Source organism: Aquila chrysaetos, chromosome 1, assembly GCF_900496995.4.
Source record: "Aquila chrysaetos chrysaetos chromosome 1, bAquChr1.4, whole genome shotgun sequence".
Taxonomy (NCBI): domain Eukaryota; kingdom Metazoa; phylum Chordata; class Aves; order Accipitriformes; family Accipitridae; genus Aquila; species Aquila chrysaetos.
The window spans coordinates 80,998,259-81,142,437 of NC_044004.1; the positions used below are offsets into that span (position 1 = coordinate 80,998,259).

The 144,179-nt window shown below is 40.1% G+C and overlaps 1 protein-coding gene across 6 annotated transcripts; it reads right to left on the minus strand.

The window, feature by feature from the left end:
- Positions 1 to 18,506: 18,506 nt before the first annotated feature.
- UGT8 (UDP glycosyltransferase 8) lies at positions 18,507 to 68,227 on the minus strand. 6 transcript variants are annotated; one of them, XM_030021999.2, is made up of 6 exons: positions 68,211 to 68,227; positions 46,330 to 47,153; positions 26,923 to 27,065; positions 24,216 to 24,292; positions 22,548 to 22,767; positions 18,507 to 20,889 (listed from the first exon to the last, which is right to left on the minus strand). In XM_030021999.2, the coding sequence occupies exons 2-6, from the start codon at positions 47,149 to 47,151 to the stop codon at positions 20,526 to 20,528; spliced, it is 1,626 nt and encodes a 541-aa protein (XP_029877859.1). In that variant the 5' UTR covers positions 47,152 to 47,153; positions 68,211 to 68,227; the 3' UTR covers positions 18,507 to 20,525. The 6 variants fall into 6 exon arrangements, with proteins under 6 accessions (XP_029877859.1, XP_029877823.1, XP_029877838.1 ...); XM_030021963.2 differs by lacking the exon at positions 68,211 to 68,227 and adding an exon at positions 67,813 to 67,906; XM_030021978.2 differs by lacking the exon at positions 68,211 to 68,227 and adding an exon at positions 67,369 to 67,871.
- Positions 68,228 to 144,179: the final 75,952 nt, after the last annotated feature.

Consider the following 144,179-nt stretch of genomic DNA (forward strand, 5'->3'; position numbering starts at 1 on the left):
AAGTCACGTTTTCCTACACGGGGAAAGCAAATTTTGCTAATCTGAAACATCTGAGAAGGTACAATATAACCCTGGCAGGAATAGACAGTGCCCGGGACCGTTTCTGTCCTCCCACATCTGCTCGGGTGTCCCCGCTCTGAGCACCACCCCAACAGGCGGGCAGCTCTTGCAGAAAGTCTCAAAAAAAGGGCGCAGAGAAGAAGAAAACGGAGACAAAAGGCTAACAAGTGCCAGAAGCGGCATTGAACAGTTTCCATTGGAAGAGAAACAAAGCAAAGCAGGACTCTTCTGCTTAGAAAAAAGCCCCGAGGTAACCTTTCGGTGGCCAAACAAGACTTCCACAGTCTGGAGAAGGTGGCAAGGGAGCAAATACCTGCTGATGACACAGGGACTGGGGGGGAACTTGTGGAAAGAGTCCTTTGCAGGTTAGAAATCACAGGGAGCACTTCTTCACAAACAGTCCAGTGGGATCAGTGGAGGTTCTATCACTCCCGGAAAAAATATCAATAGATGCTAGCAGGAACTACACAACTATCAGGGGAGCCATCAGCTGGGGGTAAACGCACCGGGGGACATGCGGCTTGATGCCTAGGAAGATGTTAACACACAGATTGATGGACATGGCACGAGCAGGATTGTCTGTAATAGCTTTGTTTCCTATTCTATTTCCCAAAGCTTCGGCTACAGACTACTACTGTTAATCAGAAATTTTGCCAGGCCTAGGTTTAGCTTTCTGCTTATACCAAGAGCACAGAAAACACCACAATTACATTATTTCAATATATGTGACTGACTTCTCCAAACCGTGATCTATCTTCTTCAACTCTATCCAGCATCATTCAGTCCAGGCTATCCCCTTGCCTTCCTTCACTTGAAACTTTGGGTCTTGATTTATCTGTTATCCAACCTGTAGATCACGAATGCTGCGGAGAAGGATTATTTTTCTCTTGGGTTTTTTTGCAAAATAATCAGAAAAAAAATGCAATAGATTATTGTTTTAACATTAACATAATAAGATAATAATGAAAAGATTTGAAACTCACGTGTGTGGAAGAAAGCTATAGACGTGCAGCCCCTTGCAGACGAAAGACTCGGTGACATTATTTGGTAGTGGGATGAGCAATAGCCTGTAGGAGAGAGACCAGGGAAGTCCCTCTCTAATCATCAAAGAACTGAAGAAAGAAATGGACCATGAGAGGTCACTTAATCCGTCCTTTAGCCCCAAACCAAGTTCATCTGCACCTATGGCATTGCAGAAAGGTACCTGACCCATCTGTCTCGAATAATCAGAGACAATTCCCGACACCAGAGCCCTCCCTGCAAGCTCTCGCAATGCCTCGCTGGCCTTGACGTTACACGGCTTTCCTCACGCCTAGCCAGAACCTTCCTCGCTGCAAATTAAGCCCGTTATTTCTTGTCTGACCCCACAGTTTGCCCTGGAAAGTACCCCCGAGACCGCCTCGGCGGGGAGGGGGTGCCATCAGTGTGCCAGGGCAAGGCAGGGAAGGCATGTGTTCAGGAATGTTTTCTGCCTTGTATTGAAGAGCAGGATATTTCCTATATTTATCCTTCCTGAAGACAAAAAAAAAAAAAGATGCAGTACCCTATATGTCATTTGGATAACATCTGGATTTCTCGAGGGCTTTTCGAAAGCCATACCAGACTCCTGCACTCTTTAACATCCTTCCTATAGCTTTTCCGTTTGTTTGCTTTTTGTCTTTGTCACAAGGGATTTCTTGTCTCTTTGGGTGTCTTCATAAATTGAATATGTCCGCAGCAATGGAACTCCAAGAAATGAAAGGCAAAATAACAAGGTTGCAAAACCATGTGCTTAATTTCACAGTCCAGTTGCTCAATATGGAAGACAGAAACGTCTCTCTCCTGCATCCTCCAGCCTCACATATTGTTCAGCAATTTATACTTATCAAGCACTTGACACACATTTTTACAGATTAAACTTTCAGCCCAGAGCCTATTAAAACGCCAACCGACAATGCAAAATGTATTAAAAGTTTTAAAAAACACCTCTATCGCCAATTACCTGGCCCCATGCAGTTTTACTGCACGTGACAAACATTTAGTGGCCGCGGTTTAATACAGATAGTACCTGCACCTAAGAACTTTTAAAGGTTGAATTCACTTCAGAAGGGCGAGGATTTCACTTGTGTCAGTCAGGAACACCTCCACCGAGGTCAGCAGAACAACGCTGTGGCAGAAGAGTTAGGCCCTGTGTTTTTTCAAACCTTTCTATCCTGTCCCAAATGCAGCGATGGACCTGCACGTTTGCAGCTTTTGTCTTTGCACTGCAGCTTTTCTAATACACTAAATGTTTTTTTGAGTAGAAGCTAGCCCCTGGAGCTTCAGGCTATACCGAGGATGTGTTTTCATCTTCTTTGCAATAATTTTTCCTTTATATAAGCAGTCAAATAGCACAGTCTGGTACGGGTAAATACCCCTCTGTATTGATGAAGCTTGAAGCAAAAAGCATTGCTAGAACAAAACCACATATTTACGAACAAAATCAGGAGGAAACGTGTCCTTGGGGGAATCATATCTGCCACATGAATCGCCTCACAATAAACTGCACTGATGTGGCACGACAGTTTGTATACGGGTTAAGTTGAAATAAGAAGTTGGAATTAAAACCCTTCACTTCTGTGATGGTCTGATTCATCTCTGCTGATAAAAGACCTGAGGTGCCGCTGAAGCTACAAAACCTGGAGTACCTTCCCCCCGCTTCGTGGATTCCCCCCGGTTCTGCCAAGCTCTGCCGCAGCCTTCAGGACACAGCCTTTAGAGACGGAGCAAACTCTGACAGCTTAATTTGGTTTTACACTACATTGACTAAACTATTGCAGCTGTTTTGTCTTGCTGTAAAATAACAGCTCTTTAAGAGGGCATCTCTATGAAACAAAACATTCCCAGGTACTTTGTAATGAGCAAGGTGCAGTCGAGCAGAATTCCTCCTGAGCCTTTAAACTATTAACTCACTTTTTTTTTTTTTTTTTTTTTAAACTATTGCAGAATCCTTTCGGGTTGAAGATGAATGTAATAGAAAAGCAATTCAACAATGCCACCGATGCTTTGAACAACCTTCAAAGTTGCCTTGAGGAGGTTAGCGTGTTAATTTGTCAGGAGCAAAATATCATTTGCAATATTCGGTGACTTCCACTCCGTGACTCATTTGCATCTTTCCTGAGTAAGGACAGAGACGAAAGTCTTGAAATGGCAACGGTCCTTCAGTACTTAGGACCTGATTATACAATCTGAGCTACTTTTGCATCCGACAGCAAAGGAAAATACATTGAGAAAATGTGCTCATTTCTCACCCAGGAAGGTGAGGAATTCCTCAATAAAGAAAGAAAAATAAAGAAGAGGGGAGCAATACAGTTTAAAAACATGCACACCTTCTTTGAGAGTGAGGCTGCAGCATGATTAAGGGGCAAGACACAACCTTGCATACCTTAAAATCGACCCTGCTAAAGGAGACAGCACGGCACCTCGCCCTTATTTCTTAAGGCTGACTTCCCCGGTAGATTAGACAAATGGGTAACTTAGGTCCATGCTTGCATGCACGGACCTGATTCCCCCATCCGAAATAAATCTCTGCCTGCACAACCCGGTTATATTTTTATATCACATTTCGTTGCCATCAGTAACTCCTTTCACAGCTGCACGTACATCCAGATTTTCTTTCCTTCAGATTTAAAATTGAAAACGCTGCAGAGCTGCAGCAGATGAGCAAAACAAGGCCCCATCCTCGGCACAATGCACGGGCTGCAATTTCATCCCCGAGATTCAGCCGCTCCACTTGAATTGTGCTTTTGTGTTTTACGGCATCAACAGAAACATCTCACTGAATTGCCACCTTGTATTCGGTTACAGACGGCACTCAGTGTTATCCGGCTTTTTGCAAAACGGCATCTCTGAACGTATCCCCAGCGCACTGGGAAGCAAAGCCTGGACAAGGCTGGAATAGGGAGCACTGCTTTCTTTTTATTTTTGCAGAGCAGGAGTCAGTGTTATTTAGTCCCCAAACTTCCACTTCTGCAGTAGTAGCACTCGTTCAAAACCGCAGTCGGGTACATCGCAGGTCAGCGGTGGCTGTCACAAGGTGCCGCGGGCTGATGCAGGCTGATTATTTAGGGTGAAGCAGACTGGAAACAGGAGCGATCCTGTTAGTTTATGCTTCTGAAAGACAGTTGTGATTCATCCCTCTGTCCTGGAAATTCACCCTGAGCATCAATTACTCAGGAGCAAGGCTCTGCCAGGATTTTGTACGAGGGAAAATGCTCATTCACTCTTTGAAGACGTGGCACCATCCCAGAAACCAGCAAGACCCAAAACCAGCAGCTAGCATTTGCCAGGCAGATTTCTTGTAAAAGAGAGTAATTTCATATTCTGCTAAGGAAAACTAAATATTATCTTTATCTCTCGCCAGCCTTCAACTCCAAAGTCAGGCATATTAACGGCTACGCTTTTTGCCTCTGACAGCAAAGGCCTAATGCTGCCCTCAGAGACTGGCACAGCCCGGTTGATGTAAATATGTCAAATTAATGAGAAAGCAAATCTCCTGTACGCCAGTGATCCCGTGGTAGAAAGGTAACACGTGGACACGGAGGGCTCCGCTTTATTAATTATAGGCATCATTCACATTATCCGTATTTAACGTTATGTACATTTGACAAGCGTATCAACTTTCTAGGAAGCATTGGTGGCCCAAAGGCGGAGGACGAAGCACCGTCCCTCACACCGACCGCAGGGGCATTTCTTCTGCCGGCAGCGGAACCGAAGCAGACGCCACAGAGCCCCCGGGTTGGGACCCCCCCCCCCGGGTTGGGACCCCCCCCGAAACCCGCAGTGCCCTGGCCTGCAGCTGGGGTGGCACCGGCCGGGGGGCGCAGGGAGGCAGGCAGGAGGTTTGCAAAGAGTTTGGGACGTTAGGCAAACGGGAGGGAGAGGGATGAGGGGAGGGAAAGGGATAAGGGAAAGGGATAAAGGGGAAGGGATAAAGGGGAAGGGATAAGGGGAAGGGATAAGGGGAAGGGATAAGGGGAAGGGATAAGGGGAAGGGATAAGGGGAAGGGATAAGGGGAAGGGATAAGGGGAAGGGATAAGGGGAAGGGATAAGGGGAAGGGATAAGGGGAAGGGATAAGGGGAAGGGATAAGGGGAAGGGATAAGGGGAAGGGATAGGGATAGCATACTGCAGAAGGGCTCAAATCCCAACTGAACTATCTAATAATAATGTAAAGAATACATAATAACATCTAATCAAAACCTCCTCCAAATGAGGCCGGTCCGGCTCTCTGGGAGATGCTACCAATGTCATCCTGCTTCAATTTTGGTTTGGTTTTGGTTTGGGGAGGTTATTTGTTTGTTGGTGTGGGGTTTGGGGATTTGGTTTGGGTTTTTTTTTTAAGGTATTATCTCCCAGGAAACAGAAGAAAAGCACTTATTTTCCCAGCACCCCCCCCCGCCTTGCCGGCTCCCTCCCCCAGCCGCGACACCAGGTGGCAGCGCAGCCCCGGCCAAGGCCAGCGGCATGGGGAGAAAATGGGAAAAAAAAAAAAAAAAAAAAAGGTGGAGAGAAAAAAAAAAAGCAGTGGGTTTCTAACAGGCTGCCTGCAGGGAAAGCAGTCCTGCTGAGGGAACCCTGTCCCCCCCCCCCGACGTCCCCCGTGGGGTGCTGGTGTTTCTAGCCCTTGAAAAGAGCAGCTCCAGCCGCCGTGGGGAGAGGCTGGCGGAGAGGACCGGGATGCACGGATGCAGAGATGCACAAGGATGCAGGCACACGGGCAGGGATGCCTACATTTGTTGTTCCTCCTCACCCTCAAAACCAAGAAAAGCTTATTTCTAATGAGGGACACAAATTTAAAAAAAAAAAAAGCCATAAACTGGGAGTTCAAAGAAAAATACCGGCTTAGGCTGATCGGCATGTTCTGTTTAGGTTTAGGCACTTCAAAATGTCTTTTTTAAAGCAAAATAGCATGCATTTCTGAGGAAAGCTATCCTTTGAAACAGAGAGCAGAGAGAAGCAAAGGTTATGCTAAGTAATAAAAGAGCAGACTCTTTCAGCACTGCAAACTTTTTGCCAACTTATTTCCAAACCCAGAAATGCCTAGAAATCAAGAAGTGGAAAGGGTTTTTCCATCCGAGTCTGTGGCAGGAGGTGCAGGCTGCAAGTTTATTGAGCTCCAGGGTGAAACCAAGAAGCATTTTCCTCCTGTAACTCCATTTAAAAGACTGTTCTGGTCCCGCATGATAAACTTAGAAAATTACCAACCTAAATATTCCCCTGGCCAAATTCTACCCATCTGGTTTTGCCTCAGCATCATTCTTTGGCTAAAATACCTTCCCAAGTCTTTTTATCTGTTACGCTGCTGTATAATCATAGCTTCTCTTAGCCTTTGTCTTTCGGCTGAACAAGCTGGGAATTGGCCTCTCCTTTCCCGAAATTGATACCTTCAGCCTCAACAAATTCACTTTTTCCCTTTCACAAAATACTCGGTTGCCAGTTCCCAGCCAGCTCCCGCCTCGGGTGCTCCCGTGGCCAGGGATAGCCCAACTTCTCCGGCAGCTTGTCCCAGCCCTGCCTGAGCTGTGCAGAGGGACAGGACGGACCCGTGGTCATCAACCCCCCCCCCCCCCCCCCCCCCCCCAAGATCAAGGGTTTCGGCAATGCCTAGAGCAAAGAGCAGCATTCAAACGCCGTGCGGGCGACACGCAGCGCTTGTGCGAAACAAGGCAACCTTGACCCCAAAGGGCTGGTCAGGCGTGACCTCTTCAGCCTTAAAAGCGACTATCTTGCAACCCATCTGACCTCTGCAGAAGAGCTTTCTTGAGACCTCGGCAACCTCAACTCCCATAAATACCCTAGATACCATAACTCCCCAGCCATCGCCCCCGGACCACACAGCCCCCTCCACCTCTGTTTTGTGAGGATTTCAGGGCTCGTTTCCTGATGGCTCCTTCCTCCTGTAAATCCAGCAAATCCGAAGATTTTATCTTGTGCATCTCTGTTAAGAGCCCTTCTTGGGGAGGTGGATATTTGCCAAGCACTTCCTCGGCTACTGATCCGGTCTTAAGTTTGTTAAGCAGAGCCCCAAGCGTCCGCTGTAGCAATCTAACCACAAAACCCAAGCAGCACAAAAGGCGTACCCAGTACTCAACACCTCATTTCACAACCTAACAGATGAAGGCAGCACCCTCTTCCCCCCTTTCCCACACGCGTAACCTCTCTGCGTGCTTTTTTCCACATCGGCATTTCACGGCGTTGGTGCTGGGGAGGTGGAGGTGAATTCCTGTTGAGCAGGGACTTTTCTGGGAGGTCGTTGTGTCTCCAGATTTCTTACGGAGTGAGGCCAAGCATGAGGAGGAAAACACAAATAAAGGCAGAGAGGAGAGGGAGAGGGCGGCAGTGCTTCACTATTTGTAGGAATATTGGTATTTGGCTCAACTGAATTGAATAGGGCTGACACACACAAAAAAATTGTAAATAACAAGTATACTGGTTCGTTTTGCATGACTGGTCTCTTGAAATGGATAATAATCTCTTGAAGACAACACATAACATACCTGGTTTTGGTCCTGTACTGGCAGGGACTGGACACAATGTTCTTGCAGATCTCCCAGCCTGAGATCTAATTGTTCTGTACTGAGAAATTTCTGAACCACACAGGTATGGGAGGCTTAAAGACCTATCTCTTGACACCCAGATCTCCAATGGACGTTGAAGGCGGACCTACAACTTTGCCTTCTTTTTATGAAGATCATGGTGATTCAGGTAACTCGGCCTAGAATGCAGGTGAAATGGATAGTTTACAGTCAGAGGACTATAGGCTTGGGAAACGAATCTTAAAAGAGAGTGGCAGAAATTATGTTGCTTAAACAAATAAGTACTCTCCTGAAGCCCCTCAACCTGAACGATGGTATTTTCCTTTTAACTTGACCCGAACAGCTGGGCAGTCTCCGGTCATGCTCACATGCCACCCACGCTCACCGCTCCTTTATTCCCCACTCCCGTCCTGGGATTTAGCCAATGTTCCCAACCATCGGTACGAGAAAAGGGGTGTCTCCTCCCAGCAGATATCTGCAGCACGGCCGTCCCAGCACCCCATCCTCAAGGGCTCCTGCATGGCACATGGCACCCGCAATCTCCTGCATCACCCTCGACAGGAGACCTGGCTGCTAATGACACTGGGGGAAAGACGGAGCGATGCAGCGGTATCGTTAGCATATTTCTTTGCAACATAAGGAAACGAATAAGCTGCTAATTCCCAGAAATTCCCATTGCAGAGAAAGATCACATCTTAATAGAGGTGAGACATCAAGCTGGTAAGTTGCAGATACATGCATAAAAAAAAAAGATGGTGCGCAGAACGGTACAGGTCTAAAACTCACTAAATAGCTCAAAAATGACAGTCAGGAACATCTGTGGCAATATTTGATCACAGCCAAGAGCACAAGGGAGTGATGCGGGTGAGAGAGGGGAGGACACGAGGGGGATCCATGAGGACCCCCTCCACAGAACATAACATCACCCAAGATCAACCAGTGCGTGGTGGAATTATCCCTTCCGTCCCGGAGCAGAATGGGAAAAATTCTGCGCGCTGCTGAGGATTGCATCCTTGGCCAGAGGAGGGCCACAGGGTGCACTTTTTGGGGAGGACAAAGATCTGAAAAAGGGCTCAAGGACATCGGTGGAGCATGAGGCAGACAGATTAGAAAGACACCCAGCGCCATGGCGGGACGGCCCTAGACTTGAAGTCCCGCGAGCTTTCACGGACATGCTCCTCACACCATATGATGGAGAAACAGAGAACGGAGAAGGTGGCAACATACTTGCTCTTCCTCCCTCACCCCTCAAGAACTATCTCTGGTTTTCTTTCTTACAGCAACAGCAGCATTGCATATCTATCAAGGTGTGCCCTCAACATGGGAAGCCACGCAGCTGGACATGGGTTGGCTTACATTACACAACTAGAAGCGCCAAACTTTCCCAACAGCTTAGTCCTTTCCCCTCACACCCAGGAAAGCAGGACTGCCCAGAAGCTGTCCATAAGAACAAATCTGGTGAAATTGTTTGGGTCTGTACCCAAAGCAGAGAGACAGGTTTCCCTCCAGAAGAAGATCCAGCAGTAAGTCTCTGCCTTACCTCTTACTCCTGAGAGGACATGCTTGCTAGGGAGCCTCAGCTGCCTCCTGCCACCACCGGTCCCCTGTCCCAGCTCCCCCAGCTCTGAAGCCCCTTCAAAACAGCTTCCAGAACAGCAAGTTACACAGGTTACATCCACCCAGATAAGTTTCCTGATGGGCGAAGGTGGAGAGGATGAACTATGATCAGGATCTGGGTGGATCATTCCCCCCGCCCCGGATAACAACCCTTGGGTCCATTTCCCTCATGAGGGGCTTCTGGTCTGCAGGCTGATGAAAGACTAGACTGTCTCCCCAGAGCTACCTTCCAGCAGCTGTTGCTGATGTTACCAGCACAGGAATGGCCCTGGGTTGTCCGTTCCTCCCCTTTTTGCCCCGTAAAACAACAGATGGAAGAAGCCAGGGAGAAGGTTGATCAACAGTTGAGAAGAACAAGCGCTCGCTTGACCTACTCACTCGCAAAACGTTGACGTATGGCCATCCTGGTCTGACTGGGCACTATGATGAAAGGCAAGCAGGGAAGCAGCACCAGCCACGGCTAAATACCTGCTTCTCGCCCCGGAGTCACCCAGCTCTGCCAAAATACACCCACAAAAGCAGAAGGCATCACCCCGACTCCTTTGGCGTGACCTAAGATGCTCGCGAGAGGCCGGGGATCCCAAGGGATGCCGGCAGGAGCTGCCTGTGGCCCTTCCCCATCCAAAGGACCCCGGCATATGGAGGAGGAAGAAGAGCCTTGGTCTCTCACCTGCACAGAGACTCCCCAGATTTTCTCAGGACCCTGTAAGCCAAGAACGGGATATTTCCTGAGGATTAGGTAATGACAAAAGAAGCTAGTGGCAAAGAAGTTGGTCACAGGTCTGGGAATAACCTGTCCTAAAGCAAGTCGCTTTTATACAATTTCATCGGTGATGACAATTTGTTTATGACTTAAAGAAAGTTGTCTTATCCATAATGTTACTTTAACCTTCTTAACTAAAAGCTTTTTTTCTTCACTACTTAAAAAACTTTCTACAGCAATCCCATCAGTGGTCCCACGGATAGCCTGGAATGTTTCCTGTTGTTGGCTTTAAGTGCTCTTCCCTTTACGTCCACTAACTACATACTTACAAAAATAAAATTAAAAAAAATTAAGGAAGCTGATGAGTCTTTCAGGAATCCTAAGTGCCACACACAGGTGTGGATTCATTTACCTTTTCGGCAAAAGCATGGAGTCACACGGTCCCTGCCCCTCATTACATACCATTCCTTACCCATTGCTTTCTTCATTGCTCCATTTGCTTTTGTAAGGCTGCTCTGAAAAAGAAACAAAACAAACAAACAGGGAATGACCTAGGTTTTATTTCCACGGGGTTATTTTCAACCTGGATCTTTTCAACCTGGATCTTCTCACTGGTTTTGTTTACGGTGCAGCTCCACAAAAAAGATGCGACTGCACAAGTGAGGAGGCAGCGAGCTGCAGTTCGTGGCAGAATGAGTGGCCAGTGGCAAGGAGCCCTTAAAAAGGAACATAAAAAGCTCTTGCACCTAAGTAACGAGTGATGAGATCCAGGAAAAAAAACAATGGTTACCTTTGCTGTACCCTGCGATCAGACTACAAATTCCATATGATTTTATCTAATAAAAAACCCGTAATATTTGTCTGTCTTTTTCCAGTAATGCAGAATGAGTGGCCAGTGGCAAGGAGCCCTTAAAAAGGAACATAAAAAGCTCTTGCACCTAAGTAACGAGTGATGAGATCCAGGAAAAAAAACAATGGTTACCTTTGCTGTACCCTGCGATCAGACTACAAATTCCATATGATTTTATCTAATAAAAAAACCCGTAATATTTGTCTGTCTTTTTCCAGTAATGCAGATTTTTAATTCATGCGTCTCCTCGTTGTCACGCTTTTTTCAGCACCGCCAAGAGAGCCAACATCACACCTTCTTCTGGACTGTCAGACAGAAGCTGCCGAGCCAAAAACAACAGAAAGGAAAGGCAAAATAAACATTTCTTTCATCAGTAAGCTTACAGGTGAGGCTCGCAGCGTTGAAAGGTGTTACCTGCAACGAAACCAAACGACCAAATTTAGGGTCTTAGATCTGAGCTTGGAAACGTTCCCTGGGGCAACAGTCCCCCTCCACCAGAAAGCCAACAGAGCGCAGCCGGGACATAAGGGACACATAGGAGCTACCTAAGCTTTCCAGACAAGCCGAACTGGCATGGAGCTACTGGGAACAGCTTCTGGCATAGTTATGGGACCACCAGGAGCGTTATCCAGGAAAGCAGGACCACAAGGACCTCGAAAATGCCAAGGGGCTTTGGCAAAGTGGCAAATCAACACTTGATATGCACAAAAAGTATACAGTTTCACTATGCAGTGAGAAAGGTTGCCGCACTAAAAAGGGAAGATACAGAAACATATAGAAAAAGAGGCAAAAAGGCTAAGACTAGAAAGTAAGGCACAACAGAGAAGAACCTCTTATAAATGTAGGCAAGTGCTTTAATTCCTTATAGAACTCTATTTTTTCTAGATATATTTGCTGTCTTTATGAAGAGTTTTCTCAGTGGGTGTCTCCTGGAGCTGAAAAATCTTTTTCTTGCTCTGAATCTCACAGGAGTCAAAGAAGGGAATTTATTCAAAGCCTGTATGTGAGATTATCACATATCTTCTTAGTTTGAAGAAGTAAACAAGTTGTTTGTGTTTCGAGTGAGAACATTTTCTTCCTATGAAGCTGCCAGAGGAATTCAGTGCATCTTTCCACAATGACCTTTGAAAATGACCGTATAAGCCTTCGCCACCCTATGAGAAGTACAAACAACAGAAAAAAAAAAATTATTGAACCATCCAAAGTGGAGATCTAGCACCTCTTCCCTCACTTTATGGGGGTTTAATACTTAGTCGAAACTTGCCATGCAAAATCTGATTAATGATCTTTAAAGCCCAATACAATACCACTGCAGATTCAGCCCTTAACTGAAACTTAAATACCAAGCCTAGCAATTTGTCTCCAAGCAAGCAATACCTGAGATACCAGGGAAAAGGCCAAAGCTTTGCATTAACAAAGGGGAAACTTGCTTCTCAGTTCTGGTTAGCTATTTCTTTTCTCACGTCTTGAGCAGGTAGGAAGGTCTGCAACCTTTTAGCCTCAGCCAGAATAGAATCTTACATATTCATCACATATCTGCAACATTCGGGCATCTACAACAAAAAAGCGTTGCCCTTTCCGACCCAAACTGTTCTGTGATTCTTGATTATTGCTGAAGCCTTGTATTAAATTATAAAATCACAGAACTGTTTGGGTTGGAAGGGACCGTTAAAGGTCACCTAGTCCAACTCCCCTGCAGTGAGGAGGGACATCTTCCACTCGATCTGGTTGCACCGTCCAACCTGACCAGGAATGTTTCCAGGGCTGGGGCATCGACCACCTCTCTGGGCAACCTGTGCCAGGGTTTCACCCCCCTCATTGTAAAGAATGTCTTCCTTGCATCTAGTCTGTCTGAATCTACCCTCTTTTAGTTTAAAACCATTACCCCTTGTCCTATTGCTACAAGCCCTGCTAAAAAGTCTGTCCCCGTATTTCTTATAAACCCCCTTTAGGTTCTGGCAGGCTGCTGTAAGGTCTCCCCAGAGCCTTCTCTTCTCCAGGCTGAAGAACCCCAGCTTTCTCAGCCTGTCCTCACAGGAGAGGTGCTCCAGCCCTCTCATCATTTTTGTGGCCTCCTCCGGACCCGCTCCACCAGGTCCATGTCCTTCCTGTGCCGAGGGCTCCAGAACTGGCCACATGGCAACAGCTCAGATTAATTGCATATTATGCAATACCGTATTTTAATGAATCAGTTTTAAATGTGCTGCTCTTCAATTTTCTTGTGAGTTCCTTTTCATCGGGAAAGGCACACGGGTGAGTTCAATTTTGCTTTTGCGTACTATTATTTTCGATCCTTTCATTACATCAGGTTTATCGTGTTACAGTTCCGTTGAGGCAGTCATTACTCCAGCCTCGTGCTGGTGCAACACACATCTTTTTTTTTCTGCCTCTTGTTTTCCCTCAGGCCGAACAATTACCATTCCTTTCCTTGTCCATTTCTGGAACTATCTTTTGTCCATTTTATCTGTTGAGAGCGGCCAAAACCCAAGGAATCGGAGAAGCTTCTCATCAGTTTACTTGCGCTGGGTTATCCCTGAGCACTGGGCTGATGCATGCATTAAAGACATCCAAGAGGATGGTGAACATTTTTATACCGATTGCAGCTTATCTCAAACCAGCCACTTACTCAAAGTTTCCTCTCTCCTACTTCACCTTTGTGCCCAAGGTACCGAGCGGGGTCAGCAGCTCCTACATCACCTTTGCCCCTTCTGGTTTTGAACAACTGATGCAATTCTGCATTTTCTTGTAACACCAGCATAGATAAACACATAAAACGCTGCTTATATCTCTCCCGAGTTAATTATTACACTGCACAGCCCAGTCAGTGCAACACGGTGTCAGGCAAAGCGAGACAAGGAATTCTTCCCGACTTCAAAAGAAACACTTCATTTTCACCACCTCCCCTCCACGGTTTCCTAATCTCAGTTTCACCAATTTGTTTTCCATGGTGAAAGATTTCTCTGTGAAGGAGGAAACTGTCTATATCTGTGTATTTAGCTACATTACCTCACAGTCCTTATAAGTAACCTCCCAGTTCTACGAGACCAACAAGATTTTATTTTTTCATAACAAAGACTAGAAACATAGGTAATAAATTATAATTCTGACCTTCAGTTTGTCCTAGGTGATTCTTAAATATGCAGGAATGTAGTAAAAATGTTTATTTCCATGGAATTCAGATAATGCATTATATAAAACTCTACTAAAATTTGGTTTTGTCATGCAGTAAGCAAATCACAAGCAAAACAAGATGAATGGATGCACACCAGCATAACTCCCTCTCCATCTCCTGTGGCATCACTATTGCTACAGAGACGTACCAATTGTGAAATGTATTCCAGTCTCTTAATCTGGAATAAAAATGTCTACATGCAGATTTATTTTGAGATCATCTTAATGAATTTTGACAGCGTTCTGTCTCCCCATCCAGAAAAGAAAAAGAAAGGCAACAGGAATCTCACGCCTGCAACTACAACTGCAGCGAAGCTGGGACATTCGCTCCCGAGGGTTTGCCTGTACAGATATCTTGCCATTTAAAACTGTTTTAGGAACAGTCACAAAAAACTACAAGCAGCAACATAATAAAGCCAGTTTAAACTGTGTATCTGCAAGAGAATCTAAGTTTGCCAAAGCAGATGATCAAGCATCTGCGTGTGTTAATTGGTGTGAGTACCCTTAAGCGAAAACCTTCTTGTACACCAGCATCCAAAATTATTTCTTCTCTATCAAGTACCATACGAGTGAAAGGTCTCAAAGTCTGATCTAGAGAAATGCCCTGAAGGTGGCAGAACTTTGAGAAGGGATTTTTTTTTAAGTTGTTTCTGCAATATGCTGAGAAGGCGTTGTACTGGGAGCAAGGACCGAACAGTTAGTCAGCGCCTTGGACTGCTGAATGGTGACCGATAATATCCTGTATAAATGAGAGATACCCAATGTAAAGTTTGAGGTGAATCATAAAAATTAAGGTGGCAGTTAGGCAGCAGACTCAATAGATGGCAGGACATCTTCAATGAAAGAATCAGACAAATTTTAACAGCGAGATAAAGACACTACACAAACACTCATTTTACGACACGTTGACTATGGCATCACAAACCGTGTCTTACAGAGAAGAGGACCCTGAGGACCTGGGTAGACGAGTGAAAAACGTCTGGTTTAAAAATACCACTGTGTGTGCATTAGACTATTTGACTGCCAAAAATCTTCACGCTCATCTGCAAAAAGTTACAGTCTATGTTGTTTCTTGCTTTAGTAATCACTCCTCACCAGCCTCAGTTCTTACACCTAGACATACGATTATTTCATTAACATATAATTATACTAACATTAAAAAGCCAATTAATGCTCCATGCAGTGCAACTATGCTGTTTGTTAAGTTGATGCTTTTGCCTGTATTCCTCATAGACCAGTACTTTCGTGACAGCACTTCTAATCTCATTGAAAGCTGCTGTTTGTGGTTCAAACACGAAGTTGACACACTTTAATCAAGAGATCCTTCAATGCAAATTTCCCCAATTCATGCTGAAATGTACAACACTTCTTCTAAGGAGCAATTCCTGAAATGGCTCACAATGACATCCCAAGGAAGTTCTGGTATTCCACGTCTCTCCATTTTTCCAACTCCTATATAATACCTAAATAATATAAACCTAATGTTCCCTCTTAGCCACAAGGAACACACGAAGACAAGAGTAACTTCCAGAAAATACTTTCTGAAATTTCCCTAACTATTGTTTAAGCTTCCGTCCCCTCAACACATGTGAAATACAATCTTTTCTAACCAATTTTTGTTTCATTACAGAATAACTGAGAAGACCAAGATGTACGACATGCTCCGATTTTTGTTATTTTACATTGAAAATTTAGCATCCATTGTTTTTTGTTTAGAAGGGCAAACACACCCACACCCCTAGATAAATCAGTTTTATACCACTGAAAGGTATAATTTTCGTTAGGATAAGTAAGCCCCAATTGGTCTGCAGTATTTACCAAACAACAGCAGAAGGCTGTCTCAGAAGATTAATCCAGTTTGTTTTAAGACTGCCTTCTCTGTTCAATGCAGAATAAATGGTACTGATCAAACAGGTGAGTAAAACCTCAGACTTGGTATCGTGATTCCGTATGCAGTCTGGAGTTACACGTGTATTTTTAAACATGCCTTTTTAACATTCCTTCAACAATCTGGCTGATTTCAGTGCTGGCTGAGCATCAACACCAATCGCTGCTAGATTTTTCATCTTGAAACACAGGAACATTTGCTTGCTATGGCAAAGAGGGAAGATTTCCCATTGTTACCCACAGTGCAGATTTGGAATATGTACCAAAACATACCCCGAGGTGGGGTGCAGTGGGGGGGGGGGGGGGGTGTTGTTGGTAAAATGTTGTAATTATCCAAATGAAAGGAAGGAGTTATTGTCTTCCTGAATATAGCTACCTCTCTCCTACCAGTGCTGCTGGACCAGAATAAAAAAAATAAATGTATTATTTGGTTTTCTTTACAGTTCTGTAATAAAACAATTCACAGAAGGCAAACATGAAATTTCTCTGAGGAAAATTCCTCCTCCTCCTTCTCCTCCCCCTCACAAGATCGTCATCCTAATCCTTCATCCTACTTGTGAACTGTTAAAAAACCCCCAAACACTGCTCTTCAAAACCCAAGTGCAATAGGGTAGCTTTCACCTTTGTTCTGTAACACACCTAGACCTTTAATACAAAGAGCAGCAACATGACTTTAGAGGCTCTTTTCTCATATTTACGTAACTGAACCTTCTTATTACAGGTGTTGCCTTCTTTCTTGGAAATCGGAGAGTATTACCATCCCAGGGAACCACAAATGAAATTATTTGATAGTACTACAGCCCGCTTTTTGCAAGCATATGCGTTTATCCCAATGCACAAGCTAAAACAGCACGGGCAATTTCTTGTATAACACTGGATGTGCTATATGCATCTTTAAACACACATTCCCCCCACCTCCCAAAATAGAAACACATATCAAAGAAGTTATATGATCTCATTGCAGGAAAAATTACAATATCTTTATGTTGAAAATTATGTCACTTGAAAGAAGAATCACGCTTCTCATATTTGTTGGCCACTAGTCATCTCTAGTGCTGTACAGCAAGGAAGATAGGAGTCATTTGTGAAGACACCAAAAAAAACCCCCAAAGTTTATTAAAAGTGCTGATGTCTTCTGAAAAATCACCAAAGCAAATGAAGCATGGTTCAGCTTCAAAAGGAATCAAATGGCCACCTTCTAATACAGATGCGCACGTGTATTAGATTTCATATCAAATAAACCCGCTTGTAGGTAACCACACAAATTAAGGGGAAAAATTCAGCACCCTGGAAATAACAGGGCAAAAATTTTGCTTAAATGTATGCATGCATACGCTACTATTTCAGTTGTGCCTCTTCATTACAGGTGTACAGATGAGACTAACTACAGCAAATACTGCATACTTACCATGCCACAGAATAAAACCAGAACATAATCAACCTCACAAAAAGTGGTATCTTTCAAGAATATCAGAAAGATTAACACAGAATAGTATTAAAAACCTGATTTTGCAAGTGATCTGGGGAGTAAGAAGGAACTGCTAGCATATTCATTCATTTCCTTAAACCCTGAATACTTGATAACCATCTCCAGAACCTAGTTCTGTAGGTGATAATTAAACTGTCTTGTTTTTACAGCTGCTTTCTTCTTGAATCGTTGAGCTATTCAAAGGAAATCAGAAAGCAGAATACCAAAACCTACAGCGAGTGCCCAAGCGTCTCAAGCTTCTTTGAAAACCTTTATGCAAGTGGCACACGTCTTCTGTACTTCTTACTGTGGCTATTTCTTGTCTGCTAGTTTTGCCCGAAGAGTATTTTATCTCGGTTGCTCCAATTACCTTTCTTTTTATACACAGATATTTGGGAGAGCAGAGAAGCCCATTTAGAAAGCCACGTGAGGGCTGCAGGTTACACAGCCATGCTGTGCTGCCTACGGACTTCTGCACACCTGCCCCAGGAACAGCTAAGAAATGGCTAATTTTGCACATTTAACTCTCCTCCTGTCAGACACGTTTCGTGGAAATGCTCCCCCCACACCATTATCCACCCGCTTAGTCTAATCAGGTTCCTCTATTACTGCAGGGGGCTGAAATGGAAAACTAACTACAATATCAGATCATATCTGAACTGACAAGAAAGTAACTCTGAACACAACAGGTATTTTCTACAGATGAGGTGGATCAGACCCGTCTAGAAATTTGGTAATGCAATTAATAATGGAGCCACGTCCTCTTTTTGCAACTGAATTGCAACACGTTTATATCTACAGAGACTACTCAGAAATCAATCATCGCATCTCACTGTGAAAAATCTTTCAGTTCTGCATTCTAGGAAATGGGTATAAATTAACACGTACAGAAAAAAACCCACACTTTACCAGGAATGTTCATATAAAATTTAAAAAACTTAAACTGCCTTAAAAAAGAAGTCTGGTTAAGCATTCCGTCTTTCAGTTAATTCAACACTCCTACAGGAAATACATCTACATTCACAAAATATAATCATTTTTGATTTCAAACACGTATCACGCCTCACGGTACATACTGAGAGGAAAGAATTTGTCTATCCTAGTAAGCATCCACGTTTATATACACTCACACACACCGGGTACTTTAAAATAAACAGCATTCATTTGAACAAAAATATACTTCCAACAACGGAATTTCTCTATTAAATCCATGTTTATTGCTTAAGTTTTATCACAGTGGAGATTAAATTATGCTTAATCATCCGGTCAGTGCTTTTGTACCTTCTTCAATGCCAAAAAAGCCATTTAAACCAAGTCATTCATACACTCGAAGTCTTATTACCATCCCACCATTCATCGCCTCTGTGTGCTCCTTTAGTTGCCGCAAACTGCAAGATTGTAAAAAGGTATAGCTAATAGGCTTATTTATAATACCATTTTCTTCAAGTATTCAGAAAGCAGTACAAGTAGCTGTACTGTATATTAGAAACATATCTGTACTGTTATTTATTGCTATAGGATAGAGGCTCCTGATGGAATGATAGTGAAATATTGCATCACTGTGTATGAAGATGATCTCAGCATCCTGTAATCATCACAACTCTTCCCATGTTAGTGAACAACACTAGGTAACTGGGTTTCTTTTCTTTCTCTTTCAGGCATGGGATTTCAAACTACAAATAAATAAAGCATACACTCACAACATGTGTAGTGCAAATTCCAAGTAAACAGAATGACATGGAAATAAACTCATAGTTGCCAACTTTGGTTCAGCAGGGCAGTTATGATTTTTACGCCCAGCGCCCTGCGTCCCCAACCCTCGGCGCGCACCACCGCCAGCGTCCCATGTCGGCGACAATGATTGAAAGAGATTGTTGCAAGGAGGGGCCGTAGCAGGGGAAGGGGGAGACGACCACCTCTGCAAACCCTCGCGCTCGCGGGTGGCCAGGCTTCGCCCCACGCGTCCCGTCAGACCTCGGAAGGAAGGCTGGTCACCCACCGGGAGAGCAGCCTCCCGTCCCGCGTCGGAAAATTCGTATTGGCAACTATGTGAAACATGGATTGCGTGGCCCAGACTAATAGAAGGTAATATTTTTTTCCAGATACAACCACTGAAAGAGAACATCTACAACATTGCGACTTATAAAGAACTTAATAATAATGAGAATTAATAGGAAAGACATTCAACTTGGGGGGGGGGAGGAGGGTGGGTATCTGTTGTTTGTTGGTTGTTTTTTTTTTTAAACAAACCCCAAATAGTGGTTTGATTCTGCACAGCTCTGGGCCATTACAAAACCTTCTGCACTGAGCACAGGGCTAGATTTTCTTTTTCGTTGTTGTTGTTTGTTTCATTTATTTTTCTTAATTATGCAAATCTACTTCCCACACAGCCATATTTTAAACTGAAATAAACTCCCTAATATTTTCATGGCATAAATTATATATGCAGAGAAAGGCAACAAATAAAATGTTGTATAAATTAAAAACTAGGACATATTGTAGACTTGCTCAAGACCTTTTTCTCCAAAGTACTGGTAGTGAGCAGAAAAGTCATGCAGCTTATCAGTAAAACGAGTAAATATTTTTGCCATTTTTCTTCAGTGCTCATTTTAAGTTTGTTTTTTGGTTTGGTTTTTTTTTTGGTGTGTTTTTTTTTTTTAATGTCTGTGTTCTCAGTCCTCAACCTGCTATTTCTTGCACAAAGACTGGGAAAAATTATTTTTTTTGAACAGCATTCTTACACAACATGTTGAACCCTCAACAAAGGAAACACAGAACTAGCACTAAAGTTCTCTCAGCTAAAAGATGGATATATTAAAATAATAAAAAAATAAAAGGAGAAAACCTCTGCAAATAAAAAGAAACCTCTCCTCATTTGGGACATACACATTTAGCTTTTAAAAACTGAAAATTCATAAATACGGTCATTGTGTAACTTTAGAGAATTAAGGCTTCTAAAAACTTCAGTGCCAAAATAACCTCTCTGCATCAGTATTAAGAATAAAATATTTTCCATTTTAGGTTGTGCTTGCCTTTTTTTTTTTTTTTTTAAAGACTTTTCTTAGTTCCGTAGAATTTTGTCACATAATATTACATACTGAAGGGGAGTGTTAGAACTGCTTATTGAGGTTTTAAGTAGTTGTTAGACTAAGTTACAGCGATAAAAGTCGATTACTGATCTGATTCATTACTACTTTACATGGGGCGGTTGGCTCATTTCACCTTTTTTTCATGCTTAATGTGGCCATTTCTTCTATACTTGCCATTTGGTATCCCATTCTGGTAATGTCCATTAACGGCGCTATGTTCGTCATTTGACCAAAGATGTTTGCTTTGTTTGCGGATAAATTTTGTTATCCTGGCCAAAATATAATAAAGTAAGGCAGCACCCACTAGTACAACAAAGGCAATATCCAGTAAGAAATACTGATATAAAGAGATGCTGTAAACAGCAGCACGTAGATGTTGGGCTCCGTTGTGACGGAGGATGTAATTAATCCAGTATACAGTCCGGTTAACAGGATGACCAGGTTGGTCTTTGTGAATCTCGGACAGCCTCTGGGCCCGCTGTCGGTAGCTGTGGGGAAGAAAAAGAAAGAAAAGGGAAGAAAGGAAAAATCGTCATCAGCGCTCTGAGTAATGCAAGCCTGCAAACACGTTAATATACTTAAGCCTCTTCAGATCAAACAGCGTATTACCGCAGGACTCTCGTAACCGCCAGCATACAGAGGGCTAGGCTCGGCAGATAATCTGTCTTTAAATCAGTCCTTACAGCTCATTGATGAAGAATGACTAGAAGAGCAGACCCGTCTGTGACTAAAGGCAGAAATCCACCCTCCAGCAAAGCGATGAAGAGCCAAGCTGACCTGCTGCCAGAGGGGAATCTTATCTAATCCAAAATGAATCCTATCCAGTGAGACAGATTTGCCCTTCCCACTGTAAAGTGGCAACATACCCTGTCTAACACACCACTCATTTATGTTATTGTGCAACTGAATTACTGAAGAAAACACAGAACAAAGCAAGAAACCCTTTGACTGCACAACAGACTATTTCTGCTTGGGTCCAGAGTTCAGCCTGAAACTTTTTTTTTTCCCCTCAACAGGCCAACCCCAGCAGTTGATCATGTCAAATTCCATTTCTCCCCCTCACCGCAGCTGCAGGGTCGACAGGTTATTTATGCAGGACTTGTCTTTACACTAAGGATAATTGCACAAGGGAAAGATGATGCAACCGGTGTTATCGAGATCTCTTTAGCGACATTGCCCTTTAAAGCTGCGGTTCTGCTGCTCGCTCCTTACAGGTTTCTCCTCTCCCAAGGTAAGCAACGCTTAGCGACTTTGCTCTCAGGAAAGCAAGAAGCACTGTTGGCACTGTACTCCAAAACTACGGTTAGCCCGATACAATAAACCACCAGCTAACATGTCATTATTTCTGATCCGGAGATGGTCTGAACATCACAGATGTTTAAAACAGAAACGTTCAGAACAAACTGGTGAAGCGACTCTCCTCAGACTTTAATATCCCTGAGCAAACTCGTTTGCTGGAATTAGAAAGAGTTATGAAACCCAGTTCGTGGGCTTTTACTTATTCCACCTGAGTAACAAAGAAAAATTTACAACAAACAGACCGGAGTCCTCATATTCATAATAATTTGTTAGAATATTGTCACTGCAACAAACACAAACGACCTTCCTGACCTCAACAGAGGTATTACTGGCCAGAACAGAAAAAGAGTATTTTGGTTTTGTTGGGTTTTTTTAAATCAAATCATGGAACTTCAGAAAAGAGTCACTCTTTTTTAATACCTCCATGTTTTTAGCTACAATCCAAACATGCCACCCTACAATCGTATAGGTGTATTTTGCTCCAGGCCCCTTAGGCAGCACAAGAAACAGACTGCTAAATATGGAGTAATCAAGACACGCACAAAGAGACGTTGGGCTGCAACAAGGAATAAGCCAGGACAAGTTTGTTTCTATAACCTTTCTGCCCTGCATATGGCAACTGTCACAAAAAGCAAATGAGACAATTGAGTGCTTAGTGCCTACGCGGAAACCTGATCGATTGAGTAATCTTGTGAAATGGGACAACCATCCAAAGACTTGCCCCAACTGTACACACAAATCAATCCCAACATGCATTTTCTTCCCTTGCACAAAGGTTCTGTATATACTTATTTAACCCATAACAATAACTTAAAATAAAAGCAAGAAACTATCGCTCATTCCATACCTGGGATCATTAATAACTTTTACTAGGGCTTCATACAATTCGCTCTCAGTGATGGTCTTCCAGTTCAACAATATTCCCATGCCTTTGGCCTGCACACGAGTCATAGTATCGTAATGGTCTCCAAAAAGGGGAATCCCCACCACCGGGACCCCATGGTACATGGTTTCAAAAATGCTGTTCAAACCTCCGTGACTAAGAAAAGCTTTAATGTTAGGGTGACCTGAAAACAGAAGAGGCATGAAGATTAAAAAAAAACATTTGCATTTCCTTAATCTAAAGTTAGTGAAGCAACTGGGTACAACACATTTGTCACCATGTTTCTGTGGCTGCAATTCAGGATGGAAAAAACGGATGCAACCTGTTCTGAAGTTCTCCTCCTTAAACCTTACACACCAAGAGAGCAGGAATGGCCAATATGAAGAAAATTCTCACGTATACGAGTTGTGTAAAATTATAACGTAGTAACTAATGTACATTGTTTACTCCCGAGTAGCTGCAGGTGGTGACTACAACCAGTTTAGCAGTACAAATGAGCCAGAGAGAAAGCGTTTTTTCCTCATTATTCATATGAAATACAAGCTACTTAATGGCAGGACAACTGATGTGACATTCTCTCTAAAGCTTCACATGCCTTACTTCAGGCTAGCAAGATCTGACAATAATGGTAACAATCTTATGTAATGGAAAAATGATACTGCCTCAGAGCAATTCAGTAACCAAAACAAATCTACCTGCTTTAAAAGTCATTTGCCTAATCACTACATTATGATAAATACTCCAGCTGACATGCACACACAGACACACACGCATGCCTAACGCATTCATCAGTGCCCATCGTAGCCCTGGAGCTGTTTTACAAACACACAAACATCCAGGTAGCCCAGAGACAACCATAAATATTCTGTGGCCCCTCAGATCTGCAACGTATTCAGCTACCCTTCGACAGGGAAAGAAGGGAAAAAAAATAAATACATAGACTCTAACGCAGTCTTTACCAAAAGATGGAAGAATATCAAGTTTCATCTCTGCACCTGAGAACCTGGAGTACCTCAACTTAGTTAAAACAGAAAGGTTATATCAGCTTGCAACATGTGCCCAAGGTCTGTTAGGGTCTTCTTCAAAGAAAAATGAACAGAGCAGTATGTATAGATCCGTAAGATTTGTTTTGATGCAATGTGAGCAAATTTTGTATGCTCAGTATTATGACTCTTCCGTGAAGAGACCAGTGAACACCCTACCATGCTTTTTCATAACAGAGAAATTAACAGTTACAGTCATCAGTTCCCTCAAACAGCAGATTCAAGAAAATTCCTACTTATTTATCTTTAATAATTTTCTCAAACTGCATAGCTTCCATGGTATAGAAGACACTTGTCAAAAAATTCTCCCATTTATTAGGCCAAATAGTCTTTGGAATAAGTATGTCCTTCCACCCTATTAACTTAAGGAAAAAAATGGGAGTTAGGACCAGGGAAAGATAATTAACATCAGAAAGGTGCTTGATTTCATCACCTTGAAATTCTGACTAATTCTTTATTCTTGTTCTATGACTTCCATTACAGAAATTATCCTAGCTTTATAACGACTGCTAATTCAGTAGAATATTGTCAGAAGAGCAACCTGAACTCAAGTGAGAATAAGCAATATATGATCAAAATAGATACTCACCAAGGAGGTCATTTTGTGGTAGCCATTCTATAAGCTTTGTATTGTTGCCCAAGTTCCTTGGTTTGTTTCCTGAAAACCTAAAACAATAAAATCAAATGGAAGCTGAGTTATCAAGACCTCCAAAATCAATAAACTCAAACCAGAGAATCGAACCAAATGATGCCTGAGCCCTAAGCAGATTTCAAGTTACATGAGGGTACTGTTTACTCACTGTTACAAGAAAACAAAATAGGCTCAACCAAAATGCTGTAAATAGCTAATAACTTCCAACTTCACGTTTTCATCATTCAGTTTCCTTGCAATCTGGCTTGAAATGCAGTGTTTTCTACTAACATAATGGCAACGTAGTTCCTTCTCAAAGCACATGTAATTCTTGCCACTGTGATTGGCGGGAGGTTTTACAACCTCTCTATGGTTCTTAGTCCATTGCTTTACTGAAAACTCTGACTGGTACTAGATAAATAACTCCACCGAGAACATCCCACCAGCACACAGACAATAATCCCTACCACCAACACAAGGCGTTCCCTTTCAGTTGGCCAATTTCCTGTAGCTCTTGATAATCAACACCGTGTTATTTTAAAGGGAGTTACTAATACCAGGAAGAGAAAGGCTGACAGCTCAGCTAATGAGGCAAGAAACTATTCATGAAAAGCTGGGGATCAGACTGTGAAACAAGTGTATTTTTCTTACGTGCTCAACTGCCTGAAACCCAATGGCAACGTCTTGCTCACCTGAGGTTGCTAGAAAAGTTTAGCCCATAAAACACAGGCTCAAAATACAAACTGATTTACATATTAATGTTATATACAGTTTATATAGAAAGTTAAATATATTCTAAACAGAAAAGAAAGTGGGGAAAAAATTACCGGTGACTACTAGAGGATAGAGCTCTTTTGTGAGAGCTCCATCAAACAACTTAAAAATATTCTGGTTATTAGAGAGCATTAGAACTGTAACTTCATAAAGAATCACCTACGTGTTCCCAATTAAGCAAGCCACACATCTTCACAACTGGCTTGTACATTCTGTTGAAAAAACCCTACATTATTTACGCTAAGTTATATAAAAGCAAATCCACTATGTTAACTGGTTTTGGCTCTAACTAGTACTCCATAATCAGAGACGTATAAAGAACTACAAAGATCTCCTTGATTTGGCATCGTGGCATAAGACTGCCAAGCAGTACTACCTTTCTCATTTTCAGAAATATCTAGTAAAAAAACTACCTGTGTCCAATACAGGCCATAGGTCAATGATCTGAAGAAGAGGGAAAAAAAAACCCAAAACATATTAAAGTTGGAGTCATAATTTCCTGTTTAGGTACTTCATTATGGATCTCAAATTCCCACCGGGGTGACTGAATGCCACTTGCTCAGCTCTCCCAAAGACCATGTCTTACACTTAGTCCCAAGGACATCTTCCCATTCCACAAATCACGATGGAAAGAAACAGCAGGTGGGTTCCCTTATCCAAAAAGACATTCAACAGGTAACAGAATGCAGATAACAAAAACAGAACAAAACAAAAAACATACCAAAAAAGCATTGTTAAGGAAATACTAGTGAGGAAAATGAAAAATTCTAACAGAAGGCTTCAACTGAAATTGTTGCTTTTGCATTAAAAAAAGCTATCCCCAAGAAAAACCCATTAAAACTGATTTATTATCTACAGAAAGTGAGTAATTCCTAGAGAAAAACATTCCAGGGAAAACATGATGAAAGGATAAAACAAAAGAAAAGCAGTAAGATCAACTGGGACTAATCATTACTTACAAGCCAAGCAGTGTTGCAGGCTTCATAAGGAACAAATACGGTCGCTCTACCCCAAACAAAAACTGATGAGATCTTTACTACAACTACCGAAAGTTCTGTGCCATAGCCTGAAGAATTTCCATTTTCCTGTTCACTAGTGGGGTTCACTATTTCAACTAGACACAGCAGTGAAAATGGTCCCTTAGACATGGCGGGGAACAGGCCGCTAAATAGACCTCCAATACAACTCCAAAAGTGCAGCAAGGACAGCAGTCATGAATTGTAAGACGCCGATTATTTGGAAACCAATGGTTCACATGAACTCCTCTCACTTATATTCCAGAGCAACGCTCCACGTGAAGCAGAGCTGACTAAACAGTTCTTGAATTTTTACAGTAAGTTGAGAGCACCACTCAAGATGTTTTTAGAGCCGAGAAAACGTATTACTGATTTTTACTCCTGCAGATTTTTCTTCCTCCAAACTCTCACAGAAAAAGACAAGTGAGAAGAGCAATTATGAAAGTCTGTGTTTACAGATAAAAGAGGAGAAGGGGCCCCAAAAAGCAAGGAAAAATAAAAGAAAGAAGAAAGAACAGCTACGATTAAATCAGCAGAATATCATTCTTGCTCCCTAGGGTGGCTTCTTTATCAGAAATGATGACAGTATGTCACAAATGTCATAACCTCAGACTCCCTTTTCACTGTCCGCAATCCTCCCAGGATATAAACTCAGCATACAAGTATAACCTATGCCTTATTCTGCCACAAAATCATTGTTCCTCCTTATTACCAGGGGACTCCAACATTTCCACAAAGAGAGCTTTCAAAAGAGTCAGGTCCTCTGTGCCACCCAGACTGTCTCAATTTCAGCTTCCGCAACTCTAGATCAAGATGGCACAAGAGGAAATAAGCGTGCTTCAAATCACCCCAAGTACACCTATCATTGCACTTACCTCCAAATAACTCTCTGAGGCAGTCTTGCCAGAGCATGTGCCAACTTATTTGCTATATCTTCTGACAGGTATTTCACTCCAGCTCCAAATGAGACGAGGACAAAGCCATTTTCATGAGCACCATTCACCCACGTTTGGAGATCCTGTTAAAGTGAAAATTTATACTGAGCACTGTAGAAGCACAGGTAAAACCACAGAAACAGATTAAATAAGCACTGCTTAGCAAGAACAGTTGTTGGTCCCTATGTTACTTCACAAGCCAACTTTCAAAAGTCATAAACATTTCAGAAATCACCGAGTACAACGACACGATGATTCAGAATCCACGGTACAGGACACGAACAGCAAAATTCTTCCTGGTTTGTTTTAGTTTCCGTATTAACAACCGGTTTCATGAGACAATTTGTCCTTTCTTAACTGATCAGTTGACACACATTCACAAGTTAACACATGACATTTTAAGTCAGCAAAGTCTGACTTAAACAGATCTACCTCATAGTTTCAGCCAGGAAGTACAGCACAGGAAATGCATGAATGAAGTCTGGGACTTAACCGTGTGATTTCTTGCCTTAAAGATAGTGACAGTACTTCAAAAGGCTTGGTTTTCTTTCATTTATATGAAAAGAATAAACACAACTTGAAATAAGCCAGAGTTTCAAAAAACACCTTCAGCTTCCACTGCTCCAATATTTCAAGAAGCAAGGAACAGTACTGCGTCTGTATGGCAAGTAAGGGTGGACATGCCTCTTTCTTGGACCTATATACTTTATCTTACTTAGACCTAACTGTGTGCCTCTTCCACGGCACGTTACCAGTATTATATTAAATATACACAAGTGTAACAAAGGCCAAAGCCCTTTACATCCATAAGCTCATCCTCCTCCTGTGGTTATTCTGAAATTGAGTCTCTTGCAATGCAATTTCGGCTGACCCTCTTGATTCAAGGGCTGCTTCAACTTAGGCAAGGAAGGCAACAACGCCGCAGGCAGAGGTCTGCGGTACCGCACCGCTCAGAAGCGCTCCGAAAGCAGAACCAGCATCGCTCTCCTGGGGGTAACCCGGCAGCCGCGCCATGAGATTCAAGTTCGGCGGCAGCAGATTTTACATCGGGGCACTCTGCCACGCTTCTTCTGCAGCGGGGTCAAGCCCCTTGCTTTCTGCTGCACAGGGCTTTGGGGCTCGCACCAAGAGATGCTCAGCCCACGCGTGGTCACTGGTGGGTGCACCCTATGCACAGCCACGGCTGGTCCAAGGTTTCACTGCACTGAACGCCGCGGTGCCTTGGGTCCAGACACAGGTCGTTCCTTCACAGCTGATGCTTCGGGCGAGCCGCAGTTACGTTGCAAAGGAGACCACAGCATCCGAAGGCCAGGGCGGGCTTGGTGGAAACAGGGTTTGTCTCGCTGGCGACAAGGCAAGCCAGCGGACACCACTGCGGACCGCCAACAGGACAGCAGGGCTCTGCAGGGTCGGAGGAAAAACCATCCTAGCATACGAGAGCGCGCAGAGCTGCCACCTAAACCAGTCTCAGGCACAAGAATTATATCGTTTGGCTTCAGGGGGAAAGAAAATGAGAGGAAAAAAGTAAAAGCCTTGGTATACCCTTTGCCAACACAGATTTAAATTCTGTTTTTTCCAATGCAACTGTTGGCAGTGGGAACTAAAAAATTATACCCCTGACATACAGATATGTCAGTCTGACGAAGAGTATCCTGTACTTCCCAGGATATGGTTTAATTCTGGTCTCACCAAATTTAAGCGTAAGTCTGCTCAATACCAGTACAGCAATAGGAAATGATTAAAAAGAAAATTAAGAGCCCTGTTCACAATGCACCTCTTGTCCTAGCAATAAATAGCAGGCCAGACAGTAATAGAGTAATGCTGTGCTATCGTATCTGAGCACAAAAGCTACCACAAAAAACAGCAGGCATAATGAAGACCTGCACATTACACTGGGGGTTGTACACTAGTCTCTGCTATGCAGTGAAAAAGGAATTTCCATTTTCTCTAGAATCCACAGTTTTTCATTTTTCTTCATCCTTTTCCAGTGCACTTTCTTCTTCATTTTTTTTCTACAACTGTGGAGAGAGGGAAGAAGGGAAAGGAGGGGAAGTGTCTGTGACCTGCCTCGGAGCTGAATCATTTATTACAGGCTGAACTTCTGACACGAAAATTTCCAAGTGGTTTTGTGATTTATTTGAAGTTTGTCCTTGAATTTTACTTAAGGACCTAAGGCATGCTGCAAATGCATATGCACAAATTTGCAAATGCAAATGCACAAACACAGGCTGGGCAGAGAATGGATTGAGAGCAGCCCTGTGGAGAAGGACTTGGGGGTGTGGGTTGACGAGAAGCTCAACATGACCCGGCAATGCGTGCTTCCAGCCCAGAAAGCCAACCCTATCCAGGGCTGCATCCAAAGAAGCGTGACCAGCAGGTCGAGGGAGGAGATTCTCCCCCCTGTCCTCCGCTCTGGTGAGACCCCCACCTGCAGTACTGCGTTCAGCTCTGGGGCCCCCAACATAAGAAGGACGTGGACCTGCTGGAGCGGGTCCAGATGATTAAAGGGCTGGAGCACCTCTCCTATGAAGACAGGCTGAGAGAGCTGGGGTTGTTCAGCCTGGAGAAGAGAAGGCTCCGGGGACACCTTAGAGCAGCCTGCCGGTACCCAAAGGGAACCTGCAAGAAAGCCGGAGAGGGACTTTTTACAAGGGCCTGTAGTGATAGGACAGGGGGTAACGGCTTTAAACTGAAAGAGGGTAGATTTAGATTGGATGTAAGGAAGAAGTTCTTCCCTGTGAGGGTGGTGAGTCACTGGCACAGGTTGCCCAGAGAAGCTTTGGATGCCCCATCCCTGGAAGTGTCCAAGGCCAGGTCGGATGGGGCTTTGAGCAACCTGGTCGAGTGGAAGGTGTCCCTGGCAGGGGGCTTGGAACTAGGTGATATTTAAGGTCCCTTCCAACCCAAACCATTCCATGATTCTATAATTCTAGTCACTTTTACTCAGTGGTTCAACTAGTTACACCTTGAACTATTTCCTATCTGTTGCTTAAAGCTAAACAGAAAATAACCTTTTGTGGGCTCTAGGACAAACCATTCTGAAAAGCAATCAAGTACCACGCTGTAAAAGACAGCTCTCTGCCCAATTGTGACATTCGATCAAGTTATATTCTGAGAGCTGAAGTCACCTGTTACAAGGTGGTTTTCTTCCAACAACTGAAGAAGCCCAACATTTGCAGGCTCGGGTCTTCACAGGGCACTCACCCACCCTGATACCAGCTGGAAGGGCAGAAACCTGGAGGTTTCTGGAGTGCCTTCTTGATGACAACTCCACGACACAGGTGCTCAAGAAGCCAGCAAGAGGAGACACTCTGCTGGACCTCATACATACAAGCAAGGAAGACCTTGTCTGGGATGCAAAGGTCGGGGGCAGCCTTGGCTGCAGCGACCATGAGATGGAGGACTTCAGGATACTGAGAGAAGAAGACAACAGCAGCATCTCCTGGACTTCAAGAGAACCAACTCTGGCCTCTTCAGAGACCTGCTTAGAAGAATCCCATGGGATACAGCCCTGGAGAGAAGAGGTGTTGAGGAAAGCTCCGTTGATACTCAACCATCACCTCCTCTAAGCTCAAGCATAGTCCATGCTGATGAGCAGGATGTTAAGCAAAAGTGGCAGGAGGATGAACAAAGGACTCCTGGCAAGACTCAGATGTAAAAAGGCAGCATACATGAGGTAGAAACAGGGACGGGCGGCCTGGGGGGAATATACAGTCACTGCCTGAGCTTGCAGGGATCTGGTTTGGAGAGCCAAAGTCCGCTTGCAGCTGAATGTGGTGAGGGACATGAAGGGCAGCAAGGTACATGGAGCAGCAAAAGGAAGGCCAGGGGAAGCATGGGCCCACTGCTGAATGGGACAAGGGACCCGGTGACAGAAAAATATGGTAAAGGCTGAGGTACTTCATGCTTTCTTCATCTCAGCCTTTACTGGTAAGGCTGGCCTTCAGCAATCCCAGGTCCCTCAAACAAGAGGGAAAGTCTGGAACAAGGAAGACGTACCCTCAGTGGAATATCAGGCTAGGCTACTTCTAAACAAACTGGATGTACACAAGTATATGGGACCTGATAGGATGCACCCAGAAGTGCCAGTAGGCAACCGGGAGCTGGCCAATGTCACTGCAAGGCCACTCTTGATTATCTTTGAAAGGTCAAGGTAATTGGAGGAGAATCCTGTGGACTGGGGGGGAGGAAAAAAAAAAAAAAAGGAAAAAAAAAAAAGCAAGTGTCACTCGCATTTTCATGAAGGAGGATCCAGGGAATGGACTGCTCAGCCTCACCTTGATCCCTGGAAGGTGACGGAGCAAATAATCCTGGAGATCATTTCCAAACATATTAAGGACAACACGAATGGAGCAGTCAGCATGGATTTATGGAGGGAAAATCAGCTTGATCAACCTGGGACTACTTATGCTTGGTCAGACACGTGGTTTCTGCTGCTAAAGATCAGTCTGCTCTAGCTGAGGAACAGCTCCCAAGGCTACTGCTCCTCTGTGCTTAATTAGAAATTCCGTGAGACTTCACAACTCTGTGATCTATTCACATAATAAGAATTATATGTCATTATGTAAACACAGAGGAGGTATAAAATATTTCCTTATAATGGAATTTCTAAAATAGCATTCAAAAAACGCCATGTATAACAACAAATAGCTATTAAGTACTTAGAATTTTATGTAGAGGAGAAAAAAAAAAAAGGAACTGCACTCTGTACTCTGGAATTAGAGTCACCCTACAAACAGGCTTTTGCATTTTATTATTGTGCAATAGCAAAGCAACCTGCTTCGTGTTATTATGGCTGATTTCACAGCCAAAACTTTGTAACCCTTCCCTTTGAAGGTAATCCCCACTGACTCAGTGGAACATAACATGTACAAAGGGGAACTTAAAATCTTGACAGGCAAGACAAGATCCTGCCATCAGGCTCAAATGATGGAATTAGTTTGCCATATTAAATGTGATTACATAAAAAAATAAAGATCAATGGAATACAAACTGTTTTGTGTAAACTGAAGTTTATTATCCGAGTGCTCCCTCTCCTGACCCACTTCCTAAGTGTGGCAACACACAAATGCATGCTCGCAAGCTCTCAAACTGGAATCCAAGCAGCAGAAGTTTGCATAGGAAGATTTTAGTTTCAAAAATCAGGCATGCTTCCTCTACAGACAGGTCCACACAAGGAAAAGACAAATGAAATGACGTTTGCCATGCTCTGAGTTGGTCAGGTGCGAATCAACTGTGATCCAGCAGGTAAGTAACAATTAACACAAGTGCAATAGGCAGGGACTTTGCTCAGACAAAAAAAAAAAAAAAGCCTACATGGCTACCATGGCCTTCCAGACCAGAGCTGGATGACGCCTGGATGACCCAAATCAGAAGCAAAGGAACTTGAAATTGTCCTCAGGGTTTCTTTCAGGATGCTAAATTAGGAAGAATATGATTTTGATTTCACACACAGTCAGGGTCAAAACTGTCCTGTGCCAACCTCGAAAAGATCCAGAAGAGTTTCAACTCAACCTGTCGTATTTTGACATCAACTGAAAGGTTCTTTTCCCCCCCTCCCACTCGAATCTGTCCTAATTTTACTTAAGCCTCACATTGCGCTGGCAGTAAGAGGAATTGCTTGCCTGCCTTCTGATCTGCAGCCCCATTCCAATCTGCTTCCCCAGAGGGGTGCTGGAGATCAGTACTGCGCATGGGCTGCAGAAAATGAACTACTGACTTGTCAGGACAAGGGTTCTCCTTGCATACATCTGTGTAATTCCTGGCATAACACGGCCTTAATTAAACAGGATCACTAAGCATTGCTAAAAATGCAACAGTTGAGTAAAAATCAGGAAATGAATAACAGAGGACTTACGCCGCTTCCTTGTAGAGCTCCCCAAGTTCATGATCTGGAGGAATTCATTATTCTCAGGTTCCTTTAACGTCTTGTAATTATTTCCCCTGACAGCTTTTTAGTACAGACTTTCTAAACTGAAGATCTGAATCCAAGTGAGTGGCGTTCATAGGTCCTTGGTTGCAAAATAGATCTAAACATCCTGGTACAATTAGCTGGGCCGTGGCACAAAGGCTCGGTATTTTCTTGTACTTTCCCTATTCTTTATGTGGTATACAAGGTATAGAAGTGATACTCACAGTAGATAAAAAGCAGGCTATGATCTTGGCACATGAAAGAGACTAAATACTTCATCAGCATTATTACTATGGCTATATATGTCACTTAATTTGCGCATATACATTCCTAACGTTAACTTTAGCAAGCGCACCGTGGCTACTGTGGTGCAGGACGAGCAGTGCAAAATACAAGCTTTGAGCGATTCTCGCAAAATGTGAATCATGGAAGAGAACACATTGATGCCGTAGGACAATTTTGTTTGCCTACGATTTCAGCATATCTAGCCACTACAGCCTTCAGTCACCTTCCTACCTTTCCATTCATTAAGGCCATACTAGCCCTAACACCCCAAGTACCAGTCTCAATGAAACCACCACTTCAACACTCTAAGCTAAAAAGCTTCACGGAGACCTGGGCTCACCACCTGTGAATTCACCCCTTTCTTTTTCTTAAATCCACTTACACTTTTGACCTCCAGCACATTCTGTCTTCCCGATCTAATTATGCACCATATGAAAACGCAGTGAGTCAGGATGAGTCATTAGAGCTGCCTTCATTAAAAGCGGCGTTCCCTGTTCGGGCAACATTTTACAGCTCCTTGCTTGCAGCAGGAAAGCGACCTCCTTTTGCCCAGTTTAAATGACGTTCAGGTTTGCTGCAAATTCAGTGCGATTTTTTTTTTTAATGTAAGGAAAGGATACTTAATATTTGAAATTACAACTTTTGAGATCTAAACCTGCAGTAAAGGTCTGGGGAGGGAGGCTATTACATAATAAGCTGCATTATTCAGCCTTCCTCAAACTCTTCTTCCAACTTCAACTGAACACAGAAGTGAGAAGGAAACACCCTCGACTTTTGCAGTTAATTCAAACTTTACATATACATCATAAAGACAAGCACTGCTTTAAATGGTTATCTCTTTCAGTGACTGTAACAGAGCACCTGATGACCTTTTATTTCCCAAATATAAGTATTTTCAGGTTTTGTTGTGTAGAAAGAAAAACTCTTGCCTCAATTATTTGAAGTCCTAGCATTGCCAGCAGACAACATTGCTTCGCTGAGGCTACCCTGCAAACTTGACAGACTGACCAGCAGCTTTGAAACAGACCTGCTTTCCCCGTCCAAACTAGGAATCAAACCTCAAACAATTATAATCCCCCAAACCTTGATGAACTTGAAAGCAAAATTTTGATAGAAATTCTGAAAAAACTTAGATCAGCCACTCACCTAACCTGTAGTTGAAGAAGCATTAAAAATGTAATTATTCTTCTTTGTGACTTCACACTGAAAACAAGCTGACATTAATGAAGTATTCAGCTGGATACACAGGTGCGTACCGGGATTTTCCAGAAATTTTAAGACACTTAAACATAGCTGAAAAGTCTGGGATTGGCAAGGTATTTGCAAAAATGACTTGAGTGAGGGAGGCTGTTTTTTCCAGGCTATCTCACAGTCAGTGAAGAGGCTCATCCAAACGATAAATCTGAGCACCTACAGCTAGACACATCGCACCTCTTCCTACCTGCCCCCATCTCCTCACCAGGCACGTTACGACCTCAGATGAGGCTAGCCCATGTGAAAGACAGAAAACCTGTCAAGCTTGCTATAGCACATGTTCCGTTTCTGAACTATGAACTGCATTTTCTAACTGAATTTTGGTTTTCATCCAATTATAGCCTTATATACATCCCAAACAAAATATCTTCTAATATGTACATTAATTAATTACCATTTTCACTTAAGTGGTATTAAAAAAAGTAATCAATGCATGCTAAGGTGTGAAATGCTTAAGGAGCCCCAATTACAACACTGTGCCAAACCCCATCAGGCCTCTGCCTGTTTTCATGTTAACTTCTGTGCAAATGCATGTTCTTTGGGCAAAACAGTAGAAGAGTAAGAGACTGAAATGATAAACTTTCTTTTGAAGCTCCCTACCTGTTCATTCAAATATCTAGTTTCACTTATGTTGACTGACTGATCCTAGCACAGAATCCCAAAGGAGGTACCGATTCATTTTCAACCATATCCCACATCAGATGTGCTTTCTAAACCCTTATAACAAGTGATAATTAAACACACTTACAGGTCTCACAGAGAGATATGGCACTTGCACGGACTAGGCAAAGGCGGTCAGACAGCTACCATTCCCTTCCTTCCCCAGGCAGGGAGCTTTCAGCTGGCAGCACACCGCCATTCTGGCCATTTCGCCCCTCTCAGAAGTTGCGTGCTTGCTTTTAAAACCCTCTCTCCAGATTGTCATATACACCGTTCATAGCCTGCCTAAGCAAGCTTCTCCTTTTTCAACATCGGTAATATTTATTGCGGTCAGAGCTTTGCACAGGAGCAGACGCTACGACCTTGCCTTGTTCTCTTCCCCGAGTTTGGCTGCCTACGAGTAATGATTTCTGTGCGATGCTACATAACTGAAGAGCCAAGGTTTTTGAGTATGTACTGGTCTTTTACTGAGATTCTCCCTGTGCTGGCATAGGGAGAATAACCACTTACTGATCTATGCTGTACTATAGGCATGAGGGGGGCAGGGGGAGGAATAAAAAAAATAAAATAAAATAAATCTTTTTACCATTCTTAGACAGGAATGTTATTGTGCCGACCCTACTGTGTGAGCTTTGTTCTGTTTGATTTTCTAATTAGCTATTCTTAGCAGGCTTAGATGCTAAATGCACAGCTGTGACTATAGAGTGAGGACCCAGCTGGCAGTAACCAGTGGTGCCTAATACTGAGCTTTGTTTCAGATAAACAAAGTACACAAATACAAACATAACCGGGTTTAATATCCCAAGCTTTCCCTGTTCAGCTGCTCGATTCAAATGTGTAATAGCACAAATGCCTGTTCTTTGAATATGGTTGCAAACCACCATTCCCCAATGGAGAGCACAGGCATACTATGCAACTTCTACTACAAAATGCTGCTTAGAGTAGACAAAACCAGATCTATTTCAAAATAAATAAATAAGAAGCCACATGAAGTGATCTTTAGAAAGGAGATACTCACTGATAAATAAACAGAAAGGTACACAGACCATTTTTATTAGTGTCCTAACTTTTCTGGTATCTTCTAAAAAGCACTTCTCTCTTGTGAAATATTTAAATGCTTTATTAATACATTTTTAACCTCATTTCAAATTGTACTAAAAAAGGTTTCAGCACAGGTGGTTAAAGGTCATATAGATGCCATTATATGACCTTTACTATCACTGAAGAAATGGGGTCCTATCATATAATCCAGAAGTTATAAAATAACATGTCGGTCTACAGCAAGCCCAGAGAAACCCCATCACATTAAGCAAAGTATGCTGTTTGTATTTGCTTGCCATGAATTTGTACATCAGTTTACAACCAAAAATAGAGGGGTTTTTTATTTGCTCTAACGAGCAAAGGACATGGGACGCCACAGCGGACTGCACCGAGCAGAGGATGGCTCGCACCTCCCTGACTCAACACATCCAGCTGCCTTCTGCTGGCTCAGCCGAACATCTCCGCATCGGCTAGCGGGTATGCCACGCTCTGAAGGTTATTTTTCCACTAACCAAATTCCTGCCTTTTAAAAGCGATGGCCAGCAGGCAAATGTGCTCGTCCCATTTTATCAGGGTTTGTTCCTTGTCGTATCATCGGGCTCAGTCAGTTCAATTAACAGCAGCAACGCTGTTCCCAACCAGGGCAAGATCCTTCCCCACCCCACCATTTCCCTCTGGATTAACTGCAAATTAATCATTCTCCTTCCTCGGGTACAAGTTGCTGTCGGCCACCAACCTCCTCTCTGTTGCGAACTTTTAACTAAATGTATTTTTTTCTGGTCTCTCCCCCTCTCCATTTATTCTGCTGTTTGAAGTCAAACTGAAACTTCTACAAATGAAACAGAAAAGGTAGTATATTTGTAAAGTCTCAATAAGATCTACCATACAAAGTCCATGCAGTTAACATTCACATTGTTCTTCCATATTTTGCAGTTCATATTAGCATAGAGTAAGATAATTCCAAAAACAATACTTCGTAGACATTAAAAAAAAAGCATACTCAGATTACGGCATTAGACTTAAATCTCTCCATTTTCTTGCTGTGTAAAGACATGCTAACACTCTCAGTTGGGAAACAAGCTGTAAGATCTGAACTGCTTTCTCTTACGACCCCAAGCACTACTAAGTGCACTGTTGTCACATATTAATTGAACAATGCTGTTAATAAAGTGCTTCTTCAATAATATTAAGCACAGATTGAGCCCTGTTGAAATACAGACTTTTTCATTTGAATGTTTCTCACTAATTATTTGGTATATATACACTGCATATTTGGCTTATCAAATGCACAAGGGCGGGGGGGAAAGAAGTCTTTAAAGCCTTATGAAGCTTTTCAATGTCTAAAATGTTGCATTTTCTTGTCCTTGACCTCTACTGCCTTTTCCCATTTAACATCTAATACTGACAGAACGTTTAAGTCCATTTAACTTTAAAGAGGAATGAAATTCAGACTCAAAAACGCAGGCAAGAAATACAGTACTGCAAGCCTTTGTCTTTTCTCCCCTGTCTCAGCCCTCTCTAGAGTTACAGGCATATCCAATGAAGCCTCTGAGAACATGGGCTACCTAAAACTAGAGGTCAACCAGAAAACTGCCGCGCAAGTACTTCCCTGATGCAACACTCCGTCAAAAATCCATTACTCACTGGACTTTTGGCAAGCACCCTGGGAAAGGAACCCTGCCTTTCAAATGAATGGAAGGTAGTTGAAAATAAGCAGCTTGCCCTTCAAGAGAGGTTATTAAAATCACTGCATAGAGTAGCAGGTGCAGCAGTGGTATCCTCAAATCCAGGATTCAAATTAAAAACCTTGTTGACATTACCCCAGAGGCAATATTCTGTTAAAATAAGCACCAAAAAGATGTTCATTTACCTAAGCATGAAGCCCTGCCGTATAACTTGCAAGCATACACAGAAAAGTTTATGATTATTAAATGTAAATGCAAACCAAGGTTTTGCCAATCCTCCTACAGTTTCAGTACCTGCATATGTGGCAGAAAAGCTGTACAAGTAACAGTTAAGAAAAGATGGTTTTAAGTATGGATGCTGTTTTTACTTACTCTATATCCATAGAACATCGGGTCAATCTAAACTGCAGCAAATACAGTAAGGAGAAAATTAAAAAGAAGCTGAATTTTAAATCCAGACCTCTGCACTACAGATACTGACATACAGCTCCATCCATAAATTCATATTATAAACTAATTTAGGTGGAAAATTTTGTCTTTCATTGCTCCAGTACGACACCTGTGCTCTGTGGATGGTAGGAGATATAATTCTAACCTGCAGCTTTGATTTAATAATGGCAAGTTCTTCTCCATTTCCTCTTCAGATGAAACAGCTTGCTTTCTCCCTGGATCTCACCTTCTCCCATCTCTCTTTTTTAATATTTATAAATATATATATACACACACGCATACATATGTGTGCGTGTATGTATACACACACATACATATATTTTTATATAATGTTTATATATTTTAAACAGGCCATCAGTCATCACCCCTTCTTTAACAAGCTTAAGATCAGCTGGCTTCTGAGCCAGTGTTTAAGTTCTAAGATCTCACATCCTTCAGAAAGACCTCCCTCATCTCCTCTTCTGCTCCTCCACTTGGTCAGGGTGACCAGAATTGCACTCAGAAACTCTTAGGAGGGTCCCATCTATGTGTGTCCCCCCTCACCTTTGCACAAAAAGCATGAAGAGGGACCAAGCACCAACACCGGCACTGGCTGAGCAATTCCCAGTTTTCACCTCTTACTCCCGCCGGGTCTGGATGCAGGCAGGGCTGCCAGGGCAGGCAGCCCAGCACTATGCAGGATGAATTCCCGCAGCAGCCACCAGACCACGGTTATCGGACCCCGGCACAGCACGCTGCCCTGCGGCATCCTCCAGGCAGGCTACAACACAGCCTGGGAAAAATCGGGGAGGTGCAATGGAGCTACAACCAGCAGCAAAACAGCAGGTGAAGGTTAATACTCAATTGCAGAGGTGTAAAAAAAAAAAAATAATTCTACTCAGTTTAAAAAAAAAAGGCAAACAAAAAAATAAACCAACCCATTAGGGCAACTTTGTTAATAATGAAACTTCTGTTCAAGGTGCTGTTGTGACCTACAACAAGCTCGCTGTCAAGACTGCTCAGTCAGGATATCAAAGACTACTTTACTTCAGGTCATGCGTAAAGGATATCCACTGAGCCTAGGCACTGAAAAAAATTACTGTACACCAGGCTTCAGCCAAATGTGAATTGACTCCCTGAAACTGTGATTCCCTTGAAGGCAATCTTTTGGTGAGAATGGCATTATTTGGAAGACAGATGCTTTCTTTAGGCAGGGAAGCTGAAGATACATTACTGATTTTCCCCGCACTCTTCAAAAGGTCAGGTAAGAGGCGCTTGAAGCCACACCACAGAAAAGGTTACGTACCACCTACTTTCAGCCACTAACACCGGGGCAGGGAGCCAGGCGTGAGACCGTCCCTTCTCCTCCCTATCCATCACGTTCAGTTCTTCCTCAGAAGCATCCAACCTCTCCTGGAGGTCCCTGCTGCAGACACCTCACCACCCCAAACGACAAGTGCCCTCTAACACTAACCCAGCCATAGGATATATAAATGCCTAAATACGAGTTATCTACTTCACTTAAATAACCTTTAAGCAACTAGGACATTTGAAAAGAAAAGTTGGCTTGATTACAAAGATCATTTTTTTAAAGTCAGTAATATTAATAATTAGGCTTGCTGCTCTTAAATGTCAGCTTTGAACACATCCCAATTTCCCAAATTATACCAACTTGGTGTTTGAACTCAAGCACGTTCCAAATACTGCACAAAAAAGTATGCCTTTGGAAATAAGTTCCTATCTTCTGTTTCTCTACATAATATTAGAAATTACAGTATGGTACAGAAGTAGACCATAGAAAGAACACCAGGTCATTATTGGTCCTACATACAGGTCACTCTTAAAAACTTGCAAGTAACACGCACAGTTAAAGCACTGCACATTACCAAAGTGAATAAATCTTGTTGATCTGTGCATTCAATAAAAAAATGATGAATTACAATATTTAAAACCAAAAACCTGTTTATAATAGTAGCTTATATTAGCCTGTTCAATTTTTTTTTTTGTAAAAAAATACAGTAAAGTAACTTCTGTTGCTTTCAACTTTAATAATTTGACCTATGCAATATCCAAGGTCCAAACCTTGCGTTTTCCCCTCCCAATACACACAATCATTTGGGCTGAAGAAATAACCACCTCGTACTGCAATCCATGAACCAAGTAAACTTGCTTTTTGATGGACAGCACAGGCTTGCTGAAGAGGTTTGGTGTTCACTCATCACATCACTGGATGCCAGCTTACATTTGGCATGTGTACTTGGAGGACCTGCCTTCCTGAACAAGTTTTACTGGAGATACTTAACTGACTTCTGAAATCAGCCCTGCATCCTTCTCCCTGTGTCTTACGCTACACAGGTAGATGCTGAGTCACGTATCTTCCCAAATTTAAAATGCAGCAGTATAGCAGAAATAGACATGGTGCATCAACCTAGCCACACCGGAGCATCTGAGACTGGAGACTACGGCAGTTTTATGACTGTGGGTACCTGAAGAGCTCAGGCAACACTCACTTGTGTAGCAAATGATCAGTTGTTGGGGGGGAGCGGGAGGGGGAACTTTAGGTGGAAATCTATTTCAGAGCTGAAATACATGATCGTATGGTTCAGCACAGAATTTACACAGTGCCCCATAATCTGTCATCCTTAAAAGACTTTTTGCCTCCCCAGCTGACAATCACATGCATTATAAAACAGCTCTAGAATTGCTTCACATCACCAGATATTTACTGTCAAAAGTAGCTCTATAAGAGCTATTCCCCAGACTTTAAAAAAAAAAAAAAAAAGTAAAATGACAGTGCTACGCCATGCGCAAAAATCTACTGCTACCGTCTGCAAGAGCTTATAGACTGTGTCCTTGAATTTGAACAAAGGAGAAAAATCTGATCTAAGGAGTAAAACATCTCTTTATTCTTCCACCTAATTTTAAAGATAAATACCAGTATCAGCTAACACACACCTAGTAAACATACAACTGTCAGCAAGACTCAGGGAAAAAAAAAAACAAACTTTTTAGTGAAGTATTTCAAAGCCACCAATTTGTTACATAGATCTAGATCTATATAGTAAGATTAGATAAGAGATCTACAGGGAGGAGTAAGTTACTGTAATTACTATTTGTTGACAGCAGTGGCTGAAAGGACAGCTTCTAATTCTGAAACATGAACACCCTCCTTTGTAGCATAAATTTAGTTTAATGAGGTATGGAAGAATTAAAAAAAACCACAAACTGTCATTTGTTTCTCTTTTCCTATCAATGACAAATGGCATTCAGTCCAAAGTACCGCCACAAGATCAGCATTGAAAAAAACCATACTGTTACACAGAGGTAGTTATAAGACTTTAAAAACTGTGCTGATGTGAAAAAGCAGCAACTCAACTTAAAAACTACAGGGTATGCATCATTTTAGTTTGTGATTGGGTTTTTTTTTTAAACACTGACGCAGATTGTCTCAAGTACAACTGTACCCAAACTGCAGGATCCAACCTATGTCAAAATGCACCTAACGCCATTAACTAGTTGATGGAAAGGAGTCCTTTTGGAACTGTTCGGCTGCTTTTCCTGCAGCGAGGACACCTGCTCATTTCCAGTGTGCTCTGTCCCCTCCTCGCCAGGGACCTGGTATTTCCCGAAGCGGCTGCTTGTAGCACCCGTCGGGTTTCTACCCTGATTCAAGGACATATCTTATCAGGCTGATTAATGCCTAGCTATGTATCAACCTAGTCACAAGATATAAATGCCATAGCGGAGGTTTCCCCGTTGTTTCTTAAAACATGTGTTACTTTAAAAAGCCAGCTTCATTCGGCTTTGCAAGATCCCTCTGGAGAAGTGTAATAAGAAAGAGGCAGAGGAGCCTTTCATTTTCCTAACAGCCACTGCCAGTTATCTGTAAAACACTGCCAGCTAACACCATACACTTAATAGTTTAAGTCAGCAATGACCTTAAGGACTTGATACTTGGTCTGTCCCTAGCGTTTGATCTTTTAAGGCTAATTGTGCTCGTGCTGTCCTCTATGCAATTCAAAATACACTCTTTTTGGAGTCAGCCTGGACTCTTTCCCACACGCATGTAAGATTTTACTCGCTCACGTGTAACGGGTGCAGCCACGTTAACCACCTCCTTGCCTTTTACGGAGCACGCTATGCAAGAAGCGCCTTCTAAATCCACGCACTTCAACCCGTGAAAGCAGCACGCTAGCTACCAGAGAAGACGACTAACCGTGCCGCAAGGCACCGCAGGGAGCCGGGCAGAGCCGATGACCTCCAAAGGACCCGCTGCTCTCCTCGCCGCCTCTCGGCTCCCGCTCCTTGGCAGGCTGCGACCGCGCCGAGGGACGCTGCGCCAAGCGCAGACCGACGTCGGGGCGCTGCCTTTGAGGGAGAGGCAAAAAAGGAGGATCGGCGAAGGTTTCCCGAGGCGTCCGGGCAGGCTGCAAGCCCAAGACGCGGTTTGCGGTTTGCATACCACAGCCCCGTCGCGGCTGTAGAGCTCAGCAGCGGTTAAAAATCCTGCCCGTCACGCCGGCTAACGGCGCGATCGGCTCCCGCCGGCCTGTGCGGAGCAGTAAGGATACACCCCAGTAAGACCAGTTCCCTTCACTGGTGAGGTGTGAGATGGGCGGCTAACATACGGTCCCCGCAGGGACTGCAGCCTGCCCCGACCCGCGCGCCGTGCCAGCACGGCACAGGCTCTGCGCGCTCCAGCAGCTTGGCTCTGGCTGCATCGACTGTGGCCCCCGATCTGAGCATCCCCCCCGCAAAGCACATCGCTTCAAGCCATCCGAAAGGCCAAACCCTGCTACAGAGACCCTCGTGTCTCCTATCAGACACCAGCAAGTGTTTGGTTCGCGGGTGAAATAAAGCTTCCAGCTTAACATCCTCCCAAATAAATCTAGTTTACCTGCGCCAAAATACTCTACGAAGGGGAACGTGCAGGCAGTAAGTGGAGATGACTGGGGGACTTACAGAACCCTTCCATTGCCCTGAACCAAAATATTCGTGTAGATGGGACAGGGACAGAGCAAAGCAAGAGTCAGGTTTGGTTTTCCCCTCACACACTCGCTGTTACAGGACACGGACGTTCAGCACCCCCTGCTACACGCTGCCTTTAGAGCTGTGTTTTTCTAACTTTTCTTTTAAGAAAGCTTAAGGAAAACACAGGTGCAGACTCTGAGCAACCACAAAACAGACCTACCACATCCCCTAGAATTAAACAAGAGCCATCCCATAATAGTTTAAAAGGCCTTGACCTTTGTCTCCTCTTTGATTAATTACTACTCTCTGCCTTTTCTTTTTAAGACGTTACTTATTAGCAGAAAATTAGAGCTTTTCAGTTATGTGTAGGAATTCTGATTTGGTTAAACAAACCACTTTTTTCCTTTTTCACCCCCCCAAAAAATAACACTCTCTCTGCCGATGAGGCAGCAGTGCCACTGCTGAGGTCCTTGGTATTTTGTGTTGAGCAGGTATTTTTCACTCGAAAAAACAACACAGATCTTTTTCCTAACACTACTCTACCAGAAAATGTGGATAGGCTACTTATAAGCAGTTTTGGAGAATGTAAGATACCTGAATGGCTTGTAATAGCAGCTTAAATTTGCCTGCTAAAGCAATTATGTCCAGCCACACACCCCTCTCTTTTGATGATCATCTCTGGCCAGGAACATCACTTTCATTTATGAGACAGTTCCTGAAGCATCACCATTTCCAGCCCAGCACAGAAACGTGAACCAGCTCTGCTTCTGGCTTACCTTAACGCACCAGGCTAAAAGCTGCAGAAAATAAATTAGCAAAGGCTCCTGCCTTAGAGATGCAGCAATAGCTGAAAACAGTGGCAGCAGTAGCTATCCAATTTTAATCTGCCAGAATAAAGCGACAGTTATGAATTTATCTAACTGTTCAGTAAAAACAAACTGATTGCCCAATAATTTACCTACAATACATACCACAGAGGATTATGCATAACAGTTTAGGCACGGACAAATTATATGATAAAAGATGAACACACTCACTTTGTCTCTCTCGCTTTCAATCAAATCCTGTGCTTAGAACATTGTAAGAATGAATTGCCCGATAAAACTGAAGAGAAAGTAAATAATATCTCAGTTCACATATAATTACAGGGGGGTTTTTTTCCCCACCACTGTAATAAGTATTTGCCAGCATGTACTCTACCCACAGGTCTATTTCAAGGTCACTGTCAGTCTGGTTGTATTAAATGTTTTACTTTCTGTTCCACCTTCTTGCATCATAAGATATTGCAACAGATTAACATCTGTGGTTCCAGAGTAAATTTCAAAAGTACACAGGAATATATTCTCAAAAGGCTCCAGATACATATTTATATGTGTGTACAAATACATAAATCTCTGTATCTATACACACACACATCCCTATAGCAAAACATTGAAAGGAAACTGCTCCTTTCATTTTCTTCCACTCTGTTTTATAGCAAAGAAAGTATCCACTTTTGAGGACAGTTAATTTTTTTACTCTAAAGACCAATCTACTGAGACAAAAAGTAGACAATGTTAACGTAGTGCCCAAATTTATCATGCAACAAAGACATTTTTCTTCTTACAGAACAAGAAAATATCGGTTTGGAAAATGAAGAGCTGAAACGCAATCCAGCCGGCAAGGTTTTCCTTCAGAGAATAGGGCTGAACTTTGTTTAGCTAGCACAGGGCTACCTTTAGACTGCTTTCTGGGGATGCCTGCACAGTCTGACACTTTCTAAACACAAACACATCAATGTACACACAGGAAGAACCAGTTAGAAACAGCACTGATACGGTCATCTCTGATGGCACCTTGGAGAACAGACAACAGTGTATGTTAGGATATAACCACTAGAGTGTTCAGTGCGCGATGCAAGTGCATGCTCTCATTCAGCTCAGATGCATTTAGAGTTGAACAGGGGAGGAAAAAAAGATGAGGGAATTGCCTCAGTGATCCACATCAGCAGCCCAAATCAGGGAACTGTCTGATGTTTTCTGAGTTGGTGAAAAAAGGTACTGCTAAGTCAAGACACTACCAACAATGCAAAGAATGAAAAAGAAAAAACAACCCAAAACCAAAACAAAAACAACAAAAAAAAAACCCCAGCCTTCCACAACCAATTTTCAGGCTAAAACAGATGAAAAGTGGGCCTGGCAGCAATAAGCAAAGGCTGAACAAGACATTTTTAGAAGCAAATTGTTGAACACTGCAGGTGTACCTCCCTATTTATCACCCAGCCAGAAGTGTCCATTAATAATCATCTCCAATTCAAGATCTATTTGTTTATGTATACACAAATGGAAGTGTAAATGACATGGCTTTCTGTGAAATTTTGTTCTGTCTGTCACTCACCATTATGTTCCTAAACAGAGGCATTCTCGGGTATCGGGTGTCAAAGATCACATGGTACACTGAAGTAATCAAACTTAATTATTAATCTGTGCAGCCAGGATTTCTGGAACCAGTCCAGTCACTATCACTATTTCAGTCTGAAGTTCAGTACCTGATGGCCAGTAAGTGTACAGTAAAAATTCATATCCGAGTACAGTAGTGGTGCCATTTATGTCAACTCACCTCAGTTCCATTTCTTGGCCTATACAGTTTCTTTATGCTTATATAAACCCAGTTTTAAAGACATTTTTACCATCAAACCAAGGGAAGCAAACTCTCCATAAAAACACTAATACCATGAAATTAGACAGTATAACCTATCAGCAGGCTTCTTTAAGTGTAAGCAGTATTCATCCATTCTCCCTCCTTCCCAATTTAACCCAGACCTGGTTAGACACTACAGATGTAATTTCCAAGATAGCGTGCACTGTTTTTTCCTCTACTGTACCATTAAGCACCTTAGTCAAAAGCAAAATACTTCCTGCAACCACAAAAGACTCATTTTGATGAGTTTGTGCCTGACAGTTCCCCCCACCACCACCCCAAGCTACTTGGAGTGACCACAAGGGTGTATTTCACCAAGCAACAACAAAAGACACTAGATCCCATTTGAAATTCACTGCTTAAAAACTACCACTCATCATACAAGGTCAATCAGATACCACAGAAATTACTGTAAAGCTCAGCAAACCTTACTTCTGGCAGAGGGCTGGCCGGTTTGGTTAGGATTCCTCCCACATAAACAACATTGGGTAGCGTAGGTCTTGGAAACTCCAGCGCTACATCAGTACAAAGCATCCACAGGCTGGATCCATGAACCAAGTCATACATGGACCGTTCTGGCAGAACCTTGTATTTCTGCATTATCCTTTCATATTTTGGCAGAACCAAAAAACTGACTCCAAATCTTGAAATAAGATAAACAACAGTATTTTTAATCCTCTCAAATAGGTTCATGTGATCTGTGAGCAGCGAGTTAAATTCTGGAACGTAAGACAGGGGAGCTGGAGCACCTACTTCTGCTGGATACCAGAGGCCAGTGGAAAAGACAGCATATTTAACCCCTAAAAGATGAGCTATAACAAATCCACACATCTCATTGGGATCTACCAGGAGCAGGTCAAATTTTTCCTGTTTCAGGGCACGCATGAGGTTTTGGTTGCCAACGATCATGTCGCAGTTCTTGGAATAGTGGTCCAGGATATCGAACAGTTCGAGGGCTGTCAGTCTCCCCGAGAAGATACTCCTCATCTTGCACTGGAGAAAATCATCTGAGGTGCTGCTGTTAAAGATCCCTGGGTAGCGCTGAAGTCTATAGTGATTAGATGGAGGAATCTCTCTGCCCTCAGAGAGGAGAAACACTGTCTGGTGACCTTGGTCATGCAAGGCTGAGGCCAGAGTCTTGAAAATATAAAGATGGCTTTCAAACATAATTGGCGGCACAACAACGATTTTGGCAGCCCTCGCTATCCCGACAGCACTCCACAGGAGAACGAAAGCTGGAGCGTACGGCTTCATAGCTGAAATGAGAAACAGAAGCATTACATCAACAGAAAACAGGTTTGTATGCTACCTGGGAATTTAAAAGAAGTTATTACGCGGCTGTCCTGTGAAAGGTAATCACATCTCCCTATTTCAAAGACGTCTTTGCAGTGGTGACAGGAAACAAGACAGCCAGTCCGCTTCAGAGTGCATTTGGTAGTGCTCAGTTTCCAGCAAGATCTGCCTTTTCCCCTTCCCTCTCTTTTCATCTGGCATTAAGGGCAGACAAAGAGACTTATTCCAACATAGATACTGATATGGCACCCGCATTAAATGGCAGGAAAACCAGCTGGGACAATCAGGTTGGTTGAGACAATCCACGGAGATACCACGTGCACCGCTTCCAAATTATATATGCCATCCAACAGCTGTTAAGATCTTGAAGTCAGCTCTGAAAGCAAGATCCTGCTACAGTTGGGATTATATTTAAAAGCACATCTGCATTATTGTCACTGTCATATATTAAGTGAATAAGAAAGATGCTACATTCAAAGACCCAAAGGCTAAAATCCTCTATTTATTCACACGAGACCCAAAGGACGCACTGGTGATTTTCAGTGCATAGGATGTAAGATGACTCTTATAAATACAATTCAGTCTTGCCCCCTCAACTGGAACTTCTAATACGTCCGTTTTAATTCTGTAGTTTGAGAGTGCCACTCTTCACACTACTGTTACGGTTACGAGCTTTTCTACGACAAGGTTTTGTCTGATAGTCACTCAAAGCTTTCAAGCTGTCCTCCTTCAAATTGCAACTCTCTATCCTGATTTAAGGATAACATTTTGTACCGTTTTGTTTTCCTATAAGCCAATGGGAATACAGAAAATAAAGATGTGGGTTTTTTTTTTTTTCTCCTAAAAGGTCATGCAAGTTCATGCAATGATTTTCTTTAGTGTCAACAGTTATCAGACTCATGGGAGTGGAAAGTCAAAATCTGGCCGGAAGATGCTACCGTCTAATAAGAACCAACTTAACTATGAGCTTCCAAAAGTTACACTTTGTGTATGAGAAGAAGTGAAACAACAGTAATTCGTACTATATATATGAACATCGCAACTTCCACTGAAGCACTTCTAGAAGTACTTGATTCTGAACCTACTTAAATTAGCACTTGAGCACGCACTCAAGCACAAACTCTAACCTATGCTGAAAACCCCACTGCTGTCCTAAACACACACAATTCCTGACAGTAGCAGGCTGCCAGGGAAAGGGAAAATACTTTTTCCCCCCATGTTTTGGTGAATAAAGCCTATACAACACTGTATGCACGAGATGAAAGCAAAGCGCATTAGCAGCACAGAGAGGGAATGTCAGAAAGCTCCTCAGTCACTTTAACCCTTCTAGGACAGAGAAACGAGCGCAAGCCAAACCAAACAATCTGCTCTTTTCTTGTGCCAAACCAATCCATGCGGAAACCCAAGTCTGTTGCAGTGTCCTTTATAAATAAGCACAACAGAAACAGGTAACACTGCTACTCAGTTACCTCCTTACCGTGTAGTCTTATAACCCTCCTACAACAGATTGCTCAGGACTTTCTTTAGACACTTGTTTTTTAAATGTTATGTGGGTTACCAGCTCACCAACAGAGCATCTCACATTTGTATTGCTACTTTATAATATTGAGCTTTCTGAAAGATGGCCCAACTTTGTCCTACTCCAGCTTCTGCAAGTGGCTTGACTTTGAAACATTATAAGCATGCACCAAGCCCAAGTAAAGTCGGAAAATAACCACAAGGTACATTGACTATTTAAATCAAGTTTCTCATGTGAAAAGTTTTCTTACTGGATTTGAAGCCTCCTCCACACTTGCCTTCAAAAAGTGTTAGCCACTGCCTAGAAGACTACCAACCATCACTTAGAAAACTCTACCAATTTCAAATTAATTATCACCAGCAGTAGCGTGTGTACACACACACATATAAATGCACAAAAACGTTCATTTGGGCAGATGCGCTTTTTTTGGTGTGGGGTTTTGGTTTTTTTTTTCTTTCCCAAGACAAAGCCCACAGCACAAAGATGCACAGCAAAACCTTATGGTATCCGTGGGCAAGCAGCAAGGAACTGAAACACAGAGAATTTATTGAGATCTCCGCACAACCACCACCGCATTCACAGGCTGACGGAGCATTCTGGGAAGTACTTGGCGGCTTCACTGTTTCTAGGCACAAAGCTCAATTTTACAGAGATAACACTTCAGGGGAAGCAGGAGGAAATTACTTGCTGCAGGTATTACCAGTAGCATATGAGATCTTCACTAAACTGCACCATTGTCATTGACATCAGGAGAGATCAATTTGGTTTCTAAGCTGCTTCAGTTAGGGTGTTGGAGATCACCCTAAAACATCTCCTCCTTGGCAAATAGTAGTAGTTAAATCAAACTAAACAGCAACCCTATTCACTCCCCAATAAAGTTGGAAAAAGCATTCTTACTACATGAGAAACAGCTTACCTCCCAGCACGAAGGCCTGACCTGCCGGAGAGTTTAAGCTATTAAATTGCCTTTTTAGTTTATGCCTTTGCTTTCACTAGGGGGTTTCTAGAAAACCACAGCACCCCACTGAGGTCAGCTGCACTCCCAGGAGCTCCAGTTCGAAGGACGTGCCAGCACCGAGCCCCGCTCCCCATCCCACTTGGCTCTCGCCTGTAAAACTCGCAGGTTCCAAGCCACAGCAGAGGGTTGTGCAAATGCAGAAGTACACAGGCTTGGCATAGCGTTCGATATCGATACCAATAAGCCATGCTCAGCCATCTTCCAACAGGGCCCCGCTGGAGGATAACGCTCGTTAGGTAAGTGTGGTTTCAAAAAATAAGTAAATAATGGTTTGTCAATGAAATATCCAAGAAAAACAATTAATCAAACTTGGAAAAAACCCATTATCGATTACATCTCCCCATGCTATAAGCATTCCCACGGTATTCAGTTACTGCTCCTGTCAACAACAGCGATATTACAAAACCATGAACGGAGTTGTAGGATTGGGAAACTCAGAAACAGTTAACATTTCTATCAGCAGTATAAATCAAAGGTACCAGGAGCCTAAGGGCTAGTCATGATCCAACAGGTTGCCAGACACAGCCATGCCAGCTGTACTTTGATCTTCTGATCCAATACAGGCCTGGAGCACAGCACATACAATCCTTAGCCCTAAGGCGTATTTTCCACAGCCGGGCTTACGCCCGTGCCACCAAAAGCCATGAGAACTACAGCCGTACTGCCTTGGGATGCTGACGGTACCGCCCCACCGCTTCCCATCCCCACCCTCACTGAGCAGCAACATTTTAAATGGGAATCACGTTGGACATTTTACTCTTCGCGAAGGTACTATAAAGCACTGCCTGCCTAACATGAAAATCTGTCAATATAACTGCAAGGAATTTACTACACTTTTTTTTTTTTTCCTCCTCTTGAGGTGTACCAGCATCAAGAGATAACAGAACATGCTTCCCCAGGAGACTGTAGTTTGCAGTATCTTCAGAACTGATAAAAAAAGAATCACTTCTCAAAAACGTGTTATGCAACTCCCCTTTTCAATGCAAGCATCTCCCACAGGGACAGGAAAATATATGTACAGGACCTGCCAAGCCATAGAGATATTAAACACACGATGCTATTAGAGAAATGCCAATTAAGTCACATTTTTACTGGGAAAAAAAGGCATTGACCTTATATTGAGCTTCTGGCAGGCACCTGCAGGATGAAGCCTCACTGACAATGAAGCTTGGAAAGTTTGTATTTAGCAGGAACAAGGGCAATATGTAACAGCACTTTGTAAGCCAATTAATCACAACAATAATTCCCATTTGGCAGACTGGGAGAGGGGAAGAGGTAGGTGCTCAGTGCCATCAGCAGGGCAACAACACGCAACTACGCAAGCTCAGCTCCAGGCTCAGTCCCCGACGTCCCTTCACTCTGACCGTCCTCGGCAATGAACCCCTCCAGCACATCAGGTATTTCCACCAAGACAGGGAGAGCTGCGGAGACGTGCCTATTTCAATGGGAATTTCTGATTCGGCTCATCTCCAAAAGCAGTAAGCAGCGCCTAGGCAGAGGGGGCTTTACAGAAGTCAGGAAAATTAAGAAGTGGTGCTCAGCTGGAAGGCAGTTAATCAAAACCAGAGCACAGGGACTCTTCCCACCAACTTCCAGTCATACTCCAGCAGTGAACTCCCAGAATAAATCACTTGCCAAAATAAATAAAAAGGATCATCACCCAATGCAACTGCTTTCTGTTGCCGAATACCAGGAGCACGAAAAAGAACTGTCAAGCGTCCTGACAGAAAAGAGGAAAGAAAAGCCAAAGCCAGAGGATGATGTGTTTCTCCAAGATAGTTAACAATATAAAACCATTTTTCTACCTCTAGCTTAAGTCCTTCTGCTTAGGATTTGCCTCCATTAAGTAAGATGGTTTTGGTGTCTGAGCCTGCATATAATATCCTTTTATAATAAAGGGTGAAAAGAAAAATCCAAATTTTGTAAAATTTGATAAAACCAAAACCAACCAAACAAACGACACCCCGCAAAATTGTCACCGAATTGAAGCCATTACTACTTTCAGCCAAAAAGCCCTAAAAGCAATGGTATGGAGGAAAAAAAAGAGATGCAGAGTGGCTTTATATGAGTAAAACCAACTGTCAACTGTAAAGAGATCACCTATTTGAGTGCAGCAAGAAAAAGTTAAATATTAAAGAAATACCAAGAGGTTAAACATTAAACCGATTCCAACAGCTTCTAGTAAGGTTAACGACCTACACATTTTTTTCAAATGAAAGAGAAAGTACGAGCATTAAAGTGTGTTACAGAAAACCAAGCACATCCACAGAAGACTGCTGGAGGTTTTCAGCTGACCAAAACAGTTCTAAATCCTGATTTATTTTTTTTATTTTTTTTTAAAGAATTATTTTTCCATTCACCCAGAAAGACCAAGCAGGATCTATATCAAGAAGTGTGACTACACAGAGATTGGTGACTGTCAGAGAAAAAAAAATAAAGGGAAGGATCCTTCCCCCCCCATTGTTCACAAAGGCCTGATAATTGAAAATGAGGCAATGTGGAAATAAACTGAACGATGTTTACTTTCATATAAATTATATGAAAAAGTCTTAATGTTTAAATTAATATTATAAAAGTGAACTAATACTGTAGTTATATTTCAATCTTAAAAATGGGTTTAAAATAATTCCAATTAATAATTTATTTAACAGTCAATTACAGTACTGGAATACGCACTGAAGATTAGATTTACTGCCAGTCCTTAATAACCTGCTAATCACTCTGTAATTAAAAATTACAGACATGTTTGGGGGGTTTTTTCTGCTTTACACCACTGGCTGCCTACCTGCTATTTCTGAATCTCACAAAAAAAAAAAAGTTTTCAAGCCAGCAATACCATTGTCAGTGTTTTCCTCCATTATAGTGAGATCTAGAAGCAAAAGAGACCCTCAAGCACCTCCATATGCAGCACAGCTTGAATTCAAACTGCACGAATACTTATCACCACTCAAAAAAGTAAACACTTCTTGTGCACTTACACATACCGTAACAATATAAAGAGTCCTTTTTATTCACTAGTAACACATAACGCTCCTGACTTCTAAAGCAGCAAATGAAGTTTTACAGAGATTGAGTTCAGTGATGCTATTGGCTTTTTCAAGTTCTTCCCTTCCTTTCAGTCCTTCTTTGGATTTGCTAAGGTTTGTTGAGTTTACCTGGGCAGTTTGGTCAGAAGACAGGGACCTCCGCGTAGAAAGGTGTCCTTCATACCAAACAGCAGCGCTGTACTGACAGCAAAGGAACAATCTTTCTAGCTGCTGATCACTCTCACCTTACCCAAAGAGCTCAAATTACTCACTACAATTTAACAGTTACCAGTACACATTAAAAGGAGCAGGCTTACCAACTAGACATCCACCTCTGCAAACCCAAGTGTGGATGCTAATTAGCACCGAAATGACTATGCCCAAACAGAAAGCTAATGATGTGCATCACAGGAGTATAATTATTAAAAAGGGGGGAAATTTGAGGTTTGTATGCATTTCAGCAAACCGTGTGTACTGCAAACCGCCACCAGAGTTCTGGTAACGTACAGATTTATTACTTGATCTTGCTCACAGAATTGTACTCTCTGTTCCCTATCAGTTCATTACACAAAACTCAGTATTTTAGAAGGGAGAATACAAACCCTGCTTTTAGAGCTGTAAACTCTCCAAAATTTCATATTAGTGATCTGAGCCAATTGGAACAAAAGGCAGAAAAACAGAAAACTTTTTTGGACAAAAAAAAGAAGTATTATTTTATGAGCAACTAAACTTGTTATTAGAAGTTGCAAATCTGATGTGGTTTCCACATAGGGAGAGTGGATCTTGACCAGTTATCAGTTACATACCACAACTGCCCACAGCGGGCTCCAGGCCAGGCTGCTGCAGAGCCGCTTGTTTTTCTTTCACCAACTTGACATCAGTTACTCCACCTGCTTATATCTCCATCCAAGCTCAAAAATCAGAACCATAAGCAGTGCAGTGTCACCTCAGCAGCCAACCCACCTTACCATGTTCAACAGCAGCATTTACCACAGGTAAACCTCTATAGTGTGTTTATTTCTTTTAAGATAGTATGTATTGTAGCTGTAAGAAGTGACATGGTCAAAAGTATGGCAAGAAAAACGCTAACTTGTGACTGAAAGACAACCGGTTTCTGAGAGCACTACAAACTCCCTCTGAAAAGCACATAAGCAGCTGCTAGTTACTGTTTACTACCGCTTTTAATAAAAAGGAAGCATAAAAGAGGAGACAGAAATGAGCACGGATCTCGGCTTGTTACCTGATACATTACCTGTTTTACTCAATTTATTGAAGCTCCCGTTCTGCCGTGCCTACTCAAGATCCCATTGACATTAAACTTGTTTTATGTGCAAATCTGTTTGCTTTAGCTGTTATTAAAAAACAGTTTTACAGATACAGCATGGTATCCAACCTTCACAGGCTTGTAAACATGTCAGTGAAATACAGAACCAAGCCCTGCTAGTTGCATGACCAAAGGCCCTGCAAGCAAAGCATTTTATCAAGCCTAAGATAGCAAGAACAACTAACAAAAAGCACTTACAGTTATGAATAAAGCTGAAAGAGGAAGAAAATATTCAAACAAAAGGTTCTCTAACACTGGTTACAAGATGATTCAGTGATAAAAATACATGCACCCAAACCAAATCTTAGCTGTATCGGCCACATGCAAGCAAGCTGATATGAAAGACAAAAACTTATACATAAGACACAAGCATGAATGCAGTGCATTGATTCAAAATTGGGGAAGAGCAAACAGAGAAAAGAAGAGGTCTGTCTTTCTATTCACAACATCCTCCAAGACATCTCTTGAAACAATACAAATAATTTTCCAAGTCCCCCTCAAAACATTTTCTTTAATACCAGCCCACATCAATATTTTTTTGCCAAGCACCAGAGTAAGGAAATGCTACCCATGTGATGGAATGCACTGACCAAATTATGTATAACAGCAAATCTCAGAAGATGATCAAATTATCACAGAGGAAGATTTTAATTCGTGGCATAACAGATGACAGTAAGAAACACCATGTTCTTCAAGCTAAAAGTACAACTTGATTCCTAAACCCTTTAAGCTGGCAATTGTAAAATATGTTCTTAACCTATAATACTGCTTCCTGTACTGCACACATTCTGTAGGTAATAGGAAATACTACTCCATAATCCTTTAGGAGCATTAAAGCAAATCAGGCCCATAAGCTGACTTCAGGCAGCAAACTGCAGTTTAAGATTAGGAAGCAGTTGCTATTATGCAACCCACGTGCTGTAAAACAGATGAAAGTATCTGAAATGTGTGAATGCACAGAGCGTCAGAGCAGCAAACCATTATACTACTTAGGACTCTGGTAGACTCTGGTAACAGGTATTGCACATTTGGATTTATATTCTTAAGTTTTTCCTATCACACATCTTGTTACTAATTGCTGAGGTAGTCCATGCTATGATTGTTATTTTGTGTTGCAAGGTTTTAGGTAAGTGTTAAGATTTGGCTTGTAACTACAGGCTCCTATTTCAACCAAATGAATAAATTAAGAAATTAGTGGAAATAATTAGTAAGAAATCAGTGCGCACAAACAAGGGCAGACTTTTGCATTTACTTTGTACAGTTTCTTGAACAACTACATCCCTCTCTCCAACGACTGAAGCATTTCAATGAGTACAAGAATGTCACATCTACAGATAAAAGAGAGAGGAAGATTTATAGGCATTACGATGTCGCTGTCATCATCTGTCAGACACTTACTGTGTCGGTTATGCAAACAGCAAAGGAGTTATTAAGAGGGAGTCAAAAAGATAGGCAATTTATTAAACCCCTTTCAGTAACAATTTATCTGTGTAACAGTTTTTATCAAAAACTGAAGTATTTTACCTAAGCTTTTGAACTCGAGAGTTGTGGAAAACAGATTTTTAAAATCCTCGCTCAAAGGGGAGCAAGGTAGAAGAGAAGAGGTACTTGTCTTTCAAAATAAGGTTTTACAGTTAGTACCCAAAATACTTTCAATGGCCATGCCAGCAGATAGATCTTTAAGAAGTCACACGGGAATAGAACTCTTATGCAAGGCGTAATATCCTATTAAGATGAACTTCTAGCAAGTGACCGAGGTAGAACATTCTTGGTAGCACTTTGCCACTGGCTTTCTGAAAAGAACGGCTTTAAATGAGTCTTCATAGTTACGGAAAACAATCCTAAACTTCTGAAAAGATTGATCATATTGAAAAAGATTAAATATTTACAAAGATTATCTCTATTATTCTATGAATAGATTCTAAACTTAGACAAAACTTCTAAAGTTATTAACAGGAATACATGCAACCTTTTAAACTAAGTCACTTATAAGCCATAGCAAGGCCTGCATACTTTGGGATTATAATACTGCAGCATTGACAGCATCAGTCAAGAGGAGATTTACCTGAGAGTAAAGGATGGAAGTCTAATTAATTGTTTTCATAACATGAAGTATGTTACAACAGGGCAAAGGCACATTCCCCTTCATATGACTTACATTTCTTAACACTCTATACACTAGAACTGAGCAAACAGTATACAGTTAAAAATAGGTACTTTATTGAATGTCACTATCGTACCAGTATTCATTTTCAAGATTCAGTCCAACTAAGTGCATGAAAGTGAGTTTCATAAAGATTTTACACCCTATGAAACACTAATGTTCACAGACCTACCAGATATGCTAGTTAAAACAATTCAAAATACCTCAATAATATATTTTAATAATGCAAATGAAAGTAAAAAGACCAAGAAGAGCGAGTTCTTTTCTGTCCTGCTGTGCACTGGGCAATTCAAATGGGGTATTTTAAGATCCTTATACTCTGTAAGTCTTTCACCTTATGTAGTGGGGATTAGCATTTGCAGGTACTAGTCCACCTGTCAGTGTTTTATTAAAACTGAGTGCTATTGCAAATTCTTCTGTAAGGCTTAGCCAGGCCTAGAAGTGCTGCACGAACAAAAAAGCCCCATCCTTACTGCTGCTGGCCTCGGTCCAAAGCAGTATAGCAAGACCAGAAGAGGCTCCTGGCCGCAGCACCTCGGCAGCTGCACTGTATCCCCAGAACTGGGAGCAGGGGGGAAGACGATGCAGAGACACATCAGTAGGACAGCTCAGGTCAGGCTGCGCTTATTACTTCGGGCCCTGCGCCAGAGCAAAGCCGACCACATCCACACGTGGTGTTGCAACTGAGCTGACGTGCCCTCCTGGACCTCAGGAAGCACAGTGCAGAAACCTGAGAAACGAGAAGCCTGCTCCAAAACCTATGCACCTTCAACCGAATGCCACCTGAATCCGTGCGCAAGCGACTCGGGTTTCTCCGCATTGGCGCTCTCTATTATGCAGGTCTTTTCCTTGCTGCCCGTGGCTACTCCACCCGCAGCACCTTGGAAAGATAAATGCTGACTACATATAGCAAAAAAAGCCATCTATTTGAAAGCAAGAGACGTATATTCCCCATGGAGAGATTTGTCTAGTTCATCCAAAACAACATGAGAATGTTTTCTGACAAATTATACATCTTCCTCACAGCTACTGTGAATTCACAGAAGACGCAGTATTTTGGCACCAACGTACAAGTCCCTTGACAGAATCCCCTCAACTTCTGGAGACCTTTTCTCCAAGTACTGACATCGGAAAGCAATGTTTCTCAACTTGCTGCAACCATTTTGCACCAGAAAGCAAGCAACCTGAAATCATGTTGTGACATCGAGGGGTGCGGGTATTAACACAGAGAAGTCAACAGGTTACTCCACACTTCCTAGAGACAGCAGTGCTGTTTAAGACATTATTTACTGGCTCACAAACTGCTGGCCCTGCTCCTGCTGCGTGACACTGCGTTGCCCAGAAGAGCCCAGTAACACAGTAACTTACCGCAACATGTTTCGTGCGGCACAGTCAAGAGCTACAGGAATAACTGCAAAAAGAAAAGAAGAAAACCTTCTACCTGCAGAAAGCAGGGGCCGTGAGTGCCACAGCAGCTGATGGAGACAAAGATGCCTCTCCAGAGGGGTCAAAGCTGCCCAAGAAGCCTTCTCTTTTAACACTGGCATCAAAAGACAGGTTGAAATACTGGCTGAATGAAGTATCAAAGAGAGGAAGAAAGAAGGAAAAAATTAAAACCCCAACTCTGCCTAATTTTAAACACTTTAATCAGTGAGAGATTCTCCTTTGATTAAAATGACTCTCCAAAGAAGCGGCTGGAAGAAATTGCAGAGCACAACTTCATAGTAAGCTTAATCTGTTGGTGCAACAAACACAGCCTATAGTTACATGCTACCATCACGCAAGCATGAATTTTGCATCATGAACGAGTCTCAGGATCCGAAACATTAGGTTTTAACTTAAACACATTTTACTAGGATTGTATTTTAACTTAAATAATAGTTTGGGGGGATGCTTCATTTTTCACTACAGCTAGCTTCAGCTTGGTACAAGCTCTCCCTGGTCACGCCATCACATGACACCTAGAAGCACTGAATGAATTTCTTTGTTCAGTATCTGACTTCATCCTATAGCAAATAACTACATTTTAATAAGCCACACAAACAGAATCACAAGGAAAACTATAGCAGGTTTGTCTCTGCAGTGGGAAATAGAACTTTGATTAAAGTTAAAATACTTGATTTCATAATGTTTTGCTCTTATTCAGCTCAATTAAAATAATTTAATTGCTCAAGACCGTATGCAGCAACAACACACACTCTGACAACATTCAGCTTGTTCAGTCTGTTCATCATTAGGTTCTGTTTTGAAATTTACAGGTAGGGTTTTTTAAAGCAAATTATTGTCTTTTGCTTTCAGATTTGTCTTTTATAGTGTCTGCTTTGACCCACCTCCTAGCAGAACTCAGTTGTTAGGATGAGGATAAAAGTACTGTATGTATTTTCTCTATGTAGTTTAATCCTCAGACTCTGATTTTAAGAGCAAGACCGCATCACTTGCCAGAGTGACAGGGGACAGACATCAATTCAGGCACCTTTTAAAAGGTGCTGACTACACTCCAGTAAGGAGTAAGAAAATACTCAGGTTTTTTTGCAGTAGCTGTATAAAGATTTTTAAATAGACAGAAACTTCCTGCCAATTTCTATTATCAGTAGTTGACTAAGACTGGATTATAACTTCAGAAAGGAAAGGGTCTAAAGATAAGGTTTGTAGATGTTCAAAGACAATCAGACTTAAGTACAACCTGTTAATGTACAAATATTAAGGAAAAAAAGGAAACATAGATCCAAAGGTTGTGGAGGGTCAAGACAAAGATGACTGACAGCTCTAACTACGATTCGCAGAGGATGATCTGGGTGTAAAACCAAAACAAATCAACAACAAACCACCCAGATGTGCATCAAGTGCTTCTACATGAGCATGTGTCTGTTCCTACTCCTTGAAATTGCACTTTCTGGGAGATGAGAAGATGTTCCTCCACTTCTGAAAAGTAACTAAGACTTTTTGAACACTATCACTATACAGTAACAAATATCTGATGGGTGTTTATAACAGAAACATGTTCTCTTAACTACAGCCCTGCTATAGGCTATCAAGTTATTTTACTAGTAAATAGTTTAATGCAAGACTGACTGTTTAATAAAAAGTGTAGTCTGAGATTAAATTAGTTTTAGGATACTCCAATCTTCTTGACTGTACTTTCACAAAAATAAAGCTAATTGATAAATAAGCAAAACAATTACCAAAGTATCACGAAGCGGAGTAATTGAAGATTCATCACCATGAAAGGTTAAAAAAACATGGCAGCTTTAGATTACACTCTTAAATTTGACACACTGTACACCAGACTCTGATGTATTTTACAAGATTCTCAACTTCGAAAGAAAAATTCGGATAGTCATCAACTGTTCTTGGACGAGTTTCCATGCAAGTCATCACAGGATTTACACTGACAGCTCACATCTATAGACTTTCAGGCCCCACAAGCAATGGATACCCCAAACACTAGACTGGCCTATCTAATCATGTTACTAAAAAACACCTGAAATTTTCCACTTTAGAGTGCTGTGCAGACAAATGTGTGTAAACAAACCTTCCCACAAGCATTTTATGCTCGATTTCTTAGGAGAGACTTCTGTGCCCAGGGACCAAATGCCGTACATATCAACACATCCCTCTCAAAGTTCAGTTTCTTTGAGCCCAGGGACAGGAAATAACATTCTTCCAAGGACCAGCAAGGCTTAAGCAAGGGTCTAAATCTCCAGCAAATCTTTCTCAGTATTTATAGTACACTGGTGCACAAGTTTTATTTAGACTACTGTGACAGTCTCCTCCAAGCTCACTCAGGCATAAGAGGCTCTAGTGGAAGAGAACCCTAGAAGAAAGCAGAAGAGCTTGAGATCTTTTTGCCAGCAAGGTATGGAGCAGCAGCAAGATTCCCACAGCCTGTAGCTCACTTCAGAGAGTACCAGCACGGCAGGCCTCCCGGATGAAAAACTGACCTACGTCTTACACCGCAAGAACATTTGCAGCCAGCACTACCTATGGTCTACGAGCTATTAACACAATTTCAGATGATGCCCGAGGACCATCAAGAATAGACACAAGCCTGACTTGGCAACCAGGCAACAACCTGATAGAAACAACAGTTTTCAAGAAAAATGGGAGTGATAAGAGTACACATTTGTTTCCAGCTTAGCCAATCCACCTTGTCAGATCTTCCCATTTAGCTTCATAGCCAAATTCCTTGGCTATCAGTTTGCCATTACTGGAGGGAACAGTAATTGCAGCTTACAAAGTTCAGACTGGCACTAGAAAAATCTTTTCCTTTGGAAGAGTGCTGGGCTGCTGGAAAAGGTTACCAGAGAGGATGAGGCACCTCCATCCTTGCAGGTATTCAGGACTCGGAAGAAAAAAAGCCATGGCTGACCTGATCTTATGTTTGCCAACAATTCTGTATTGAGTGGAAATTTGTACAAGACCTTCCAGAGGGCCTTCTAGCCAACATTTCTGACCTACTGACTCTCTAGGCACCAGAGCTGGTTAACCCTTTCATTCCCCCCAAGGGTAATTCCCGCAGAGGCAGTGCTGCCTGCAGCACATACTGAGTACTGCCAATCCCAAACCTCGTCTGCAAGCTCTTCACTGGCAGCAACCTTCTAGTCAAGAATGCTTGAGAAAGATACTGCTACCAAGGTCCAAGTTTAACATCTCAGCACATCCATGCTATTAAAAAAAAAAAAAAAAAAAAAAAAGTACTTTTCAGCACCTGTTTGCACTATGATAAATTGCCAGAACTGGCTTCCCCAAGCAAACTTACAAAATAAACACTTAACTACTTGCATACAGCATCTACATTCTCTAACAACTAACTTGTTTAAAAAGCACTAAGTCTTATTAATCTGAAACATATGCAATGTAAACTACTACCACAGCTCAGTAACAGCTTTTAAAGTGAGTGAGAAGGGAGAAACCAAATTAAGTGCTCACTTGAAAGAAGATTTCATTATAGAATTTCCAGCAGTACGAAACGTTTATGCATTTGGCACAACATCTCCTATGTTTGCATTCTTACTGCTATGTCTATTTCCCATGTTTCATCTTAAGACAAAAATATTTAATCAAACTGTGGTGGGGCGAGAGAAGGAGAACGTTATTCTCCATGAAACAAAAGGCATTTAAATTAGTAACTAAATCTGCATTCTCAATCAGTTCAAGGACAGGTGTAGCCGAGAGGAGAGATGTACAACTGCATTCAGAAAAGTAGATTCCCCCCTCCAGGCACTGCACGTTGCAGAAAGCGCATCTCACTATGCTGCTGGGTTTGACAGCTGCAGCGGGCTCCTCAGTCACACATCCCGCTTCACCTCAAAAGCGAGCTTTGCATCTACACATCATTTAAATTATTCTGATGTTTAAAGTAGTATTCTGGCCAAAATTCCTGTTCCTGACCCATATTTAATCCAGAGAGATACGCCTCTTTGATCCCATTCATACTGTAAGCTAGGAAATACGTGACTTTTCTCTGAATTTGAGAATTTCTCAGTTTAAACATTAAATTGGGAGGACAACAATGATGTCCTGAAAAGAAAGTTAATGGCAAGTAAGTAACAACACACGAGTACTGGTCTTTTTTTTTTTTTTTTTAAACACTAGTACTTTACTTTTGTTGGAAGTTTTTACAATTCTTTTTTAAATACCTTTATTTTATGAATTGGTGTTCTTGGCATTAAATTACAAAGCCTTATTTGTTTGACTTAAGTCAAATAACTTCCAACTTGGGGGCAGGGCAGAGAAAAACCATCAAATTCAGCATACGTAACTGCATTTTAATCAAAAATCTTCACAATTGAGGCCTTTAATTTCAGAATTTGATGTCTGAAGGCTGTGCTACAGCTCTGCACTCAATCCTCATGTGTAACAAATGTATGAAATAACTTTTTAAAGACTGGTGTTAATGTATGGATAAAAACAATTTCTCTGATGGAACATCGTGTGTTAGTTTAAGGAACCCAAAGTCCTCCACCTTTTATGTTCACACTGCTACCTCCCCTTAAATACACTGAGAGACAGCCTTCATAATTTTTTGGTTTGATTTTTTAAAAAGCATAATGTTTCACCAGGGCATCAAGGCTCATTTCTAACTTGGTTCAGAATCTGAAGCTCACCCAAGATTTCCCATTAACTCTCCCTTCAGTTATTGAGTAAGAAGGGAAAATTGTCTTAAGTCACTTATTTCTCAGGAAGCTGAACCATCCATTCATAGGAGGAAAGAACAGCATAGAACAAAGAAGAAAGCTATACTTGTTCCCCTATACAAATAAAATTATGTGCCTGACAACTGTGCTACTTAAGAGAAACTGTCATAACAAATCAGATTATAACTACTTTTTGCAACTCTGAACTGTATCATTTAGAAGTTATCTACGTTGTCTTTCAAACCCCTTAAATCATAACTGTTACGTTTACAGTTTGTAAAAATACAAAGTTTGCTGCTGTTTTTTCCATTTACCATCACTTCTTCGCATATTAAAAACACCTTTTTGAACTGGGCTAGTAGCTATTCTTTTTCTACAAAATGATCTACTGATCAAAGAGCTCAAGACTTAGCAAGGATACAGTAAGTGTCCCGTAGTCCCAGGTATAGTCAATTAGGTGTACTGCTTCTAACAGCTAAACAATTAAGTTATTCCATAAAACCACAGGTAGTGTTGTCAACTCTTGCCATATTTAGGAATTAATAACACACACAAAACTCTATGTTAAAAACCAAAAATTTCAGACGCTTCCAAAAGAAAGGACTCACTGCTACTGCAACACACTGGCCCCAAGTCAAGAACCGCGGCACAAAATCTTTCATGTAATTAGCAAAATAAAAAAATAATTCAAAAATAGCATGGTGCAATTATCTAACAGCAAAAAGGAGAGCTGAAAAATTTTTCAGATTAGATGATAAAACATTATGAAGAAAAATATTTTAATGGACTTGCAATGAAAAAATAGTGGTAGGCAATTCCTAAGAGGCTTTCTGTACAAAGCTACAGACAATTTAAGGACTTCTTCCCTACAAGGAGTGTTAACAGGACCTCACACCCCGAACATTTAAGATGTATACATCCCAAGCGTCATAAAACACCAGAAATATTTTGTCAAAGGGTTCAAGAAACCTTATGTCACAAGACTTGGAAATTCACTCCAAGCACAGTTGTCCTGGGGAAAAAATGGAAAAAACACCACACATTTCAGGACAGAGAATTATATTAAACAGTTCTGGTGTATTTTACTTCCTGGAAAACAGGGAGGAGAGCCCACTACAATGCCTATTCACAAATACTTTGAGCTGTACCAGAATGTCAGTTTTCAGTCCAAAGATACTTTCTAAAGCAACAACAACAAGAAAAAAGGTAAAACCATGCTGAAAATTTTTTTAAAAATAAAAATCCCAACAAAAGCAAGTGAATGATTTCAAACACTTCTAATGCATCAGCATTTCTCAAACACAATCCTATTCTCTTCTTAAACATCACTCTATAATACTAAAACAGAAATAAAAGCATTTCTTTTAAAAGTTGGGATCTGGAGAGAACAGGTATTTCATTTAGTGAGCATCTCTTGAATACTCCTGAATATGATCTTACAACAAACATCTCAATAGCTTTTAATATTGTAGCGTGATTTTTCTAGTAAGTAACTGGCAAGGGACTCACTCAAGATGGTACTAGTAAACTGAGAGGAATTCTTGGTACTATTCTAAAGGAAGCAACCTGACTAAAACAGTGATGTGGAAGGAAGCACTTGAAAGAACCCAAAGTGGAAAACATAAAGGTAAGTAGGCGTGGGCAATAAAATACTCGGCAGTTAAAATCAGAAATAATAGGATAGGCATTGTTGTTACAGTTTTTAGTACAATTAAGTGCAGAACATTTTTGAAGTGGTAGGAGGAATGTTGCAGCAAAACACATCCTCTGTACAAGTCTCAACAGGTACAGAAAAGGACATACACGAAGCTACGCTCAATGGCACTGTTTTATGGATCATGAGGCTTACCGCAGTACCTTCTCACCCAATGTCTGCACATGTAGTAACACACCTACCACATAGACGAGACTTTGATAAATTTGATTTTTTTCCAGTCCTGGAAATAAAACATATTGCTCGAAATCAACCAAGTCAACCTGCAGCAAATTGTATACAGCAGAGAATTATGGCAGGTTCTCTCTCTCTTCCCCCCCCCCCCCCCCCCCAAACTGACTGGACCATGTTGTCATGATCCATAGCACCCCCGGCATTCATTCACTAACCCAATACAGTTCCTCCACGTGAACCAACACACACAACTGTCATTCCAAAGGATTGATTTGGATAACCACCTCTGAAGTGTTTTAGATATGATAAACATGGCATTGAAATTTCATGAACATGGTAGTTCTAACTACCTTCAATTTCTCTAAACAATAAGTAAAATAGCCAAGTTTATCACAGGGTACCAATCTGGACTTATGACAGAGTCCTGCCTTGATCGCAGGCCAAACCCAAACTGTAGCTGCAATGACTGCCAATGAACTACAACAGCTAGTAGCCATTCACTAAGTTAAAGTTGCCACCAGCATAAAAAAAACCAATACACTGCTTTGTTACCACTTCCTTAAGAGTCAGCTGCCCTCCACTCCACTCGCACAGGCAAGGAGAGGACTCAGAGAGCTCAGGTGACACCACCCTGTGCAGAACGAGGACACAGGGATTGTCTCAGATGCCCTCTCCTCAAGCCCTAGTTAGTCCCATAGGTTTCTCCATCCAAATCCTGCTTCAGAACCACCCAACTGCTTAGAGCACTCTAAGAGTATAAAACGTAAGGGGCGTTTACCAAGTACTCTAACATGATTCTCACCTTAGAGTCTATACAGTCAAGAGACACGTAGGACAAGAAGTAAACCATTTTTTTCTCTTGCTTCCTGCAAAGACCTTCTGTTGATGGAAAATGTTGTGCAAAATCAAACATAATATGCAAGCACTTCAGGCCAAGTACTCATTTCCTTGTATTTCAACAAAAATATTTTCACAACAGCATGAAAGCCACCTGAAACAGTGTAAGACTAACATGAACTGGTTAGTAGTTTTGAAAAAACAGCCACTGCAGTATCCAGTGTTCAGCCTGATCAATGACCGAAACAAAAGAAGAAAAACAAGGAAATGTGAAGTAAAGGTTAATTGCATACTATGTTGTGTTGGTGCTATAAAACCAGCTCAGCTAAAATATGTAAGTGACCTTGTGTGATAATTGCTTGGAAAAGCAGGCAGGCAGCTTCGGATAGGAAACGTAACCAAGGCAACTTTTAGAATAAGAGCCTAGAAACAAGTGATATCACGTGAATTATTCCTAAAACTAAGTCACCTAATCGCAACATGAAAAACAAAAATACTACTTTCAAGGTGTTTGCTTTCGGTCGGGGGGAGACCTTCAAGGATCTCTACTATTAAAGTTACCCACTGCTGTTCATCCGCAGGCAACTCTGATGAGCGTGCAAAACGGGCTGCGTATTTTTTAATGATTTACCATTGTTCCATAGCCACTACTAAAACGCATATGTAAACAAGTCATAAAAGACAAGATACCATTTAGTATCTCTTTAAATACCACAACTTTATTGACATATTCCCTTAAAAGTTTATGCTTAACCGTTTTCCTTCTTTTTAAACCACAGGGGAGGCACAGCAGCAATTATGCAACCTTCTTCCTTCAAAGGCAAGGCAGTTTTGATCGAAACTCGGTTAACGTTCACGCCGGAGACGCATCCCAGGCCGAATACTCACACCGAGGTCCCTCGCATTACGCCTTCCAAGTTTGCGGCGGGGCAGCAAAACACCCGCCTGGCCCCCCACGACCAAGCGTGGCTGCCCCACTTACGTAACTCCGGGACGGTTGAGGTGACAGCCCCTCACGGCCACGCCGAGGGGCCCGCCAACCGCTCCAATTAGTGACTGTAGATGGGGCAAAGCCAAACGCGTGGCTGAACCGAGCCGAAGTCGGTGTCCCAAACACAGCGGGCCCCCCCCCCCTCCATCCTCCGTCGCCGGGGCCTGCGGCAGCGCCTTCCCGCCCCCCCCCCCCACCTCCACACACACACCGGCTGTCGATCACCAGGTAACGCGCGCGCGGCGGCCGCGCCAACGGTCGCCGCCAACGGTCGCGGCGCGCGCCCCGCCGCGGGCACCCTCCCCGCCCCCCCCCCCCCCCCCCCCCCCCCCCAGGCACGTACTGTCGCAGCTTTGCTTCATCCTCACAACTTCCCCGGAGCGCCTGCCCCTCCGCTGAGGAACAGCGCGAGTAAGTGTTCGCCTCAGCGTCGGCAGCGCTGCGGACCCGGCCCCCCTCCTCCTCCTCCTCCTCCTCCTCGTCCCTCACACCGCTCAACTTCCTCAAGGCGCAGCGCGGGTACCTGCCGGGTGAGCCGGCACCCTCCCGCCGCCCTCTCCCCGCACTCACCGCTGCTGCGGTGGTGGGAGGGAGGGAGGCCGACCGGCCGGAGAGACCGTGCCACACAGGTGCCGTGCCCGGCGCGCAAAAACCCTCTCCTAGGGGACGGCCGCGCTCCCTGCCGCCCTCAACAACCCCGCCTCTCCCCACAGCAGCAGCCCAAGCTCACCTCAGGGTAAGGGCGGGTAGGGAGGTGTCCCTTTCTTCGCCCACAAATGACGCCCCTCAGCACCCCCGCAAGGACACGGCGCTCCTCCCGCCCCCGCTCCCAGGTCACACCGTCCCCTCCGCGCCGCTCCCCTTGCTCAGGGACACCGCATCGCCACGGCCTCCCGTTCCCCTGCGGTTTCTTTCCAGTCAGCCCGCGGCTCCCCCCGCCATCGCGCTCTCTTCCCCTCCAGACCCTCCGCCGCGGGGCGATGCAAGGCGCTCAAGGGCTTTCCCTTGCGTTACCGGAGGGAGGAAAGGAAGAAAGCAAGAATGCAGGACTAAGGGGAGGGAAACGAAAAAAAAAAAAGCGGCAAGGTGAAACGAGAGCCTCCCTCCTCCTCGCCCACCTCCCCGCCGGCGGCGCCCGGGCAGGGACCCTCCGCCCCCCGCCCGCGTCGCCGCCTCAGAGGGGGACGCCGGAGCCGGGACCCCCTCGCCCTCCTCCCCGACCCCCCTCCCGCTGCCCCCCACCCCCCGGGGGGGGTATTGCCGAGCTCCCTCACCGCTCTCCCTTCAGGGCCGTTTCTCCGCGTCGCTGCTTCTGTTAACGAGCCGAAGACCGGAGCGAGCCGCGGCTCGGAGCTCCGCTTAGCCGCTCTTTTTTCTTTAGTCGAGCGGGCGCGGGGGCTGCGCGGCTCCGTCCGGCCCGGCCTCAGGCCCTGCTCCCGCCGGAGCCCCTCCGCTGCGGCGCCGGGGAGCGCCGGGCCCGCCTGTCCCCTCCGCCCAGGCTCTGCTGCACCTGCTAGCGGGGCTGGGCTGCCCCCTGCGGCGCGGGCCGAGGAGAGGAGAGGGCACCCTCGCTCCGTCCTCCCTCAACTTCTCATCACTTTCCTCTGCCCTCGCTCCGCTCCGCCGCGCTGCCGCCCCGGCAACCCACCGCCCGCCGGACGCATACACCGGGCGCGGCCGTCGACCCCCGCGGAGATGCTGGCACCGGCTCCCCTCACCCCTTCCCCCTCGCCGGCGCGGAGAGCTGCCGTCCGGATCCCCGCCCCATGCAACTGCCCCGGCTCCCAGGACAGCGGGGAAGCTCCCGGCGGGGCAGGTCCCCTGTGCCCGCCTCTGGCGGGTGGGACCGGGGCCGCCCATCCGCCAATCAGTCCGGGCGCGGCGGCGGCGAGGCCGCGGGAGGCACCGCCGGGCCCGCCCGCGGCGGCGGGAAGGGCTCCGCCGGGGCGGCCGAGGTGGGCCCCACCGCTGTCCTGTTTCCTCGGAGCTTCGCGGGCTCCTCTTATGTTCGCCGACAGCCGAGCACGCTACCGTGCACGCGTTGAAGGGCGCGCTGCGAAGCGCGGGGGATTTACGAGGCACAAGCCGGTACCCCTGCGGGAATCTTAATCTCGACCTGTCGTAACCCTGAGGGGTATTTGGACGGACCCGTGCTCTAACGTCGGTCCTCCTTTTTCGTTGCCAGCTGGCTTTGGTTAAAAACAAAACACACAAGCGCTCAAAAACTCCTGAGCCTTTTTTGCCCCCACCCCACACCCCCTTCATTAGAGCTAAGGGCAGCTGCCTAACCGATCCTGGCTCCTGAACTTATACAGGGTCCTTTATTTCCTCTTTCTGCAGGAAAGGGTGCTCAACTCTCTGCTGTTTTGGTCCCTTTTTGGAGAAGGCTGACTAAAAGGGATGATGAAGCTCCTGTTACCTCCTGCTCTCCATCATCCTGGGAAAGACATGCCGGTAGCCTTTCAAGCCCTCACCTGACAAAGTTTAAGTACTAATGGTAATTCTCCAATTAGGGTTTTTTGTTTGGTTGGTTTTTTTTTTCTGGGGGTGGGTGGGGGTGCGGCGTGTGTTGGGTTTGTTTTTATGTTATTCACTTATTATATAATAAAGGTGTAATTTCACAGCTGCCAGACTACAAAGTTCTTTCAAAGAGCAAGATTTGTCCCCCTCCTGGCAGACACTTTTCAAAATCCATACTTTTCTCCTGCTTGTTTTAAGTTGTAAGTTCAAAAGTGTTTTACGGACCCACCAAGGTAAATGCTTCTTTCATTGAAATGTTTGCAATGAACTTTAAAGGAAAAAAAGTTTCAGACGGTCTTTCTGATTTGACAAATCAAGTTACTCCTTTAATAAAAGTGAAAGTTTAAGTTTCATCAGACAAAGCAAGAAAGTTAATGAAATTTGAATGATAAGTAATGAAATCCCTGATAAGAAAACTGAATATAAACTTTAAATTTACCTCCACTCTAGTAAAGATGCCTTGCAAAAGAAAATGAAACTTTACTTTCATTCAAATTAATCCAGTTTATTTGGGGCATAGAACTTCTCATGATAATAATTAGAGAGCCTGTTAAAAGCTCTTTTGTTTCTCACCTATAAAACAAATTATTACAGTTTCTCAAATCTTGTGTTCCATTTGACATCTAGTTAACATTAAATCAGCTGTTAGGCTTCAGCGGGTGATGCTCAAATCCTGCAAGCTAATAGTGGCCTTTGGCTTTGAGGTAAGTTCTGAGCTTCTAAAAATGAGGTTCTGAAGTGATATGTCCGAGAATCAAGCATACAGAACCACTATCATGTTCAAAGTTTTTGTGACTTCCAGGTAAAATAAATTTCAAACTGTAATGCCCGTTGAAGACAATAGGTAGTAGCTGAATAAATTCAGCTCCTGTGCATATCTAAACTACCTTCTTATTCCAGTGGTAACTGATTTGGTAAAATCCAAATAACGCAGAACCATTCCTAGGTTAACAGTGGTCTTAAGTCTAGACTTGAACCAAGTGTAAATTTTGTTGAGACTTCCCTGAGATAAGTTAGTATCTCCTGCATGTTTATGAGTATTCTTTTTGTTTCTTGAGTAGCAGCTTTAATAAAGCTGTTCTTGCCATGGAAGCAGCAATGCTGAAAAGTAGCAGGTGGTGCAATTACCTGCGGAATTTTATTAAAATTACTAACCAGACCTTGTAAAATATTAAGAGTCTTTTCATGGAATGTTGTACTGAAAATGTATCACAGTGATGGCAGTATTTTGAATTTAATTACTGCATACCATTTAATACTAACTGAGGAGAGAATGTTACTTCTAGGAGCTTTTTTATTCATCCGCGCAGCTTCTACCTTTCCTGTCAGCAAGTCAGAGTTGCTTGATTGTATCAATGTTCTGCCTTCCCAGTTTCCTATCTTCAGCAGACCGGCATAGGTCAGATAAAACATTTTATCAAAAATTAATGTGTTCAGCATTAATGATTTCCTCATAGTATTGTACGTTTATTGTAACGTGACGTAGTGATCTTTCTTTGGTGCAAGTATTTCAACTCCAAGTACATGGGCTTGTCCTGTCTTTGCCTGTTATGGTTACATGCTATTGCAAAGCAAAATTGTTTTTATTTCAAACTCCAGATATGCATATAGTTTTGTATTTCTTTCAAAGAGGATCTTTTTTCATTTGAGGGAAGCACTGAAATATATGGTACCTTGTGTTGCAATAGCACCTCCTCTCAGAGAGACTGAATTTTGGATTGGAAGTGTATCTTCAAACCTGAACACTCAGTATAATCTCAGTTTACTGGTTTTTAGGCAGCTAACCCTGTAATGAATTTTTTTTCTTTGACTAGTCCGGGAAAAGCAGCTTCAAATAGTGACTGTAGTTGGATCTCTTTTCAATGCTTTCCTGGTATAGAAGACTCCAGATGTGCTAAACGTTGGTTCTCTTGCCTTCAATGTATGTTTTAAGTATGGAGATACAGTGCACTTTGGGGTGAAACCTTCTAAAGTTCCATATGACAATAATTTTCCAAAGTCATTGAAACCAGAATTAGTAATTTGTGTGATACAATTATTAATATGTAATACCAAGTTTCATCTTGTCACAGTTCAATATCTCTTGGACATACTGGGCACTCCTGGAGACTCAAATTATGGGGTCTTGGCAGATAAAGTAGTATTTTACTCTGGAATATTGATGTCTTGTACATGATAGCCCCAATCTTTTATTGCCTGACTTGTTATTTTGATAAACAATATAGTGATGTTCATATACTTCTTTTATGATTAGAGATGCAAGTGAACTGTAGATTGTTTTCAGAATAAAAAGTGTGCATAATGCAAAGTATTTGGGGGTTTCTGTGCATAACTTTGTTGTATTTGTTACTTGCTGCGTACTTCTAGCAACCCAGCTGCAGAGACAGTAAATATAAGGTATTAATTAAGCTATTATTATAAATGTAAGATATATAAGGTGTACAGCCCAATACTGCAACATGAAATTTTTGTTCTCCAGTAAATTCCAGAACGTAACACGGAAATTCTGTGTTGCAAAATTTTGGAATCTTGGAACTCCAAATTGTGATAAGGAAATCAGAGTCAAATAAAACAATGAAAAGTCACAAAGTGCTATAAATATGAAGCATTTTTAACTTTCATTAAAGTTTTACAGGGCTAATAAACACTTCAGAAGTGTTTTTGAATAACCTTCTGTTGTTGTCCAAAGGAACACCTTCATACTATTTTTCAAGAGAGGAATTTATTTCATTTGCTTTTAAGTCGGACACCAATGTCATCCAACTTATTTTTACTAAGTGAGGAACAAGAAATATATCTTGACATGAAATGTTTCTTTGAGAGATTTAGAATTTGATTCTGTTGGGTGAAGGCAAGAGTGCAGCAGCTGCAGAGCAGTTTCCTGTTGCATTTTCTTCCCACTAGAGTTTTTATTATATTCATAAAGAAATATTACAGTGTTAATTCCAGATTTCTGTTTCTTCAAATCTGGTTAATTGGACTGCACAATGTACGTAAGTTAAATTGAAGATTATGTCTTTTGTGCTTTTCTCCTGATTTGCACTGGTCTGGTGGCAAAAGAGAGAGTAATTTCTTCAGTAGATTTCTGGATCATGATGATTCACATACAGGTCTTTAAGTGTTTGGGTTTTTTTTTTTTCCTAGTGCTGTGATTGTTTTGACTACACATGCACGTACTTCAAGAGTTTCGACAGAGCAAAGTAGAAGTATAACCTTCCTTGTAACTCATCTAAGATAGCGTTAGCTAATTTTGCTTGTTAATTGGTATGAGATCACAAGCAGCCAAATTAATTTATTTAAATAAGGTTTTTAGTTCTATTGCCTTACCAATTTGCCAGATGGAAATAATAATCTGAAATGTGTATTACCTAATTTAACTGCAGTGTTACTAGACAACCATTTCTTCTAGATCTGCTTGCTACGTCTTGTGACCTTGTTCACAGATCCCCATAAACACAGTAAAGGTGTACAAAAGTCTGCCTTTGCTGTAGGCAACTGTTGGCCTTATCATCTCACATAATTGACACTAACACAAAAGTGACATTTATTCTACCTATATAGGTGACTCTCATAAGTGTATATTACAGTTATGAATAGTGGTTCCCAACAGAAAATAACTACTGTGTGATTGCAGTATGTTTTGTCGATCTTGTGAGTGTGAAATGGTGATTTCTAATTAACTGATGTATATTGGGGTAGCAGAAGAACTTGAGGCATCTCAATCAGTTTTTCTCTTACAGGAGAGAACTGTGATTCACCTGCAGTTGTTGGCTCAGTGCAGACTGCATGTTTACAAAACATAATGTTCTACAGCCTTGAGCAGAAATTTTAACAAAGGAAGAAGGAATCATTTATGAACAAATTCAAGTGACATCTCATCACTTATTATTCCCTGTCTGGCAGTACTGTAATTTTCTGAGGAGGTTTTTGTCCTGAGTGTTTGTTGACCACAGGGTCGGAACACTTTCATGTAGAAAAGTGTTAAAACCATTAATCCCACTTCACTGTGCTTTGTTATAAAAGACATACTGTGTTTAGAGAAGGTACAGGGAGAAGTGCTTAAAGTGTTTAAGGAGATTGAGCAGCTGCCCTATGAGTAGAGACTAAAGAAGCCGTGTGGAAAGGAAAAAGCTAAGGGAGGGTATGGTCAAGATTTGCAAAACTGTGAAAGGAGTAGAGACGATAGATGCACAGCTGTTATTCGCTAGATCCTGTAATCCAAGAACCAGGTGACACTAACTGCAGCAAGTATCAAAACAGATTAAGAGATGAAAGGAACCTCTTCTGGAAAAGTGGTTGGCCGTGGTTTTTTTTTTTTTCATTACCACAGGAAGTAATGGAGGTAGGTTGTTTCAGCAGGTTCCGAAAGGGAATAAGTGGCTTCATGGGCACCAAGTCTATAAACAATCACTGAAGGCAGGGTTTTACCCTGTAACTGTCCAAATACAGTCAGTGAATATCCTGGGTTAGTAATAGAGGAATTAATTATAGGAAGTGGTTGTGCTGTCTCTGAAGGGTAGTTTCTTTTCCCCCTGTCAGAAATTCCATAGTGGCCTAGAGGAACCTTGTTCACCCATGTGGTATTTCTTGTGTTGAGAACTCTCAACTAGAGAGCATACAAACTTGTGAAATGAGTTGGGGTTTGTTAGTTTTGTACTGATTTAAACACAGTTTTGTATATGAAATTGTAGTTGGAAAACTAAAGACTCTTTTTGGTTTTCTTCTTGTTAGTAAATGGAGGTGAGTGTGTTTTTACAAAATTTGGCTCTGGAAGATTAAGCTATGTTTATGTCTGAGCATTTTAAAATCTTAAGGTAGTATAGATGTTAGGTTGACGTGTAATAAGTGGGTGAGAAGTGCTAGGTGTGGTGTAGATATTTGTTGATTGACTAGGGTTTTGTTTGTTACCTATTCTGGTGACTTTTGTTCACTTGTTTGTTTTATGTTTAGCTATGATTCACTAAATTCAGTTCAAAACCTGTGCAACTCTCTGTATTGTTGCCATGTTCTAATACTACTATTATGACATTGAACACTCAGTCGCTTCTTGAATTGTGTAATAACCACTTCCTGATCGTGCTTTTTAAAAGAAACATAGAAATAGCAAGATAGATCTTTGTGTTCCCATTTTGACAAAATTGTTTGTTTTAAACTCAATTTCAGAAGAAAAGTAGTTAATATTAAAAAATCTGCACGTGAAAAATCATGCACAAGGTTTTATTTATTATTATTGTTTCTATCCGTAAACTTCTCTTTTCAGTTATGATGTTTTCTTTAATTCTTTGGGAGTTGAAAGTAGAGCTGAAAATTGAAAAGCCATTGGTGTCATTCAGACAAAGGTTCAATGTACTTTGGTATTTTGCAGGTTTCTAAACCACATGCAAATAATGCCATTTATAGCCATCCTTATCCCCCTTAAAAGAAAATAAGGGCTACAATTTTATCTCTCTAAGCTTGAGGAAGACAACACGTAGCAGATGTTGGCAATAGTCTTTTGTCATTTTGAACTATCAAAAGGTACTCAAAGTCTATTACCTGATGGGGCTTGCTTAATCTGTGTCGTTTGTTAGACATGAGGAACCAATTACAGAATGCTACTACAATAAAGTCTCCTTTTAGAAGGAAAAAAGAAAGATCTCTTAATACTTAGCAAAGCTTGGAGCTAGTACTAATTTTATACCCAACCAATGCAAGTTGCTTTTTCAGGACCAACTGACATGCTTCTGGTTCGTATTATCTACGTATTGTAACAAGTACTGAGTTCAAAATCTGACTGCAGAGACAGTAAATTAATCCAACAAGATGCCCAAATGTACTTTGTTTTTACATTTCTTTGATAAGTAACTTTAGTAAGTACTGATTAGGCTTGCAGATACAGTTATAGGTTAAATCTTACATGATGGTAACCTGTGGTTTATGTAATTTTCCTGTATAAGCAGAAAATGTTAGTAGCGTATGACCATAAATAAGGTAATTAATAATGCTTGGATACTCTACTAAAACATGTTGCTGTTTGAAAGAAAAAAAAAAAAAAAAAGGGGGGGGGGGGGGGGCAACAAACCAAACAAATGTATTGCTCCAGCAGTATTTTATTATATTTGGTTCTTGCAACACTTATCATTAATAAGAGCACAGTCTTACCACACCTACTAAAAAAACCCACCAAACCCAAAAAGCACTGTGCATCTTGTTTGTTCTCTTTACCTCCTCTGAAAGGCAAGAGTAATGAATAGAGCTAACATGTAGAACCTCAATAGGGACTCAAGGAAGTAGTTAATTGAACTGAGATGTTGCTGGTCATTTGATAGTGGGATAATTGACAGGGGTGTGGTATGGTGTGTGTGTGTGTGTTCAGTTTTCTGTTTTATAAATGGTTATTAAGAGACTATTCATAGCCTTAATTGTAGAGTGGCAAAAGCTTGACAAACAATTAGTTATTCATCTCCTTTAAATGGAGTTCTGCATTTCCTCTCTGTCTCATGCAGGTGGGTAGTTTTCTTCCTTCTTATTTTTTTTTTTTTTTTTCCTGTTGTCAGAGGTAAGATAAGATGAATAGGCTATATTTGGCTCAGTGTTGTTATGTTTTTGTAGTCAAAGAAGACACTAAGCAGTAGTCTGAAAAACTTTGCTAAACAGTGCTTATGGGGTCTACTTAGTAAACTAATAATGACTGTAACCTTTTGTACCTTTTCCATTTGTCATAAAAGTACTCTGTTTTTAAGATGGGCTTGTTAAGTCTATGAAAGACATTGTAGAACTGAGTTCCTGAAATAATAGGATAACAGTCTCAACCCAGGAGGTCCCTTTCAATCCTAAATTGCTGATTAGAGACTGATTAAGACCTGAGAGAGAAAAAACCAGGACAGGACTCTTCAGCCTTCTTTTTAGGATATCTGCAAGGAGGACAGGGCACAGATCCTGAGTTCAAGCTCCAGTGCCAGGTGACTTATTTAATATAAATACACTGTCTTATATACAAAGCTAGGAGAGGTAGGGGACAGTGATTTCCAGCAACTGATATGAAACAAAATAACCCAACAGCATGATTAATCAAAACTGCTGAAGTAATAAAGTCTGGCCACTGATGCACGTCTACAGAGCATGGAGAGAATATGGTGTTTCAAGTGCCATGAGCATATCTCAAGAACTCTGCAGTACTTTGGTAAGTCAGTAACTTCTAGTATTAAATTCCTTGCGACAGCTGTGGGCCTTCACTAGCAATGCCTGTTAATCTTGTTATAACTCTTGCATTGGGTGTGATGGGAGGCATGCCAACATCACTCTATGTACCTACCACATACCAAGAAGTTGTTTCCCAATGTTTGGGTAGCCACCACCACATCCTCATGCCAGATATTGCAAACAAATTCCTCGCTTCTATATCTGTGTGTTTCGTTCTGCAAACATGATATACTCTTAGAATATCATACTGAAATCACCACCGTCCACCATTTTAAAAATTGGAGCACATCCTTCGTGTTTCATTTGGAGAAGTAGTCTTTCCAGAAAGTTATTCCTTTTTGTTCTTCATTTTCTACAGTAATAGGCATCTTCACAGAACTTCCTTGTCCCTATTTCATCTTTGTTCATTCCTGCACATCTTATGAACTGTTTGCCATCTTCCCTGCTTTTAAGCAGCCCTGGTAATAAAAGCATTCTGTCAAGCTCTCTTCTGAATGCTGCAGAAGCCTTTTTTCACCTTGCACCAAATATCAGTCCCTCTTTCCTCATCACATCTACGTGCTCCAGGCATCATAGTGGGTGTCATTTCTTCCACTCACATCTAAGAAACGCGTCCATACTCGGCAATTCCACCATCAAAATCTGTTTTGGAGACCACAGCCATTCAAAACTAAGGCTGTCTCTTTTTATAACTCCCCTTTTGGAATACCTGCTGTGTAATTTTACATTGCCCCTTCTGTACAAGTGGCTTTACAATTTCTTACAAATACAGTGTGTAATTATTAAAATATTAATTCTGTACTGCTTTATCTGTTTTTAAGAGTGTATTTGGTACCATTTCCTAAAATGTTAGGTTTTTCCCTGTTCCTCTTCCACATATTTTATGCTGTCCCTGGGCTTAAAGCAACCAGAAGGCTTGTAGGCCTGAATGCATAGAATGATTCATTTAGGGCAGGGGATCTGCTTTGGAATAGAGAGCAAATTGCAAGTCCTTTTTTCTCCAAACTGCTCTCATTTAGTTTTCAGTGTGGCCGCCTTCCCTTATATTTAGGAAGCGAACTAAATACCAGGAGACGGATGGGAAAGAAAATTCTAAGAAGATCAAGAATCCATTTCTCTCAAAACTAGAGAAAAGAATAGTCTTAACAAATTACGACTCCGACAAGCTACTAAGAGAATTGAAATGTTTAATTACGTACCTAACATATCTATAGATACTACAAATCTGTTGGGCTGTTGGTTTTTTTTTTCCCCACTGAGGGCATACTTAACATTTTCCTTTCAGGCCGAAGGTCTCAAATAAGTAATCATATGTCTATTTGTCCATGGGGTTTTTTATGAATATACCGTGCACTAACCTTTGAACTTATTTCATGCCTTTAATAGCCTTGATGTCAATCTGAACAGCATAGTGTCAAAAGGCTGTATTAAAATAAGAGTATTAAAAAGAAAAAGGAAATTATTTTTAAACAAGTAGAATGTATGTATCACTGATGCTGATATTCTATACAAACTAACTCTAGAAAATTGGTTTTAAAAAATTGCAGAAAATAACTAATATTTTGCATTGTTGAAATGGTATCCCTCCTTTTCAAATGAGCATTTTCTATGCTTTTATTTTCCAGGTATCTTTTCTTCCTTTCTCCTCCTGGAGGGGATATTTGTCTTGCATTAATCCTCTCAGTTTATTTTCTTTGCATTATCTTTCCGTTAATACATTCTCAAATGTAGTTGTGTGGATATGGAACTATTTAGCTTGTATTTTGCTTGTATCTATAACCTATGGAGAATTTCATTAATCACTTTTAATAAGCATGACTCTACATCTCCTACACTGATTAATACTTAAGGTTTTCTTGAAATTGCAGTTGCTTTCGTGTAACTTTACAGTTAAACGTTGTAATCATGTAATCAAGAATCCCAGCCCAATGCTGTGGCTAAGTTATCTTAGTTTTCTTTTTGGTAAACCTGCTAGAATAACGCAGTTAATATCTTCTTTTTTCTTCTAAAGAAGTCACAAGCATACATTTTCTGTTCCTTTCTTAGAGAACAAGATGAACTAGACATATTAATCTGAATGCAGTGAAGGCTTAAATTTTAAATCTGAAGTCCTTTAAGACCTAGAACCTAGATCTGAGCTCTATTTTGTTTTGCTTGAAATGAAATGAGAAACAAGAGAAGAATTTATTTTCTACCCAACACTGACAACTCTGCTTAGAAACGGTCAATTATTATGTAATCCCATCTGTGCTTATGAACTACCAGGGAAACCGAAATTGGACAGGAATCGTAGCATGACTAGATAATTGCTGACAGAGGTGTGTTGGCCCTAACTTGTGAAGGAGGGGAGAGCACATGCACCATTTCTCAGTAGAGAAATCTTCTAGTTCCTCTGCAATCCTGTGTTGATGCTATCATATAATGATACATTTCCTGCGTTTTCCTCATCTGAATGTTCTTCTTCTGGAGGACCTTGTCCTTTACTGAACCTTCAGTGATTTAATTGAAGCTATTAAGTGTCTCTGACTGTGTACATTTATATTAAAGCTCTCCTGGGAACCTTGAATAATATATTGAATCTTTTGCTAAGGGAAATTGAATCTTCTTAGTTTCATTCCACGACTCTATTAAATATATGCAAGAGGATCAAGGCATTTGGAGCACTGACCTGTTACACTTTCATTTGTCCCATTATCCTATTAATCTAGTAGGAATGACTGAACACCAACCAATCAAAAGTGTATGTTTAGGAAAGAAAATCTGTCATTTGATGAATAGTCTCGCCTTCTACACTGTAGTTCTACCAGCAGTTTTGGAAGGTTGGTTCTTTTATTGGTAAGGCATAGCAAAGCTTGATCAGTTTGCAGTTAATGCAATTTTTTCTTACTCTTTGGTGAGAGTTGTTGTGGTTTTGGGTCCCATCCCATCCGTCTGTCATCCCCCCCCCCCGCATGATTTTAAACTGAGATTTTGGGTTTGTGTGCTGTGAATAGAGAAATGTACCGAGATCCATTCCAGAACTGTCTCACATCTGGATTTGACTATTTGGAAACCTTAATGCATCTTCCTTCTGCAGAAATGGGGTCTGCTGCTTAGTGTTGCCCGTGTAGAAGTTTTGGAATAAAGTTCTGGAGATTCTGTGAATACAGAGTAGCTATAGCCAGTAACAGAGAGCACGGGAATCATTAAATAATTTAGGTTGGAAGGTATGTCTGGAGGTCTAGTCCCACCCCTGCCAGAGCAGATGGTACTAGTTTTGGGTGCTTAGGGCCTGACCACTTGTGTTTTGTGTTTTGAATATTTCCAAGGATGGAGATTCCACAGCCTATCTGGGCAACCTTTTCCAGTGTTTGACCCTCCTCGTGGTAATATTTTTTTTCCAGGTATCTAATGAGATTTTCCTGTGTTGGCCTTTGTGCCTGTTGCCTTCCTTAATATCACTGTGCACTTCCACAAAGAGCCTATCTCCTTCTTTATACAATCCCATCAAGTAGCTGAAGACAGCGATAAGGTCTCCCCACAGCCTTCTCTTGAGATACAGGACATTAGAAAAGCTATTCATCTGCATTATTTCCATCTTGGTCTGAGTGTGGACTTTGGGCAATAGCATGCAAATATCCCTCTACACCTGCACAAATCTTGGGCCTATTTTGTAAATCTGGGTGCAGAGGGGTTTATGTGGAACAGAGACAGTGATTCCCAGAAGGACAGTGTTTGGCGTCTGAATTTAAATTCTGTGTTCTTGACTCAGATCAGATCTTGAAATCTGCAAAGGCTGGAGGGAAGACAGAAGTGTTTCCTCCCATTGATTTATTTCATATCTCTGAAATAGCTGAGAATGCTTCCTCTGCAACAAGTTCCTTCACAAGTACTGTTTGAGGGGTGGAATACAAACCAAAAAAGAAGAGACAGGATTAGTGAAAATGAAGGCATTGGTAGTAGCAGGGCATGACCAAAAGTTAAGTATAGATGATGCAAATGCAAAGAGCGAACTGGAACTACTGTGTGGTGGGCAAACAGTCACAGAAATCACTATATATATCTTAACAGGCTCAGGCTTTCATGGATCTAAGTCACAGAGGAACATGAAGCTACCTTTTTTTTTTTTTTAACTCCACAGTAATTTATTTGTGGACAAGATAAGAGTAAAAAAGCTAATACAAATATTGCAAGAGAGGAGTCATGGAAACCATTGAGTTGCATTTCTCTGGAGTAGTGGGGGAAGATTATTTGTAGAAGGGGGAGGAGCCATTTGCTTTTTAGCCACTGCTTTGAATAATGAAATATTTATTCCCTGGGAGAAGAAAAGCTGAAACAATAGAGCTGTGTTTATAGAAAAATGGTCATTTGTCCAGACTCTGATTTCTGGTTCATCAATACCTCTTTGTGAGAGGTGCTTCCCTGAAATATGCCTTTGTTTCAAATGGAATGCAACCAGGGGCGTATAGTGCAAGGAGTCTCAGTTGGACAGGCTTAAACAAACAATAAGACAGTGCAAAGGCTGAAATTAAAATGTATATATTTTTTCTGTGCCATGTTCTATTCATTACCTGATTAAAGCACAAGGCAAAACAATACGACTTGAAACTTCCAACCAGATGAGTTGTATGTCTGTACAGCAATGTTAGATGTTTTTTAAAATGTAATGCAACATCATTCAAAAGGCAATTGCCAAGCTTTTCATACTGTTTGTTTGATGAAGTTTTAAATGATGACAATAACCAGCAAAGCTCGCTTAATTTGTGTCTGTTCACAAGGACAAACACCAACTTTTTCCTCTTTTCCCAGACCACTGAGCCCAGTGATCCAGTGTTATACTTGGAGGGAATATGACAGGTGGTAACTGAGATGGCTTTAGGTCACTTTCAGTGTAATCTATCTATGGTCTCAAAATGACATCTGCTTGCCCAGAGGCTGCACTAGTTTATTTTCTTCTCTCCATGCCCCAGTATTGTTTGTTGGAAGCAATTAAGAGCTAGGAATATTTATTAATAAGTTGTTGGTGATCATGTCCCTGTTGTGATGACAGTGTGTGTTAAGGCTTCCTTTCTCTGTCACAGAACCACAACATGGCCTAGTTGTAGCAGGATTTTAGGATTGGTAATGTAATGGCGTACAGGATATGCTTCTAGTTTGATTTGTTGTACTTTTTTGTCTCCATACTGGTGTGTTGACCTTAGCTGGTATTTTGACTTTTGTTGCTTGATTCTTTTTGAAAGCACCATCTAGTGGTAAAAACTCACCAGGAGATTTAGGAATAGGGTTTTGTTTCTGCTTCAGTATTTTATTTCTGTGGTAAATTTGTCTCTCTTTTTTTTCCTTTGCTAAAAATAAGGCTCAAGAGCATTTCCCCAGATTCCTCTCCAGCCTAGTTTACATTTGGAAACTAACTGGCTGCATCCCACTTCTGTGTTGCTTATTTTTGCCAGAAGCTTAAGTCAAATGGAACGATCACCAAGAAGTGATCTATGATTCTATGAGAAGTATGAACGATAACTGTATCATAGATAAACAAGTGGTACTGTACCAATGGAACTACGTATCTGCTCTAGAGGCAGATTAGACTGCAGCAGTGTTAGATGGAGGAGAGCTTCTGTTCTGTCAACTGGATTTTTTGAGTGAAGTGATTTATGTATATTTTTGATACAATGCAGTAGTAAATAAGATGCAAGGATATTGTGATCTCCACAGCAAAAAGACACATCCCAGAAGAGTGGCTTCCAAGGAACAATGTGTGCACAGTTGAGAAGCAGGATGTGAGATAAGGACAAGGATGGCAGTCAGGGGACAGATGGCTTCTGCCATCTATTGTAAAAGCAACAAGTGCCATAGGATAGAGGGATAGAATGACCAAGAACCAGAAAGTAAAGAACTATGTGAATGATAAATCGTGGAGAATATGAATGTGCAGTCAGTGAATAAAAAGCAGCTGAATACAACAGTGCTTATGCATGGAGAGTTCATTGAGAAGTCAGGACAAGCCATCAAAGAATTTGTGAAATGACTTGCACATGTTCATGACAAGGTTGGCAATAGTTGCTTTATTGTATCCGTGTGACAGCCTGGTTTCAACAGTAGGAACATCATTATGTCCGCACAAATAATTGATTTGTTCTGGTCACTGAACAAAACATGAAGACATGCAGCCCAATGAAATGAGCAATATTTTATTTTGACTATGTAAATACAAGAAATTAGGGTTTTTCTAAAAAACCAGAAGAAATGTTTATGAGCATCAAAATTTCATTATCAGTGACATCCACAGTGATGAACAGATGGTGTCATACCTTGCTGTCTTGTCTGGATCAAATACTTCCTCTGACTAATGGGTCGTCGAAAATCTCTCTCTCCCTCCCACAACAACACTACCTTTCCTTCTCATCATCACCATATTGTAGAGTACCAGAGGTGTCTTTCAATTTCATTAAAAATATCAAGGAAAAAGTGTTTTCTGATGATCAATGAGTATGCAAATATGCAAGTGCAACATCTTAACAGATAAATCATGAAAGACTTGTCCTACAGTATGGTATGACCTGCTTTTTTGAGCATTTGGAGAGGAAAATATGGGCTTGAGCTCCTTAAATAGGAAGGAGTTTGAAATCCTGTCTTTTTTTGACCCAGGAAAATGACGCATAATTACCAAGATTAAAATAGGAGCTTTAACGTTGTTGATTCTAGAAATATTTTCAGCCTAACCTGCATTCAGTTTTGAACCGACTGATACCATGTTTCTGGTATAATCAAGAATAAACAATGAAAGAAAAAAGTTGCTGTGTTCTTATTATTGTGCTGCACATAATACATCCAAATGTAGGGAGCTAAAACACTCCTCAGTTTTATGCTTGCCTAAATTGCAACTATTTTACAACAAAGGTATAACACAAAGATATATGTGTGTGTGTATATATATATATATATATATGTTAACTTAGGATTCACTGTTAGCATAAAGACTTCACTGAGTTCTGCCATAATACTGTAAAACTGTGTTGCCATATATCTTCCAGGCACAGATGTGAAAAAGGCTAAGTCAGCTGCAGGTACCTCCTGTTTAAGTAAGGTGCAGTGGTGCAGTTACTTGTCTTTAAAATATGTAGCAAGAGAAACATTACTAACAGGCCAGTTTCTATCTGGTGTGGGATAAAAATTTCATAAATGTTTTCTTAAGTCATAAAAGAGGGTGTATCCTCACTGCATGAAACTGTGAGCTATCACCAGATCTTAATTCTTGTCTTAGCCATCAGAAAGAATCACTCCTTTCTTGCCAGAACAGATGGGACAGAGGCAAAAGGTGCTTGAATAAGTCAGGTCAACTGAGCAAAGCAGATAATGAAACAGTGTCTTTACAATATGTGACGAGTAAGGACATGATACTGATAGTGACTCAGAAATTCTTTTGCAACCCATGATGCACTGTAAGTGTGGATTAGAAATAACCCTCAAAAACTTGACTCCAAATTATAATTAGGTGTGAATTATCACACAAACCTTAAGGCATCTGTAAAACAGTGTGCAAGTGTGATGATTAATGTGGTGATTGTGTAGTGAACTGTAACTGTGAATTGTAGACAGGAGTTGCTGAAATGCTTTTAAGTTGCGTAGTAAATGCACATTAAATTAAACTTGGGTTACCTGTGACTTCTGATGTAAGATGTGTGGTTATAGCTTATGTTGATCAAACCATGTATGTGGAGTTGAGCAAGTAATGCAAACAGTAAGAAAGGGTTGCTATCTGTTTGAGTGTCAGTGATGAGATTCTTGCACAGCAAGTGTCCTGCTTCTACTTAGCTGGAAACATTTGCAGATAGTAGTACTCCTAGTAGTATAGTAGACAGTATGCAGATAGTACTGTTGTGTGCAGTGAGTGGCTATGGTGCCTAGCGCAATTAAATACAGTCAGTGTTAGGGGTGTTCCAAACAAATCTCTGCATAGTAGTAGTTGTCTCCACTTCAAAATTCTATTGCAAGTTTTGCTGGGTCACTAAATTTTTGAAGTGCAGGAAATGGGAATTTAACTAACTGTTGCATTATTGATCATTAACATTGTCTAATGAGGGATTTTTAAAAGGACTGTGTATGAAAATGGACAATGGCTCTTGGACTAGGATCTTTAAGGCTCCTTAGCACAGAGGCAAAAACCTGTAAACCCTCTGGTCCCAGGCTGCAGGTATAAGTATGAACAAAAATCTGTGCTCAGTTTGCCCTCTGACAGTCAGATAAATTTCCATTCATTCTAGGTTTCAAAAGAAATTTTAAAATATTCGTACGTTATTATAAAATACTTTGTTTAAAATGAATGAACGTTTTCCAGTGAAAACCTATTTTATGTTAAACCTTCTGAACATCTTTAAACATCCCCAGCAACTCTTCTCATATATAGACATTTATGTTGTATTCTGATACTGGCTTCAAAACTCTACCATATAGTTTCACTATATGTTCTGAGCAAACTTTACAACACTGTTAACAGGCAAGAATATATATATATATATGTATATATCTCTATACACACACATGTTCCCTGCAGTATGGCAGCTATCCAGTCTAACAAGTCTTTGGATAGCCATGTAATGGAAAAGAGAAGGTTTCATTATGAATGTGGAAACATGTGGGCTCTGTCTAGTAGAGAATATTTGTCACTTCCAGCTATGGACTGACATAGCATCACAATTGTTTCACAAGAAGGGTATTAAAGCTTTTCACTTCTGGTGTAGCTCTGATGAAAAAAAGTGACCGTAAAGGTCTGTTAAAATTTTGGCGAATTTATATTGTATATTTATTGTGCATATTGTAGAGAGGAACTGTACAACATGACACGTTTTCTCTTCCAGCGGACTTAGGCAACAAAATTCAGCCAGACTACACTTATGTTGGTTCTCATGTCCTTTCAGTAATGGTCTGCCAAGCACAGTCCTCAGAGGATGGTTCTTGATCATTAACATACAGTTGCCAGAAAGTATAGCTATCCAGGAAATTTACTTTGGCTCAGAAAACAACAAACTCTGTTTCTTGGTGCTGTAGGTGATGTGTTTTACTCTTCAGGAAAACATTCCACTCAGCAGAGCCAAGATGTTTTTAAACACACAACTTATTTTCAAAGGCATACTTAAACAAGCGACAGGGACCAAGTGTTTTGACTACAGGGAGAAGATAGGATTGATAATAAAGATGAAGCTGCCATCTCTTTTTTTTTTGTGTGTGTGTGTGTGTGTATGCATGCATGCAATGCATAGCACCACCACCATTTGACTGATGGCATTCGCAATGTAAATTACATCCCCTTGCATCTGATATCATGACAGTATGTGCCATGAAAGGAAACACAGAATGAAAATCTATGCTCTGAAACAGGGAAGACGAAAGCACAGTAAGCAAAACCTGTTGTGGAAATGCTTTGTACCTAGAACATTGCTGAGGCAGGAGCAATGCAAGTAAAATCTAAGTACGTGAACCTTGCCAAAAAATAATACTAATTCCTATTCCAAAATTGCAACATCCTAGTAGATGAAGCCTTTAGTAAATAGGTACACCATTAGAAAAACAAATGCTAAAGGCTGGAAGATATAATAGAATACTGTTTTTAAAATCTGCATCGAAAGGCCAGTGTTATGTAGTGTTGCCATGTCAAATAATGTGCTAGAAAAAGAATTAATTTATATACCAGCTATATGAGATGGGAAGCTACAGTTAATGATCTGACATGCCTGTTGTAGACTAATCCCTTGGGTTTCAGAGGTTATATTTACCTGGTCAAATTTGAGCTCATTTGGGGCCTGCAGAATGAAGGAACTGTAGTAGTACAGACACACACACACACACCCCCCCCACCCACCCCACCCCCCCAAAAACCCCAAACAACAACCTGTTTTGTAAACCTGAATCATTTGTTCTAGCTAACATTTCATACTTGCAGATTCTGATCAGGTTAAAGACTAAATAAAAGCAAGTCATCTATTTAAGGCCTTGTGTGTCAACAAGGTAGAGGTGGAGTAATGACTGTTGCTCTCTTCAGTTCTGTATGTTTGCACGTCAGTCAATTAATTTTGTGCAATTTCTTATTTTGGCTGAGTTGATTTTCATCTCTGAGGTAGTGTTTGCAATACCTGACTGATGCTTGTCCCACAGTGTGGTGGTTGACGAATAACCCAATTTCCCAAACGTAGCTGTATTGATGCTTTCTTTTTGTTTGTCCTTTCTTGGATCATTCTGTGTAATGGCTGTCAGATTAAGTTGTTATTTTCTTTATTTTCCATAATGCTGCTAATCTTCCATTAGAAGGGAAGGCTGTGACACATTCCCATGAGTCTGATTCCACTATAATGCAGCTAGGCTAAAAGAAATGTTGACTGTCTGCTGATCTGACTACCTAAGCTGATAGCTTTTAGAAGACTAGGCTTATTGGCAAAGATCTTCCCAAATGTGATTTTAGTGATGGTTTTGTTCAGACTGATAAAAAAAAAAAAAAAAAGGCATTTATTGATGTTTCGTAGAGAAAGAGTTGTTATGCAATATATCTACACATTTCCTTTCAAAAATGGACGAACCTCCAGGAATACATCAGAATTAGCTGCCATGTAATGCACTGAAAACACTGATGTGCCAAGTAAGAAAGCAGGGTTTGTGCTGGAAGAAACTACATGAGAACAAAAATACCTTCTCATTTGCAAGCTCCTGCAGTAGTTTCAGTTTCTGTACCCAAATAACTCATCAGATACACGAGATTTTGCCCATGTATCATTGTATGCAAATTGTTTAATTTTCTAACTTGCAAAATGCTTACATACAGAAGTCTGTAGATTTATTCTAATGAAGATGGGACATATCCTAGGTAGATTAATATTCCTCTTTACATACAGGGTAGAACTCACATGTGGCCCCATTATGAAGCTTCACATTAGGAAAGAGGTTTTTGTGTGCTCAGTCATCTTATTTTGGTCTTTTCCAGCCTGTGTGAATTCACACAGGTGACCTTTTACTGAGTCTTCTGTGATTGCATGCCCAAAGGTTTGCCTAAGAGATGACTTTACTCTCCCTATGAGCCTTACCTCTCATATCCCTAGCCTATCACAGCAACAGAATTACTATCTTAACTTATTATGAAAATATTTGATTGGCATAGCTCTTTGGACAAGTACCTGCATATCTTGCTCCAAAGAGCCTATTAGTCATCTGAGGCACTGCCTCAGAAGTGCATGGCAATTATTAGGGAGAACACAAATGTTATTTTAGAAATTTTACTAGGTTTAACCTAAGGATTTGGGGCAGGATGAGCTGGGTAAGTTTTTGGGGAATGTACTTCCCTCCTTGTAGTTATTTCGTGAATGGAACACTGAAATGGATTTATTGATGTAAGATGATACATTATGCAGTGTTTTCAGCATGTAATTCTCCAGATAAGTTGTAGGTCCATGGTCATTATGTCTTTGGCACAAGATGCTTGCATGTGTTTATATATGTATACACACATGTGCGAGTTTTTTATTATTTTTTCATGTTCTTTTTCGGAATCACTTTAGTCAGAGTTGTTGCCAATATCTTTGTATAAATGAGGAAAATATCTTCATCTGTTCTTCTCCTTCAAGGTGGATCAGCTCTGAGGGAAACACTGTGAAATGTGTTTACAGAAACTTATTAAGTAGAACTCTCAAATGCTAAGCATTGTCCATGGGTGGGTTTTTTTTCCATTCCTATGCAATTTCTCTCTTTTTGTTATTCTCAAGATATCTCTGTGCCACTTGCTTTTCACTTGGTCTGTTTTTTCTTTACTCTTCTTCCAGTTCTACCCATCTTGTTTTTACTTGATTCCATTTTAACTTGTTTTATTTATGATTCCTCTGTCAGTTGCAAATTATAAATATATCATATAGGTAAGTATTAATATACATATATATTTAAGAAGATAGTCTTAACTGAGAGATGGATCTGGACCCAAATGTTCAATCTTTCTCTGCCTTTGATTCTGAAACATTCTAGTGAAATTAGGATGAGAATTTAAGCATAGAACCATGAAATTGATAGTGACTTTTTCTTTGTGAGATACCAAAAGGACTTCAGTGAGGTTTAAATACGGACTTAACTCTGGCTCTGTGCACAGGGGCAAACTTCCTGCTTATAAGCCATAGTTTTAAACATTACCTCTTAGACTTGGCAGGGGAAGGAAAGGGTTGTTGATATGTGATACTGTGTAAGGAATCTTACAGTAACAAGCTCATGTGATGTGAGCCATGCTGAGCATTCAGATTTCCTGTACAATATTCAAGGACATCAGGCACTGGGTACCACATAACTTTCTCTGGGTTTTAAATAACCCTCCAAGTCATGTGGTCTGCCTGTACAGAGAAATGCGCTTTGAATCCCAGGGAAGATCTGAACAAATACTTCAATTCCCTTTATTAATGGCAAAATAACAAATGCTTGGTAAACACAAATCTAGTCTTAATCTTCATGCTTGACATGCGTACTCTTAGGCAAAAATCACTGCATCATGTCATAGCCTGCTATTTGCCTTGGCAATCAATGCCATCCTAATCTATTTACAGTGGCTGGGCTAGATTCTCCCCCAGACAGGCCTGTAAATGTCAGTGCACTGATATGCATCTATGCTAGATGTATATGTAGCTAAAGCATCATCAGTTTAAGAGGCATTAGCTTTTGCCTACCTGTGAACCACTGGATTAGTGTGTATACTTTGGAAGCCATTTTTGTGTGTGACAAAGTGTTTTAAGTACTTGGAGAACAGAAGTTGTCAAAGATTAATTATTTATTCTTTCCCTGAGTACTTGGGGCGGGGGGGGTGGGGGTGTGTGAAGCTTAATAACATACACATAATTTCTTACCAGCAAAGAATGGTTTTCTGGGGAGTGGGAGGAGCGTATAGATCATGCATTAAAATGAAAACACAAATGCCACAGACCATCACGGCTCCATCACAGTAATTTAAGTAATCTATAAGAAGTTATAGGAAGTTTTAAAAAAATACTATTTCCTAGTATGTCTTCCCTGGGAAGAATAGCATTTTTCTGGCCTTCCTTGACACAGGAAGTTGGTTGCTGTCTGTCTTTTGAGACACGTCTTGAAAAAATACAAGTAGTGAACTGTGGACCTCTGATGAAGCAGAGTGTTCCAAAAGCAATGTATTAGAAGAGCACTCTCTGAATTTTGGCTCAGAACGTGAGTGCACTGTCCTCTTACTGTATAACTTCACAAACTTTGGGTCGGATAAAATTACTCTTGGACTTTATTTCAATGTGTGTACTAGGTCAAACTCTGTTAAATCTGTGCTGTTCCACTGATGGATAAGCTAAGGGATCTTCCTGCTTACTGAATGTCTGCAAATCCTAAATGAAGCTCAGATATATGCTAAGGCTTATCATGGAGTAAGTATGAATCATCATTATGTCATATCTTACCTGTTAATAAGTGAATGTATCTCAAAAAATGCTCTATGTTGAACATACATATATAATAAAAACATTACAGAACAAAATATTGGGGGAGGGGGTCCTTTAAATCATATTGGGAAATGTGGTATCCTTAACAGCATTTTACATCGAATGGAGTTTCAACAGTATAACTGATGACAAACGTGATAAGATCAGGACAAATCAACCCATTCTCTCTAACTGTCTTCTTTCATTCTTGTGAACCAAAGTTGTTACAGATCTACCTTAATCTGGTGGAGAAGTTGGGTAAAAGGCTGCTTTGTCTCACCACAAGAGCATAAAACAGCTGAATTATTGTGGTTCCGTAAATAGAAGTAAAACAATAGGTGAGCACAACCTTCAAATTATGGGGCTACAAGAAAGTCAATGAACAAAGATTTTGGTTACTAGGATTATTGTAGAATATGGTCTGTAAATTTGTTTACTTTTACTGATTTAGGAGAAATCTGAAAATGGTGGTTTGCGAGAATCTTGCAGAACTTCTGTAAGGCAAAGTGGTTTGATTCATAAGAAATTAATGAGTATAATATGAGTGAGAATCCCTAGCATTACATATTTCCAGTGTATATCCATTGATGTTACGCTTTGCTACAAATGTTTTTAAAAAGCATTGGACTTGGAAGTTTAATTATGTATTGAGTTGGTACTCGCATACTTACTGAAGTCTGCCAAGCTTGAGGCTGCCTGAAGTTTCCACAACAGAAAAGTGATCCTAACAATGAGTAAGTCAAGGTAATTAGAGTAATGTGATAAATCAGGCTAGCTGTAGCAGAGACTGTCTTCCCAGCATGCTGCCATTTGCTTAGTCATTGCAATCTTTTGTAAGAGAAGTATATGATCCGTATCAGGGTTTTTCAAGTGGAACTGAAATCCTGTGTCATGAGTAACTTGTTCACAATGCTGAATTAGCCTTGCTGGTTTTATATTGGCTTTTTGGTTCACTTCTCTGCAAAACTGTAGTCGATGAAATAATTTTAGAAATTGTTCCAGCAATATATTCTTGAAAGTATTTCACATAAGAATTGTATTTACCTACTCCCCCACTCGCCCCCACCCCCCAAGTGTTACTGCAATGCAATCATAACTTAGGAAAGTCTTAATGTATTTCTGATAGAAGCTACATTATCATGCATAATCTGCATCACTAACTCTGAGTACTTTTGTGTACATTGCCTTTGTGTATGTAAATAGTCAGTAAAATCAACAAATTCATAGCTTAAGTTCAAAAGGCTCCAGGTGAGAACTCGGGAGGTACAGTTCCAGTTTCTTCCCATTGCCAAATTTTTGTGACCTCATTCAAATTATTTGATCTTTTGCTGTCTCAACTTAGTGCCTTTGAAATTATCATTAACCGACTTATTTCTTCCCCTAAACTTTATCGACTCATCTTTGAGGCATAAAAGATAACTACTAATTTTAAATGTTCTCCCGAGCAGGGTTGGGAAGGAATGCCATCAACTTTGCAGTGTCATTGAGGAAATCTATTGAGGAGAAAAATGCAAAGGGTTCAGTTCAAAAGTAGAGATTGTATCATCATCTGCATATTGAATAGTGATTCTTGTCAGTGTGTGACATCAAGGAGAGATCCCTAGGCAATCAAAGTCTATGTAAACTTTATTGAATTGATCTTTGCAATATCTGCTTTCAACATTAGAAGATAGTTCTAGCTATGCAACTACTTCATATTCTGACTACTAAATGCCATTTATTTGGTTAAGTATAAGGTGACCAAAACTAAAAATCCAAGGTTTTAGAAATTCTTTTATTGGGAAGAAACTTTATGTTATAATGTTATATCTCCGACTTTCTCTGTTGAACTACACAGTTAAGGAACAATTTGTTTTAACCATATTTACAATCCGGTCAGGAATGTGGTCAAAGATCTTCCTTTAAGCTAAGTCAGTCAGACAATGGTAATCTTCTGTGGTATTAGAAAACCCTCTGTGCTGGAATGCTTTAAGAAAAGTTGACTGTTATTTTACACATTTCCTGTACAGAGCCGCTACTGACTTTGTAGCAGCTTTTTCCAATGTGTTAAGCACTGGTGAGGCCACACCTGGGGTACTGTGTCCAGTTGTGGGCTCCTCCGTACAAGAGAGACATGAACATACTGGAGAGAGTGCAGCGAAGGGCCACGAAGATAAAGGAACTGCACCATCTCTCCTGTAAGGAAAGGCTGAGAGCGCTGTGGCTGTTCAGCCTGGAGAAGAGAAGGCTCAGGGGGGATTTTATCAATGTGTACAAATACCTGCAGGGAGGGAGGCTGCAGAGAAGGTAGAACCAGGCTCTCTTCTGTGGTGGCCAGTGCTGGGACCAGAGGCAGTGGGCACAAACTGGAACACAGGAGGTTCCCTCTCAACTGCAGGAAGCACATTTTACTGTGAGAGTGACCGGAGCACTGGTACAGGTTGGCCAGAGGGGCTGTGAAGTCTACTATGTCAGTCAGGTCTGTGAGCAAGCCTGGGACAGCACCAAAGTACCCTCAAAAGGCATCAGAGCGTAACTTCCAGAGGTCCCTTCCAACATCAGCTGTTCTGTGATTCTGTTAATGATTCATGAACTGTGACATTGCAGGACCAAATTAGTTATGCTTTAATACTTTAAGATCTGAATCTCTGACATAGCTATACTAAATTGATGCATTAGCATAGGGAAGTGTGACTTAGCCATTATGCATAGTTAAAGTAGTACAAGGGCTAGGAACTTCTAGTTAAATTATCTGACCTTTCTGAATATGTGTGTAAGTCAATAGTTTGTCCAGCTGTATAGTTTGGCCTCTTAATCTTTAAAGGGCAGAATCCTGAGTTTCTGAGCAGATGCTCTGACAGTGGGGAAACTTGGGGCTGTATTCCAGCAGCCTGACTGTAGGGGCATGCTCTGGCCACATCTGTGTGTACCTCAGGACAGGCCCAGAGAGCACACCAGCCCTGTGTAACACCCCACTCCCTGTTGAAAGAAGATCAAGAGATAGGAATGGGGAGGCTGTTCTAGAGGATACAGCTGAACAATGAGGAGAGCAGAACTGCAAAGTTTGTCAAGAGCAGTGATCAACCTGCTCCACAGTTTAGATGCATCCCAAGACAGATGGGATGTATGGAAAACCTGGCTGTTCATTTTGTTGACTACATAAGAGCTTTAAAGTGTTGTTTGGAAAATCTAGTTCTAATCTAGTTCAAAATCAAGATACAGCTTTGTTTCACCTTCTTTATATGTTTTGTGTTTTAATCATTGCAAAGTCTTTTTTTTTTCTTTCCAAAGTTACTCTGTATATTTACAGAGAAACACTTTTCTGTGATGCTTATCACATGAATAAATGAAAATCTTTTGATGAAGAAGGCTGATGTCGATGCAATGCAAGTAATGCCTTAGTTGCTTTTGTCTGTGGAGCTCTGTAAGCTTTCTCTTTCATTAACTTACAGTGAGATTTCTAACTGTTCTTCCTGTTAATATAAATTGTATGCATTGTCTAGGCCTCTAAAGAATAATCATAAGAATCTAATAATACAATGTGCAATTGAAATCTAAAACAGTGCCCATTTCATACTGTTTTATATTTTTCTATTTGAATGGGGTTTTTTTAGATTACCTTAAAAGCCTTTTGTTGTATCTCTTCCTTGTGTCTGACTTCACCATGTCATTAAACACTGTGTACTCCATATTAGATACCAGGAAGTTACACTTCTCAAGGTTTTACAAACAGCAGACTTATTGTAATGTCACTCATTAACCAGTCATATGAGCTCTTAAAAGCCCACTTTCCATTTACGCAGTACTGCTCCTCCCAAGCAGACTTTGAGAACCCTTGAATTCACCCTAGCTATGGCTGTATAGAATAAGTATGTGGTATTTATGCCTGTTCAATGAAAGGTTATTAAGCAAAGAATACAACTCTAAGTGTATTTATGAACATAAATATACTTAGTGACATTTCATAGAATCATAGAATCGTTTGGGTTGGAAGGGATCTTTAAAGTTTGTTGTTTGTTTGGGGTTTTTTTTTTCTATCATTGAGGTCTTAAAGAAGTGGCTATAAGATTGGTAAGAATGCTGTGAAATAACAAAAATCCATTGTATAAATAATTCATCCCTTGGCACTGTATTATATACTTGCTGCTTTGATTTGTGACAGCATCCAAATAGCACACATAACAACATAATAGGTAACATAGTGGTTTTTAATACAGGTCACAAGCATGCACTCCTAGGTTGCCCTCAACCTTTCCTTTAAAGTCCGAGTCTATACAGATTTCTTACCTTTTAAGAGAATGCTCTCAACTCTTCTTCTAAAGTCAGGGTTTAGTCAGATTTCTTATTTTTCAAACACATCCTTTGCAGCTTTGGCTATATAGTTGTTATAATTTCATTAAAAGGGTCATGTAGAGAATTGCTGTGGGTTTTCTGGTTTGCTTTTGCCAATTTTTTCATAATTTTTTTTTTCTATTGATTCTTCCAAATCTGTTTTTTGGTGATTGCGATAGTACTAAATATGAAAACATTCTGTTAAATACATTAATCAGTAAAGGAAAGGTGAAATGTCATTGATATCCATAGGAAATAATAGGTATTATTGTTATGATTAGGAAACCCCAGAAAGCACTATTTAGTCAGGCTGTTTGTAGATAATGAAGACTATTGTTTAGTTTTCATTAGTGCAGTTGTTTGTATAAAGAGTATTGTGGTACTGCTGCCTTGGGTGCCTGGTTTCATGATTTCATGCTCACATTGCTTCTTATGTAGTAGACTGTTACATACAACAAATTTGGGAAGTTCAAAGAACTGATTTTGCACATTCATTAAAGGAAGCACTTCACACTTGCACAGACCCCAAACTGATGGCGCTTCCGTCTCTTCTTGGAAAGAAGAGAGGGTATATAGCAGTATCTTGTTGTGATATTATGGGAGAAAAGGCTTTTTTTTTTTTTTTTTTTCCTTTTTTTTTAAACCTTAGAAAAGTATTAATGAGATCTCATTCAGCTGGTCTAATAAAATTGTTCTATGGAACAGTTGTGAACTAGCAGCCCTGAAGACAACTTCCAAATGAATGTGAATACAGACAAGATATTTAGCAGCGTCCTTAAAATTTGTTCAGTTTGAAAGGTACACTTAGAAAGTGAGAGGATGAGCAATCAGAACAGTGAGATTAAATACTTCAAATTATTACAAATTCTTCTTCTTTCTCAGAGCTCACCAGGGAGACCCCAATGTAAGCTAATGTAAATGGTGGGGGTGGGAGTGAAGCAACTTAAACCACTGGCTGCTTTGGTAGTGATGGCTACACTATGGGGAATTTGTTTAGGAAGAGATTTTATGACAGCAAAACTTGAGTTCTAATGCTCTCGGTCCCCCCCCTTTTTTTTTTCCTTATTACAACAAATTCCCCTTCTTGCAGGATATTTAGTAGCTGCCTACCTGGTTTTACTCTAGTGGTGTTCAAGCACACAAGAACACAAATACGTTTGGTCTAGACACAAACAAAGAGTTGACTTTAGCAGCAAAGGGTCAGAGGGAGAGGTGTTAAATAGTCTTTCAGATTTTTATTTCTTTAGGCCTGTGCTATGTGATTTTACAGCTCTGTGTCTCTGGCCTTGCATTAACTGTTTTTCAGTTAACTCTGTAGTAGGGAGAAGCAGCTAAGAATGTTGACAAATTAATATTTTATCTTATATATCTGTCTATATAGAGACAGACAAAAGTCTGTCTCTAGGACTATCTGAACTCAGAGATTAATGGGTGAGCAAGTCTAAGTGATCCTCTGTGCTCCAAAGTAACAGAGAACTCAAGGGACTCCTACTGCCCCACTGCTCTTTCCCTTCTCAAGGGCACTGAGTGAAGTTATTTCCTCATATTTTGCTGAGGAACTTTGCACAAGTCCATGGCAATGTAGCACCAGAGAACAGTGTATTTCGTTTCTAGCCACTTATTGAACCTCCCTCCCATTGCTCACTTTAACAGAACTGTTACTACTGTCAAAAATTTTCTGAAAACAGATTCCAGTACTGTAGTTTCAAACACTCTGGATGCACTGAAGGAGTATATGCGTGGTAAACATTATTTGTGAAACAGAGTGACTGTTAAAATTGTAAAATAATTTTCATGTTGGACGAGTTTAAAACAAACAAAAAAAAGAAACATGTTCTCCTCTTTCTCCCCAACAAATTAGATTCTCACGTGAGGTCTTTATGACCAGGTCCCTTTGTAATTAAGGTATTATATATGTTTAGGGCAAAGTTGGATAACTTGCTTGCATACCTCTTACAAGAGTAACAGGCTTGGGATAGTAAGTTTGAAGTAAAAGTACCAGTCTGGGAATAGATCTAGATTTAGTGAGGAGTGCTCCAAGTTGTTCACAAAAAAAATCGTATTTCAAAATCACTAAAATGTGGCTTAGAATAACAAGAGGTACCCTGACTTTTCTAATCAGCTCAGACAATTTGACTAAGGACACTTAGTTTACCATTTTCTTCTGACATCTGACGGTCACCTTGAATATTGGTAAAGCTCCTTCTTTTCAAAAAAAAAAAAAAAAAAAATTACTTTGCTATTGCTGTGCAATATCCATTGTGTTGGACCCAGCCTCTGCAAGGCTGAGCACATTCTCTGCACGTTCAGAATTGCCACTGGAATAATCCCGCTTCCTTCCAAAGCCTCTGCATATCCAATGTCAGAGCCTGTTATTTCCTCTGCTGCCACGCTGGCTAGTGGACGAAGCAGAGAGAGAACATCAATGTCTTCTGGCTGTGGTGTTCCTTAATGGCTGCTAATAAGAAGTATGAAGTCGAGTTTGGTATCTGTGGTTTAATTATAACTAAGATGAATCCTTAACACTAAAGATAGGTAGGTAAGCAGAGGGGGAAAGAGCTGGTAAAGAAAAGGGATCTCTGTTTAGGACACTCAGCAAGGCTTCTAATGCTCTATCTATAAATGTTAAATCATTTTTAGGAGACTCTTGGGTTTTTGTACAAATCTCCGAATAGCTCGGTTACCCTGCCCTACCCAGGATTTTCAGCAAATAAAACTATAGTTTCAGAGATGTAGACTCTCTCACATTTCATTCTTAAACTGTATTTCAGCTCTGTGTTGCACGGCTTTCCCTTTTCAGGTCTAGTTCTGGGAGTTTTTGAGATACCACCATTAGGAATTCTGCTTTAAAGATTAAAAAGTAGATATTGGTAATAAAACATTGATGTTACTTCCATTCACATTGTTAAAAGTGTTGGTATTCCCCTGCAGTTTGTGACTCAGAGCTTTGCCGTGCTCCTGCTTCTTTTGCATTCCTCTCTGCAAAGTAATTGATAGCCTGACCTGGTTACCTTGCAAATCCCGTTGTGTGTCATGTTAACTTCCTCACAGAATCACATATATGCATGAAGACTTTCTCAGGGGATTAACTATTCTGGGTTTGGCTAGAAGTTGTCTCAGTCATCTATGGTCCTTTGTCTAACACCTGGTGTCATAGCAGGAACAGGCCCTGAAGAGCTGTGAGGTTGCGCAGGCACAAAGATTTCACAGAAGCTGAGAGTCCAGTCTGATAGATTTACATCCACATAAACAAAGCCAAAAGTTTGTTTTAGTGGGATTATTCCTGTAGAAGGGTGTTTCTCAGTAAGACTCGAGCTTGTGCAGTGGGGCAGTATAAACTCTCTGGGGTGTTGGTAAAGTGTGGTTGATTAGAACTAAAATGACACGCTATAGGGACTAAGTTATCACTGATATGAGTAAGATATTGTATACAGATGGTGGAATCAAACACTTTAATCCCCTCTGACTTGTTAAGAAGTAAATTAATGAAATGCAGATCATCTTTCATTTCAATGTAGTTTGGTTGAATATTTTAATGTATTCTTGGCTTCCCCTGTTTTCTTGTTACACGTAACTGCCAAGGATTTTTTTTTTTTTAATTTCTCTTTGATATAGTCCTAAAAAGATTTAAAAAAAAAAAAAGTATTGATCTGATGAGCAGGACAGTCACATCTAGTAGAATAAGCTGTACTTATATGTTTGATTTTTCTGAATAACATACCTTTCACTTTGTGTTTTGTTCCCATGCAAACAGAAAATACTGTTTGTGTTGTATAAGCAATTTTTTAGTCTCCTATTCCTATTAGAAGATACGAATAAAGTCTATCAAGGGATGTACACTCTACTGAAGACCCACAGTGCCCAGGAAGGTGCTAGTGGGCTCCTGTGAGTCCCAAGCTGTTGCAAAATACCCTTTCTAGATACTGTGTTTGGTAGGGGAAAAAAAAAACAAAAGCCCACATTAAACAGGAAGCAGCAGAATTACATAAGAAATTAAGCAGGAATGAAAGTGAACTAGCTTTCCTTGTCTGTGCAAAGGCCATCTGATTTGGGTTTTTTTTACTGCCTGCAAATATGCTTAGTCTGTTTTTAAAAAGGTGGCAACCCTTCCTAGGACCACAAGCTGTTTTTAAAACTCTGCTAATTGCCAGAATATTGCTGAATGAAGCTAGGCCTCAAGTGTCACTATCTGAGCCTTGTTTGTTATTCTTGCCTTTATTGTTTATCAGAGACATACCAAGGCAAGGCTGGTTCCAGAGATACAATAGTGTTGGGGAGTGGGGCAGCTGAAAAAAACAACTTCATTTCTTATGTGTGAACAAATGGGACTTGTAATCCACTCTTCTGGCTCTATAGAGCAGAAAGCATCATCACAGGACTCAAGGGCATATAAACTGCAGCTTAATCAGTTAATGCATTCACCTGAGCTGCCAGAACTGGCTTGGGGCATGCTACTAGCCCAAGGCAAGCAATGTACATAGGGCTTGCCTATGGGATCTTCTGTATTCCAGATACTTGATGTTGCAGATCCACTGGAGCAACAGTGCTAAGACTCCAGAGGTGGTTTGGTTTTTTACATGTGAGGAAGTAGTATGAAACACTGCTGCTGCGCTCCTGGTCTTGGCAGATCAAAGGCGGCCTCTTCCTAATGGAGAGGGTAGGTTTGTCTGCAGTTTTCTACCACAAGAGAAGCCAGTTATTTAGCTTAATTAGAGTGAAGTTATATTACCAGCGAAAAAACAAATTAAAAAATAACCAGAGGGTATGAAGGTATGGGTTTTAGTGATGCGGTACTTCGGACAGGTGAGATATACCAAGGCATTTTTCTTTCTTGTGGTGGACTGCATAGTATTCATTTGTAAACTTACTTTTTTCCTTGGTTTTTTGTTTTTTTTTTTTTTTTTTAATTTTTTTTGGTGGGGGGGAGAAGAAATGAAGAAGATGATTCTAAAGATGATTAATCATGGCAAAACTAGAACTGTTTCAACTTCGCTAGTTTTCTGTTGGATACTTTTTTTTCTCTACTGGGTAAGTTTGGTATGTTTGCATTTCCACTTACGTTAGTGTATAGAAATTAATGAGTAGAGATGATATTCCAGTTGAGACAAGATCATACTTTAATGAATAACTTACTGTACACTTGATGATCATTAGCAGAGATAAACCTATTAGTCAAAATCCAAAGTACAACTCATGATTTTGTATACAGTAGCTGTGTGTCTCTGATCTGATACTAGACTTGTGGTTTTTCTATTGATCAGTATACACATTTCTATGTTTTTGCAATTATTTGAAAAATGATTGTGCAAAAGTGTCACTTTAATAATTTCTGCAATCACAGCTGTCTAGTGCATTTGGTTTCGGTGAACCTGACAGTCTCCAACCAGAATTCAGTTCATGGTGACAGAGTTAACTCAGTTTCAGTTACAAAAATTACTAGTGCTGCTAAAAGGCTAGGCAGATGTAGGCTGTCATTTGGACGAGTAGCCTAGTGAAAATCACAGATCCAGCCTATTGTTCATCAGCAGGAGCATGACTGTTAGGACGACTGCAGCTTTTCTGCCTGTGTTTACTCTAAGGATTTTAGCACGAAACTAACTCATGTAATACTGTACTAGTCATGTCGTCCTTGTGCCAAATCAAACAGTAGATTTCAGGTTTGAATGCCAAAACGTTTGTTTCAGGAGGAAAGGTTTGATGTGAGGATGTTTAACAAACTTAGAGATCATGCTTTAGTTATGTTGTGTTTAGTTAGTAGGTCTGGGGTGGTTAAAGATGCCTTTTGGATTTTTGCCTGCTCCAAAAAAGAATCAGCAGTTGAATGAGATGTGTAAGAAATTTTGAGAGGATTGTCTGAAGGGGAAGGTTATGGCAGAGATAAAAGAAGCACAGGCCATCCTCACAACTTGATCATGCTGCTACACGGACTGAAAATGACGGAGTGGTGGGAGGGAGTAAAGAGGCAGACGATAAGAGCCAGATTAACAAAGAAATTAAGAATATTGAGAGAGGTATCAATAACATGACTGAGTGCTTAAAAACAGGTATTTATTACAATTTTAGATTGCCTAGGATATTAAAGTCATTCAGGTAGGGCTGGCAGATGGCACAAGACCCAGAAGTGTGTACTTTTCTACAGTGAAATCTGGAAGTTGGGCAGGAACTCCCAAAATAGCTTTGGGATGCCTAATTGACTCATAGCTGTACTATCAACTGGTTTCAGAGAGTTGGGTATCCAAATGTTTGGGTGAATTAGGCTTTGTTTCTTGTAGTGTCCTATGCTGGTCAGAATTTTGTTTTTTCAGAGTTTTGTTCCAGCGTTGGGATGCATCTACCATATATTACATCATGGTCCTACAAAACCAAGCTGTATAAATGTCAACTTTTCACAATTTGCTTTCGTTGGGATAAGTTGGGGCTGTCTGAGATATTGTATTTTATTACTGATTAGTTGGGGGAGATAAGGAGAGAATGGGCTTAGGTGGAATATTTTAAATATCATGGGTGAGAAATTGCTGTCTGATCCCAGATGGGACTATTAGAAGATGCTTTATTTTTCCTCCAGTGTGAGCTGGTCAGCTTCTGAGCTATTCACCTTAATTTAAGGTCCAGAAAGTTTCCTTAGTATAGCATAGTTATTGTAAAAACAGTATTAGTCAAGTTAAAAGAAAATTATAGATATAGCTGCACTCTTGTCCCAAGCATAACTGGTCATGTGTAGGATAGTGAGAAAATGATGCATACTGAATTCTTAAGTCCTAGTTGTTTCCAAATGGTCCACGTTAAAACCAAAAAAAAAACCCAAAAAACAAAACAAAAACAAACAAAAAAACCCCAACCAAACAAAAAAAACCCCCAAACCCAAAACATTCACTCTGAAAGTTCAGTCATGCATGCACCCTGGAACTGCTGTCACAGCAGGAAGAGCCTAATTTGAACAGCTTGAGTAGCATGATTGCTCACAGCATTGCAGCAGACTGTAGGTCAGTCCTCTCAAGGTCTCACAGCAGCGTTTTGTTTAGTTTTTTTTTTTTTTCCTTCCAGGTAATTATGATGTGTAGGCAAGCTTTTCCATGCTGTCTATATTAATAGTATTCAGAAAACTTTACAAAAAAATTATTTTAAAATACTTGTTGTCTTAAAGTCCTTTCAAAAACAATGACATAGGATCTTCCAAAGCTCAGTAACAGGAATGTGGTGAAATTTTGAAAATAATGAAAGAATGCAAGAATTTATTAGAAATATTCACATTTTTTTCAGCTGAATTGCCTCTGACTATACAGCACTTCTATCCAACAGTTCTGTTTCTGCCTAGATGAAAACTTTAGTCCCCTTTATGCACTCAGTGGTACCCACTAGGCAGCATAACATGTAATATTTGTACATCATAAATGCTGAAAATAGTGCTGCTAGACTCAAAATAGAGAATGATGGATGAATGAGAGCGAATACAGAGTTTGTGTTAGTTTTTGACAGCTGTAGTTACATTTATTAATTTACAGTAAAGATTTACAGTGCACAAAGTCATGTTTGCACACAAATGGGATCCTTCTTTCTTCCTTCCTTACTGGGGAGTGTATACCAGCACGTCCAGTGCATATAGAGGCTGGTTGTGGAAATGGGGGGAAAGTCTTAAGTAATACTGTGAATAATAATAGATGGAGCCTAAGGCAGAATATGAGAGTCAAGTAAGGACCTTATGTAGTGACAGGACAAGGGGCAATGGTTTTAAACTGTAAGAGGGTAGATTTAGATTGGATATAAGGAAGAAACTTTTTTACGACAAAGGTGGTGAGGCAGGTTGTCCAGAGAATTTGTGGATGCCCCATTGTCGGAAGTGTTCAAGGTCAGGTTGGACAGGGCTTTGAGCAACCTGATCTCGTGAAAGATATCCCTGCCCATGGCACTGAGGTTGGAGTAGATGATCTTTAAAGGTGCCTTCCAACCCAAACTACTCTATGATTCTGTGATTCCAAGCATCTGTTAGGCTACTCCAACCAGCCTATGGGCTACCTTTTTGAAATAGGATTTTCTCTGTTTTAATTAAAAAATTTGCCATAGTCCAATATCAGGTACTTGGGATAGGTCAAAATTGCAGAAATAATTAAATGTGGTTACGTCAGTGATTACTGCTGATACAGGTAATTTATGCATTAATCACAATTATGTAGTATTAAGGACGTGTGAAGTCACAAGGTAACAATTAAATGGAAATTGTTTTCCCTGTAATTAAATGGGCAGTATTACTTTTTAATAAGTAAAATTTGAACCCTAAAATAGTTGGAAGCATTTCTTCACCACTCTGATTACGCATCTTAAGACAGCATTATTATTTTGGTTCTGGAAGGTGTCTGAAAATGCAAATGACAGCAAATTATGTGTAACTACTTAGTCTTAGAAAGGCAAAGGTCTGATTTATGTCTTCCTTTCAGTTTTAAACAAAAAATTTTCTATGAGGCATAAGCTGGCTTAGTTTATGTTTACAAGACTTAAAGGATTGAGGCAGTATGGTCAAGTTTCAAGTATACAGAATATTTCATCTATGTAAGTTTTTCTAAAATTTCTTAATTATTTTTTAATACTCAAATCTGTAGCATGGTTTATAGGCTTGCATCTTATTAATGCTCTCGTAGTAATAGCAGATGCAGCTCTTTCTGTCTCTTAAAAAAAAAAAACGTGCTTTCATTGCAGAGCTAACACTTTCATTGCAGAGCTAACACTGCTATACCCTGCTGTGGAAATACTATATTTCCATACCTCTCAATCCTTATAGAGAGTGTCCAGCTGAAAGTTATATAGCCTGTGAAAGTGGAAAAAAGTGGCATCCTCTCAGGTTTTCTTGCTATTAAACAAGAAATGCCCTAACATGCGGATAACCAATGATGTCCCTGTATTATGCGTACCTTCTCTCTTCAGGCGGTGGAAGAAGCAAATAATAAAGACGACCCAAAGAACTAGCTGTGCTGTCAGTGCTCCACAGAATAACATGCGGTAGTGTTACTAGGCAGTAGCTACGTTTCTGAAGTCCAGTCTGTTCCAGCCTAATGCAGCTGGAATTGAGGTTGCTGGGAATAGGAGTTAGCTATGTAGTTAAAAATAACACCTTGTCATTTTTACTACTTTTGCTCCTTGGATAGGAAAATTACTATCATTCAGAAGAGGCTGTATAAGTAATATTCTATACACAAGTACTTATCTGTCTATATACACATAATATTATAGATAGCAGTACAAAGTATAGAAAATGGCACATAGGTTCTAAAAAAAAAAAACTAAGAAAGTAATTAAGAAGGATAGTTTATATTTCTGTTAGTAAAAGGATAATCCTTTTAGCATCACACTTTTAAAAACAAGCAACCATAGATATGTGTATGCTATTATTTTTTTTTAAGGCATAGTTTAATAAACAAAAATACAGCCTCACAATTTTTCATCTGCCACCCGAAATAGATGTGTAAGTTTTGGTTGATTGTGGTTTGGTTTGGGTTTTGGTTTTTTGTTTGGTTTTTTTTGTTTGTTTTTTTTTTTTTTTTTTATAATTAGGACTTGACCTTTTGTTTGCTCTAATATTTGGTCAGGGACTGGGTGACTTATGTGATACAGTGATATCAACTAGTGCAGAGGCCCAGGTTGGGTCTGACCTTGTGTTGAATCTTCTTGTTGCATCAGTTTAAGACAGGGTTGACTTTTATTATCTTGAATTCTTAAATTACTAGAGCTATAATGCAAGCTTACTTGTATTCTTCTGATTCATATTCAGTCCAAACTAATTCATATTCTTTTACTGATCATGTAGAGGCCATATCAACAATTAAAAATATGGAAGTGTTTTCTAGCAACAATTTCATTATACCACAAGTATTAACTGAATCCAGCTCAGGTGTGCTCAGCATCACATCAGCCCAGAATTCCTAGCCATAATCTCAGCCTATTGCTGATATAGGTGCTGCTATGTAATGGGGAGTTGAATAGTTCTCAGCTGTATCCACAGTTAAAGATGATTTGCCAACTCTGTTTATAACTGTTTACTCAATAAAAAAAGCCAGCGGGCAAAACCCCAGATTTGTTCTTCATGGCCCATGGTCAGTAGTACCAGCAATGAGACTTCAGTAGCTCAAAGGGATAGATAGCTATGCTGAATACAAAGGCTGACCATGCAAACTGATGCACAGAAAGGAGTAGTAATCTGTTCGCTTTGTCTTTAGTTGGTGGCTGTGTTCTTTCATTAAAAGTGAGCAGCTTTAACTTTTAACATGCCTGAAAGGCATATTTGCTGAACGTGTTTCTTGGTTGTATCATTACACCTTAAAGAAGTGCATTTGGAAATGATTTGTGTTACTGGCACAAGTGTCATCTCAAGAGCTTTAATAACTTTCTTCCAAGGAGCTTTAAAGCCATGACAATCACAAAATCAATAGGACAACCACATTAATTTTTAATATATTCCTGTATGTAGTTCTTAGAAAAGGGCTTGATTCCATGTTAAAAAAAAGGTAACTGCTTACCTTCATTGTGGAGGTATACCAAGTAACTGACCTGAAAGGAGTCAATACTCGCAAACTTCAGATCCTTTTCATAAGGAGAAAAGGGGATCTCAAAAAGATAGAGTGAATGGCCCTGGAAAAGAGGACTCCTGTGGATAAAAGCGGTAAAGGAAAGCTACATGTTTTTCCCTATAAAAGTTGATGTTATTTAGGAGCAACAGAGAGGTGGGTGTTCTGATGTGTGGCTTTTCTGGTAGAATATAAGCTGTCTCTAATTTTCATCTGAGTCAATCGACTGATTTCTAATCAATTGTATTTCAGTAGATTGTCTCCTGTTCTCCCCTTATCCATATTGTGACTTTGACCTGCATAGTCCAAAAATAGCTCATTAGCTGAAGAACTGTTATATATAGAATGTTGTACTTTGTCCCTGTAACTTGGAGAATCACTTTTTATCACAGCATTGGTTATAAATGCATTTCAGATGACTTTACCAATACTAAATCAGTTGGGTTTTTTTTCCCTGTTGTATTTGTCCCAACCATGTGATTATGAAACAAGAGTTCTATTAAGCATGGCAAGTCAGTAGTACTCATTTATTAGTAGTAAAAATGTGTCAAGCACTGAATAGTATGAATGAAATAGGAGATGAATTCTGTGAGAAGCTGAGCCATCCTGACGCTCACCAATGCAGTTGGATTACTGTCTAACCGTTTGACTGACACTTGTAATGCAAGCACTAAGCATAGCCTAGGATTTTGGTTTCTGCTCACTAGATGTTGTAGGGAGGAAAAACAGCAGCATGAGGTTCTGGTAGAACAGGATGGTATATTTCTTCATTCCTTCTCCCTGCCGCCTCCCAGCTACTCCTCCCCCCAAAAGTAGGGGAAAGACACATATTTCTCTTTCTCTCTTCAAAATAAATGTCAAGCATGGAGGTAGAGGGTGAGGCTATAGTAATAGGTACTGGTAGGAGACTGCCTTGGAATGTGTTCTTATATATCCTGTTGGCTGTCAATAGGATGGACCTTGCTGTTTCCTTTGTGAATAAATGCTCGTTGAAAGTATGTATTTCTTCATGAATAACAGCTGGCATATTGCCATGTAACCTGATATGTTAAGAGCTGAGCACTCCTTTCTTCTTCATTACTTTGTGAAAAGCACCTCCTCCTCCTAACCTATTTGTTATTTAAAGAAGCTGGTATCTCTCTCTACCACAGTTCTATTTTGAAACTGAGAAGTATTTGCAGCGCAAGTTTTGTTTGCAACGGTGTGAAAAGTTTAACAAATAAATCCTTCTGAAGACTCTGGAAAAAAAGAGAATTAATGATCAACTTCACTTATATTAGGAAATATCATAAAACTCATTAATGACAGAAGCAGCCCCAACACTATCGTGTTCTCTTTCTACTCTATTTTGCTTTTTTTTATCCAGTGTCCTAAAACGTAAATGTAATTTGTTTTCTGAAGACTTTCTGGAAATAGCATGTATCGCTTGAGATATTTGTTGTACTACATTTGACAGTTCTATAGATGTTCAAAGAGATAGTGAAGTGGAACTCTATTATTGCCTAAAAAATATTTTGAAAGCAGAAAAAGGACACTTTAATGAAAGACATTAGCCTCTAGGAAAAAAAGTGTTATTTCTTATTTTTAAACCATTTAACTGACTGGAATTACTCTAGTTGTAATGCCTCCCCACTTTTATTCAGCTAGGGAAAAAACAAAAAGCAGGAAGGATCTGAGCTTTCTTTTAAAGCTCCAAAGCGAAGAGGGGAAAAACAAATGAGTGTATTCCCAATTTTATTAAATCCACCCCAGTGTCAAGAGCTTCCGCAAGGCAAATGTGCTACATGTGGTCTATTTCAGTGTAATTCTTGAGACTTTTATGTGATGACTGTTCAGAGTCCTTTGCCTGGGAGGGTTAATTCCTCCATCCAGAAGTTCAAGATTTAAAAAGTGTACTAAGTGAAAGTACCATAGAACAAAGTGCTTTGATACCGCACTGGATTTTTTTTGTCTGACAACAAAGAAACGCATTCATTGTACATAATGAATTTCTCTCGCAGTTCTGGAAAAGCTCATTGTTTATTCATGAAGGAAGGTCAGCAAGGCCTGGCTAATCCAAGCATTTCTTTTTTTAATTTCTTTCCTAAAAGGGGTGATTTTTGCCTTATGAAATAGATTCATAGAAAAATGTGTGTGGCACAAGGGAAAATGAATGGGAGATGCAAAGTGGGTATGTGTTTAGAGGAATTTTAAAATCAGACCAGGTTGTATTTTTCACTTGCTTTTTTTTTGTTCTTCATGATCACTTATAGCAATATCACTTGCATTTTAATTTTCTTATCTGCATTGTAACTGGCCTTTGGTTCTACCAAATAGTTCAGATGTCTTCCCTCCTCCCCCCCCCCCCCCCGCTGGTAGGGATGGGTCCAGTGACAAAAACCTGTAATTTGAGTCTTCCAGGGAGGAATTCTGGTATAGGAACTGGCAAAACCCCAGAAAGATGTAAAAACCAGAAAGACTGGAAACATGTATGTTAACAAAAGTTAAAATGATGATGGGTGAAGAGGAAAAAATTACACAGCAGGGGACAACTCATGTGCTTTATCATTTTCAATTGGGAGAGCTGGTTCTTAAACTTTTTCTCCAGAAACATGACCCTGAGGTTACACAGACATTATCTGCATCTTTGTAATGACCAAGGAACACCGATTGCATCAAGTAGGAAAAAAGAGGTATATGTAGTAGATGCCATGACCTCCAAACCGCTTGGCACACAGTGCAGTCTACTGTTTCCTGGACTGTGACTCTGTGACGGATCCACATATTGCCTTTTGATTTCTGCCTAATGTGATTTATGTAGCAACTGGCCTGTCCTTTTTTTTTTTTTTTTTTTAACCAAGTTGCTTCTTACCTTGTGTATTGCCCTTGAAAAATTAAAAAGCCTATTAGATATTTTAAATAATTTAATTAGAAGAAGCCAAAGGGCCAGTAGTCCCTCTAATCCTACTGAAATGAGAATAAAATGCCAAACTAAAGGAAGCTTCAGCTCCCCAAAATTTCATCCTGGCAAGGTTCTAGTGCACAATGATAAAACTTTCCATTCTCAATTATTAAAATCCACTTAAGCAGCAATTCACAAGCATTATGGAACACTATTATCTACTTTTAATAATTTGATTCTAAGAGCATGTTATGAGATTTCAATGTTAAAGGAAATGTGGCCAATAAATGCTGATTTATTCTTTTTATTTTTTTTTTACGGCAGCACTGAAGCCTTTTTTCTTATTGACATTGTTAGTGCAGCTGCCTCTGTTTTGATTTAGAGTTATTGTTCAGTGTAGCTGAGAGAGTGAACTGAGACACTGACAGTGTGGGAGTATGCCTCAGAGACAGAGATATCAAGTGAGCTATTTGAGCTGGTTATCAATTGTTAATTGTCTACTGATCCTTAAACTAGATACCTAAACTGAAAAGACCACTATCAGCAACAGATGCAAATTATATGGATCCTGTAGGTGTGCAGGCCCTACAATATAAGTGGGATACTAAATTTTTTATTGCCTATTTGAGCTTTCATATTTAAGCTGTTCACCTAGTGTGGGCCTCCAAACCCAATGTTGTTCTAAATTCACTCGTAACTAGAAGATAACACTTGAATCGAAACTGCATTAACAGCTGCATATGGACCAGTTGTCCCTAAATATATTTATTGTTGAATTTTTTATGTCAAATACCTTTCCTCTAGGATAGCCCAGTATGAAAAGTTGACTTGGTGCTTACCATGAGAGCAGTCTCTATGCTTTTCGATATCTCTCTTGAACCACCTGCCTGTTGTTAAAAATCTCAGCCTGACAGTTTTGAATGCTGTGGTGAATTTAGAGCTTGTTGCTGGTACGACTCCATTCGGGTACTGCCTGCCGTTTTTCTGATGTATTTTACTTTCCAGGAGAAGTTTTAGCGTCTTCAAATGGCAGTAGGAAACAAAAGGAATAGATCCTGTCTGAATATTGCTCTTTCCAAGTAGCAGTGATTGCAAGCCCAAAAGCTGAAAATATTTTGTCTTCAGAGGTTCTGTGACTGTAGTTGCTTACTGTCAAATGCCGAAGCATGAGACTTCCTCAGGCTGACCAGTCATTTGGGATGTCCTCCAGCCCCCAAATCAGCCCTGCTTGACTTGTCTCTATGGGGGTAGTTATAGAAGTTTTCTTCAGTTGCTGCTGAGTGAAATAGCTGGAAAACTTGCAAATCAGCTATAAAGTCATCTCTTAGTTATGGTTGCTTGTAATGATGTGGATTGGGGTAGGGAAGCAGAGTCAGCACCTGGAGATTTCTGTCAGATAGGGACTTTAAGGCAGAGCAAAGAGGATCTGGAGGAGGCTTAACAATAATTCTGTGGCTGTCCCTGCAGTGTGTGTGAAGCAGGGGAAAACATTTACTTCTTGTCGCTTTTTAAAATAGCCAAAACCAACTTCAAATTAATCATCCCCTCACAAGCACTCATAGCAAAACTGCCCAAGTAATAGTGATAATAACCGGAAAACCCACTTAAGCGAAGAGGTGGAGATCTTGCAGATCTTCTCCCTAAACTGGAAATTCTAGGTGCCATTTCAGCTGTGCTATTATTAATACTTCAAGACAATACAATGCTACTGTTGTTCATGAAGGTTACCAGTACTGTTGTGGTTGAGGTTGTTATTGTTTGGTGAAGCAATTACTTGTATTCGGCATGATACAGATATGGTATTTAATGATCAAACTACTCAGAATGTCACCTGTTTGCTTTCAGTGCTATGAGAGAATGTGCTTGTGTTGGGAGTTTATAGTGCCAAGGTGGAACAGTCCTTGATTTATGTCCATGTATGTTTTCCTTGATTATTGTGTATGCCAGAGGAGAGAAGCACTGCTGGAAACACATTCATGATGTTGTTTGGTGACAAGATATATTATTCCCCTAAAATGAGCCTGCTTGGGATTTTTTTTATTAAATAAAAAAAATCAAGTATTTGGCCACCTGTACCTCAGATTTTTTTGGATGGAACTGTGATAGCTTAGGAGAATGGAAGCGAAGAGAACACCCACTCAAAGGGATGGATCAGGCTATGATCTTTAAAGTCACTATGTTAGGGTGGAGTAAATTTTAGTAGTCTGAGTCAGTCTCGGACATCAGCGAGTTGGCCACTTCCCAGCCTTGGACATAATTCTCTTGCTGCACAGGGTGGCGGCCATTCTTAAGGTGAAGATGTCAAATTACATGTGTCCCCCCCCTTTTTTTTCCATTCTCACGAATGATCCCTTAATCATTGTCCAAAAATTTTGCACTGGCACCTCACTTGTCCCAGAGTAGTCTGTCATGTATAAGCCAAAATAGTTTGGTATTGATGCTGCTCTTTGCGTTACACAGACATCTGAGGACAGGCTGTTAAATCTATGATCCTTCTGGGTGCAGCAGCACTTTTTGCCAAGTCACAGCACATGCTGCTGTTCCCTGCAACATGGAGACCTGACTGAAAAGCTGCCTTTCCTCATGGTATATTAAAACTGTATACAAACAAATAAGGACATACCATTCCCTGAACAATAACTTCATGAATAAAATGGCAATTGGACTGAAAGCATATGGATTTTCTTTTTGCTTGCTTGGGTTTGGGCTCTTGGGGTGTGGTGGTGGTGTGGGTTTTTGTTTTGGGGCTTGGTTGGTTTGTTTTTCTTTGAGAAGCCCTGGGTGAAATGCTTGCAGTGCATCTCCTGCATCCCTTATAGTCTGCTTTTTCTGAGGGTTTAGGTATAAATGTATTCAGTACTCTGGAACTTACCAGCTGACATCCATTAACTATAGCTTTGCGTTGATAATACTTTCAGTACCCGGTACTATAACATATCAAATAATTACTGTTTTCTCTATCCCACCTAATATCATAAACTCTATTACCTAATTTTCTATTTTAAAGTGTAGTTCTGTGTTTAATTGAAAGCCAGAACAGTCTTCTGTAATATGTGATGTTTTTTGGTGCCCGAGATTGCAAATGCCAGCCTCATCTGTCTTCCATGTTGCCTTTTCCTGTCTTGCATAATGCTGCTGCAGCAATTTCACCCATTTCCTTATTATTCTTTGATCCACTATATCCACAAGTCCCCTTTTGGAAGCAAACCTCAATAGGATAATTAGGGACTTAATTTCCTTGCATATACTGTGAGATAAGACGTTTAGCTAGTAAGGGGTAGTTGCATTTCTCCTTCAGTTTGCGTGTTTTGTCTTACTGAATCAGCTGTTTTTTAGCTTGGCTGAAGACATTCTTGAATCCTTTGAGGATAAACCAAAACTCACCCAAGACTACCCGCTGGCTGTGGTATCGTTATTTATATAACATTGCTGAGGGGGAATCTCAAGAACACAAGCAATAACTCTAATGTCCTGTTCCCGATTACATGCCATTTCATGCATCCACATAAAACTTCCATCGTAGGGTACCCAATAGTGTCTTGGTTTGCTTTACAACCCAGTAAGCATTGTCCACAATTCGGTGCTTGATGTCCCAAACAAGATTTTTTCATTGAATGTTTCCAGTTGTGCATCTGTTCCTGCTTTATCATTCTAGAATACCTGTCTTTAGTCTATGCATGCATTTGCAGCCTCTTCTCTTTTTAAATGATGACCGAAGGGCTTTTGCTGCTTTATAGAATTTATAAAATCAGGTAAGTTCTTCTCGTCTGACTCATAGCCATTTGTATTTTCACTCAGAAGTGGGACATTCAGTAAGGAACTTATTTATCTGTACTGCAAGGGGGATTCTACTAGGTCTAGGGTTCATTGTTTTCCTGGGCTTCATTGAAAAGTAGCAGTTAGCGTCTAGGGTGTCCTTTTTTTAAGTGTCAACTTTCCAAACTTTTACTCAACACAGGCTGCACTGTTCTTTCTTTTATGTTTTTTTTTTTTTTTCTTTATCTCTAACTTTTAATTAGAATATTGAGTTTCTTCCCTCACCATAATGGGCAAATATTTCTCACCAATTCAGATTTTAAAATAAGCAGACATCTTTCAGAAGCCTTAAAGTGATGCCCCTGTGTTTTACAATAGTTTGCTAAGAGCCCCTTAAAATATGGTAGTAGTTTGTTCTTATCAACAAAAGCTGCAAAACTGTTTCTTTTGAAGAGGGATAAGTGCCAATCTGTTAATTGCCTTCCCTTCTCCTTTGATCTTTCAGACCAGTTTTTCTTAACACTGCAGGACTTCTCTGAATTCGCAAATGAAAGGAGGTGTCTTCTAATCAGTCTTAATGCTTTGCATAATTATTTTTCCCCAAAGAAGCCAGTTCATAGCTCAGCTGAGCAAATGTGTTTTAAAAACACCATCTGGGTCATCTAAACAATAAAGCAGGTGGATGTCAGTTTCCAGTTTTCTTTCAAAGACAAAATTTAGGAAGATAAGGCAGACTTCAGCACATACATTTGGGTGGGTATGAGAGATTTTGTAGCTCACTAAATAGTATATCCCGTTCTGGTTGTACCCTTGGTGGTGAGGATACAGGCCATCGATGGGTTCCACTAAGACACAGTTGACCTCCTTGCTTTGGCACAGGAGTATGCAATAAAGATGAAGTTGCAAAGTTGCTGACAGATGCATTTCCTATCGTTCGTCTGATCTGAAGAGACACTGAATCAACAGAATGAAGATCTCGGGGCTACCTCACTGCAAACAGCTACGCCCTTCAGAGTGATACCTTTGTCCTTCAGTGTTCATTCAAGTGCTTTTAGAAAACGATAGCCTGAGCATTAAAATAGCACAAAGCATCCAAGTCCTCCAGAGAAGGGGAAAAATACAGATTTAACATAAAATGATACAGCATTGTTTTCTTCTTTTATCCTTTTGTCTTTCATTTCAAACTTACCTTTTCTTTTATTGATAAGGCTATTCCTTCTCTGGCTGCATCATTGTGTTTAATTGCTTATGCTCTATTTTGCGTGTTGTATATAAAATTTAAACCTATCTATGCGCAAGTCCCTTCACTATTGCAACTGCAGAAATACACAATCCAGTTCAGATGTCATCAGTGATTGCAAATAAAAGCATGGCAGCTTACATCTCGGAAGGCGATCCTGTTAAATCCCTGTCTGGTCCAAGCCCATCCATTGAATTTCATCTGCAGCTGTTTTCCAGCTGAGTTTTTGGTTCAAAGCTTTTTTCATTCATAACTTACTGCAAATCCCAGATTATAAATGCAAATTTAAATATGGGAAGAAAAAGGCAGAAACTAAGAAAATCTTTCATGAATGCACCTTCTTAGAGGTGAAAGGCGATTCTGGGATTAATGTTTTGCAATCTAATGAGGGGTAACACTGCTACATGGTGCCTTCTCTAGAAACAGGGAATGCAAGTTTGACAGGTAAACATTGGTTTTGCGCAGTTCCTGAGTGATGGGCAGTTAATGTTCCATATGCAGCGGAGTGAAATTGGGTTGCAGCTTCCTTTGTAAATGATTATCATTTGTCTTTTAATAGGCTATAGCTATCAAGTACAGTAACAGTTTCCACTAAGTGGGTATTGCTGAATAATAAGTAACAATGACATTCTTGTATGATTATGTAATCTATGTATTATGTGTGTGAAATCAATACTATGTGTCGTTAGGAGTGCTTCAGCAGTGGCACTTAACAGTTTATTGTTTAAAAATGGATTTACCAGAGTGACATTTCTTGAAAGTATAAAAGGGAGTGTGACTGAGATTGGAAGTGTGCAGTGGTGAATGCACCCGCTATACATCAGCGAGATGTGTATCTAATACTACAGATTAATGTGCTTCTCATGCTCGTCCCTTACACTAAACATTCTTGTTATTTAAGTGTTAAGAACAGTGCAAGTCATCTCCAAAAAGAGTCATCTCCTTATAGCTCCTTTCTTGGCTATCCCTTAATGCACTAAAAATTGTGGAATACATAGGATACTGCCATTAAAAAAGACTTATATATTGATAGTATTTACCTAAACAATTTGAAGTAATTCGACATTTCCCATTCTGGGGGGCAGCCAGCATATCTTTAAGTGAAGTTAATACATCCCCTCAGGTGTGAGTACTGTGGCACTTGAGTCACTTTCTTTTTCTTATGACAGTGTGCATTTCTATTTGCTACTCTTTTTCTAATAGGATTCAGTCTATAAATCAGACTTTAGTCTGATGCAAGAATGAAAATAATGTTACTTGCTCTAGGCATCAGTCACACGAGTTATGAATTACTTAAGTGCATATTGCTTTTGTACATCCTTTTTTTTCATGTGTGTGTATGAGAGAGAGGCAGAGAAAATTTTGAACTAAAATTAAATTATTACTTTACACGTATACTGTATGATTTTGTTAATGGGTTCCAAGTTGTAAATTCGGTATGTGTGGTTGCCTTGACTGAAGTCCTGTTTCTATCATCAAATGATCCAGTGGAACAAATGAAATGCTGGTATCTATTGTTGCTGTTCTGCTGTCTCTTATGGTAACACATCTTTTAAATTACCCAGCCAATAACTACATTTTGCTTCATCTTGGGCTGTATCTGAGTTCAAATACTAGGTAATTTGGAGTATTTTTTCTTCTTGCAGATCTATGAGATTACATTGAAGTTTATCCCCGCTATTTTGTTACACTGCCTTGAGACATTTCTTTTGTTATATAGCCACACGTTTCTATGCATCCCCTAAATAATTTTTCAGAATTCTAAGCCACTGTCACAGGGACCAATGTTTTCCTATGTGGCTCTGTGATTTGGTTTGGGTTTCTTTTTTTTTTTTTTCTTTATTTTTAAAATTTTTTTTCTTTTTCTCTGCAGTGGGACACAATAAGAGTTTGGATCTGTTAATTAGCTAGCAAACTCCTGTGGTTCCTTGTCTTGCGTTTTGTCTAGTTTACTTTCAAACAAATAATTGGCACAGGTGAAGATACATAGCTGATGCTTTTTTCCAGCTGTGAATGCAGACAAAAAGGTTGCACACTTGAATTTGCAGCAAGTAGGCATGGTGCTGCCATTTTATAGAGCTTTTGATAGTTAATAATATGAGGAAGAAGAATCAAGGTGATTACTTGCTAGTTCTGTTTGCAGAATAATTTTCAAGAAAGGCTGTGCTTTTTGTGATTACTTTAGGGTAAGTTAGTAGCTTAGAAATGGATTAACCCCGACTGATGATGTAACGCTGGGGTGGAGATTCATTCAACTGTCCTGGCTGGTTCTTTTGTTATTACTGGGTTAATTTTTCATTAATCTTGTTGACATTTAATTGAAGATGAAAATGTAAATCAGAGCAGGTTTCCTAGTACTCTTCTGCACTGGGTAATGCAATAGACATGTGTATCATGTAACATATTTGATTTCTGCCATCTTCATAATGCCAATATTGGGGAAAGGGCTTGAAGAGGCAGACTGCAGGGGAATGAACAAAATTCAGCTTAGAAAATGAAAGTGAGTAGAGATGGTAAAGGTCACTGATGGCTGTTGTTTTGATAGAGCAGGAAAATAAATTTTTAAGCTGTGAGTCTCTAAAACCCGTTTTGAGTGTAGTGATGACAAGGGAGGGGGTTAAGCAGTAAGGAGACAGAGAGAGTCTCTTTGATCCATACAGCCTGGTAGCAGGCAGACTATTTAAACAGAAGAGGGGTAAAGTATTTTTAACTTCTTTCTCCATGTAATTGCAAATAGAGCACATAACACTAACTGGCGTACCTCCCAGGGTTTCTTAATATATGTGGATTTTTGCTGTTACCTTGACAGCTGTGTGAACAACTGACCCTTGCATCTTTCTTGTGCTCCATGATGGCACTGATCACAAAACTACAGTGATCGTAGGGATCCTCTTAATGTCTTGACCTCTGCTACTACTGTTAGAGCTCCTTTCATTGACTTGTCATTAGAAGCAGCTTAGGGGTGCCTCCTTTTTGTCTGCTGAACGCTACCTTGGAAATACCTGCATACAGAGAGTCCTCTATGCCTGGGATTGAACTGGCAGGACTCCAGTGAGAGCAGAGAAGTCTGGGAGTAGTTTTTATTACAGAATAGGAAGAACAAGAGGAGAAGAGGGTTGGCTTTAGTAGGCAGGCAAAATGACTGTTGCCTCCCATCACGGGGGATATGATACCTAGTTGGAATGATCCCGAAGCAGCAGAGAGCATAAATATAAAAAGGCTGATCAGTTTACTTATAAAGCAGTACTGAACTGATTGAAAGAGTATTTACAGGCACTTCCCTATGAATTGTAAAGCAACGTATCTCTGATTCTGAGACTCCATTTGTAATGAGCATTACTTTCTTCACTGTAAGATGTCTTGTCACTGGTTTCAAAGAATGTGCTGTGGGTATGGTCTACTTTCAGACTTGCCAACTAGTTCCTACGTTTTAAAATAATTTAGAAAGAATTGCTTGAAAGTGGGTATATCTTGATGACATCTGTTTTTTCAAATTCAAATTAACACACAATCCTACTTTTTGGGGAAAAGAATTTCAGGGTATTTTGGAAATCTTGATTAATTTCATCAATTTGATCTGAAATTAAACATTAATGGCATCTCTTTGACTACTGGCATGGGTGTCATGATACCCACTGCAAACCTGTTAAAAATACTGGGTCTACTCTATACCATGCCATTCTGTAGTACTACCAGGAAGTGCTCTCTGGTGCTTGGTAGTTTATTTCCCAAAAACTTTTGTAACTTGCAATTCTTCCTTACTTCTTTAATGCATCTGTTAGGTTTATATTTTTAGATATGTTCACTAAAGCGTTGCTAACTTCTATCTATAACTTCAGCACAGAGGAATGCACTTTTGGGTGCTGCTTTCAGTAGAACAGGAAATGTGAGTCTTGAATGAGGAGAGGCACAACCTTTCAACTTCATGTCAGGTAGTTCTTCCTTCAGTTTGGGCTTGTGCCAGTAAGGTTGCTTAATCACTTAGGTGAATGCTGTAACTTAAGAGAAGCTCCTTTTCAGTCCACTATCAGTCAAACGTTAAATGTTTTCACTATCTTTTTGTGTGCTTTGCTGTTGAAAATGGTTTGTTGTGTTTTCTGTCCACTTCTGGTTTATACTGTTCAGTATAGATTTGGTTTCAAAAAAATGAATTTTATTTCATAAAATGGATTTTTTTCTTCTTCTTTTAAGCTATGTTTCGGTAAACTCTGTGTAATCCTTCATCGAAGATGGTGCAGTTGTTCTGTAGCAAGAAAAAATGCTAAGTGTATGAAAAATCTAGATCTTTTTGTCCTACATATTGTAATCATAAATATACATAGAACATAAGTATTAATTACAGAAAAAAGTGAGAGTGCCATCTATTGTTATAACTGCTTGGTGCTTTGCATCCTAAAATCCGGTCTTGTAGCACATCACAGTATTTCTTCTTTTCAACAGCTTGATCTGAAATGTTCCATGTATTTTTGCCTGCCTGTGGTTAATGATATTATAATTTTGGCTATGATATGTAGCCTATTTGAAAAGAGAGATCAGGAAGAATACACTACTTTGCCAATGTTAATGAACAAAATGTTAAGGATCAGTACAGCTTTACTACCTCTATTCTGAAAAGCAGGAATTTGGTGTTTGATAGAGGAATAGTTTATTGAAAAAATATATATATTTCAGAAACATGACAATTCTTTACATGCTTCGTGGAGACCTGTTAGAGTTTGGAAGCTAAATTCTGCTAATAATGTGTGCTGTATATACCACAGCGCAGGATTCCAATCATTAAGAAACTCTTTCCTGCAATTTAATCTCCTAAAAGGTAAAGGTGATTGTGGCACTGATTGTTTCTGGAACTGAGAAACCCAGAAATCGGTTTCTGCCTATGAATGAAGACTGTACGGTAGTGTATGCATACAAGGGAGCAAAATTAACTTCAGTGCTCTGTAATTAATCTTTGACTTTGTAACATTAACATTCCTTTAACTACTTTCTGGCAGCAGTGCATATCTGTTCTCAAGTATGTACCTGTCCTACTTTATCATTAGTATACTAGGGAAAGTGATTGCAAGAAAATGAGAGAGTTCATGAAAAACACCAGGAAATCAAAAAGTAGAAGAAAAACTTGAAGGGGCTGAGATCTTTCCCTGTTATTACCAGTGCCATTCACTTTCTTACTGATACTTTGGCACAATTAATATCAGGAACATAGTGCCAAAACCTCTCTTCTCCAAATGGAGAAACAAAAAGGAAATTATTGAGTGGGCATGTTACAGGGATTTGTCATAGTTTCTGAGGTAAGATTCTTTCGCGAGGTTTTGCCGAGGAAAATATTCTTTCTAGGGTGTGTCCCAACATAATGGGTGACACTTAGTGATTGTTCTCCCTGTCCTGCCCACTGCTTCTAGTACTGTTCCCTACAGGCTTGTCTGCTGTGTGACATTCCAAATCCCAACTAATGCAATAACAAGTAAAATTATTAAATATACAAATTTTAAGATTATGTCTAAATTAACTAGCTTTTCTTTCATAGGTAGGGATTTGAAGGTGACTTTCTGTTCCAAAGTTTGTACGCAGAACAGAAGCTCAGAACAGGTTCATCTGACTTAAAATTATGAGCATCCTCCAAACACTTGCTATGAAAGTAAAGGAATTGTATCCCAATGCGGTTTCTCCAGACAGAATGAAAGATAAATTTGTAGGAATAATCCAATCATAATGTTAGAGATTCCAAGTATAAATGAAGTGCTGTATTATAACTGCAGCTGAATTTTACCACTGAAATAATATGTGGATAGACATTTTTTCTCTTATGTCTTTAGAATTTGCAGATTATGTCAATCTGTAAGTTACATTTGAACTACAAACATAGTTTTATGTTGTATGAGATTCTGTAGCTTGTGCTATATGGGAGGTCATACCGTACCTTTCTATCCTCCTGACCCATGAATAAGGGGTGGGGAGCAGAAAGGAATACAAATTAGAGTAAGAATTATGCCCAATAAACTCTAAGATGCTAAGAGTTTAATAAGGAGCATTAGGGAGTCAGCCACATTCAAAACTTAGGCCTACACTTTGCATGGAAAACCAGAGTTTACAGGTATGTTTATCTGGTAAGATATTACACTATAGGTACTGTATCATTTACCTCTTGACTTGTATTTAATTCAAAGGGAATCAACACAATTTTATTAAAAACAAACAACAAAGAAACGAAATGGTTCAATGACTTAAGCAAATACTAGTGATGCTGCAAGCCATTCAAGAGAAAATAAGAATGAAATTTGTAAGTAAGTCAGAACAGCATAGCAATGGATGAAGGTAACACAGGGCACGTCTACACCAGCTGCAGAGGAGCAAAAGCTGGTCTTGCATGTCAGCGAGATACAAACGAGCTTCAGCCTGGAACCTATATCTGTTGCACTGGTACAGTTATCCTGCTGTCAGGATAATATGAAGCTGGACTTGACAAACTGTATCCTGTGCTGCTTTGAACCGGGTGATTGCACAGGGAAAAGAGTATCTTTGCTAGCTCATACTACTTCCTTGCAGTGTCACAAGGAAAGAGTGAATACAGAAATCTCTGTATTCCTCAATCAGCCACTTAACTAGGTAAGACCTGCGTTAGGGCAGAACTGTGTTGCAGAGCCAAACTGAGCTTTTTTTTTGTGTACTAAATATTGGAAATCTTTGTACTTCCTTCCTCTCCTATTTAAGTATTTAATACACTTACAGTGCTGAAAGATTGCTCTCATCCCTAAACATGTCCTGTTTTGTAACTGAGACAACAAATACCACTTGCATCAACCTGACCTTCAAAAGCATTTGTGAGACACAGATTTTATTCAGATTCTACATGGTTACCTAGTGTTTATTACATAATTAATTTATGACTCATATTGTTAGCTTTATACAATCATCACCTGAAAACATACATACACAATTTTTTTTTTTTTTTTCCTACCAAAATAATTGGAATTGTTCCTCTGAGTGGTATGTGGCTCTCTTTTGTATCCCCGTATTACTACCCTACATTGTATTCTGTTAGACTATTGTATCCAGTTGAACTTGATGGAATACATTATGCAAATCTGTGACCGCTTCTTGTGTATCAGCAAGAGAGATCTCTGAAACGTAAGCACTACTGCAGAGTTACTGATTAAAGTCAGACGCAGTTGAGCACTAGCACAGTCCACCCTTTGTGAGAGGAAAGGGTCTTGTGGATAGTGTGGAGCCTTACCTGCTAACTTATCCTTAATAATGCAAAACAATTAAAATTTGCTGATTCTAATGATCTAATCAGCAGATTCCAGTGACCAACATTACCATAGGGTAGTGTTCTCTGAGAGTGGGAATATTTGAGAGAATACTGTAATACATACGTAGCAGTGCTGAGGTGGGAGGAAACCAACTAATGGAGTGTCAAAGGGACAGTCCAAGACTTCTGGGAAAATGCTGTGTTAAAGAAGCAAGGGAAACCACACCACACCAGCTTGATCCTGCATTCTGTTTCCTATCACTGGACAAGGATAAAATGTAAGGTTGGATGCCATTAGGCAGAGAATCATAAAACTGCAAGACCAGAGAACAGGAGCCAGAGGAGAGATGGCAGCCAGTCTTCCATGGGATTGCAGCAGAGGAAAAGAGTTATCTTGGGAAAATGGGAGAGGCAAAGCTGGGGTTGTGCAATGCACTAGAGCTGAAATAATTGTTGGTTAGGATAGGCCTGCTTTATTTCAGCTGAACAGTGCCTCAAGGAAGAAGACAGGGCACAGAATACATGCACAGCTGAGCCTGCCTGAAAATCAGTTTGAGCTATCTGTGAGGGCCATCGTTGGGGGTATGTGATGATGGGGAAAATGAATCGGTGCTTTTCATTTACAGACAGGCAAATCACAATTCTTCTGTTTATAGTTCTTCACCTGAGCTGACATGCTTGATAATGTACATTGAGAACCTTGCAGTTAAGGACGCGATAGCTGGATGTTTTTTACAAGCCACAGCTTCATTTGATATTAGGTGAACACAGCTCCCAATTGAGCCATGAGCTTATTGAGCTATAGCATATAATTTATCACGTAGTGCCATAGTCAGATCCTTCAGGTGCTGCTGTCTTTGACTGATATTCAAGTAATGTCTGAATTCTCTAGGCTGCCTAGGAAAAGTAAAACTGGTTGTTGTTGCTGTAGCACATCAGTGTTCAGACTTGATTGTAATCAAACACTTTATTACAGTCTTGCAGTTGCTACCCTCACTGATGTCATGGTGAGATAATTTGCAAAGGAGTCAGATAGTTCTTCATCATGCATCTCCATACAGACCTATGCCTGTTATGTGGGGTGTGAAATCACATCCCAGTATTGAGGTCTGTATGTATTCCCCAACCTGGAATGGGGATAAGACTTGAATATATTCTTTCCTGCTCCCCTACAGTGATCTAAGTTCTATGTACTCTGTTGTACCTCGAGGACAACTGGGAGATCAGGGCTATAGCATGTGTCATTGATACATCAGCCTTGCTGCCTAAGCTGCTACAAAGATTTAGTGCTATAAAGGCATTGCTTTTGTCTTACGGCTGAAGTGTCATACGCTCCACTTCTGTTCTTATAGTCTACATTCTTTCTGTCCCATATGCATCTGTCCCATTTCTATCCCATATGCATCCAGTCCTTATATTCCACATCACTGGAGATGGCAGAATCATATATGTGTGGCAAAAATCCTGGACTGAGTTTAGGACTGAAGTAGAACAAAACACTCCTGTAGCAGAAAGCAAAGCAAGAAGGAGATCTGTGACTTCTAGGATCTAGGTCTAGCTCTCCTCCTCATTGCATGATGAGCAATAAGTCTGAGACAAACCTGCATTATCAAGGCCACTGAGAATGCCATTCTTTCTGAGGTTGAAAGGTCCACATATCAAAAAAGGTTATTTCTGTCTTATGTGATGATAAAGTTTGAGATGACTTAAAGAATTAATTTAGGATTCTAAAAAATCAAGGACAATTTGAGATCCTTGCTAAGGTTTTTGGGGTGATTTCTTAGCTACCATGTACGGTGAAAAGATGATGAGAAGCCCCTAAATACAAGAACATGTCATATTGAAAATGAGTTGGATGTATGCTCCTTAGGCCTTATGTGTCATTTGCTTATTTATTTTTTTTTTTTTCAATTCTGGGACACTAGTTAGGCCCTAACCAGCACTGATTAAAAAAAGAATAATCTTTGGTTTGTTAACTACTTGAACTATTTTGTGGAAATACAAGCCAGGGGTTATACGGCTGGAGTAGGGTGTATTCAGAAGACACTTACAGGGAGGGTGTACTTCATGACAAGTTTATTCATCACTCAGCTTAAAGTCCTTCTTACTTTTCCAGGACAGCATGTCTTGTTTTCTGAGGTTTTACAAAATAGAAGGTACAGTGCCAGAATTTATGATTATGAAACTCTAAATTGTATGTCAAAGCAAACGTGGAGGTGACAACATTGAAAAGGGATAAACACTTAGAAATCAGTCGACAAGGCTGCAGATAAATCATATTCATATGCTTACACCAAAGAAAATGTAGGACAATTTTCAATACCCTATAATTGTATTCTTAGTCTGAGCCCTTCAGGGCTGTCTTAGGTCATGAACAAGGTGTTGTGTTCAGCAAACAAATTTGTTGCAAATTCTTTTCCTCCCAGCTCATTAACTACTGTCAACAATTGCGACAAGTTTGGTGATTCACACCCACCTAAGTGGTTAGCCAAAAATAGTGGGAGCAGGGGAGTTATACAAAAAAGGTATGATAAACTCAATGCCCTATGTGGATCAGATACTGTCACTTGCAACAGTCATCAAGTCTGCTGTGCCAAGAGGTTTCCTAGGCTTGTGACAAAAGGTTGCTGAAATCAGTCTCCCTTGGTCTTACTTTAGGGGGGTTCATCTGCTTAGTTCACTGAGCAGCTGTAGTACCAAGGAGACCCTTCACACTCAATGTGGATAGCACTTTTTTTTTTTTTGGTTTACTGAGTGTTTATCAGTAAGGTAGCCTATGCATAAGCACAAACTTCTCAAGAGTATGCAAATCCTATTGGGATGTAAATTAAGTGCTTGTGAGGAAGAATTGATTTCCTTTCTGTTTGTGTGTTATCTATTTCCATGCGTATTAGAGAAGGCTTATTGTGGCTTCAGAATCTCATTTCACAATGAAGTAATGTTCCTGAGAAAAGGACAAAACTCTTTGGCATTCACATTGCACCACTGTCCTCTTTCTGTAGAAACTATTTCCTTGAGCACAAACCAGTGCTTGCACTTAATGTGAAATGACATGAATTGCCCATGCTGGCTATATGTTATAAACATCTCCAAGGTCCCATGGCACACTCAGTTATGCGGGGCCTGCCAGGTTGCCACAAAATGAAAACAATCAAGCGTGGTTCTAATTTTAAAAGTTGGTTAGTGGTCTCAATAACATCGTTATCAAACTAAATGCCTTTGGGGAAAGGTGTTGAAATCATTCTTGCCCTGAGGAGTGGGTTTATGTTCCCCTCAGAAAGTGATAGTTCTGAATTTAGGCTCCCATAACCTATTTGAGGCCGTAGCCGTCCCACTGCAGATGCAGAGGAGCTACACTCATTGCTGTCTTTCTGCTTCCACACAGTGTATGATTTATCCCTAAGAAAAAGAAATCAGTCCTGAATATTTGGGGAACTCTGGCCAGGATCTCAAATAACTTCAGGCTGACTGCATTTGCATTTCTACACACACGCGTGCGCATATGCGTGCGGACACACACACACACACACACACACACACACACGGAGGCTTCTACTTAGATGCTTGTCATTCTTCTGCAGTTTATTGCAGTAGGCTGTAGATGATGCTGGCTCTCAGAAGGCTAAAGAATGTCTTAGCAACATGCATTCCCTCCCAGACAGAGTGGGCTTTTACAGGAATGTATGCAGACCTCCTCTGCCGCTTTATCTTCCAAAGAATACACAATGTCTGTACTGGAGATAACTCTCATAATTAGGCACAGTTTGCCTTTTATAAAGGGAGTAATTATATTTTCAAAACTTGGTCGTTTCTTTTAAGACCATGAACACATATGCTGTTTGATATTTTGACAGTCTTAGAATATTGATCCATAACAAGTGTTTGTGGCAGTATTCTTTAATGCAGTTTAAAATGCCTTTTAGTAGCTACAGTTGCCAGAAACAGCTGCCCACTGCAGCAAGTAGGCTGAAGGCATTTGTTTTAACTTTAAAATAGAAAAGGGGGAAAGAAAGAAAGAAAAAGTATTGACTGTAGTTGTAGGAGTAAAGCTCTATGCTATTCAGTAATAACTGTTTATGAAAGATTTCTTCTGTTTACTAAAACAATTGTTACGTATCGTGGAGTTTGAGCTAATTGTTCCATTCCACCGTACAAAAAATGAGTAGGTGTCTTGGAAAATGACTTTATGCCAACATCCAGACTGCAGCAAATGAACTCAAAAAAATGTGTGTAGGCCACATGGTCATCTGAGGATTTGTTTTTATTTTTCTTAGTCTTTCTATGTTGCTCTGCTGTCTGTATAGTGATAAATTGTTCTTCTGTCAGCAGAATGAAATATTCTGAACAGCTGATTTAATCATGCATTTATTAGATTCCATTAGCTTTGTGAAGACTGGAGAATTAAGAAATCATGGCGATAAGCACAGCAAGAGAGCCTAAATGGATAAGTAGGGGGGGAAAAGAGGCAAAGGGGAAGAGAGAGGTTTTTCCAGGGGAACAGGCTGGAATACCTTGCCTCAGCAGTCTGTACATATCCAATCCTGTAACAAGCTGAAAGGTCTATGAGGACATCTGCCTATTTGCATACTTTACTGTGGTGAGGTAGAGCAGTTTGTTGCTGCAGCTGCATAGTTACTATATTGCTGGAAATAACCTTTGCTGTCACCCTAGCTGTCATGGTTTCATGGGGCTGGCAGCGTCTGTCCTCTTCTTTCTTTTATTAACCTACTTATCAAACTTATGTCTCTTGACTGAGATTGCCTGTGCCTTGAAAAATATATGAAGGAGGGGTAGAAAGAAGTAGAGCAAATACTCAGTGAGGTTCCTCAGCACGCTGTTCAGGGACCCTGAACAGTGACAGAAGGACCCAGCAGTGTCATATACTAAACTGTGGCTTCTGTTGTACTACTCATATTCTGATACTCTACTGCATTTTCAAACAAGGGCCAAGGCTTAACTAGCAGTGATTTGTTCTGGGTTCAAACACAGCTCTGTTGTTAAATTCATTTTGATAGGGGCAAATACAATATGGAAATTGGGTATTTGTTCTGATCTTCAGTGTTTTGTATTGCCTTGCTAGCCAGTCAGTAAGATCATCCACTGTTTTTGCTGCTTCATGACAGAAACAATGCAATTTCTAATAGCAAACCCCATATTAAAATACATGCTAAGAAAAGAAATAGAAGTGTGCTGGCACTAGAGCAAACGGTGGGTTGCAGTAAAACACCACGGTGGTTATGCTAAACAGTTTGTAATTCAGCACACTGTATCTCCAAGTTGCAAAGTCAATTTTACTGCAAATACTTTTGAAAATGCCAAATAATAACTTTAGATTTAAGTAGGGAGTGTCGGAATCACAACCCAACTATTGCCCAGGCTGGACATCCAAGTAAGAATGAAAATGATCATGTAACAGTATTGGTGCTCTCAATCTTTTATCTTTTTCACTGGCTGCAACCTGCAGGGTAGTGGGTCTTAGAAGAGATTGGGGTTTACCAGCCTTTACCTACTGGGGCACCGTCTGGCAAACCCCTGCGCTCTGGTTCCCAGGTCATCCAGATCAGATGCTTGCCTGAGAGTACTGTTTCTTCTATCATCTTGCATGTCTGGAGGGTTGGTCGTTTGTCTTGCACGGAGGTCACACCACAGAATACGTAATGAGGTCAGATTACAACACAAAGTCGGGATGCTCTCAGGGTGTGCATCCAGTATCCGGAATCTGCAAGCACTCCCAAATTCCCTAATCTAGATGATGTCATAGAAAAGGAATGACATCCCTCAAACATGTCACAACTCACCAAATGAAATTACCATATGTTTAATGCAGCATATGTTATTGACTGAAAGATCTTCCAATGAAGATTTAACCTGGTTATTTTTTCCTTTTGGAATAAAGCTGTTGGACATGCCAGAAATTTGTATGTGCTCTGTGGGTGAGCTCAGGTGTACAGCAGACTGGGATGCAGACCAACAAGTAATGGGTGGGTTATCAGAAAGAAGATTGTTGACATCTGCAGATGTCGGAGCAGAAGGCAATGTGTCATAAAGCAGCGTGAGAGAGAATAGGGACAAATCTCCATCCACCCAGGAATAAAGATTGATTTATCTATGTGTGGGAGAATGGTAAAAGGAGTTAATATGGTGACATGATCAATGTGAGTGTTACAAAATATGTAATAAGCCATCCCATAAGCGTTGTTATGTAGGAGGGAAAATTTTGACCTGCAGCTCTACCCCAGGGAATAGTCATTCATTATTCCTGAAGCTACCGCTGGTGAAGGCAGATTAGATCCTAAACTGCTAATAAAAAATCATGAAAATGTGGAGAAGCTATTTTTGTGTGCTGTTTTCCTTGTCGTCTGTTTATTCATTTATTTTAAATCTCTTTTCTTGTATTTCCAGAAGGAAGAAGAATGTATGACTATCATTAATCTCTAGTAACATTGTTTGACTCTGTGACAGTTTATACAGTATTTAAGAACAGGTTTGAACAGAAACCTCAAACATTTACAAGTTAGCTCTTTTAAGTATGATCTACCACTTTAACTTGTATATAAAAGAGCATGTGCCTGTTGTCTCAAATGCACAGACATTCTTCGGAAATTACTTGAAGATCCATAAGAGCTTCAGAAATGGCTTTTGCAGTTATAACTAAAATTGCATTCATTTAGCAGCTTTACTGCTTTCTCCCCATATTGCTTTCCCAGTGAAGAAACAAATATAAAAATCTTTCTTTTTATGTTTCTTCAATACATAAATGTGCTATTTCCCAGATTTCCTGGGGTGGTGGGTATAATTATATAATTCTAGACATGTGATGAGTTCCATACCCCATGGACTAAATGGAATATTCATATTCTTGCAAATCCTAGGATTTGCCTTGCCATAGTTTTTGTGCACACTCTTGAATCACATAAGGTATAGTTCTGTCAGCTTCTAAGAACTGTTGAAAAGCTTTCCTCTTCTAGGAAAGGGCATGCAAAACACAAACTCGTTAAACATCATGTGATTTACATCCTACTGGTGGAAAGTGTGTGTGTGCGCGCGCTTCCATGTGTGTATTTGTCGTAATCAGCGTTTTCATAGTCCTGTACTGGGATGTGAGTTAGAATGTAAATAAACAGTCACACTGTTTCTGTAATTTTGTTTTAAGAGGGGGCCTGTTCATGTAAAAAGTACAGTAGTTTTGAGAAGTCTCAAAACGGAAGTTAGTAAAGAGCTCAATTTGCACAAAGGTTGTAACGGTTTGAAAAATTATTTCCTCACTTTTAAGAAACGTTAAGTGTCCTACGTTGCTTCACGAAGAGGAGCAAACTCAGTATCATCCAAGATGAGGTCTGCTATAGTTAGAGTAGATGACAGCATTGAGCTTTTTTAAGCTTCTCTTAACTAAGCAGCTCTCTATCTAAAAATCAATGCCCAACTATTTATCTGCTTCTTGCCCCTATTTAGGCTGGATCTTGGAAAATATTCTGCATATGGGTAATCTGTAATCCTTACCTATGGGTTCTCATGTCAGTGAAGACTGGGAGTTTGGCTTTCATTGTTCTGAGTTAATGGTTTGTGAAGCTAAACTTGTTATATGTTGTACACCATAATGCTCAAAATAATTTCTTAAAAAACTACTACTCTTTCCTCTTCCATTTCTGGAGAAAACAACCATTTTTATTAGAAAAAATGGATAAACTTAGTACTGTAGACTTCAGAGCACTGTGACTATAGGTGTATCTTGGAAAATGTTAGGTATTCATATTTGGTTTGTAGTAAACTGAATCTGATATCAGTAACAGCATCCTTCATTGACTTAAACATTTATAGAGGAGGTACTCCTGCTGATGAGCATTTTAACTATGTGAAGCTTTAGCAATCAAAGTTGCTATGCTGCTTGTGCACTGTTGTAGCTGAATCCTGCAGCACCCTTTTCCCCATCTCCTTCCACTTCATCCTGCCCTAGTGATACATATCTCATTACAAAAAAAACCCCTTAAACTAATAGTATCTCATTTGCTTTAATAGCAACAGTAGGAAATGAGTGTATAAAGAACTTTTAAAAAGTTTCTTTTATTTAACATTGTTCACAAGCACAAATTATTGACCTGAAACAATTAAGGGCAAACTCAGATATATTCCCCACACAGACTTCACTCTGTCATAGGTGGTCTGGGGTAAGGGTGGTAGATTGCAAGAAAATATTGAACAAAATGTTGAATGCTAGGTAAAGCATCTCAGACTGTAGGGATACTCAGCTATTGCAATAAAGTGCTTTTGGAATCTATAGGAAAGCCATAGAATCCCCTTTTTAGAAGTTTCAGAAATAATTAGACAATGCTTATTCCAAGATTGCGTTAGAATACTTAATCCTGCTTCTAAGGAAGGTGTAGGCTTGATTACTTGGACTTAGTTCTATCATTCTCTTGAACCTGTAACATGCAACAGCTGCTTTATAAAAGTCAAACATTAAAGAAAGTGTTGGTTAGACTCCTTGTCTTGAATTCTAGCTTGAATTTACTTGTGGCTAGTTTATACCCTCTTGCTATTGCTTTAACAATGCTCTGAAGTTTAAATATGTTTCTCTGGTGTTTACTATAATGAATGTCAGGAGAAACACATTGTATCTTCATATTGCTGATTTGCTTTATCAGTACAATTTTAATTTATCTCATTCGTTCGTTAATGAAAATATGAAGTAAGACAGTTTGTAGGAGAATATCATTAGTGACCCCATTGCCGTTTTTACTTTCAACATCTCCTGTTATCATCTCTCCTTTAGCCAGTTACTGCTCACCCAATATTTCTTGTTGTAATCTTTCTCTAGCATAATTATTTGTAATAGAGCATTACATCAAAGCCTTAGTTAAGCTAAATTAGTTTTACTGTGTTTCCTTGATTTCCTTTGATGTTATCACTGAAATATTCTGCTTTATAGATTCTACATTTACTATGTTCTAGCTGTATCATGCTACCATTGCACTGATTGAGCATTAAAAGTCTTTACTAGAGATTTGTTGCAATTTGATGTTCCAATTCTTTCAAACTATTAATTCAAAAATACTGGAGGGAATCAAGGAAACAGATTTTTTTTTATTTATTTTTTTTTACATGCCACCCCCCCCCACCACACCCCAACACCACCACCACCTCCCCCCACCCCCCCAATCTTCCTGTTGATTCCCTTTGCTTTATTTTATTCCCTAGGAAATTTTTTCCATACTTACATCTTTTTACCTTTGTACCTAGCAGTATTATGTTAACATCTCTAAGACTAAAAATGCTTTACAAATGTTAATGAATATGTGCACTGCACTTCTGAGAGGCCACAAATATTGTGTCGAACTTCACAGACCACTGTCACCACCATATACAGTATAAGCGTTGCTTGTGATGGCTTCACTACAAGTATTTACTTTGCTTCATCCTACTGTCTTTATGGCAGCTGACAGGTTCACAACAAGAAAGAGTGTCTGGTTTTCATCCAAAAATAAACAGCAATCAGATTTTTATTTAATGTGCAAACACAGAAGGAAAACATGCAGTTGTCCTGAGGATGCAGTCTTCAGTGCCTGTGTGGCCATATTAGAGAAGGATCTGAATCTTTTACATTGATTTAAGGGTTTATTACCATGCATTAGAATAGGTCCCAAGTTGGACCTACTGGAGAATATTTAAATCATATCTTTCTCCATTGATTTTCAATTTGAGAAGCTAACTGAGCAATGTAGCAACAAGAAATGTAAGAAAAATGTAAATAGTTTTGTCAAATAATTGCAAAAATAATGTGTTATATGTGGTTATATAGCTAGCCAGATTTCATTTAAAAGATCAAGAATGAACCCTATTGTTGTCAGTTGTGATGCACGAAGGAGAAACAAATTTTTTTTTTTTTTTTTTTTTAAATGACAACGTGCATTTAGAGACAGGGATGGGCTATATGTTATCCAATTGTAAAAGGTAAAGTAGAAAATACTAAATTTACAAACTTAACTGTATTTTTAAGAGGGCAAGAGGAGGAAGAAATTTAATGCAAACATAAAGCTATATAAGTTTTAGTTACAATGCATATTTGTTATAAAATATGCATCAACTTTTCCATATTTTTCTATAATGGCTCTGATGGGGGGTGTCTAAAGGGTTTTGTGTTTTAATTAGCCATTCTACATTACTTGTTGACTTCAACTGATCCATAAAACTAGATTCAAAATGAAACTCATCTGTGACACTTTTTGCATAGTCTTTTCCCATTAGAGTACTAATTTGTAAATAAGGATGACAAAGAGATTCAGCATATCCAAACTTGTGCCAATATGAGAAATACAATTGGTACTAAAAAGTCTAGACTTATGTGTTCACTTCAAAATAGCATGATGGAGTAAGTGTGTTTATGGATGTTTCTGTTCTGTTTTCCATTTTGTGGAAGACAAGAGAGCATTTGGGGAAAAAAAGTAGATCTTACAAGATTTTAAAATTAAAGTTCAAAGAAATCCTGGTGCATTCTGGTATCAAAGCTTAATTGAATTTTCTTTCTTTTAATCCATCAAAAATAAAATATCTGTTCACTCTAACGCGTAGGCTTCCTTGCATTGCATTGAGAGAAGAGCTCTCTCCCTCACTCCCTTCCACTACACTTGTGTTAGGCAGGCTTGAGGCACACAGAATTTTGGCTGTATTTCTGTCTCCAGCATGCCAGGGAGTAACGTAAGCCATCATTTCAGAGTACTTGGTTGTTTTCTTCAGGAGTATTAAAATCCATACATAAAATACCAGCAGAAGCAAGAACCATACTGGACCTCTTAATAGTTTCATCAGGTCCTTGTCCTGCTCCTTGACCAGATTATAAAAATAAGTCTTAATAAAACTTGTAATAAAAGTTCAGTTGGGTCTTCATATGTAATTAGTGGAAAAACATTTCAAATTATCCTATGTCAACTATTATTTCTACAGCACTGTTCTATAATCTCATTACTTGAGCTACTTATGTAGAAGGTATGGATTTAGCTGCCCTACTCTGCTTTAAATTTTCAGTTCTGGTATCTGATTGCTCCTTTTATATCTCCTTGTGAAAAGCCAAGTATGTACAGAGAATTCTTGCTGAGTAGGCTAGCATAGTACAAAGTATACATTTTGGATTTTACAAAACCACAAATGTCAACATCACAAATATTCTACACCCCCATCCTACATAAAAGAAAGCTTATTTGTGAGAATAACTGATTCCATTTTACAATCTATTTCTTGGAATGTTTTAGATACTCTGTAATTCAGAAATAATGGAGCAAGTCAAAATACTTGAGGGTAACGGAAGTCTTCTAGTAGAGTAAACTTTTTTGCTCTGCTAAGTAAGGATAATTACCTACAAAGGAATATAGAATGAGATTTTGGTTCCTTTGTACACTGATTAGGTATGATAGGTGTGTCCTTAAAATTAATTTTGAGTGACAGTGAAGCTCTCTTTCGAGACCACATGAGAAAAATTGATTAGAATTTTTTGTCGTAGTTGCTTTTAGGCAGCTTGCTGCATATGTTGGATAGTTGTTAGAACAGGTTTCACAGTATTTATTTAGGATAAATAACTCTCAATCATCTCTTGTTACAGAATACTGCAACATATAACAGCATGGGCTAGCCTCTGGAAAGACATGTATCAAAATCCTCTGCATTTTAAAATGAACTTTAATGTAATTCCAGTCATGCGAGGTAGCAAGAGATGGAAAGAAAGGTTTCTTGTTTTCAAAGCAGCTTAGAGTTTGCTTTGTGTCTATTTCTGAGGCTGGCTTCTCAAACTTGCAGTGTTTTGGTTAGATAACCCGATAAGCACACACAAACTAATTGACAATTAAGATGTCCTTTCAGTATCAATACGTTTTGAAGAGAGACAGCCAGTCCAGCACTCTAGGTATATTATTTTCACATGCTGCGTTCTGCACTTCGTCTTCCTTTGCACCTTCCCTCATCTGACAGCCACACTGCAAGTGATGACTTTGAGCAGTTTGACAAACCTTGTTGAAGACTGAACACAGCCTTCACAGACTGCAGTGTTTGCATGGGCTAATGTTTCAACCTTCACTAACACTGAATAGTCAGAACAAGTTTTCGCAGGCCTCAGTCAATGCTTTGTATATTTGTATTATATGTATATTTGTCATATTTGTATATTCATAATTTCATATGAATATACATTGGTGCTCTTGTGAATACAACAGCTTCAGAAAAAGCCAGCTCAGCTAATTTTCCTGGTCAATCTGAAAGTTAACCTGATGGAAAAAAGGGAAAGAAATCCTGAATGAATGATATGAAAATGATCCTGACCTTTGTTTCTGGAATTGTCTTGATGATGTTTTGTTGGTTTTTTAGGTGGTATACGTGAATAGGGAGGGAAGAATTGCCAATAAAGCTAAACTGGACTAATACTTTTTCAGAAGGTTCGTAGTGAGGATGCAATGCAGAATTGAGTCCTTACATTGAAATTTTCATTAAGACATTTGGTATGAAACCTGTACTTTTTCCAATACTGAACTCTCTTGTAGTAATCATTCTTATGACTAGAATCTTCCAGTGTAACAGTTGAGGTTAATTTAGTAATTAAATAGAAAAGGGAACAAGGTTTTGGATAGTTTCCATTATTTGAATAATCTTTTATCACTTTTTCAGTCCTGCATTATTTTATATATCCCTTGAAAGTAAGAAGTCATGAGAATCTGATAGTTATCTGCTTAAAAAATAAAATAAAGCTCTTTATGCTAACATCGTGTGACATCCAGCAAACATTTCATTAACATATCTTAAATAGAGGTTACATTTTGTAGGTTAATTAGAAGCCTAGCTTATCATTTGTATTGCAGTGACGCCCAAAAATCAGAACTGAGACCCTAGCGTGCAGGCTCTTGTACGTGGAGAGACATGGTCCCTGCCTTCAAATACCTCCCATCTAATTAGAAATGATGTATGAGCATGACACGTTATAGGTGGGAAAGATGAGATTGAGGATAAGAGTAATTGACAGTGTGATCAAGTTAGGTTACCCTTGTGCACAGAGCAAAAGGCTATAATTATCATCGCTATTCGCAAACACAGGCCCAAGGAATGTCTACCCCAACACCCAAGAAGCAGGGCTCTATGGAAATTCTGCTGTCTGACCAAGGCAGAATTTATTGCTTTTCCAAGATTCCTGTTTCTCAAGCTGATGGCAGGGAAGAGATCCCATACCATTACTCCAGGGCAGAAATGTTATACTGCTGAACAGTAACTCTAATGGCTTGTCAGAACTGGCACTTACAGATCTGAAGTGGGACTCTTGCTATGCAGGTATGAATGAAGCAAGTCTATCGATGGGGAAGGAAGAGTACTTTATTGATTATGAGATTAGAACTTCAAACTCCAGAGAATTAGACTGAAAAATATTACTTTAAATTATCATTGCACTTTCATAGTTCAGGAATGCCCATATACATTAAGCCTTGCTTTCCCACATTTAATTTTTTGTCCCCATCTTGTTGTACATATGAACTGTAAATGAGCAGATTTAAGTTAATGGAGCTGCGCATCACCTTTAAATGATTATTCAGTTTCAGTTCCACTTATTTCTACTTAATTTGTGATGGTGAAGAACAGAATGTTTACAAGCCCAGGAAAGTTAAACCAGCTGCTTAACAGGAAGGATGCTGCAGCATGCCTATGATATTTTTCTAGATACTTGTGCTTCAATGGAAAATGTCCTATCAAAAAAGGTGGTTTAGTGTCAATTCCTATGGTATCAGAGTTGGTGATTATAGAGACAGCATAGACATTCGGTGATCTTAAGAGGAGGTTTGGTCAATACATCCCAAACACGCACGAGAAGAACAAGTGACTGATATCTGAAACTAAGAAAGGAAAGGAAATCGTAAGTAATCTTGGAGAACAATTGGACTCTGTTTAGATAGCACTACAATGAATATGAAAGGAGAACATTCTATGAAATACAAAAAGCAAAAAAGGGATTTGATTTGTTTGTCATCTGCTGATGACCAAATGACTGCAGTCATCAGATAATAACCTATGGAGGCTGCTATCTTTGTAGCATTTCCCATATCTTGCTTTACAGTCTTTATTGGGAGAACAAACTTCTGTACTGCACCCTTTCCTTCTGTCTTTGCTGTATGTACCCTTGAGTACTCCGTTGAAATCAATTCAGGGAAACTTCCGTTTTTAAGTGATTCCCGCCCCCCAACAGATGTAACATAGTATCACAGTCTTTATTCAGTGGTTTCCACAGGCACCCTTGCTTCTCAGATAGAGTCATACTTTCAGGCTGATACAAGCAGGGACTGCTTTGTGCTGTCATTGCCAAAAATGAAGTGGTGAGGCAGGACCAGAAAGCACCTTCCACTGCTGAAATGGAGTTCAGTAAACTGTCTTCTGTATTAGTGATAACTGCTAGTTTGGGACATACCTGTGATGACCTGTGATAGTCGTTACCACCGTATTCTTACAATTGGTCACTTATTGAAAGGCAAGTGTGATGAGTTTGGGTGAATGCAGAAAGAGAGAGATGGTATCTTATGTTATAGATATAGAGGCATGAAGTTGCTGGTCTTGGGCTGCTGCTCATCAGCATAAATCCTTACAGAACCTTTAAGTTAAGGCAATTACAACTCATGGAGGACCTCTAGAGAGCAGAAGTATTATGTTGTCATTCCTCTAGAGAGAAGAAGCAAGCCATGTTTTATGTCCTGTATTTGTACTGTACATAGAACAGTGAGTCAGGATGCACAGTGTTATCATGATAAGCAATCCATAGGCATTGAAGGGTTTTTTGTATTTACGTAATAATTGAGCCTCCTTGTCTAAACCTAATTTTTACAGTTCATGCATTCACGTGAATTTTTAAATTGTTTTCAAATCATTAAAGTGTCTGAGCATGTAAATAACCTCCTTCCTTAAGATTGTATTGTGATTGTCCAAGAGTTTGCATGCTAGATGACCTGCACTGGTACTTGAAATTCATCTTCATGTATGGCTAAAATTCACAATCTTGTAAGTAAATGCCCAAGGATTTCAGTGAAATTACAACTTCTATTAACCATTATCATCTAAGTGTAGTTGGCATTTAATAACCTTACCAGTCTTCCTTGTTGTTGCAACCTTGGGGTTTAGGAAGGATGCATCTTTGCAGAATGCCCAGGAATACTATCTACTGTCTTGCATACCTGACCAAGAATACTTATATTTAAGTTCCTTTTCGGTCTTTAACATGCCTATTTCAACTCCTTCATCTCTCTCTCTTTCTTCTTTTTTTTTTTTTTTTTTTTTTTGGTAAAGTGAATTATATGCTCAACCTTTCAGTTTATATGGTCTTATAAAGACAAGATTAAAAACATTAATTATTATAAAGCAATCAAAATGCTGTAGAAATGAACTTTGCCAACAGTCACAGTTTACACTTGACTTTCTTTGCCTGAAATTTCTTCAAAGTCCTAAGTAACAGCTAGCAGTCTTGCAATAAGTTGCTGAACAATTCACTAACAAATAGCATAACAGAGCTCTGAAACGTTTGACTCTGTACAACTAGCTCCAGATGTGAAAGTGGTTTGGGTAGTTTGTTTTTTTTTTTTTTCTTTTCCTTCTCTTGCACATTTAAAATTGGAAGTAAAACATTGGGGAAAAGGTGAGCAAGAACAAACATAGGGGCACTGGTTATATACAATAAGTGATTATGATGTAGTTTTCTTTTGAAAAATAAGCAGACTAATATTCATGTGTTGTCTTCATGGTCATTTAACTTTGGTGTGTGAAATTAGTACTTTCCTAGAACACTGAAGCTTGTAGACTGTGTGATCAGAGGTGAATTGTTTTTTTCTGTTGTCAGCTATAAATTGAAGCCAGTGGTCAGCAGTGACCCTTTGGCCTGCTGTTTACAGGATGGTCTGAGCCTATGTTTCACTGACCTCATGACTCGTTGAGAGGAATCACATCATCTAAATAAGAAAGCCAGTAGGCTGCTTGATTCCTCAGCAGGGAGAAAACAACGCCTATTAAAAGTTTAAAGGGGTTTAATCATCTGAGTGTTGTTTGTTCAAGCAAGCCCCATTGTGTCATTGCAGCTGCTGTGGCACAAGAGCTCTGCAAAGGTGAGCTCCTCCAGCAGGTACGCTTGCCAGGCTGCCCTGTGCTGCCAACTGACACCCTCTGGTGGGAAGAGTCAATATTCTGCATTTTCTTGCTTTTTGATATTATTCTGCCCATGTTGTTCCTCTTCTGTCATTCTTAACAAGGAGTCAAAAATGCAATACTTTCTGTTGAACTGCTTCCAGATAAGACGACTATTTAACAGAGTTCCTCACTAATAATACTCTGTTTAGTCAGACATCTGCAATATCTCTGTCCATATGTTCCTATATTTGGTTTGTGGTAGTTTTATTCAGAGATGAGCACTTGTCTGTTGTGGTTTAATAAAAATTGTTTGTGCTAATACTTTGATATAGATAAACAGATTAAATATTAAAATGCTTAAACTTGTAAGGACTTTACAAAAGGCTTTAACATTGTAGGTTAACTTGTCTTTAATTTCTCAAATAGGTTAACTTTTCTTGAATCACCCCTTACCGAGATATCTGAGAACCATCAGGTACTTGCTTCCCTGTGTAATTATGGCCTTCAAATCCAGAATAAAATTCACTAAAAGTCCTTATTACAAAAAACTGTTATTTTCCCTAAAAACACCTGCCTGAAATGTCAGATAAGCACCTGTGTACTGAGAACAAGTGTCAAAAGTCTGTAGTAACTGTTCTTCTGATATACTGAAATTAGTGCTATTGGACAGATACAGATTAGGAGATGAAAGATAAATTTTCCCCAAGTAGGCAAGGATTTCAGGGCTTAGTCACATTCTGCTGTAGTCCCTCTTAAGACTAAATTAGCCCACGTGGATTTTTTGCTACAGGAGTTAAGTATCTTTCAGCACTCATTCTAGATGACGAGGAGCCAATGTGAGTATCTCAGTATGACATTGTAGTTGGGCAGATCTTTGAAAAGTGGACAGTGGTGTAGAGGATGTATGAATAAGGGGGTAGTGATTCCTTCTGGCCTTGAACTCCACTGAAGGCTATGAAACTGAAGAGAACAGAACCACAAAGCCATATTTTAATTTCTTTGTCACAACTGTAAATCCAGAATTAGTTTGTTTACTTGACTTCAGTCAAATTAATCCAAATATTGAGAGTGCGCATGATTAAAAAGGCCTGCTAGAAACAAGTGAAGAAATTAAAGGACAACTATGCTTTGTTCACTTGTACCAAGATTATAAATTGATTAGAAAAATTTGGCTTTCCCATAAAAAGTAAATCCTTTGAAAAATCTTTTCTTAAAGAACTGTTGATTTTATTGACACTTTCTAGGATATTTTGTGAAGAACCTTCATGTCTTTTTACACCTATTTAAAACATTACTCAAATCACATATTGGAAAGACTGCAGGCATTTTCATATTTATGTTAATGTTTTGAAAATGTATATGCAGCTATACATAATTCATTCAAAGAGAAAAGAGCCAAATTAAAAAAAAAAAATCTTCAAAGGAAAACTCCTGTGTCAACAAGTATTTCTAATTTGAAGGGTTTATATTCAGCCTATCCTATTATTTATGTACTTCAATAGCTCTTCCACCTGAAGATGTCAGCATTTTACAGTCGTTGAACTACACCTTGGTGAAATAGATTATATGTAAATGATTAAAGCCCTGAAAATTGTTCTTGTCAAAATAAATGCCTAATACTCTTTCATTTTAATATACTCGAGAGAAATCTACTACTCTTTAAATGATTCCTCTTTGATTGCTCTTCCTATATTCCGTTTCTAATTTTCTTATTTAATTTGCTGGAGAAGAACATTTTTGTGTTAAGCTTTAAAAAGCAGAAATGAGGATTATTTAGCACCTGCTAAATATCTTTGATAATCTGAAATTAAGTAAAAGCTAAAGAACCTAGAAGGAGAGAAGCAAATCTGCAAGGCTGCTATCAAATATTTTATGAAAGCTGTCAGGTTCGAGAAGATAATCAGCTACCACGTCTCTTGTCCTTTTGCTAAGATATCTCATGGTAAAATTGAGCAGGCATATTGCTGTAGAAACCGGAGAACAAAGATTTTCTTCATTTAAGCTCTGTTTCAAAGGAAATTTATTTCCACCCAGTAATCCAAATCTTTTTAGTTGTAATGCAGGGTACAAATAATGTAATTTCCATTCTTGGAGAGCTAGTCTTTTAAAAGATGAAGAAATCTGTATTATTTGGCATTGTACATAGACATCATAGCTACTCAGATTCACAGAAAAGGCAAAGGTAGAATAATCATGGTCAAGTCCTGAGTCAGTCCTGATGAACTGAAGGAGAGGTTTTAGTTGTTTAATTCAGTGTGCAGGCTCTCTGTTTTGTATACAGTGCTGTTTCTGAAGAGATTGTGTCACTATGTGGAGCAGCTAGTTGTTACCAAGCATGTCATCTATTTTTCATGTCCACTTAGCTGCAACATTCTCGTAAGGAGATCAAACAATGAAGCAAGTGTTATAATTTTCATTTCGTTAGTGTGAAAAATGAAAATTAAAGGTGAAGTCTCTGGTGTAGGAGTTGGTATGAGAGCTCAGATAGATCTCCCCCTCCCCTTCAAAATTTAACTATGCACTTTTCTTATCTTCATGATAATAAATTAGCAGAGATTTTTCTTTTCCTTCCTTACTGACCCTAGCTTTTCAGTAAGTATAGCTGATCCAAGTGTACCAGCAGTGTCCAGTAGGTGACACTCCAGCAACATGCATGTAGTCAAATCATACTCAAGTTGGTTTATGTTACTGTTATAGAATTGTAGTGCTTCTAAAATTGAAAATTAATATTTCAATTGATAAAACATAGTTTTATATTTTACGTATTATTCACCAAACTACAGTTTGTTCATGCAAAACTATCTTCTATTAAATATATAAATTCCCATCATGATAAGCATCATAAAAATACTCTTATCACTACTCACTTTACTCGCTGGGGGTTTAAAGAAAATGCTAAACTTTGTGGAAGAACTTAAACATATTTATATTGGAAGATAATTATATTTGTTTACCAAAATAAACTCTCATAGCAATTTTTTAAATGACAGAGGATAATCAAATAGCTGAATCAATCATGGAAAAAATCCTAAATGAGAAATGTAAGATAGAGAACCAACAGGGATCTTTCTGAGTTAGGTAGTTAATGCCATTTCATCTTGTGCAACATAGCTGCATGATCCTGTTCTATACAGTTTGTCAAGATCCATACCTAAGCTGCCTAGCTGCTTTGTTCCCCAGACTCCTGTGAATCTTTGTGAAAGCTTAATATAGAATTTCATATCTTGAATGATTTCAAATTTTCTAATTTCCAGCCTAAATGTAATAATGATCAGTTTATAACTATTTCTTCTTGTGTCTGCATGGTTTTACATGCTCTGCACATAGTGAATTGTTCACAGAAAGCAGTCTTGTCTCTTCTCAGCTCCAATCTGGAAATCAACACCAACTGCAGCTTGTTTAGACTTCCCTTTCTTTTAGTTTCCCATTACACAAAAAAGGCATGGCCGGTTCATGGTTTGCTGCTAGAAGTGTTTGCAGAACCAGAGTTAATATATCACTGACCCCAGAATAGCTCTATCGGGTACAAGAACTAAATTAAGGGTTGCAGCTGGATAACAGGAATAAAAATTGCAGGACTGAAAGTGAGAGAAAATAAAGACATCTGTTAATCGAATACAAGCTGGTTCCAAAATTTATTTGTGATAGAAAAAGATAGCATCCAATTCCTCAAGTACCTTACATATGCAGAGTTTTTGATCCCTATGATTTAACTGGAGTTCTCCAAGGTAATACCAGGTATGTTGTGCTTACTTCCAAATACATAGTTGCTTTAAATCTTGTACATGCCATAGCCAAAAGATCATCCACGTCAGGAGTAAGACCTATTTGGTTTTCTACTTGATGTCTTGCTACAAAATCTCATAAATGCATGTGGTAGGACTATAAGAGTAAGGAGACTTAGCTGCTCTTTTGATAAGCAGAAGAAATGCACTTCATAAATCTTCACTGTTCTGGTCTCAGAGACCAAACTCTACTGGTACTTTAACCTTTGTGCAATTACTCTGATTTACATCAATAAAATAGTGAACAAGGTTGTCCAGAATGTATGTGTGCTGTTGTTGGAGTTGATGAAATAAAAACAATACGCAAGTTTGCTAATATATATGTGCCTTGATGTAAACTCTGATTCAAGCACATTAAAAGAAATGTGGTTTTTGTTTTTTTTCCCCATTCTGTTCAAAGGCTACTGGAATAAGCTTTTTATTCAGCATCTTTTATTCTTCTTCAATATACATTAAGTAACTGTAATGAGACACACTGAATAAGATTCATGCTTTAAGTGAGGAAAATTCGGGACAAATGCCAATGAAGTTGAGTCATGTGAAACTCATGCATTGGCTAAATGTTGTATTGCATTATTCAGTTCTCTTCAGTCAGTGTTCATATCCATGATTACCCAGTTTTGAGTGCTTAGTGTGTGTTGTTTTTCCAGACAATGGTTTGGGAGAAGAAACATGGTTAGGAAAGGAAAAAAGACCTGGGTAGCAATTAAAATACTTGGCAGCTGCTTCCTGGTTTTAGATAGTTGTTTTGGTTACTTTACCTGTTTATGATAATTAGGTCCACATGACCTTCTGCATATAAAGTTGACTGGAAAACTTGAATGCATGGTATTGAACTGTTAGAGTTTGAAAGAGAAGATGATCCCGAATCAAGATGAAAAGTCAAAAAGTACAGCATTTCTGTAGCATTCAAATCCCTCACAGTATTTTGTTCCACTTCATGAAATCCTTCTTAATGTCATCTTATGTAGAAGATATCAGCAGCTTTAATGAAGATCACTGGGAGTTGTTGCTGTTTTGGATTATTTTTTCTTTTAAGCTTTTTTATCCAGGCAGGAAAGCCTTGCTTTTATGTGCCCAACATTCAAAAAACAAACAAACAAAAAACCAACCAAAAAACCAAACCAAAAAACCCTTATGGTGTGTTTTGTAAGAGCAGAGGTTTACCTCATTGTAGTTGACTGAACTTCCCTTTCTTAGTGTAGCTCAACCCAGTTTGCACAAGCTACCTGGCAGCTTTCACCCCAGATCTCCATCCATAATCAATAGCAAAATTGTACTCTCTGCAAGCCCTTGAGCTTTCTAAATGTTTCCCTCTGCTGTGTTTGCCACCTAACAATATGGTTTTGCTCACTGTAGTTGCGCTGTGTGTTAGAAACAATATTCTGACATTAATTGTGTGTAGTTTCACCCCCTCACTTTGTTAGATTACTGTAAGTGACAGCCAAAATAACAGTGGAAAGCAAGAGATTCAGAAAGATAGCTCACTTCTGAATTCACTTCACATCAGGGAGGAATGTTCCATCTATTCCTAAAAGAAAGAGAGCCTTTATAGGCTATCTGTGGCTTCTCAGCCTGAAAAACTGATGGCTTTGAAGTCTAGGCAAATATCAGAGGGGCTTACCACATAAATAAATGTGCCTCTGTCTTTATCTCAGGTATGGAAAGCTCAAAATTATAATCAGAGAAGACTCTGTGGACATTATTTAAGGCTATAATTTATCTAGCATCCAGAAACGTGTCAGGTGTTTCTCAGAGTAGGAGAGAGGTCTGTGGCCATATAGATTGAATATGCTTATTCATATATGTGTGCCAGAATCTTACGTAAGCATAACAGTATCTCTAAAGAAAAATCATTAATTATTTTTTTTTGTGGGGGGATTCAGTGTTTGGGATGCAGAGAGATCTGCTGGCACAATAAAAACTCAAAATGTTATTGCATTATATGAGACTGCTAATATATTTCACTGCTATGGAATCACCTTAATTTACCAGCCCCTTTGATCCTAACACACAGGATCCACTTCTGAAAATTATTATTTCTTGCATACTGAATGAATTTTTTTTCTCTGTGCTCTCCAGCTGGCCTGGATGCAGTTCTATCCCCTTTGTTTTACCAGCTTGGAAGTTGCTTTTTATATGCCGATGGCACATACTACAACCTTTGATCTTCCCCTGACTCCCTTCCCCTGCTACCTTAATGCCTACCAAAGAAGCAATAAGTCTGTAGACAGCATCACTTGTATAGTCAAACATGTCTGGCAAAAGTCAGAGTGTGACTAGGAAAGCCCATCAAGAATTTCTGTCTTGTCAAAGCCAAGGGATGAGAGTAGTCTCAGTTAGTCGGGAAAGATTCTGTGGAAAAGCAGCTTCCTGGCACATCCCCAAGCCTTAATGAGAGAAAGGATTCATTCTCAAACAAGTCAAGATGCTGTCAAGTTCAAGAAAGTCAAATTAATCTCTTAGTTTTTGCTTCTTAACTCCTACTTTCAGTCTCTCCTTAACTGCTGGTCATGACTTCTATAACACCTCATGTGAAGTTTTACATTCTTACTAAAACCTACAAATACTCATTTTGCATAAGGAACAAACCTGTGTAAAATAGATTCTGCTTTATCATAGGCTGAGGTGGATAAAGGCAAGTAGTTAATCTGGGAAGCTTTCTTTGCATCAAGCCCCAAGACAGGACAGGAGACAGAATTAGCCGAACTTCTCAGTGGAGAAAAAACATGATGATTTGCTAGAACAAAAATGCAAAAAATTAACAGCATGCTGTCCTGGCAACCTGGTTACATTGTTTCTCAGTATTCAGTGTATTAAAAAAAAATAATTTAGAAAATGGTTTTTATGGTAGAAATTGTTTAAAATTGGCCTGAAATACTGATTGTTAATTTTTTATGTTCAGAGTAACCCTCTTCGCATTCTTCACGCAATAGAAATCTGTGTGGAGTAGGTCATATGTAAAAGTATATACAGGGGTGCACAAGTCATCTCCAAGACACATTTGATTTATGAACAGAAGCAAATTGAAAATACTGATTGGAACATCTGGACACAATGCTTTTAAATGACTCTTTGCAGGAAGGCACAAGGAAGAACTGTGTACATTATGTTTTTAGGCCTGTTTGCAGACAGCAGTAAGATTGCCAAGAGTTGAAGACTCATGAGTGATCCTGTCGCTATTTCCAGTGCTGAGGTAAAACAGCAGCTAGCAGAATTGAACACCTTATTGTCAGTCAAAGCTAGGTTAGTCTATTCAGCAGTCTACTGAAATGGTCTTTTTGTTTGTTTGTTTGTTTCTTCTTTCTTCACAGAGTTTGCTGGCAAACACTTTTATTTTTTTTAATAGAAACGTTCTTCCTATGCAGCAGAGCCATTTGAAATTCTCTTTCAGATGGCATGTGTTGTTTCTTCCTTGTGATGTGTGAAATTGAGGTGGTCTTTTGAAGTACTCGGTATAAAGAGAAGTAACACAATAGTCAGAGGCTTAAACGCAGAAAGATCTGTTTATTGGACAAAGGATATATGCAGTCAGGTCTCCAACATGAGGACTCTCCTCTTCTAACATTAAAGTCTCTCTGACTTCTGCCTGTCGAATTTAAACATTGTTGCTTGCCCAGCAATTAGCTATATCTGGCTGAGGTGGAAAAAGTTCTTCACAGTCATAATAAAATAATTTCTTTAATTAGCGAGGCAGATTAACAATAGCATAAAATGCGCACAGTATGAAATAATGGCTGAGACAAATCTGATAGTTCTAAATACTATTTCATGAAAAGGCTAGAGTTTAAAGTATGTGCATGGGATTTTGGAATGGTATCATTCTTTTCTGCAATGGCTTCAGACTAAATACAAATGGGCTTTTTTGATGACCATATGCCGCTCACTAATGTGAAGTGAACATGATCTAAAGCAGTTCATATGCATAAAAGCCACAATGAAATGCTGTCTCATAATAATAAAACATGATAAGCTCTTGTCTCTGCCTGGAAGATCTGTTCCAGCAGGCATGTACTGACCACTGAAAGACAAGATGGTGGAGGCTGTGGAGGTGAGATGAATTTTCATTACTACGTTGGCAGCAATTGGCATTTTTATTGGCAGAACGGTTTGTATGCTTACTTGAAATGTCAAAGACTTGCATTTAAAACTCTGCTGTGCCTAAATTGCAACAGAGTTTTGTATTCAAATATGCCTGAGGTATTTCAAGGAAGCCTCTTACCAAACAGTAACATGTTGTGCAAATAAGTAGTTACTGGGGCGGGAAAGGAAGGAAAAACAGGACTCTGCAGTCATATATGAAAGAGCTTGACTTAAGTCCTTGACTCAGTGTATATTCTATTTTATGTAACATTATATAGCTTTGCCAGCTTTTTCCAGTATGGTCTGTTTGCCTGAGGCGGGGTGTGTGTGTGTGTGTGTGTGTGTGTATATATATATCTCTATATATATATCTATCAACTCACCTTCCAATCAAGCAGATCCTCCTGAGAATATTTAAAGTGATTTGAACCAGGAGGGAGAGGTTTGAAGACTGCTGAAAAAGCAGTGACACTGATCAAGTGCCTAATTCGATAGAAAACTTAAAGATAAAATGCCTGTGTGAAGACAGGCATTACTTGCTATCACTGAATTAACTGCTTAATCAACTCTGAAGGGTAGGACTTAGCTTCACCTCTTCCTGGCACCACTTCTTCACTCCATTCTCAGCTGACTAGCCTATTCCTTAGGCATCCACCGAGAGTCAGGCAGTTTAACATGGGACTATGAAGAAATCAGGTATTGCAGAATTCACTCATACAACTCGTAAGTTCCTGTGTGACTGAAGTGAACTGTCTCGAGTACTTTATCCAGGTAGCGCTAAGGCTGGGAATACAATATGAGTGTCTGGATAACCAAATCCTACTGCCTCTTAATTCTTCTGTGTAGTCCTACTCTTAATTTGTACAGTTTAGGCAGTTGTAAAAAAAAAAATCAGATTATAATTGTGGGTTTGTTTCATATTTTTGTTTGTTTCTTTGTTTTTACACTTCTGCAGCATATAGAAAAA

Coding starts and splice junctions, on each gene's coding strand:
- UGT8 (XM_030021971.2), bottom strand. Junction 24,293..26,922: donor CCTCAGAGAGTTATTTGGAG/GTAAGTGCAATG, acceptor TTATTGTTTTAG/GTTTTCAGGAAACAAACCAA. Junction 22,768..24,215: donor ACCACAAAATGACCTCCTTG/GTGAGTATCTAT, acceptor TTCTGTTTTCAG/GTCACCCTAACATTAAAGCT.